The sequence below is a fragment of the Rattus norvegicus genome, chromosome 15 (genome assembly GCF_021556685.1).
Source record: "Rattus norvegicus strain SHRSP/BbbUtx chromosome 15, alternate assembly SHRSP_T2T, whole genome shotgun sequence".
NCBI lineage: Eukaryota > Metazoa > Chordata > Mammalia > Rodentia > Muridae > Rattus > Rattus norvegicus.
The window spans coordinates 78,136,266-78,280,444 of NC_141548.1; the positions used below are offsets into that span (position 1 = coordinate 78,136,266).

A 144,179-nucleotide genomic window follows, 5' to 3' on the forward strand; every position below is an offset into this window, starting at 1 on the left:
GAAGGGTAGAGTGGTCTTAGATTACTGGTTCTTAGTAAGCAAGAGGAGGAGTAACATAGTGTGAGAGCTCTGTGAACACTTTGACAGGAATTCAGAGAGAAGGAAATAAAAGAGTTATCTACGTAAAGACAAAACACCTTAGGGAGCAAGTTACCCAGCTAGTAAGCCAGTCAGAGAAAACAAGGAGACTATTTTCTATTTAACTTCAATGTGAAGCAAAGTGATTGGTTTTATTAATGTACCGAAATTGGGAAAAAAAATACACTATGTACATGGGATAGGAGAATTCTCCATGTTCCACACAAAGTAGATAAATTACTCATAACATTCTTTTTAAGTTAAATTTTATTTTTTTACTTATACACTTTATATCTTACTGTCTCTCTTCTGGTTACGCCCTGGGAGGGAGAGTGGGGAAGTTTCAGGATGGCCATGAAGGTGAATGGAAATCTGCAATAGATGTGAGTGAGGAGGTGAGCGCCATCTCCAGGATGAGAAAGAGACCTGAAAGAGTGACCTTAGATGTGACTCACAACATTGGGGATGTGGAACTTGAAGAGTCAACCTCTGGTGGCCAGGCAGGAACCACAGTCGAGTGATGGAGATACCAGCCTACTCACAGAACTTTCCACCCCAAATTCATCCTGTCTACAAGAAATGCAGACTGGGGGCTGCGGATTTAGCTCAGTGGTAGAGCGCTTGCCTAGGAAGCGCAAGACCCTGCGTTCGGTCCCCAGCTCCGAAAAAAAGAACCAAAAAAAAAAAAAAAAGAAAAGAAAAAGAAAAAAAAGAAATGCTGACTGATGGCAAGAACCGCTTGCTGACAGGAGCCTGGTATGACTGTCCCCTGAGAGGCTCTGCCAGATGTTTGCAACCAACCATCAGCTTGAGCACAGGAATCCTAATGGGGGAGTTAGGGGAAAGACTGAAGGAGCTGAAGGGGTGTACAACCCCATAGGAAGAACAACAATATCAACCAACTAGACCCCCAAGAGCTCCCAGTGACCAAACCAGCAACCAAAGAATAAACAGGGAGGGATCTAAGATGCCTCTTGCATATGTAGCAGAGATGGCCTTGTTGGGCATCAATAGGAGGAAAAGTCCTTGGTCCTGTTAAGGCTCGATGCCCCAGTATGGGGGAATGCCAGGGTATTGAGGTGGAAGTGAATGGGTGGGAGTGGGAACATTCTCATAGAAGCAGGGGGAGGTGGAATGGAAGAGGAGAGGAATAGAATAATAATTTGAAATGTAAATATTATATCAATAATATATATATAAAATATACAATATTTATTATTTTTTATTAATTAAGTGTCATCACAACCAGCTGTTTCCATGGGTCCCTTTATGTTTGCTCTTTGGTTGGTGACTAAAGTGGAGTTATGCCAAAAAAAAGGATTATGAATTAGCTTTTGTCTTATTTTAATTAACAAATAGTAATTCAATATATTCTGGGACTAGAGTATGATATTCAAATCCAGAGGTAAATGTATAAAGTTTGGGGTCATTAGCATAAATATCACAGATGTTAATTTTATTGGGCACACTAAGATTCATCTATATTGGCATTGTTGAAGCACTCAAATAATTGTTGACCACAGTCATCTTTGCAAGGTCACTATCTTAATGGCCTGAAGGTTCTCAACCTATTCGTAGAAGCCTCTCTCTGAGAAAAAAAAATATTATTTTATTGACTACAAAATGTTTTCCCGCAATGGGGGGAGGATGGGGAGGGGAACACCCATAACGGAGGGGAGGGGGAGGGATTAGGGGGATGTTTGCCCGGAAACCGGGAAAGGGAATAACACTCGAAATGTAAATAAGAAACACTCAACTTAATAAAAAAAATGTTTTCTTATTCTAACGTTAACATTTCCACAAAATTTTCAAGGATCACATTTTTATATATTTTTCTGACAAAGAGTTTTGACAATTACAATAAAATTGATATTATCCTATATAAAATCAATTATTTCTAAAAACAATGACAAATAACACATATTTATTTATTTAGGTTGCCCAAAGAATGTTTTCCCCACACACAGTGTTAATCATGACTTGATGAGATTTACACCACAGTGTTCCCAGGTGCCTCGTATGTGAAAATCAAAAATCACGCTGCAAATCCACCTCCCTAAGGACAAGGTTTAGAGGTGTTTATTAGGCAAGGACCCTTGTCTGAGCCAAGCAACAGGAAGCATGGGGAAAGGTGACTGCTAGTGAGAAAAATAGAAGAAAAATTGATGAAAACTACATCAGTCAGTTCACAAAGAAATTAATACCTGCTTCCACTTGTGAGAGCTCATGCTTATTTCTTTCTATACTGTTATAGATTCTCTATATATCTTCTCTGGTGTGGCCAGATTCTACTGAATTATACATTATCTCAGGTACCACCCATCCCATCATCCAGAGCTTATTTGATTAAAATGGTATCCATTGGCCATCCAAGTCAGTGACATAGAATCAGCTACTTCAAGCAACCTTAAAAACAAAAAAACAAAAACAAACAAAAAACAAATGGCAAATATACATTGTTTCATTTTTATCCAGTTGCCCACGGGAAAAGAATATAAACATTCAGTTTGGCTTTCCAGTTAGACGTGCATGTATTGACATAAGCAACGAATTGGTGTGTGACATATAATAAATTTTTCATATTTTACTACAGATAGTTTTGTGTTTTGGCATTGTAATTAAACCTTCATTTGACCACACATTCTTAATACAATCTTCTGTAGCAAAGCAACCTTACATGGCTTTTAGTCTTTGAGACATCTTAAAATTATTTTGTACTAAAGGGTTCCCAAGAACGTTCTAATGTATCTACTGAAGGCAAAATATAATATTTAAATAAAGCTTGAACTTCATTAATTCTAAGGTTTTCGTCTAGTTTATTAAAATAGATTTGTCACATAGTACACTACATTATAATATATAATTTATTTAGAATATGAGCTAACAAAATTAAAGTCATTAGTTGTAGTCAGTGAAAATACAGATGTTAAATTTTTGACTCACTTTTTCTCTTCAGAATGGAAAACGTATGTGTGCAAATCAGTGATGGCCTTTCATTTCACATGGAGTCTATATTTCCATGGAATTCCAATGCTCATATATTAGTTATTTGGTTGTTGCTTTTGGTGACTATGGAGTCATTAGAAGATGAGAACTAGGAGAAGTTAGTTAAGTCTTTATGGGGCATGTCAATCAAACGGAACTGAAGTTGCAATAAAAAGTTAGTTTTTTAGATTAAATTTACTTTTATGAAGTAGGAAAAGTCATACAAAAGTCAAAGAAAAGTCTACAAATTATAATAATCTGCATGATGCTTCATTTCTCCTAAGGGAATGTCATTATATCCCAAGAACCTGATAGCTTTTGGGGGAAAAACATACTATGAGATTACTTTTTAAGCGTTAATGGCCCATTAAGAGTCAAGACACCATCCTACCCAATAAACCTGATTAACATTAAGTCTATGTAGATCTTTGGCACATAAATATGTAGGAGCACACTCTGATCAATGGCTTTCCTTTTAAGAAACCTGGAAACATCTCCTTTTGGACAACCAATAACAAGGTTATTTGAGCTCTTTCTGGCTGCATATAAACAGTAGGTACATTGCAGAATCCTCTCACCCTTCTGACTAGCCTTTGTGAATTTTTTTTAAATTCTGGGAAACTCTTTTCTATGATCTAGCTTCTCAGACAACTTCACATCCGAATTAATAAACTGATTATTTGTTATAATTTCAGTAGAAATGTGTCTGCCATGCTGAACGGGTTTTGTTCGTAACTCATCATAACTATCTATTTGATAGACCAGACTGATTTTTCTACTTTTAACTTGTTGTAACTAACACAGAATGTGCTTAAGGAGTGCCCACATTTCCGATACTTTAGAGCAAGTTAATCAGTTATAGCAAGGTCACAAATAAGTAATTTGATATACTATTCTTTTCTTTTCTTTTCTTTTTTTCGGAGCTGGGGACTGAACCCAGGGCCTTTGAGCTAAATCCCCAACCCTGACATACTATTCTTTAGAAATACATATGCACTTGCTTTTATTTAATTATATCATTAATAGTGGTTTTCCATATAGTATGTGTGTGTGTGTGTGTGTGTGTGTGTGTGTACCATTATTTCTTTGGTACATGATTGGAATAAATACAAACAATATGAAGCATATATGAATACATATGTTTAGAGCTGTGACATGAGCTGAAATTTTGAAATTATCATTTTATTTGTTGAAATATTTGAGAATTATTTACTTTTAAAGAAATAGGTTCCTGTTCATAGAAAAGCACTTTATAACCTACAGGTAAGTAATACATAAGATACTAATTTCATGATGAAACTGTCATCTTCTTTCAGCATTCATAATGTGAAGAGAAAAGCATTGATTAACTTCTTTTGTAAGACACAAGCTATGAAGATGGATAACTAGGGCTTAAATCGATGACAAATGTTAGTGCAGAGGCCAGAAGTATATTTAAATATTATGTCACTTGGCGCTGAAAGAATAATGAAGATTCTCTACATATTAAGGTTCACTTGAAACATATCTCAATGTACCATTATTCCTTTGCTGCGTGATTGGAATAAATGCAAACAATATGAAGCTGACCTAAAGTAAGGGATTGTTTTGCATTTTGGAGAATCTCAAACACATCAAAACAATGAAGTTGATTGAAGACTAAAGTTTGAATACAGAAACCAAAGAATTTGCAATCACAAAGTAGTCCACAATTTTTTTTTATGATTTACAGCTGTGTTTAAATAAATCTATCTAATTATACTGCAGCCTGCCATGTAATCACAGGCTAATCCCATTCGCATGCTTAGAAAACGATAACAGAGAGTTCCGCTGGGCTCTGAAGACTTAGATAAACAAATTGTGAAGTTTCTAGAGTAATCCTAGGTATTTTTTTCTTCTGATTCGTTTTTGGCTCCCTGCTTCTAACAGATCATGTTTTTGACCTTAAACCAAAAGTAAGAAAGACAGATAAGTCAGTGCTTGACACTTTCCCGCAAAGACTACACCATCTGGACACTTTATATTTGTAACAGGTGCTTCTGGGATTTAGAGCCTAATTCTGGCCCAGATTCTGTTCTGTATGGGTGACTCTGTTGCTATGTGCAATTGTGCATTGCATTAATTGGAAAGAACAGAAAAGGCCAAGTACTGCAATTAGTCAGTTGGTCATGCAGAAAAGAGCCCAGTGGCTTCGAGCCATGAAGTGCTGGGCGCACAGACGTACAGCACCATCAGTTTTGGTCTGTGGTGTGCTCCTAGCCTGTGACAGGTAAAATGCCGCTGTGGCTTGATGCAGGCTTTCTGTCCTCTGGAAAAAAAAAAAAGAAAAGACAGAAAAAAATGAAAGCGCTTGTGTTGAATAGCCTGAAAATCAGCCACCTAGGCATAATATTTCTTGAATGATATAAAATAAATATAGTTGGTGGAAATGCATATGTGTATATGCAGTGCTATGATTCATTATTTAATCATGACTACGATTTCAATGTGGTATTTATTAAAGTTGCTAACAAACTTTACTTTCGTACTTAATAAATTAGAATTGCCAAAACAAATACGATGATTAAAAATGCTGAAATTTAATCAAGTACTCCATCTGATAGCAAGAGCACCAAGAACCACCCAACAGGATATTCTCAACTCTGCGTGCCTTTTAAACTCTTCTCATATTTAGAAATTATATGGGATATTTTCCACATTTTTAATGATGTTATTGTACATGAAGTTAATGTTTTCAATATTCGATGCAATGCCATGCACAAAAGTGACTACTGTTAATTTAAAAATTCAGCAGATACACTAAGAACCAGTCTAAGTTATGTACAAGGACTTGAACAAAATGGAAATGGCCCTGGGCTGCATGGAACTTGGACGTATGCAGAGTCCACGTGTATATTTAGTGGTTAGTTTTGTGTGTTTTCAAATCATAGAAATAAAATTGGATCATGGTGAAAGAGTGAGGTCATAGCATGGTGGGAAAACCAGAGGTGCAGTTAGACTGTGAGGACAGGGAAGAGCTCTGTCGGGGTTACAGGTATATAAAAACGTACAGTAACTTGAAAACATGTGGCATTGTTTTATATAAACTATCACCTACAAACTCATGGCTATGCACACTTTGGTATTTAGCCAGTGCCTTTGTGGAAGGACAAATGTGGACATTTGCTAAGGCAAGCTTCTCTACTTGAGTGGTTCTCTGGTAGGGGGGCCTTGAGGTATATAATCAGACTCGGCTTCACTTCCTGTCCTCCCAACTATCTTTCACATATGGAAGTTCAGGTTACATTATCTCATGCCATGAAAAACACATGCATACCGTACACCATGATGAAGTAGATGCTCACACCCTGAGCTCAAATAATTCATCTCTGAAGTCACTTCTTGTCTAAGTTTTCTTCCAGCTACATGACAAGTAATTCCACCACTTAAAATTGGTGCTTAAAAGGACACAGTAGGCCAAGGGCTTAGCAGAGGGAACAGCAGTGTGTGTTTATCAATGTGTGTGTGTATGTGTGTGTGTGACTGTGAAAGTGCCTGTGTGTGTGGGGGGGGGGTCAATGTAAGAACAGACTTTAGTATACCAACCATACCTGAAAATATTTTACCCATGGTGTAGTATGTATTTCCTCTGAGTTTCATAATAACCTTGTTTTGGGCATGTTTTGCTTAAGAGTTTAAGGTTTAAAATGAAACAGAACTGTGGTGCATGTGAAACCATGATCAACCTAGGATTCTCAACTGCTTTGCTCTATCTTCATTTGATCTTATACTAGGTAGCTGATTATTAAACAATAAATTCTTGGAGCTAGGGAAAAGGATATTTGATTGTAGATTAAGCAGCCCAGTTGATTCACTATTTTAGATGACAGGGTGTAATCAAAGGGAGGGTGTGGGACTATTAAACAATCAAATGGTATAACTTCATCCAAGTAATCCTGAAATACTAGGGATATACTATTTATTTTATAAGCATCAACAGACATCACTATCAGTCCTAACTTCTAGGAATCATTACTCTCACAATACTGAGTAAATTGCAAGTTAGATTTGTTTAATTCTGACTGATTTTGCTAACTCCAAGACACTTTCAAACAGCTCTTGGTACAAATAATTTATACCAATTCTATAATTTTCATTGAGGAGACTATTCTGGCATCACTTATTCCTCTATTTATAAAGAAAATGTCTTTCAAAGACAATTATACATTAGTACTTAAGATTATAATTTATTATACTTTTAAACATAATTTTATCTGATCTTTTAAATTATATTGCTTTCAAGCATTAAAACATAAAATAATCTTTATTGTTCAGTATATAACATTTGGTAAAATTATAGTTTTTTGGATTGTATGGATAACATGAATCTTAAACTTCAGTGTCTTTTAGATTTTTAGAGGTGTGATTTTTTTCTTCTGAATTATTTGCAAAAGTATTGAAAGACCCCTTCCAGAAAAGGGATTATACAAGCCTAGCCCTAGGCCCTCTAACGTAGAAATGACAGATGAGTTTTAATACACAGGCCTGGAACTAAAATAAGCCTTATGAGAAAGTTCAAGAAGTTCATATGAGTCCCAAGCTTTGTGGGACAAGCTGACCCAACATTTAGACAAAATAGCCCAGAAAAGAAAACAAAATGCAGAAACTAGACTAAAATATGGGCATTGCTCCATGGGCCACCTGGCAGGGAAAAAGAAACAGTCCCTGACCCCCCGGGAGACCCGACCACCATGTGCTTTTTGCTAACTCATTGTTATGATTATAGCCAAAATAGGTAATGTACACGTATGTTTCATTTACTCCACCAATCACATCCCTGTAACCATGCATCTGCTTCTGTAAGCCTGCTTCTGCTCCCCAAAATACTATAAAAAGCCTACCCTGGCTCTGTTAGGCGCGCCAGTCTTCCGAATTGACTGGGACGCCCACAGATACCTGTGCTTCCTGATCAATAAAAATCCTCTTGCAAATTGCAGCCTGTGGACTCGGACTGGTCATTGGGGCTTGAGGATCTCCCTCCTGAGGGAAGATTCTCGCTGAGAGTCTTACAGTATCACAGTAATAACGATGATAATGATGACTATAAATAAGTTTATGTAGCAGAGAAGATGGCAGGAAATGTGTACACTTTTAGGAGTAATTTATGACTTATTTGCAAAATTCTAGAGATGTCTGAAAAATAGCATCTCCTTCTTTTAAAAATGCATGGCTTTGAGGAGAAGATCATAAGCACGTGCCTCTGAATATTGCAGTTGTGACTAATGTTGATCCATGAAGTCAGTCCCTAAGCTCTTACTCCCTCTAGAGCAGCAGGCATGGCTCCTCTCAGACTGCTCACATTAGCCCTCAGAACCTCTAGATAAGAAGCCTTTCCTAATTCTACTCCCATTGGTTGCATCAGCAGCAAAGGATCATGGGTATTGTTGACTATATCTTTTAGGCTTTTCTGTAGGCTGTTATAACCTGACATTGTAAAAAATACTGTAATGAAAGGCCTGAAGGAATCCACTGGAATGAGAGATTGTTGTTTTACATTCTAAGAAATCTCCTTAAGGCGTTCCTCCAAATGAGTTAGGATGCACTGCTTCAAATAGGACCATTTATTTCCCCTTTTCCCCCAAGTGTCCAGTAATTTATTTCTATTCTCTTTATTTTGTTTCCTTTCCTACGGTTGCAAAATTTTTGTCTTCTATGGTCTCACTGGATGAATTCAGGAATAGAATACCTTTCAACTTTCAATTAGTACAAGAAATGTCTTACGAAAGACAAGATTCATAAATTAAATACTCTTCTCCTAGCTGTTCAACAAAAATATTAAAGAGACAAACTAAAAAAAAAGTAGACCTTTATTACATGTTTCAATCAGTTGATATTTATTTTTAGTATATTCTATATAGTAAGATCATGTATTTCTTGTGCTAGCATATAATGGGAAATAGACTTAACAGACTTAAACAATCCTTGCAAGAAATCCCTTTTCAATGTCAAAAAACTCTCTTGACTTTATTTGCAGAAAACAATTTGGTGGCTACAAAGTATCACAATTGATTTAACTGAGGAATAGAAACTAAAACTCTTTGTTCATATTTCCTTTATCAAACCACAAGGTCACATGCACTTTGGGATTTGAGCCCCTTCTTAAATAATATTGATGATATAGATCAGTTTGCAAGAATTTATATTCCACTGAGAGAGACTAACAACACAAACACTGTAAATAAAGTTATATTCTGCTGACAAATTTACAAAGTGCTCTAGCAACAGGGTTAAGAAACAGAACAGTATTTGGCAGAAATAGCAAGTTCTGCTCTGAGGTTAAAGTCTTTACATTTCTTTTCTATTTTTTTCTATAACTTTTCAATGTAAGGCAGTCTGTCTTTGGTAAGAAGGTTCTGATTTCCTTTGGTTATATTAACGCACACTCATGAAGGGGACTGCCCTAAATGCAAACATGGGAACTTGTGGACCATTGTCTGAAGATACAAGGAATGGACATGAGGACAATGCATAAGATAATGACAAGAAATATGAGAGCCTGAAAATACGATGACTGTTGTTATCATACAGGGTTACATCATTAAAACAGCACAATAGTCTACAAAAACTATTTATTTAAAAAAAGCAGCCTGTAGATCTGCCTAATCTACTGTTCCTTCCAGATAAGGGTACCCTGCTTTACATAAGTTGTTCTGGTCCAGGGGCCAGAAGAGGTCTCTTTAGAATTTCACTTAGTCTTGATTACTGAAGTGCTTACTATTTTTTTCTGCCTCCTTTAATTTTCCTCACACTGCTTCCTGCAATTATTCATTATGTCAAATTGTATTTAAATTGTACCTATTTACTCAAGTCCTAACCACCTCTCTTTCTTGCGTTAGCCCACAAGCAGTATTACTGTGCCATCACACCCCAGGTTAATGCCTGCATCTTTCTGCTCAGCTCTCATTATCTTCCACTTCACTTCCTCTTTCTTTTCAGAGTCGCCTTACCTGATAGTACACTCTGGGTTCTTCCTGTTGATGTCTCTATATCAACTAGTTTTTCTTATTGAGGTAAGAAAACTTTCACTTAAACAGGGAATAAAATTTTATTTTGAAGCCAAATGGAGTGGCCTGGGCAGGAAGATTGAGTTATTCCAAATTCTTATTCTATTTTCATAGAACTTTACAGCAAGGGGACAAGAAAACTGTAGTTTTAACATGAGAATTTTAACAGAAATACTAAAGAATCACTGCTGCATGCTTCAGATGTATCTAAAGCAATGTTAATCTTTCAGATGGTAGACATTACCATGAAGACTGTGCCTGATAGTCACAAGAATATTAGGTCAGACACAGAGGTGCACAATGAATGCTATACAAAGGGCAAAGATAGACAAATAGGAGTTGCAATTAGTCTGGGCAGACAACATTCTGAAACCTCTGAAATTACTGAAGTTTCATTGTAAGGAGTGTGTGTGTGTGTGTGTGTGTGTGTGTGTGTGTGCATGTATGTGTGTGTGAGTGTGTGTGCATTTGTGTGTGTGTGCGTGTATGTGTGTGTGAGTGTGCGTGCATTTGTGTGTGTGTGCATTTGTGAGTGTGTGTATGTGTGTGTGCGTGTGTGTGTGAGTGTGCATGTATGTGTGAGTGTGTGTGCGTGTATGTGTGTGTATGCGTGTGAGTATGTGTGCATTTGTGTGTGTGTGCGTGTATGTGTGTGTGAGTGTGCATGCATTTGTGTGTGTATGTGTGTGTGAGTGTGAGTCTGTGTGCATTTGTGTGTGTGCGTGTGTGTATTTGTGTGTGTGTGCATGTGCGTGCATTTGTATGTGTGTGTGTGGGTGTGTGTGTGGGTGTGTGTGTGTGTGTGTGTGTGTGTGTGTGAGTGTGTGTGCATTTGTGTGTATGTGTGCGTGTGTGTGTATGTGTGCGTGTGTGTTTGTGTGAGTGTGCGTGTGCGTGCATTTGTGTGTGTGCATGTGTCTGTGTGTATGTGCATTTGTGTGTGTGTGTGAGTGTGTGTGTGAGTGTGTGTGTGTGTGTGTGTGTGTGTGTGTGAGAAAATGCATACCTGAGTCCGGAGCTTCTGTTCGCATTATTTCTACCTTAAAGGAGGCCTCAGATTGGATTCACATAAAAAGATTTTATGTGCTTCTGTGCTGTTCAAATGGCACCATTAACCCAGCCATCTCTGGTAGCTGGCTCTCCCAAGTATTGGTACATCTGCTCAACATTGCTGCCTCTCTCGTCTCCATTTTTCTTATAGAAATGTTTCATCTGTAAGGCACAGGGCTATCTTGAGAATGTCAGACCTATAAATAAACACTTTATATCACAAATATGTAACTTGAGTCACTGGATTGTATGGCTATAGGCAAGGCTCCGCAGGTTGTCTATTGAAAGATCTTTCTTTTGTGACTTAGGTAGAAACAAAGAAAATGACAATCCAATTTGAAAGGTCTGAGCCGAGCTTTCACCATGGAAAAGAACGTAAAATATCAGCTAAAATAAAGTTTGCTATGACATTCAAAGAAGTAATCCATTCTCTAAGTGGGAGTCCTGAGATGCTTGGCTATTTTGTAGCTGACTGGCTATATGACCTTAGGCAGGCTGCTCAGGGCTTTCATACCAGAGCCCATTCACTGAAGGGAGAATGTTGAAATCACTTACCTCTATAATCTCTTTGCTATACAGATGCTGTGTTAAAGGCAATTTTATTTTTAATCTACATTTTAGGCAATTTTTCATTCTCTTACACTGCTTTTCCATTGGTCTCTTGTGTTACTTACTCTATCTCATATATTCCAACATATACAGACATCATAAATCAGCCAGTTTTGAGTCTGATGTGGTATTGTATGTCAGTAGGCTAAGCATTTGGTGGTCAGAGATAAGAAAGTCCCAAATAGCCAAAAAGCAGCTTGGTTTTCTTTTTGAGTTGCAGGCTATCCTAAAAGCCTTTTCTACATACATACATACATACATACATACATACATACATACATACACATATACAGACATGTTAATAAAGGAAATTTGTTAGATTCATTAAGCAGTTTCCTTCTAGTGAATTCTACTCATATTGTTTTAGTGAAAATCACTACAATGCATTCTGATCATAGTTACCCATTCTTTATCTCTTCCAAGATCCTTCCCACCTCCACATGCATCCATCCAACACTTCCTCTCTGTCTTTCAATGCCTCTTTAGGAAAAAAAAACAGGCTAAAACATACAAGCAAACAAGCAAACAAACAAACAACCATTGTGAAAGTCCAAGAAACATAGACACAGAGAAGAGAGACAAACATATAGATACAGTGAAGAGTTGCACACACATAGATACAGAGAAGAGAAACACACACAGACACAGAGACACAGAGAGGAAAGACACAGACAAAGATACAGAGAAGAGAGACAGACAGAGAAGAGAGAGACGCACACAGACACAGAAAGGAGAGATACACACTTAGACACAGAGAAGAGAGACCCATGTGTAGAAACAGTGATGAGAGGCACACACATAGAAACAAAGAGGAGAGAGACACACACATAGGTTTTAGAAGAAAGAAACAATGCCCATTGTTCTGAGTTTTCCTTCAAAGCTCACCAAGGGTGAATGGCTGAGAAGACATAGATATAATTAATTTACTTTATTACTTAAATTTCCCTAACCAATTAACTTAGAATAACAATAACCTTTAGACGAGCCTCACTGAAACTTGTGCATGAAAACCCGAGTCTTTTAATGTATGTACAGTGCTGAACAATTGATGGAACTGGCTGTTAATAAATATTAATGGAACAAGGGACCTGATTAGTACTATGAAGAATCCTCTCTGGCTTTTCACCCTGGGACTGTATGGGATGGAAAAAAATAGAAATGCTATTTACTATAGTTCAAAATACTTCCTACAAAAAGTGTTCGATTGAAACTTTTAAAAGAATACATTCTGCCATCTCAGAATTTCTAATCCTCTGCACCAGAAAACTTAATTGGTTACTGATATTCAATCTCAATCTCTCTCTCTCTCTCTCTCTCTCTCTCTCTCTCTCTCTCTCTCTTTCTCTCTCTCTCTCTCTCTCTCTCTTGTTTTAGTAGGAAGAAGTAGTTTAGGATCTTAGTTACATAAAGAATGATGGATAAATGGTGTGATATTTAACATTTTGAACAAAAATGAATATGATATTCAGTATATAAAGAAAAAGGGAAACATTTCTATTCACAGATATTCTTTGAAAATGACTAATGACTTGGGGGAGGCCCTCAGTGAAATAGCTAGCAAAAACAGTTCACACAAAAATCATGGTATCAATTCGTTCCTCTAACTCAAAACTAAAATAAATTCATACTTACACTTTTTAAATTTTAGTGTTATTGGTGATATTGTCCCCTTTTCTGCTTTTTATTAGTATATTTTTCTCTTTAATATATTGAAAGTGTATGATTATTATTAAACACACAAGGAGGAAGTATTTCTTAGGAAGTGCTAACTAGTAGTACATAGTAGCCAAGTGAAAAATGTCCTATTCTCTGCACACTGTGTAGCCCGAGCTCTTGTCTCCAGTAATTTACAACGTCCAATGTAACCAACTGGACAGCTCAGAGCCTACAGCAGAATCACACCATAGTCAAAATCCTAGGCAACTAATCATCCCCGAGTAGCCAAGAGATTAGAGTGGTTACCAAAATATTCTATTTGCAAATAGAATCGATTTAAAATTTAAAATTTAATTAGTTTTATGATAGAAACTTTGACTCGCGTGGATTATGAAAACCTTAAATAAAAAATATAAAAGGTTTAAAATATATGTCTTGTCATGGATACTTCTATCTTCAAAATGATAATTGAAATGAGGCTGTCTTTGCTTGCTTCCTACATGGTATAATGAAATGCTGATCTCAACCAACTGAAGGAAGGAAAGGGCTTACAAGATACACACCTATGCAGTGTAGCCCGGGGAGGCATGCAAGGCAGACATTTTGGAGGCCTGCTGCTCACTGGACTGCTCCATGGCTTGCTCCGTGTTCACCTCCATAGTGGCCTGCGTGCTCTGCCACTTAAGAGCAATTACGATTGCCTCACAGGAATGGCTCAGGTGATTTCTCAGTCGATACGCCTCTTCACAAGCTACTATGTGTGTTGTCAAATTGGCTGCCAAAGCTAACTGTAACAGGGTCTTGCATAACACTTGAAACTATTTTCATATACGCGATGTCAAATATATCGACTCATTTACACTTCCAGGTAAACATTTGAGAGGAGAATCTTTCCTATAGTTTGCATTCTTAAATTGTAGAATTTTTTTTTTGAAAGCACGAGTTCATCTAAAATCATTTTCAAGGCAGGGAAAGAAAATAGCTCAAACACATGGAGAAAGGGAAGGTCATGGATCCTCATTTTTGTTGTCCTGGTAATAGAGATTCTTGAGGATGATTTTAGATCCAAGGAACTCATATAGACATTACCTGTGCCCATCTTATTGTGTGACAATTGAAGAGAACCTTGTGCCATGGGGGAGCTCCAGTCTGGATCCCAGATTAGGCACAGACCACAACCTCAATACCAATATCCAATACAAAGAGATCCTTTCTTAAACAAGATAGACACAGGATGACTGAATTTGAATAGGGCAGAAACAGGAGCAGGTGTATCTAAGAGTTATTTTTAAGGAAAAAAGAGAGGAAGTCCATGTTTGGGTGAGTTGGACATGCTGGTCAATGTAGCCAAATATGGAATTCTGATAGCTGAACATTGGTAGTGAGTTAGACATGAGAAAGTGGCTAAATAAAAACTCTACAGTAGTGGAAGGGGAAGCCCTTGGTCCTGCCAAGGTTGGACCCCCAGTGCAGGGGAATATGGGGGGGGCAGTAAGGGTGATGGATGGGGGGAATACTTGTATGGGGGAGGGAAAGGGAATGGGAGGCTTATGGACAGGAAACCTGGAAAGGGAATAACCTCTGAAATGTAAGTAAAGAAATGTATTTAATAAAATTAAAAAAAGAAAAGAAAATAGGATACAAAACAAACAAACAAACAAACAAAAACCCTCTACTCAGGTTGTCCTCAAAGAGGTTCCACCCAGCAGCTGATTCAGACAGATACAGACACCCACAGCCAGTGCAAGGAGCTTGGGGATTCTTACAGAAGAATAAGAGAAAGGATTGAGGCCCAAAGGGGATAAGAACTCCACAGGAAGACCAATAAAGTCAAGTAACCTGGACTCTTGGGGCTCTCAGAGTCTGAACCACCAACCAAAAAACAAACAAGGGCTGACCTAGGCCTCCCCACATACATGTAGCAGATGTGCAGCTTGGTCTTCATATGGTTCCCAAACAACTGGAGCTGGGGCTGTCCCAAAAGCTGTTGTCTGTACCTGGGATATATTCTTCTAGCTGGGCTGCCATGATAAGATGGGCCTTAGTGATAAGACCTAGCTTCGCAGAGACTTGAAGGGCCAGTGTGGGTTGATATGGGTTGGGGCACCTGCTCAAAAGGGAAGAGAGATGGGGAAGGACTGTGGGAGGGGGTGACCGGGAAGGAGACAGTGAGCAGAATGTAAAGTGAAAGTTAAGTTAAAAACAAAACAAAACAAACAAACGAAAAGAAACTAACAAAAAGAAAAAAGAAAACCCTCCAGTAAGGGAGTGTTCAGAAAAAATATATTGGGGGAAGGGCAGGAACAACTGGCACCATATTTGCAATGTGTGTGCCTGTTACAGCCTATCAAAAACAGGACAGGAAAAAAAAAGAGTTAAAATTTTACTATCAACCAAAACAGACAGGGAGAAGAACACTTGAAAAGGTTAGGTCACTGTCAAATGTCCAAATCGCATCAGAAGCTCACACTGTCACTTCTAAATTATCTTTTCTCAGCAGGGTGGAAATACCGAGGCAAGCTACAGAAGCTTGAATCCAGCAGCACCATTCCTATGCTACAGAGAATGCTTAAGTAACTTAATTCTTCTCACAAAACCTGATGTTGTTGGCAGCTTCAAAACTGGCTGGGTGCCCTGACATGAATTGCAGATTCTCTGCGCTCCTTTGGAGAGGAGTTTGAGGAGGATGAAAGCAGATGCAGGCAGACACAGATGGAGCCCAGAAGCCAAATAGCATGAGGCTCTCCTCACTCCACCAGTGGGTTTGGCAGTTTCACACTGTTTTAAGGAAGAAAGGTAATTTTCTATAAAGTAATTAGATCATCACTTAAACCATCGCTGGGATTGTGTTTTGCTTTCATTAACTTTAGGACATGTCCTTTGAATATTGGTAAAAAATGAGTGGCTGTTTTGGGGAGTTAACGGTTTTGATTTTTGTTGTTTGAAAGGTAGTTATAGAACCTGGGGGTTTGAAAGCGATTACTTCTTTAGAACATGTCTTGCCTTCTCTCCACAACCTAAGTCAGGGTCAACTTTTCCAAACAGGCAGCACAATGAGAGGCTACGTTTGCCTGGTCAGTGGAAAACCTCAACACAACGCCAAATATTTCTCTATCTACCGCTAAGCCTCTTCAGGCTGCCATGGTAATCTTAACAGGGACTCTTGTAGAACAGCCCTCTCTCATTCCACCTGTAATTTCCTCCAAGGACAGGGCTCTAAAGAAAGAGTTCTTAACATGTCTTATATGATAGTCCTCAGTCTACCGTCTGTCCTTGAGAGACGCTTAACTATTGTACTTTGGGAAGGTGGAGAGATCTATCTCAAAGGTGTCCAGTCTACTGCTTTCGTAGACTGTAGTAGCAAGTTCCATTAATTTACTGACTACTTGTTCTCCAAGTTCCTGTCATTTGGGCCTTTCCAATTTTATCCCCTTATATTCAGAGATTGATTACGCTGATCCACTGGCTGGACAATCTAATTCACATGGCAAAAAATAATTTGTAACTGAAGCTATCTATACCTGTACAGAGAAGGTTTAAAACTGTGTCTCAGGTTTTAGTTTGCAGCTGTGGTCTCTGGAGATATTTTTACAGTTGAAAGTACCATGAGGCCTAGAAGAGATATCATAGTGAAAACGATGGCACTGCAGAAAGTTAAACAAAGATGCTTATAGTGCCAAGTACAGATCGTCCACTTGGAATTCATAAGGACCTCAGAAAATGCTTACAAGAAGCCATTTGAGGCACTGCAGTGCTTTGCAAGACAGACTTTGTGGGTCTTAGCTAAGGTCAGAACCCAGCTGTGATCTGACAGGCAAGAAGAACTGACTGTTAGGGGCTTAGCAAGCAAAGGTGTGGAGACAGCAGGCTGCCTTCTGCAAAGGGTAGATTACTTCCGACCAGGCAAGCTCACAAGTGTACCTGAGGCTGGCACAGGTGGCTTCAGCCGTCAGGCTTTAACTGCTTCCTTCACTGCCTCAGCACTTTCAAAGGAAATACAGATTAAAGATTTAGATTTAGGGAAGAAAGGAAGGAAGAAAGAAAGGAAGGAAGGAAGGAAGAAGGAAGGAAGGAAGGAAAAATGGAAGGATGGGAGAAAGAAAAAAAGAAAAAGGAAAGGAAGAAAGAAAAACATAAGTCCTGTATAATCTCTTTAAACCTTCTTTGTCATAACTTTCTGACCAAATTTGCCACTGGGGAAGCTGAATTTTATGGATACATTAAACATCATGTGAGCCTTCATTTTAAATTCTATTTGTTGTGAGATTATTATTTTTTTTTTTAGAAATGCCAGAAGCTACACCCATGAAGTTTCACCTAAATATATGCCCTAAAGAAGGAAGTCACTAATAGACATTCGGATGAGGGCAGAGGAAAGTTCGAGAGGCTCAGAATCAGCAGAGAAGGGACTAACAAGCCAGGGATTGCTCAGGTAACGACTGTCTGGTGGACCTGTCTGTGGCAGACTGTCTTGATTGTTAACTGATACAGGAAGGTGCAGTCCACTCTGAGCAGCACCATCTCTTGTAATAACTGGAAACCTGAACATCAGAGCCAGAAAGCGAGCAGCTTCCTTCATGGTTTCTGCTCCAAGTTCCTGCTTGACTGATTTCCAGCTCTGCCTTCCCTCAGCGATGGGCAGTCACAGGAATCCTTCCCTTACTAAGTTAATTTTTGTAACAGTGATGTATTACGCAACACGAATGGATTCAGAACAACTAGATTGTCAAAGGCTTGAAATTCAGAAGTTCATAATTTTCTACCGATATCCCAAATACTGTATTTGTAAAACTGGAATTAATATTTTTTAAAGATCAAAAAACAAAACAGTTGGTAAACTCAGGTAATAGGAAAACCATTTCCGTGATATTGAATTAAATATCTTCTCCATTCATAACAAGCAGTGAAATGAATAAATTTTTCATTCTTACCACTGTATCTTTCTCCCTCCTTGCCTTGCTTTCTCTGTTTAAATGTGTGTGTGTGTGTCCAGTTCTTTATTTTTATACTAATATCATGATTCATTTACTATAGCTTTCTAAATATATATGTATATTTATTCCTATGGATTAGGATGGACTTAGCCGTTGAAAAGCTGATTTACTATTTTACCTGATGTCGAGTAGCCTGCCTAAAGAATCTTGGAAACTTAATAATAACGAGAATTAAAATGTCAACATGCCTATTTATTTGACATATAAATTTACCTCATTTGTGTCACTCGACAGCAGTCTTAAATGTTTAACAAATTCTTAGCCATTCAAGATTTTTACTCTTTTCCAATTATATAACACAAAGACTTGCCAATAATGAGGTACTTGACTGATGTGACAAGTATCGCTTTAAAATCATATTTAATAATTTATAAATTGGAAATATATACATATACTTTAACAATATTAAGGACATCAAATGTATGTTTTCTTACTTTCTTAAAACACATGCCTTAAAAAAGCCAGGCTGCATATGTAGCCTAGGAGTCAGTAATGTTAACCCTAAGTGACATCACTATAGATGACCTAAAAGTTTTGCTTACTGGTTTTCCTTTAGTAACAGAAACCAGGCTACAAGTGACTTAGAGAACACAGCAATGTAAGTCTGGCTGGTTGCCTCAATCTTTAACTCTCCTAGAACGCTAAGTAAATGCTGTAATCAATAGTTTATTTTGCCTTAAAATATCTTCAATGTCTTTTCTCTTTTTTCTTTTCTTTTTCCTTTCTTTTCTAGAAGCTATTCATAGTTAGAAACATCTTAAAAGAGTAGTAAGCTTCACTATTAGCAGGTACCACATTCAAAGACAATGAATTAATATTAACAAATAATAATATATAACAGTAATATTGATTAAAAATAGCTTAGCTTATGAACACCTAACATTTGATTAGTGTAATATCTGAGAATAAAGCAATTAAAGTCTAAATTACATTTGTTTCGGTTTCACTCTAATTTGGGTAGTATCAATCTTATATTAAATCTACTAACTTTTATCTCTATTTTCACTTACCTCCAGCGGGCCTGTCTGAGCATTGTGGTCCATTAAGAAGTCAACAGACAGCCAAGACTACATGAACAAATTTAGTACATTTTCTGTTGAGATTATCAGTAGTGCACCGAAAAACAATGAATATCTCTGGATCAAAACAAATACACAAAAGGAAAATACTGCGGTTGTTTTCTTGTTTCTCTTGTACCCAAAATCAAAAGAAACTCAAACATAAATCCCAGGACGTGGAAAAAAAACTCTGTAGAGAAAATAAGGTGTTGAGAGATGAAAATAGGGCTCTGAGAAAAGACAACAAATTTCTCTGGGGCGAAAACAAAGCCTTAGGAAGAGAAAATAAAACCTTCCGGATGGACAACCAGTTCATCAGGGAAAGAAATCATATCCTAAGGCAGCAGAACCAGCTACTCCGGAAGGTGAAAAGGTTGATTTCAGAGAACCCAAAACTGTCTGGGGAAGAATGCAATGCCTTGAACACAGAAGGAAGGTCTTTTTGGCAACAGAATCGAGCCATGGAAGCTCAGATCACAGCTCTCCGGCAGCAAGAGAAAGCCTTCCAGAATGAGGCCAAAGCCTTGCATGAGGAGATCAAGTCCCTGTGTGAGGAGACCAAGGCTCTACAACACCAAGAGAGGGCTCTCAGGATGGAAGAGAAAGCCCTGCTGAGGGACGGAGTGGCTGCAGAGCTGGCAGAGGCCCTGACCAAGGAGGGAGCTGCTCTAGAGATGGAAGAACAGGCTTTGTGGAAGGAAGAGCAGGCTCTCAGGGAGGAGAACAAGGCGCTGAGAGAAGAGCACGGGGCTCTACAAGACGAGGAAGTTGCCCTGCAGGAAGAGGCGAGAATCCTCCAGGAGTGGAATAATCTTCTTCAGGGGAAGATCACAAACAACCTCCCAGAGAATATGAATAACCAAGACCCAGAGAAGTGCGAACTAAGAATGTAACCATGAAGTCATGACAATAATTGTAATTCCAGAACATAAAAGTAGAATTCGATCGCGTAATGTTATTGTCAGAAGCCTCAGAAATTGACGTGCTCAATATTTGGTCCTTGAAACAAAATAAAGGCCTGAGAAATAAATTAAAATTTATGGTTGCAGAGTTTTCTCTAAGTTTTAGATAATTGTCGGTAGCATCAGTTAAAGGTTTAATGTATAAGCTGTTTTTACTCCTTGAGAGACTTGTGAATATCATAGACAGCTGTAAGAAATTAATAGCAAATATTTACCTTAAAACTTGTTTTTGCTAATTTTTTTTGGTTTGGTTTAATTATTTTACAATGTCTATGACATTTCTCTAATTTCAGCACATGGTAAAATGATAGAGAGGAATCAGTGGCATAAGGTTTTCCTTAATTAATCAATACTGATATCAAGCCTGGCCTGGGCTGCACTAGACCTTGTGTCCAGAAACAAGGCAACACTAGTGTTCTTTTCTATATTAAAGGATGGAGTAAGGAATAAAATGTGTGTCATATGTGTATTGAAAATTGTTTCCTCTGCCCCTTCATGATACATTATCTCCTGATCTTTAAGAATTGAAGATGTCTTAGTAGAAAAAGAATTGATGTTCAGTTTTCTTACATTTTATTTTATTTGTTGTATTTTACTTATTTAAATGAATACTTCTTTTCAAAAAATCTTATTAAATGTATGGGAAAGTAAAGCTTTCTAAAAATACAAAATATTGTTATGGATTTAAATGTGAATATGTGGAAGAATTTCTGTACAAGAGAAATGAATGGGTCAGGCGTGCTGGAGAACAAGCCTATAATTCTGCCACTCTAAATGGAGAGGCAGGAGCAGCTTTGTGAGTCTGAGGTCAAGCTAGTCAGTGTAGGTAGAACTGGCCCATGTGGTGCTTCATTGTGAAATCCTATTAGGGAGGGAGGGAGGGAGGGAGAGAAGGAGGGAGGGAGGGAGGGGGAGAATGGGAGGAGGAGAGGGGTAGAGGGAGGGAGGGGAAAGGGATTAGAGAAATACTTGGTCTTTCATATTAGTAATGACCATTGATTTAATTGTTTTTTTAAAAATATCATAGCTCTGTAGAGTTACATAGATCCATTAAATATCTAGTTTCAGAACATTAAAAAAGAAGCTACAGAGACTGTATACTATGCTCATTGCCTTAAATTTTGAAAACAACTTACTGTAAATAGTAGTTTCTGTTGAATATATCTGAGATAGCGTCTCTGTGATTGTGTATTATTAAGAAATGGGAGTGTAAGAAAATATAAAAAAGGGAACATGTTTATGCTTCCATGTCAGCAAAATAATATAATGTATGTGCATAATATGCCATTCCTCTCTTTGCTTCTCTACTTTCTCTTAAATACATTTAATAAAAATAAAATTATTCTTCAAATTTAAGATACCATGATATGCTTTGACTCAAACTTACCCTTTCATTCATTCTGCAATTTATCCATTTAAATTTTCATTGGTCAATTTTTACGCCATGTTTAATTTCTACATTTATGATCTGACCCTGGAGAAAGCCACGGGATTTAGGCATGTGTTTGCCGAAGTTGTAATCTGTTTAGAACCAAGAAAAAAATTAACAAATGTACCATTAGTTCTACCTCAGACAAGATTGAAATGTTTGAAAGCCAACTGTGGAAACTGAGTGGAAAGTCTCCTTTTAGGTAGTTGATATATTCTTATCTGGGATTCTTCACAGACAAGAGCCACAGTACTTTAAATTACCTTAGAGTTGGCTGATGAGCTCCAGAGGCATACTCCCTCTGTGTGGAAACGGTTACCAAGGGTTTTCCCTCAGTCCTAAACAACTCATTCTTGCAGCACAGGTAAAGAGCATAGGTCACTTGAGAAAAAAGATTTTTACAGGCCAGCCCAACCTTTTACCAAAGACCAGAGACCATACACAGAGAAGTATGTGCACAAGTAAAATGTATAAAAATTGGGGTTGGGGATTTAGCTCAGTGGTAGAGTGCTTGCCTAGGAAGCGCAAGGCCCTGGGTTCGGTCCCCAGCTCTGAACAAAAGAACCAAAAAAAAAAAAAAGTATAAATTTTGTGATAGGGTTTTTCTTTCTTTTTTTCTTTTTTTCTTTTTTTTTTTTTTTTTGCTTTGGCTTGTAATTTTTATAACTCAGTTGTATTTGTAGAATGTGAACTTTGTAGATGACAACATCTTATCCCCATGTCAAAATGTTGAAGATGTCTTGTAAAACACACTTCAGGTTTTGCATCTCTTTTTGTGCACTAACCCTCTGTAGCTCAAGAAGAACAACAACAACAGTGAAGTGGAGGGGAGGATTGGGTAACTGGACTCTGATGGAGAAACATCAATACCCTTGAAATTTAGCATATAGATTATACACGGTTTATTACACATATAATGGTATGGAAGACTGATGTGTACAACTGAACAAAAAGATGGTGTTATTACATAAACATAAGGACACATGATTTATGGTATACAGCTTGATCAAGGAAATAATTGGGCAAATTCTCCATCATCAGCCTATTTTGGGAGCAGTCTTCAGGCAGTAAACATGGAAAGCAGAAAGCCTGATAAGGTTTTTTTTTTCTCCACATACAGTCAATATTCACATTCAGATCCCCAAGGAACACCTTGCTCCTCTTTAGGGCTGAGACCTTGGAGCTCTTCAGATGGCTGTGCCCATGGAGAACAACACATACTCAGAATTTCACTCCAGGGTCTGCTGCCAACACTCTTAGAAATTAAACATTAACTTTAAAATCGGTATTCCTAAGAAGTCTTGATTTTCTACTACATTTTACAAGTTACAAATGAATAGTTTTGAATACTTCTGTAAATTTAATTATTTTCATACTTTATTTTACCATCAGACACTGATTAACATTTTCTTCTAAAATTCCCAGGTACCTTCACATTCATGAAGTATTATATAAAGAGCTATATTTGATAACCCAAATAAGCTGGATAGCTTTTAGGAAAACTATGATTTTTCTTATTTTTATTAAATGTAGGCTAACCTTGAAATTTTAAGATAAATTCAAGGGTTTCAAGATAAACAGAATTCTAATATAAAATTGGCATTTAGTAAACAAACAGGATAGGTTATGCGTATGATCCAAGATGGACCAACATTCAAGACCATTATTGGTTACCTGTAGAGCATTTTTAAAACCATCTTGGTACAGCAGACACTGCCTCTAAAACTATGGCAATAAAAACAAGATGTATGATGGGAATACGCTTACCAAGTTTTCCTGTAACTTGTAAGTGGATTTTAAATGTGTTCTATAGTAAAGTTAATATCTTAATATTGCAACAATCTCAAACAATATATTCTCTGAATTGTCCATATTATTTACTTTTGAGATCAACTTATTTATTCAAATGTATCATCCAGCAGTTCATTTCATATGTTAGACATGATGTTGTAAACTAGTTCTTTATGTTCAGTGGGGATACTGAACAGGATGGATAAAGCTCATTTTCTTTATGGCTTCTGGAAGGACTAGTAAGGGATAACCAACTGTTTCCGCTGGAAATTGCCCTACCATAAGACCAGCAATAGTCATGAGTTTGAAAAAATACTAGTTTTATAGATGTTGTCAATGTCTTAGAGATGATAGTTGACTTCTGCAAGAAACCATGAGTACCTTTTTTTGGTTATTTTATTTATTTACATTCCAAATATTGTCCCTCTTCCTCGTTTCCCCTCTGCAAACTCTCTATCCCCTCCCCCTCCCTCTGCTTCTATGAGTGTGCTCCCCGACCCACCCTCCCACCCACTCCTGCCTCAATGCCTTGGCATTGACACTGTGTCATTGAGCCTCCACAGGACCAAGACCCTCTACTCCCATTGATGTCTGATAGGGCTATCCTGTGCTACATATGCGGCTGGAGCCATGGGTCTGTCCCTGAGTTCTCTTTGGTTAGTTAATTTCTTTTAAGCTATTGATAGTAAAGGGGAAGTATCCCATCATTCTCTACTTTTCCACTTTTTTGGGGGAATGGGTGCTCCATTATGCCCCATACATATACTCAGTTTTTGTTGTTGCTGTTCATTTGTTGTTTTGTTTTTTTGGTGTTTGTTTGTTTTTTTTGTTTTTCATTGTTTTTATTTTTTTCGTCCTGATTCCTGTATTGTATCATTTAGAACTTCAATATCTTCGAGCTCTCTTCTGCAAGGTTCCTTTACTTTTCTCATCCTGTGTTATGCAACTTTAAATATCCTCCATGGGTCATGTTTTGGATGTTTGTTCTCCAACTGGAGGTATTTTTGGCATCAAGGAAACTTTAGGGGTTGGAAGAAGGAGTTCGCTTGGACTTGTCATGAAAATGTAAACCCTGCTGCAGTTTCTACCCTTGTATTTTCTATGTCCCGTCTGATACAGCGAACTGAGCTCTTGCTCCACACTTTCCAAGTCCCATCTGACTCAACCCCCAGATTCATTAGATAAAATAGATCTTACCTCTCGCAAGCCGTCGGTATTTCATCACAGTGAACACAAGTTCCACCCACAGGTCTGTTGTGCATCTCAATGGTGTCATCAAATGGTTTTCTTTTCAGGGGAAGAATTAGCCAAGAATAGCTGATATTTGTTTCTTCTCCTCTCAGTGTAATCTGACACTCCGTTCTGTTTGCTGTGAGGATATTTCAATGAAAGCAGCTGATATTAGATGCCACTACTTTAAATCTTACATAAGTCATCTTCAGTCTATGCTTCAGTCTTTTTGGGTAATCTGATCTCTGTAAAAGCAATGGAAATGTCGTTCTGGAACTCTATTCTAATCATTCTTAGATTTTCGAGTTGCATGTGAACGATTGCTTCATCAGTAAGCTAGGCGGGTCTGTTCTTTGATTATACATTATAAAGTCACAGGTATTCCATGCCTACTTTAAAATACTTGTGATCATAAAGCTTAGCTTGAAATTAGAAATGTGAAATTGCTCTGCCCAGCCTTCTAACTTATTTCCCTCCCTTAACCAACGCCTGTAGAAGCAAGCTCGCTTAGCCAGCAGCCTCATTCTGTGACTGTTGCTTCTGCTTTCTGTCATTTCTCATGCCCAATTCTGGATTAATATGATGCCAAACTTGTTTTTTTTATTATTATTATTTCCTTGATTCACTCTGGTTTGCGAAAGCTTGACAAACATAGACTGCTGATTTCCTTGTGGCCATGTCCCTTGATTTGAATTGTCAGAGCAGAGGAAGCTGGCAAAAAGTGATGGAAACGTGACTAAAACCCTGGCACATTGTTAATACAAAATATGGTGGTGTGAACCAGAACCATTAACATTAATACTCAAAAGAACTATGTACTAAGATTTACTTTACCCTAACCAATATCTTTAGGACCATTTCAATCCTCATTTTACATCTAAAAGCACAAAACCTACAAAAAACACAAAGTTAGTTTATTTCAGAGAACAGATTTGAAACCATAGGATTTGGTAGCACACTGGTTTTTCAGTCTACACAATATGCCCCTTCTACCCAAAAATACTGGATTATAATATTAGACAGTTACTGAAAGGCTTTAAATATTCATAATTTTAAATTTAACGTCTTTCCACTTTTGCCTACCTTGTTATTGTGAAATAGTTATCGTTTTAAGTAATTTTATTCTTTACAGAAAACAGATGTAAAGAACATAGCAATTAACAAGTTTTTGCTAGCAAATGTGTAACTGTTATCAAAACAAGTAATTTTTCTTTCTTTACCTTCAATTTTATCTGCATTTACTTAGATACTTGAATTAACCTCTAACGAGGTAGACTTATGCTAAGAAACTATAGACAATATTTTATTTCTCCCCAAATTATATTCTGTTATTAAATAAAATTAGTATTCCTATTTCTTGAGACATGTAAATGAAATTTTATAATTTTCTTTTAATAATGAGCAAACTTACAGTAAAAAGAATAAAATCTAGCTTCAAATAGAGATTGGCGTTCACAAGAACACAACAATTCTTTGGTTAACTCATAACAATTTCCTTTAGAATAAGTATGAGTATACAAAGATGTTTATTCTGCTTTTTTATTTTATGTGCATGTCTATTTTCTCTATGTGAATGTCTATGTACATCACATGCACCCTGGTGCTCACGGGAGGTGGATTTCATCTCAGATTTCCTGAGATAGAAAGTAAGACCATGTATGGATTGCTGAAAATAGAAACAAAATCCTCAGAAAGAACACCCAGCTTTTTAATCATTGGGGCCATTTCCCCAGCTACAGTGAACGGGTTTTGAACATTGTAGGCTCTTGTGCTTTGGAAATTGGATGACATGTATGCTTCAGTATTCAACATGTTTAAATGATATTTTAATGACATTTCAGGGTTCTTCCTCAGATACGTGAATTTTTCTTATTAAAATAAAATTATAATTAGTATAATAGATAAAATCTAATACATTACAACTGGACAAAACAAAAAAAAATGAAGAAGTGTCTGAAGAGAAGGCGCAAGATACAGAGACACTCCCCCTCATCGACCCACTTAAGAATGCCAAAAAAACACTAAAATAAAAGTAATAACATGTATTTTAAAGAACCACGGCATAGCCCTGTGAAACGCGGAACCTTCAAGTATGCCACTGAGCTCATTTCTGTTTGTCCTTTACTGCTGAGCCTGAAGCTTTCCTTGAAGAGTAGTTCTTTTCTCCAGGGAGACTTTGGAGAGAACTAACTTTGCATTTGCAAGTGGTTATCAATTGGGGATTTTCGCAAAATTAGGAATGGGGGCATGTGGCCATGTCTTTCAGCTCTAGAGCGCTATCTAGTGCAGGTCCACCATTGACCTCTTCATACTGCCTCAGAGTTTGTGCGTTCATATACGCATCTGTCAGGTTGATAGAGGGCTTTGTTTTCTTGGTGTGCTCCACGTCCTCTGGATCTCACACTCTTTCTGCTTTCTCTTCTGAAAGAGGTCCTGAACCCTCTGGGGAGGGATTTAATGCAGACCTCATTTTATGACTGAGTGTGCCAAGGTATCTCACTCTGATTGAGTATTTTTCAATTGATTTAATGTATCTGTTTCTTAATAGTAAATCAATTGTACCATATACAACAGACTTAAGTATTTTAAAGCCATGGTTCTAAAAACAGGTTGTTGACTACTCAATCAGTGAAATTGTTGAAACTCCTTGCCTTTTTAAATGTTACAACAATGTAAAACATATATTATTATTATTAATAGTTCTTTTTTTAAATTTATTTATTTTCCGGAGCTGAGGAACGAACCCAGGGCCTTGTGCTTGCTAGGCAAGCACTCTACCACTGAGCTAAATCCCCAACCCCTTATTAATAGTTCTTAATAACTAACATCTTTACCTCTTTGGCACTCAGATATTAATCGTCATTTCTATTGCAATTAGAATTACTATATGATTTCATTTATAGGAAGTAAAAGAAGGAAAGTAACCGAAAAAGAGAAAGGCTGACGAGGAAATTTAGAATAAATTAGGAGTTATTTTATGCTCAGTATACTACCCTTACGTTTAGCAACCATAATAGGACAGACTGCAATCCTGAGAAAATGGTTCCCTATGGTCCTCCAAGGGGAACTCAACTGCACTGTTAGGGAAATAAAAAATATTATAGCTGTCAGAAATAACTGCCTTTACATTGAAGGACTCTTGACAGAATATAGGAAATTCTCATTGAAAAATCAAAACTTTGATTAATTAGATAACCAAATAAAAGATTAGATCTTGCCATTTGTTTTCCTAACTAAACTAACAATCTGGATTCACTAAATTTTTTTATAATCATATTATTTCTGGAAAAATTCAAGACAGAACTATTCCAATACTGTTAAAATATTCCTCACTTTAATATTTAAACTATAAGATGCATATTTGAGATATCTATGAATTTGTATCTATATGTAAATATACTGTATCTATACATATTTTCACTTCCTAAAAGTATATTGCATATTTAAAGGTATATTGCATATTTGGATTTCTAGAAAATATGATTGCCGTAATGACAGCAAGGATAGCAATTGGGAATGCCAGTGAAAACATTTACAATTCAATGAAAATAATTTCCAGCTGATTAAAACTATTAAAGCGTCTAATAAATTTGAATTAACTGTATCACAAAGAGCCAAAATGAGCATTAGCTCAAGGTCTTCTCTAATCTGCTTCCATTACCAGTACTGAATGAACTTTGAAATTTTAGTGTTTTCAATAATAGCCATAGTTTTCACTAATCGGTATCTGCCCTCTAGGTGCACCTGCACAGAATCTGCAGTAACCCACCGGCTTTGCATGGACTATGATAATGTTTGCAGTTGATTCCAGGCGACTCCAGCAATTGTCCAATGTGCCCATTATGAACCTGTTCTGTTACCCTCCCACTCTGGTTGGCATAACGTCCTGTAGAAGAGAAAAAAACAGAATACTTACATTCCAAGAGCCAGCTCAAATACATCTAATAACCAGTTGGGAGCATGAAAACACAACCAGAAGCCTAGATTATCAAACCGTAGGCTTATAGGCTAAAATACATGATTGTAGAGCTAAGGTGACACTGGCACACAATGGGACTGAGATAATGAATTAATAAGCCTCTTACAGCCTAAATTCGTTATTTATTTCTATGATCGTCATATAAATTATATCTAAATTTATTCACTTAAGACATTGTATCAGTTAAAACATTAAATGTGTTCTATCGGGTTCATTTCTGGCAATGAAAAATAAACTTCAATATAAATAAATACATTTTATTAAATCATTAGCAAAATGTCAATTAACTAAAGTCTTTAGAGATAATACAAAGCTAGGGAGAGGAAGACAGTCAGTGAATAAACATACTTGCTCTCAAGCTTGACAACCAGTGTTTGATCCCCAGAATGCACATCGTGGAAGAGGAGAACATTCTAACTCAAATTTCCTACTTACTTTCACATATTCATCATAATAATGCATGCCTTTACCCGGTTAATAAATCTAATGAAAGAAAATTATACAAGAGGAAGGGAAAATTAATCAAAATGATACTGTTTTAGCATTTATCTTTTTTTAGATATATTTCTTTCTTACATTTCAAATGTTATTCCCTTTCCGTTTCCTGTCCATTAGCTCCCCATCCCCTCCCCCTCCACCATACAGGTATTACCCCATTCATCCCCCTTACTGCCTCCACCCACATTTCCCTGCACTAGGCAGGACCAAGGGCTTCCCCTTCCACTGGTGCCCCAACAAGGTTATTCTCTGCTACATATGCAGTTAGAGCCCTAGGTCAGTCCATGTATAATCTTTCGCTAGTGGTTTAGTCCCTGGAAGCTCTGGTTGGTTGACATTGTTGTTCTTATGGGGTTGCAAGCTCCTTCAACTCTTTCAATCCTTCCTCTAATTTCCCCAAGTGGGTCTTGCTTTCAGTTCAGTGTTTTGCTGCTAGCATTGACTTCTGTATTGGACATGCTCTGTATGTGCCTCTCAGGAGAGATCTATATCCGGGAAAATTCTGACAACCATGATCTAAAAGATGAATTTTAGTATATTTCGCAGAAGCCAGAATACAGCCTAAATTAGAAAATTTATTTTTTCTGGTTTATCTAAATGTCATTTTCCAGTGGAGATGAAAGTTATTTTCTGGAAGTCTTGACACACTAACACTTTACTGAACAGAAGCATCTAGTCTCATTATGTATTCTATTTTTCCTAAATTACAGCCATAAGATGCTGATGATATATTTAAAAATTAAGTTAAATCTACACTTTTTAGAATAAAATTAATGTCAATATTTTTATCTATCTTTGTTTATCTATCTGCACTTCTGCTTTAATATCCCTGCATGTTGATGTGTTACAGCACTGGAATGGACTCAGAGCTGGCACATGCCCAGAAAGCTCTGTGTCATTGAACTACATTTCCAGAACTTCAGTGGTTTCAACTTCTGCTCACTCTTAAAATTCTTAATTTGTTTGCCAGGGACAAATTAAAATGCAGTCTCTTGTATGGTATAATATAACATTCAGAATCAGTTCTACATGAGAATAGGACTATTCCTACTAATATTTACTAATTGGCTTATTTTAATTTATTGGACATAGTGTGTAAACTGTCTCTTCATGATGCAGTAGCTTATTATGTGATATGCAGTGAGGTTAGCCCTACTTGCCAATACTGTCATTTGTGAACACACAGACATACATACACATGTACACACACACACACACACACACATGCGCACGCACACACATACACAAACACATGAACACACATACACACAGACACACATACATACATAAAACCATTTATAAGGTTCTTGTAACAAACAAAAAGGAAATAATAATTTTGAAATACTTAGATTGGAATAGTTTGGTTTTCCAGACAGGGTGTCACATAGCCCTGGTTAGGTTCAAAACTTTTATATAATTGGGCATATCCTTGAACTCTTGATTTTTTTTCTTCCTGCACCTGTGGGATTACAGGTGTGACACACCTTGCCTGAATTCTGTAATGTGAAGGATTGAGCCAGGACCTTGTCTATGGAGGCAAGAATGCTACTAACTTACATATATCCCCAATTAACTTTAATTAGTTTTCCACATGTTCATTCTTCAAGAACAGTCTGACAATCAGGTTTTCAACAGTCTGACATAAGAGTTTTGTGGAGATGCAATTTAGCCCATAACACTGTAGTAATATATGTAAAACACTATGTCATATAAAACGTGTCAATGGAAAAGTGTAGAATTTATAATTTGCATTTGGAATAAAGACTTTTATATTTATAATTTAGAGGGGGAAATCTAAAATTAAATTTTTAGTATTAGCAAACTCTTTAAACATATGATGAATTAATATCCCCCCGCCCCAGTATGGCATCTATGGACAATGGTTGTCATGGAAAATGTGATGAACAAGAAATATAAAAGGGAACCGGGCATAGAAATGATTTCTTGACCAGCAATGGGTGTCTGATTTTAGTGTCTCCTCAAAGATGATATTTATCTAGTGCTTTTAAGAATCTCTTGGGCGTCATTGCCTCCCCTGGTCAAGTTAGATTTTCTTAGATATCTCACTCTGTAGAGAGGGATGGTATGTTGGTTTTCTTTTCCATCTGGTCCGGTGAGCTTAACATCTGGAACCTTCTTTTGGTATCTACGTACGGCTGATAAGACTGCAGAGACAGAAGTCCCAAAGCACGAGCTGGCTGTACTGTACTGGGAAATGAACGTTCACTCACTGCCGGTCCCATTACTCCTAGCTTCTCAGACATCTGTAGTACTTGCAACAGGGAATCCGCCAATGTGGCAGCAGGAGATTCAGCTTGCAGCCTGTTCAAGAACGTCTGTACATTTCTGGGAAGTAGAAAGTCCTGGGAGGAATGTTCCTGAACCAACTGGCAGCTACCACTGTTGTAATTATTCAGGGCAATTAATTAGTAATTTTGATGTACAGACTCAGATAATCTGCTAAGTCACAGAGTCAAATGATGAAACGGTGTTAATGATGGACATCTTACTAATACAAAATGCTAGGAAAAACGATTGGCACACGTGTGGTCACGTGACACTATGGGAACTTGGTTGCTGTTTTATAGCTTGGACTTTAGTCCCATAAGGAAACAAAACTGCTTTTTTCCAGACAGTTCCATGTCCTAACTTCAATGCTAGTGCATATTAATCAAAGGAGTGACGCTAAGCCTTTACAAAGGTTTCTGAGGGATTTTTACTGTTCCTAGGTATTAAATTTGGTTACAAATATCTACAATCATCTTGTTTTTTTCTCAAATTTTGTATTTTTAAAGTTTACCCATAACTCTGTATACTTTTCCTCCTAAATAATACAATATCTAATTTTGTTTAGGCCTTTAAAAAATTAAATGCCTAAAAATTTCCTTCTGAACACAGTAAAAATACATTAATATGTCAAGAGAACACACATCTCTAATTAAATAACATTTTTGAGAAATGTAAAATAAAATGTGGAGAAATAAATTTATTTTAGTGCTTTCAAGTATTAAAAATATATGTGATAAAAAATATTTTTTATTGTCATTCCTGAGTTGCAAATGAAACCCTGAGAGGACAAGGCTCCCGAAAGAATTTCACTAAGAAAGCTTTAATTCTGTATCAGTCACAGCTCTGTCTCAGGCAGAAAAAAAATATTCTTTTCAAACCACTTTGTGCAAGTTGTTAGTGAACATATTAGTTAATGACCTGAAGGCAAATCTCTGACAATGTGATTTTGTGCTAATTGTGTGGAAAAATATTTCTAGCTTTTAAAGCGCAGCAGTCTGAGTGGCTATAGGGAATTCATCTTCCCTGTTTCGTCTCCTCTATTCAACCTTCCTCAAGGGCACTCAATCATATCAAATGAGTCATCCAGCATTCACATCATGTGTGAAATCAAGGAAAACCCTCAAGAGTCAATGCCATGGATTAGAAGTTGTCAGTCTGTTTGCATTCGGTAGGCATTACAACGACAAATAAGATAAAATTATTTGGAATAAGCACATGCATAATTTAGCATCTCATTTTCATATGTTTTATGTTGGAAAGACTGTTTCAGATATAGCACTATTTTGTCACTCTGAACATACTCTTTTTAAGTTTATCATATTTAGATTTATTTGATTATTCATGAAATAAATAAGTATTCATTGAACACATTTATTAAAGGAAGACTGCTGCTTCATAGGCTTTAATAGAATTATATTTACTATAGTTATGCTACAATAAGAAACTAAAAATACATATATACACACTCCCCCACATATATATGTGTGTATATACATATGTACATATGTATACATATATGCACATACACACAGACATATATATATATATGGTATAAAGATATAAAGATATTTGCTACTGAATTTATTATGACTTAAAAAGCTTATTTAAATAACTTTAAGTTTTTCAATCCACAAACAAGAAACAAAAGCAGAGGGAGTTATACAGTAGCATATGCATCCTAGTTACATCCAAGTTGCTACAGGGAAATCTGTGGAAAAAAACAATATCTGGGTAATGCCCTATCACTGTCTATACTGCTCCTTATACAGTCGAAGCCAAGATATGTACATAAATTTGAACATAAAATTTTGCTTGCTAGTACATGTTCACATGTGATTATTTAAATTATATTTTAACAATATTAAACATTCATTTTATTAAATATATTTTAATTTTATCTTAGCATTTATATGTTAATATACATTTAAAATATATGGTATCTGTATTAATTTATTCTGATTGGGTTTAATCTGCCACCATGTTTTCCTTTATGTCTGCTGGAATTTAAGGGAATATATACAAGCCTTAGTAGAGCGAGCCAATTGAAAATTGTCCTTCCAGGAACATATGAGTTTATATCATTCATTGTGTTTTCTTTATAGGATTTAAGATAATGCAAAGTCCACCTTTTTGAATCATTCCCTGTAACTATGGGTTTTCTGCAATCATCTTTTATAATAATGTAAATGTTCTAGACAAATCCTAAGGGGAAAGAAAATCTGGAAAAATCTGAGCTTTAACGAGTATGATCTTCCCTTTGTCGCTGCAGAGCAGGATGTTTTACATTCCGCATGTAAAATTTGCACGGATTCATGCAGCACAACACATAGAAAATGAATCCCTTCAATCATGAGATAATCTTTATTTCATAATCCCCTAAATTTACAATTTAAAAAAACGGTAAAATGCTGATATAAGAAATCCTATAAATATCTGATAAATCAACAAAGTATATAATAAAAACAAACCTTTACTGTTTATGAATATGAAGACTCAAACTGTCATTTTATCCTGGCTTGGCTTAGACATGTTATGCAATTCAAATCAAAGTTCAATGAGCTATTTTATTGACAAGAACAAACTGTCTATAAAGTATACAGACAGAAGAAAAAGACACAATAGCATATAAATTATTGAAGCATAAGCAAGTGTTACAGATTGACATGACCTAAGCCTAAGTCTTACCCTATTGGTATTATACAGAGACACATCTCTAAATTAACTAAGTAGTGCAAAATTAGATAGATGTTTAAACAGAGGCATAAAAACAAGATAAATACAGGGGAAAGAAGATAGCACAGAAACAGCCAGGCATGTACATGCAAACGCATTTATTTATATACAGATAATACTAACATTTTTCAAATGATTAATTCAAAATAATCTGCAAATCTAAATTGTGTATTTAGAATCTTAACATTCCCCCAAACAGAAAAAAATGGTACAGTGATAACATTTAATACATTAAAAATACGATACATAAAATAAATTATAAGATTAGCTTCATTAAAAAGGAAAAATATTCAAAAAAGATGAAACCAAGATAATAAAAATTAAACTCTAAAATTAAAGAAAATGTTTGCAAGAAACTCTGAAAAGAGCAGTGCACAAAATGTACAAATAACAGATAAATTTCAACATTAGACCATGTTTAATCTAAGTAAAAAAACAGTGACAAAGAAGACAAAAAGAAAATTGCCTTTCATGTTTTTGATTTGCTGATTTTGTTTTTTTGTTTTGTTTTGTCTTTGTGTGTTATTTTTCCTTGAACAAGCCTGGTTTTGTTTTGTTTTGTTTTTTTTGAAGAGTGGGTGCAAAATAATCATACAGACACAGATTGTCATCTTTCTTCAAAACTGAACACTTTCCTCCTTTCATTCAACAGCCTTGGTATTTATCAAAGTAAATTACATATTATCTGAACACAGAAGCAACATGGACCAATAGCATCTATGAACAATGCAGATTTGTTCATAATTGACAAAACATGGATGCAACTAACATGTTCTTCAGAGTGTGAGTGAGCAAAAATTCCAACAATGAAACAGTCATTATTCAGGGATAAAAATAAATGCATTCTGAAGCCATGAGTGTTATAAAAGAAATTCAAATGTATTCACATTGTAGGAAAATCTGACTTGCAGCTCGGCTGCTACAAGCTTCCAAATTACTCTGTTGCACAAAAGAGAGCATCAGGGTGAAAATCAAATGTTCAGTGTGGGAGAGTTAGGAGGAATAAACTGAAAGGAATTATAGATCAGTTAAAATTTACTATGTTATGATGTGCTAGTGAATATTATCTGGTATTACATGAATTAAACAGATGCATGTTGTTAAAGGAAACAAACCAAGTAGAAAAAGACCAGGACTACATGGTTTACCTGAGAAATGGAAAATAAAGACCTGGTCTCCAAGGCACAGAGCTGGAGGCCAGCAAAGTTGTAAGGAAGCTGAGAGGGAGAGTTTATAAACATGTTAAGGAAGAAATCAATTCAATTTCAATTACATATAATTATGTATTCCATTGTGTATTTTTTTGAACATGGTGACTATAGCTAATAACAATGTACTGTATTCTTAAATCCTGAGGGTCAATTTTAAGATTTCTCATTACAAAATGACAATTTCATGATATAATGTTAATTAAATTTAGTCATTACAGGCCATGTATGTATATACATATATATGAAACAAGATATTGCATATGATAAAAACACACATTTTATAAACTCACTTTTTTTTAAAAAGGGAGGACATACAGGGAAGTGCCCGACATCAGCTTATAGAAGTCTTTTCTCCGATACCTAGAGTATAATTTTTCTTTTTCTTTCAAGTCGTTTATTTCTGTTAACAATATAGACATGTTTGCTTGAATGTGTCACCAAACACAATGTGAAATATTTTACAGTACTCCTTCTATAAATGTATGTTTACTTTAGAAACATAAAACCACTTATACATTTAAAAATCAACTAAAATAATACTTTCACTCTCTACATATGTATATGTATGTGTGTGCGTGTGTGTATGTGCTTGCATGTGTGAGTGCATGTGAATGAGCATGTGCAGATGCATTGTGTATGTGTGTGTGTATGTGTGTGTTTGTGTGTGTGTGAACTTGCATGTATGAGTGTATGTGAGTGAGCATGTGCAGGTGCATTGTGTGTGTGTATGTGTGTGTGTGTATGTGTGTGTGTATGTGTGTGTATGTGTGTGTGTATGTGTGTGTATGTGTGTATGTGTGTGTGTATCTGTGTGTATGTGGGTATGTGTGTATGTGTGTGTATGTGTGTTTGTGTATGTGTATGTGTGTGTGTATGTGTGTGTATGTGTGTGTGTATGTGTGTGTGTATGTGTGTGTATGTGTGTATGTGTGTGTGTATCTGTGTGTATGTGGGTATGTGTGTATGTGTGTGTATGTGTGTTTGTGTGTGTGTATTTGTGTGTGTTTGTGTGTGTGTTTGTGTGTGTGTATGTGTGTTTATGTGTGTGTGTGTGTGTGTCTGTGTGTGTGTGTGTGTGTAGAGAAAAGAAAATGAGTGCAATACTCTGAGAGCAGTAGGTTCTTTGGCATGACTTCTTTAAAGCAATGTGTGCACATACCCATCACATGTTACAAAACAACTTTTGCTCATCTCTTATTGGGTCAGGTATGCTAGTTAGGTTGCTTAAGTATGCTATTCTTAAGTAAAATAGACGATGCAATCAATCTGAAATATGGTAAGATATTTACCAATTAGATGGTAGATCTAGCAACACATCTATGATGACATATTACCTCTTATTTATAAAACCCAGAGGCTACAAAAATTCTGTCTGCATTCTTAATCTTTAAGAAGGAAACATACACAGGTTGGACTTAGGCCTCCCTGCACATATGTAGCAGATGTGCAGCTTGGTTTTCAGGTGGGTCCTGAACAACTAGAACAGAGGCTATCCTAAAAACTGTTGCCTGTCGGGTGGGATATGTTCTTCTAGCTGGGCTGCCTTGTCTGACCTCAGTGGGAGAGAAACTGCTTAGCCTTACAGATACTTGATGCGCCAGGGTGGAGAATATCCAGGGGCGCCTCCACCCGCTCTGAGGAGAAGGTGGTATACTTAATAAGGTAATAGGTTTACTTTGTGAAAGGAAGTGTAAAGTTACAGTATAAACCAAGTACAGAATAAATCACATATTCTCATGTAAATGAACATATAAACTAATGCGAAAGATTTCAGCTTGTGAAGAGAAAAAAGTGATAGCATCGTAGTGACAAGAACGTAGTGGGAAGGTAGGAGAATGATGGAACACTCTGAGTGATCTATATTACAAAGTATAGTAGTTCACTTCCTATGTGATGTACGCTACTCAATCAGCCCTCAAGATAACTTAATTAGGAATGGGATCTTTATTTTCTCTTTAAACGTATTTTCCAAAGTGACAAACAATAAGTGCATATATTTAAAAAGATAGGATGTAGTTCTTTGATATATGTATTAGCTACAGACCATTAAATTAGCAGCTCTTTTTACCTCCGCTGGCCCCTCACTTGCCTTTTGGAATCCTATTTTATAACACTTTCACTTTTAGACATAAATGTTAGGAGAGACTTTTCATGACTACATCACAGATTACTTGTGTTATTGATGTTGTATGTCCTATTAACTCTCTTGGATAGAAAATGGTAGAGAAAAAGAAAGTGGCTCTCCAGGGAGAACAGCAGACAGCGAGGAAGATAAAAATAGCCTACCTCCAGTGCAATTGTACTCCTTCAGCAGGCATCATTGCCAAACACACTTACCTTCTGTTTCTTTGAGTTTTAGCTGCCTGAGGCTAAAAAAGTCACTTGTCTGAGGCTCTGTAACCCTCCCCCGCCTCCCCATCCTCTCAGGAAGAAAAGTGGAATTCTATTCTCTCTGGAAGCTGTTTGGCCTCAAAGTGTCATATGCTAAGTCACTTGTCATTGCTGCCAAATCATTCTGAGTACAGTGCTGTAACTCCACAAAAATAAGCCCTGGCCTTCCTTTTCATTGGGTTAATTTAAACTGTGTGAATCACCTTCAAATGTTTGAAGTTGATACCAACATTTAAAATTAGAAAATATAATTAACAGTATAATAAAAAGATTATTGGAAAAACACACTATTTTAGTTATTTTTTCTCATTTCTGTGTCTAAACACTTAATACAAAGCAGCACAAAGAAGTACAGGTTTATTTTGGCACATTATCACAGACGTGCGGTCCACCATGTCAGGGCAAACATCTCAGTAGGATTGGCTGAGGCTCTATACCAGCCCCAGCATGAGGCAGTTGGCAGATCTCATGACTTTGGTAGTCTAGAATCAGAAGAACAGAGTGGCTATAACTATAAACCCAAAGACTATAGACTCAAAGACCTGTGCTTCTTAACACACCTCTTGAATATTTCAAAACCATCCAAACAGTACCATTATATAGGGACAAGAATAATATCATAATTTGTCAGGTTTAATTATAAATTTCATTGAGTTTTAATCACATACATTCCTCTCCCCACTCTTTTCAAAACCATACTCCCTTCTTTACCCACTAAACTATATGTCTTTTTTATAGAGTAAAGGTGATTCAGAAAATACATATCAAGCACTTACTGTGTGTTTGATTACTCATTTGTTCATTTATTTGGGTTATTTCAGACAGTCCGAGATAGTTGAGGTTGGCTCAAACGTGTTATGAAGTTGAGACCAGCATTAAACTTAAAGCTTGTTCAACCATGCCACATTTATGGGCCAGCATCATTTTTTGATTACCAACTTTTCTCTAAGACCATGTTTAGTGGGTAAGAAAAGGTGATGAAATTTCCTAAAATACATACGCATACAAAGGCAATATAAATGACATTGCCAAATAGTCAGAGAAACTTGGTCCCAATTGGCCATCTTTGTCAACAAACAAAGCTTCCCATGTGGGGAATGAGTTACATCTAATTGAGTTCTTTGCCAAAGCAGCCCTTCTGGAATCTCCAAACCACCCAGGCTCCTACCAAGATGATAGAGCTCTCTCTCTTGACTGTCAGAAAGACCTCATTCCTGAAAACAACACCAAAATAACTCCTTGAACATGGACATGTCAAGTTGGTGCCTTGATGAGCCTTCATCCCTGTGAGGCAGAATATTTCCTGCAGAAAAAGTATTCTGCAAGCTATCAAAAGAGATATGTGAACATCCAGCCAGCCATAAACCTTTATCTAGAGTGATCAACCTTCAAGATATGCTAGCGCAATTGTGGTGCAAAGCTTGAAGAGATAATCAATCAGTAACTGTTCTGACTTAAGGGCCATTCCATGAGATAAATCCCATGCCCAATCCTGATTGAGTGATTAAAACTTGATCCTAGATAACCCAGAAATATAGGGTATTTGAGCTTCATGTGTACAGTGATTGCAGAGGCCAGAAGAAGGCATATCCTCCCTCGGAACTACATCTATGAGCAGTTTTGAGCAACTTGAAATATGTACTGTAAACCGAACCTGAGTCCTCCGGGAAAGAACATGAGGTACTCTTCAGTGCTGAGGCATTTCTATAGCACCTACATTAAATTCATAAACACATCTCAGAAAAATATATTAGTTCTCAAAGAGAATGGATATAAATGTTATAGAGGACTCCTTTAAAATTACTCTGAAGTAGTTGAAGATAAGGGAAATCTTCAGCTATCAGTGTTCAAAGGTGTTTTCATCATTTCGTTTGAATTGGCATTATATTCTGCCTTAATGGTTTTATCAGACTAAGTTTATGCCATGAAGTAGGTGGAGAGTGAATATAGTCATACAACGACAGTCCATTTATCATATATCTCTTTAGGTTATTCTGATTTTGATGCTGACTCTCTACACTTGTACAATATGATTATACATACATAGTACTCTTTGTATTACTGAAGCAAAAGCAGCATGCTTGAAGAAATAGAATATGGATAGACATATGTGTCTGGAAGTAATACATGCATATAGGATGACTTTATTATATTTGTGTTTGTTCTCAGCACTTAAGGGGGATATTTAAAGAACTGAAGATATAAATTAACCTCCAATATATTTTCTTGTCTGTAGTGACTAGATAAAATAAAATTATGGCCTAAAATCCAATAGTCTTACTCTAGTTATATCAAAATAGTAAAGAATCTCATGTCTAAATTCTTAAAAAGTTGTATGGGTACTTATACAGGCCTTCAATTTGTTTAACTAGTTTATAATCATCTTTATGTTCAAGTACATGCCACTTACACAACACATACAGTCATATATATATATATGACTGTACAATTATATATATATAATTATATGTGTGTGTATTACACATATTACTTCATTTCCCTGTGACTGCTTGAAGCAATAGATAAGTCCCATTTTTTTTGCTCATTCCTGAAATGCAACATAAATATACATATATACACCCACTTCTAGCAAAGCAGCCAAATGATCCAGGCAACAGATGGGAAACTCGGAGCCCATGTGTTCACATTCCAACGATGCCAATAACTTGCTGGGTGATCTTGAGCAAGCTACATATCTTCAGCTAATTGCCTTCCCTCCTAAAAGAACAGAGCCACAGGGCTGAATATTAGCTTTCAGAAGCCAAGTAATGAATTTGTCCCACCATCCTTCTTAATATGGAAAACATATTCAAATAATAAAGAGCTGGAATTGATCTTATTATTATTGCATAATCTCATTAGGGCCCTCCTGCTGCTCTGAAGGCTATAACCAAATGCTTTATAAAACCCACCTTGTAAATAGAGGGCCTTCAATAACAGTGAGACAAGGAACAAAAGGAAAACTAATACATCTAAGCTTCTCCCCTGAAAATATATGAGCAGACAATAAACGCTTGTTACAGTCCTCAATACTATTAGTCATTAAAAATGCAGACTCAAAATCCAACAAGATTCTATTTCACACCCAGTACAGTGGATAAAATTTAAAAAAAGGGGGGGGGAAACAACAAGAATTAATTATATTATATGAAAATTAAACTTGTACTCAAATGCTGTTAAAAATTTTAAATGTAGCAAATTCTTTTGGCAAACATTGGGAATATTCTTCAAAATGTTAAAATTATATTAAGCAGATATTCACTATGAGGTTTTTTTTAATTGTATCTTATCTTTGTCTTTACACTCCAGATTTTATCCCCCTCCTGCTCCACCCTCTGACTGGTCCACATCCCATATCTCCTCCCCAACCCAGTCTCCAGAAGGATGTCCCCACCCCCTCATCTCCACCCCACCAGACCTCCTTACTTCCTGGAGCCACCTGTCTCTGTCTCTTGAGGGCTAAGTGCATCGTCTCTATCTGAACCCAGACCAGGAAGTCGTCAGTGAAGAATATTGAAAATAGAGCCTTCTAATATTTGAACATTTTGGTAAAGAATAAGTACAAAGTGAAAATATCCTAACTTCCTTTATGAACAGGCAGAGTATAGTAATTTATGCAAAATATTATTCAGGCAGAAAGAATGATATACTGTAAAAATGTTTCAGTAGGAAGGAGTGAAGCTTGGACTTTGAATGTCTCCCAAAGCCCTCTTTATTGAAGTCTGCTTTGTGGAGGTTCTAGGAAGATGCTATTAGATAATATTATTGAGAAGTTGCAGACACTTTACAAGTGGTTCCTGATGAGTTAATGGGTTCTAACATTAATGTGTGGTACTTGGGAGGATGTCTTTAGGTCACCACGCGCATGTGTTTGAGAAGATTTGGGACTCCAACCACTTCTCTTGCTTCTGTAAATGATGGGAGCATTGTTGGTTCATACTAGGCTAAAACTTTTTTGTGTTCCTTCTGCATTGTTTCAGAGAATGTTATACAATAAAATATCAACAATAATCTCCATGGCTGTAAATACGTTTTTTTTCTATTCAAAAGTTAATGATGTGTTATTTGCTATAGTAACAGAAAATATGACAATGAACATTGAGGATATCAAAGTAAGTTCAAAGAAGCCAGGCACAATATATCATATTTCATGTAATCTCATTTTTACAACAGGAAATATGAATAATAATATTTGTAAGGAGAAAATGTAAATAATTTTTTGTAGATCTGACTTAGTGTTCCTCAATTTCACCATAGTTTCTGGATTTTAATTTAAAAATCAAATGGAAAATTTTCAGAAAACCTTAGGGTGCTTTTTCAAAAGGGTAAAACCTTAGAAAGGGGTTTTGTTCAGGTTGCTAATTTTGTTAACAATTGAAGATTTCTCAATACCAGATAACATTATTGATGAGATAAACCTCATCACCATATATGATATATATAGTTTCTTTCCCCAGATATATATACATTGAATATGAAATATTCCCTAAAACCTTATACAATGAACACTTAATGGTCAGTTAGAGAACTATGGAGAATGGCCACGTTTACTGGTAAGTATCTATCTGAATGTGCTATGTAGGAAGTACAACCTATTGGGAAAAAATGGTCCACTTGCAGCAAGACTCTGAATGTGTATGTTTGTGTTGAGAATCATTTTCTCACTAACTCTTTTGTTTTCTGGCTTCCATGTAGTAACAAATATCTCCTTGCATTCCCTAAAAGAAGTTGACTATTCTCTTGCATACCAGAGACCACCGTAAAACATAGCATGATCATTGATGAATGTAGCATTTAAACAAAGTAGTTGTTTTTGTCTTTTGAATGACAATTTCGTAAGACTTTTGGTACTTTTGATATCTGATGGAGTCTCCTAAAAATTCAGTGATGTTAGTTACAGTGAGATATATGAGTTATATTTTAGTGTCAATGATTAGGGAAGAAAGATGGTTACTTTGGATCTTTCTTTCCCCTCCAGGCACAGGAAATATTACTAGTGAATATTTTAGTTGCCGTGGCCATTTCATATTCTTGATACTTGTTAAATGTTTTTGTAATCAGGCAAAATATTTAGAGAATTATGATAAAGGATTAATATTAGAATTTATATTTTAATACTCTTCAGGTTTTTTCTTTCTGAATTCATATATTCTAATAAGTAAATACCAATAATAAATACAATTTTGTCTGCCCTTGTCTAGGCATTTTCTCACTTCTCTCATTTCTATAAATTAATAGCACTTAGATTTTGCAAAGCGTAAAGCTAGGGACACTAAACTCTTAGCTGCAAGACTCATGTTAAGAAAATAATTACTCCAGTGTAAAAATGATTAGATCCTTCCTACCAAATGTATCATAGAGAAGGTATATGAAATCAACACTGATCATTCACACTGTTTTTCACTTAGTGGTTGTGTTAAAGGGTCAACGGATCTGGTCAGGTATGGTAGTATTTCTAAGTAATCACAATATCTGGAAAACTAAGTCAACAGGATCATAAGTTTTAGGACAACATGGACTACATTGTAAGATTATTTCCAATATGAAGGCAATACCAAGGAGGACTGGGAAAGACAATTTTGATTGGAAAGAAATTTGCCCCACTCACTGAAGCCCAAATAATTTAATCCAAAGAAATCATGTAATTGAAATTTTGAATCTAAAAGAGAAGAAAAGAGCAAGAAATGTATATAAAACCCATAAAATAATGTTTTGCTTTACCATTCACAGAATATAAAGGTAATTTTACCAGTAAAGACATAATTTGCTTCTTTTATACTACTGAGGTCAAATTGAGACTCAATGTATGTTCAGCAAAGGAAATGTATTTCAGAGTAGAGCTTTTGAGAAGAACCTGAGGATCTGATATGGCAAAAGTATAATCACAAAGAAATCTTTCGCTGTTTGTTTGAGATTCTGAGAAGAGATCAGTTTAGACTGAACCTTGATATCAATTACTGGACTTTTTACTGTTTACTTTTTTTACAAAATTATGCCAAAGGAGACTTCAAAATAAAGAAAACACATACTACTTGCAAATGAACTAGGAGACAGTGAACATTGAAAGCACTGATTAAATCACAGAAGCTGGCCTGCTCTACCTCTTGTTGTAGCAACATTCAAAGCTGTTGAGGAACAGTGAAAGAAGCAACCTATTGACATTCAGAAACTCCATAGTCATTGTTCCTCTCCAGGATTTCTGTATGGCTTTTACATTAATCTGGATTACAATTGTGCCTTTCAGGACCCTAAGAATCGTGGTCCAATCCACATCTAAGTTGGATAGGTTTCTTGAATGAAGTCATGATGTGGAGCACAAGTTTCACAGCACAAGTTTTTTATCAGACCACTAAGCTGAAAGAGAAAGAAAACATGTAACTATTATACACCTAAGTGTGATATGATAATTTAAAATATTCTTCTCATAATACCAGTTGGATTTCAGAATGCTCATAGGCATAGTGTAGAGTGGATGATTAAAAAAGCCAATTTCTCTTTCTTTTCAGAAAATAAAGGGGAATTTTGCTAAGAATAGAAGAAAAGCAAACAAAAAAAGTATAGATTTATTTAGAAAAGAATGATTTTTTTTCTTAGAAAATGGTGACTGTATTAAGTAAATCTATAAAATAAGAATGAGGACTATAAAATACAACAATTTTACAAGTCAAAGGTGCTGAAATGAAGATAGCTCCCTAACAGATCATCTTTTCAAGATGAAAACTTACCAGTGTGTTTTTTTGTGTTTTTTGTTCATTTCTTTAGTAAGTTTTGCAAACTTGGAGAAAAAGTAGTAGAATAAAATCTAAATTTATGTAGAACTCCTTGTTTTAAAACAGTGTAAGTGTGGGTGCAGGTAATTCTTATGCTATTCAAAAATATGAACTCTATGTGAGACCTTAGAAAATTGAATGCTAAAAATAAAAAAAAACCATGAAACGACATATCATATATAACTACTAGAATTTTCAGTGGATATTTAATTTTTACAAAAGATATCCTATTTGTAGGAGAAAGGAATATTTGAAAGCACAGGGTAATTTTTTTTCAATTCTTAATTTAAACACTGTGTTTCACACTCCAAGCTATTACTAAAACAAAATGCACAATTACCCCCATATACGATACACATCCATCCAGGCCAAAGCAAGTAAAAGTGGACAAGAAGATGATCTTCCAACTACAACTACTATTTTTTTTCCTTACAGCAAGTTTAAAAAATGAAGTTAGATATAAAAGCAAATAACTTTAAGACATTGCATGTCTTACTTAAATGGTGTACAGGCTAATAAAACAAAATACCATTCCAAAGCATTTGCTCACCGCTGTATTGGCATTTCCTGGTTGCCATAACAAAGTCATAAAACCCAGCAGCTTTTAGCAGCAGAAATGTACTGCCTCACAAATCTGAAGGTACAAGTCTGAAACTAAGGTGTCAGCACGGTTACCTCCCGTCAGCCGTGAAGAGAATACATTTCTCTCTTCTAACTTCTTGTCGGCTTTAGATTTCTTTTTGGGCGTTCAGATATCGTTTCTATTGTATATCCACAAGCACATGCCTCAACCAAAGCCGACAACAGTATTCATCACACAAGGGGGTTCACAGTTTTGGAGTTGGCCCAGTTTTAATTAGGAATAGTGTTGAGAGTGATTTTCAAATAAACAGACATGGTCAAGACAAATAAACCTTACAAAGAAAGGATAACAAACCTGTGGGCTGGGAAGCTGCCTTTGTACATGAGGCACTTGCTGGACAGAAGAGAGGACCTGAGTTCGAATCTCAGAATGCAAGTAAAGCCAAGCATGGTAACATGCATCTTTAATATCTGTACTCCTATCAGCAGAGCAGAGCCAGAGAGAATATTCCTTTAAACATAAATAGGTTAAATGGCATACACAGTATGAGTAACAGAGACTCTCTTAAACAAGTTGGAAGATGAGAAATGGTATTTGAGGTTTCCCTCAGACCTTCATATGTGCATTGTTGCTTGAGTAACTGCACCAAGCATACACACACACACACACACACACACACACACACACACACACACACCATGCGCGTGCACGCGCAGAAAAAACATAACGTAAGTCATCCTTTAGGATGTTATCCTTTCATATCCAGTAACTCACTGATATAAAAATCCAACAATATTAATTTCACTTTCTAGAAAAAAACTAAGGCACACACAAAAAAAATCTTTAATAATCCTAAATAATCATGAAAGTCAAGATACAGTATCTTTAAAGTCTCCTACTTTCTCCTTACAAAAATCCTCAATGTAAATATAACAACAACAATAATGATGATAATAATAATAGTAATAGAATCCTAATTTTAAAGAGTTATAAATCTAAGTGGTATTCTAGGTGATTATGTACCTGTAGAGTTTCGAGTTTCAGAGTGAGGCATCATGGGATTCTAATGCAATGTATGTCCTTGCATAATCCTTGTGACCTTTTTCAACCTGTATATTGCCATGAGTTGATTTTATGAATGAATATTTCACATGGCAAATTTGTACAGATATGATACACGATGACAAAACAAACAAACAAACAAACAAACAAGAAACAAACAAAAAAATTGGCACCACAGGAGAGAAGACAGGAATAGGATCTGTCACCCATAATAAAATCAATATTTCCGCAAAAGGTAGAAACATTTCAATGCCAGAGAAAGGAGAGAAGCCTGACTTCTTAACCGAGATGGTACAGCTAATTCACCTATCAGGTAATTTCTCATGTGGAGTGAGCAAAACTTGTGTTGAATAATACTGTGAAAACTCTGAACCTGTAGTACTGTACCCTTCGTATTATATTTTGCCTCCAACCTGTATCTCTTCTCAATAGGTTCTCATTACGTTTTCTTAGAAATGCTTTAAGGAGGCCAGATTCAGGTTACATTCCGAACTAATCAAACATTTATTTTTGAACAGGGAATGTTTGGAAGAAGTAAAAAATTAAATAAAATAGAAAATCTGAAAATTGGTTTACTTCAACTTTTTAGGCAGTTCTGAAAAAGAATAATTTCTAAAAAGAACACCTGGAATTTTCAAAGAAACTCAAGAAATGCCTTCGTGTTTTGCCAAGAAGTTTCAAATAGGGCTCCTGCTTTGATTGGTTTTACTCACAGAATCATAAAAAGCTGATGTATTAGTCAATTTGCACTGTGACAGTGTTTCATACCTTAGCACTCCAGAGTTGTGTAGCTGACAATGATAAGCCCTGTATTCTACCATCTCTAAAACTTTGTATATTGTCAAATTTCCCATTGTTTTACTTCTGTGTAACTCTTTATATTTTTTGATTTTCATTTTGCATTGGCTTATACTACATTGTTTGATTTTATATCATGAAATCACTCTGTAATTTCCTCAAATATCCCTTGTACTCTGCTGTGATTTTCTACTCAGATTTCACTTTCTATTTGATTACTGGACCCAGTATTCTAGGTTCTCTGCTTATAGTGATACTATCGACCCAACCAACTTTTCTGGATAAAATGGTTGCTTCCTTTTCTCAGCTTTTACCATTGTCCATTGCCTCTCTTCCACTGCTCTCTGTATTCTTGAGACATTGAAAATGAAGTTCATTTTTGCCCCCAGGCTGGCTGTCAAATGTACTCCAGTAGTCTGCATACACCTGTCCTTGCTGGCCTAGGGGTGCACCGAAACAGCAGTTGTTTACACTGATTCTGGGGGAGCTGGTATAGGTATCCATTTTTCCATTTTACCACTAAGCCATTCTATAGCCCTGATTATTAAAATTTGAATACCTGCAGGAGAGGAAGGGGAGCCTTACCCTGGATCTGAAAGGCTTATGTTTGCTTAATGTGCTTATGCTGAGTTGGGTGCCCCATAGAGTTAGGAACAAAGCTCTTACAAAGAGAAGGGGCTAGTTCCTGATGTCTCCGAAGGGTGTTAATAAAAAGAAGTAGCTCTTTGAGAGGTGGGAAATCACAAGCCATACATAGTAACACTTGCAATTTACTGGCATTGGGTGGAAAGCATAGGGCTAGTGTAGTAATAGGAGGGAAACATAGACAAGATACCAAACAGAGTGAGCTATACCATACCTACTGTTCCGGCTTCAGTCTTCTCTACTCCCCTCCTATTGAAAATAACTTTTTTTTTCATATACTATATCATGATTTTGGTTTCCCTTCATTCTATTTCTCTCAGTTCCTCTAGAACTTCCCTACCATTGAGCTCTACTCTTTTTCTACCTCCTATTAGAAAACAAACAGTTATTTGGGATACTAAAACAGCACTTCCAAGGGAAAAGACCACCAGGAATAATTGGAATAAAGGAGAAGAGAAATATTCAATGTGACAAACCATGTCACAAATGTAGGTATGGAAGAGAGACTTTGGAAATTAAACATCATTTTTCAAGTATTCAAATATGATAATTGTGACTAGATTTCACTGATTAAGAAACATTTCATAACGCGTTTAATATTTATGACCACATGCCTGTGAAAATTATCAACACTGATTATGATTACAATTATAAGAAATATTAATTATTAACATGTTATTAAATAGTATAATAATCATCCTAGATTGAGGAGTCAAGCATTCCTATATCAAGAACTCATTGAAATGGTTCAGGTGTGATTATTCCAAGTTACTCTAGGATTTCTAAGAAGATATTATGCTAAATATGCCATGCATCTGAAATACATACCTTGAATTGTCTATAAACATAATGAAGAAAACTTAGACAATTTTGAACTATTACATCTGGCCTTCGGATTCTAATCTAATCAATTACTATGAAACTGTCAAATGTTGACAACTCTCCTTAAACAGAGCAACTTTTACTCAAGCATCTGGAGATAGCATCAGCTAAATAAATAAAAAATGTTGGTCCACATTGATGCTTGAAAGCAAATCTTATGAGTAAAATACAAACTTTTCCTGACTGGAAACTCTGCAAGACTATCTTGGATGAAGATTTCAATTTAGAAGTCTATAAATATTGGAGAACTGGTAAGATGCCTTGGAAGACAAGATGGCTTCTATAGAAAGGAAGAACAAAAGAGTTCAGATGTCCAGCACTACCACATAGCAGCTGTAGGAATTCTGAGAAGATTCCTAAGGTCAGTTCTTTAAGGCCGAGGCAAGTTGAATGCCATTGCTCATTGGTCAGCCAGTATACTTCTATCTGTGAATTTTGGATGAGAAAACCTATATCAATAAAAAAATAGTTGAAAAAGATTTAATGAGACATGTAACACAGAACTCTGATTGCAACATGCATGCACACATATACATACTCTCACATACCCTTATACACACAAAAGAACATATAAATACATACACAATGTGATTTTAAAAACGCTTGAAAATATGACATTAGTAAAACTAACGGTACATATACAAGTATATTATTAGACCAATCAAAGTAACTGTATTATATAATAACTGAGAATTTCTAATGTTCTTTATATAAAAATATTACAAGGCAGTGTAAATGCAGTGAAACTAATCTTTAAAATTGAAACAAATATGCATGAACTTAGAAATTCATGAATAGTGTAATATGTAGAAAAAGGTCAGATAAATATATCTTTTTAGCTTCAGTGCCTCTTAATAAGTTTGCATTGAATTTCTTTTAAATTATTTTAATTTGCAATCTTTCTTAGAATGTCTATAATAAGCTATATAAATTCTGTAAATTATCATATTTTATATTACTATAATTTAAATTTTATTTTATATAGTTACTATAATTCTATAATTTTTATTTTAAAATTTTATATGATTACTATATTATACATTAATATATTTTACATGATGCTGTGATAACATTCATGGCCCCTGTAATTTCAATTTTTTTTTTGGAGCTGAGGACCAAACCTAGGTTCTTGTGCTTGCTAGGGAAGTGCTCTACCACTGATCTAAATCCCAAACCCCTAAATCCCCAATGTCTTCATTTTTTTTATTTAGCTAATAGAGATGATAGTTTATTTATGATTGAAGAAATGAATACAGACACACGAATAAAATATTTATTTTGACTTTAAAAGCTAGTTATAAACATAACTAGTTAATACTGTGTAGCTTTAAACTATATAATAAGCCCAAAGCATTATCTTAATGCAAAGAATTATTAATGGTACAAATTATGCTCTTACTTTCCTTATCTCAGTTACTCAGAGACGAATTAAAAGGTTGTTTCAAAACTCTAGTACTTAACAAATCTAAAAATCTTAAATATACTGTAACTTACAAAAATATAAATTCAAAACCCTATAAAATCTATTTCCAACAATCTGTAGAATAGGCAAGGTACCAGGGAACACGTTTACTCCATTTTTAGCTGGAATCCAGCAATGACTACGTTTCGGATATTTGTTTGATATTAATAAATAATGTCAAAGCATTTGAGCACATATTTCTGCTTCAGTCATTTCTATAACCATTTATTTTATATGATAGTCTAATGGTATGGTTTTGTTAAATGTAATTGTGGAAGATCAATTTACGTCCCGTTATAATGAATTTTATAAATATCTTAACTTTATAGTTTTAGAGTCATATTTTCTGCACAAAGTTTTTCAAGGACATAAAAAGATACATGATGAATTTAGGAAGAAAGTGTTAACAAACTTAAAAAACTTGAGACAAGAGGAAAAAGGGTTATTGCACACAATAGGTTCAGTGTTTTTTGTTTCATCTCTCATTGTTTTCCTTTACAAAAACTGGACTTTATAATCAGAAATCAGGAACATCCTTTAAAAGCCAGTCCTTCGGGGTGTTTCAGAGCATTGGCTCCTATTCCAAGGGACCAAGTTTGCTTTCCAGGGCCATGTTTGTTTTCCAGCACCATATGGTGGATCAGAACTGCTTCTATCTCCTATCCCAGGAGGTCTGGTGACCACTTCTGGTCTCAGTGGACATGTGGCATGATGCAGACAGAGCATTCATACACACAAAATGTAAAAGTAAAAGCAAACAAGCAAACAGACAAGCAGTGCTAAATTTTGCATTGTGAAATCTGGCCATTTACTTACCTGACATAATCCCTGTCATAGCTATGGTCATCAGATGCCAGTTATTTCCAGTAGCACCTGAGCTTTGAGAAGACTTGTTCACGTGGGATAAGTTTAAAAGGCAGAACCCTTTTTATTCTCTGTTTTGCTCTGCTATCTAGGCTCCTGATGCTGAAGCATTCATAACTAGAAGCCATTCCCTGTACCTGACTTATGGTAATGAACCTTCCCACTGACTCTCAAGAAGTCAACCATTGGACTGAGAACAGGGTCCCTATTGGAGGAGTTAGAGAAAGGATTGGAGGAGCTGAAGGGGTTTGCAACCCCATAAGAACAACAATACAAACCAATCAGAGCTCCCAGGGACTAAATTACCATCCAAAGTACACATGGACAAACCCAAGACTCCAGCTGGATATGTAGCAGAGGACGGCATTATCGGGCACCAATGAGAGGAGAAGCCCTTGGTACTGCCAAGGCTGGACGCCCCAATGTAGGGGAATGGCAGGGCGGGGAGGCAGAAAGGGGTGGTTGAATGGGTGGGGGAGAAAAAGGGGAGAGGGTCGATGTGATAGGGGATTTATGGATAGGAAACCTCGAAAGGGGATAGCATTTGAAATGGAAATAAAAAGTATCCGATTAATAAAATTAAAAAAAAGTGAAGATCCTGAGTTCTAAGCTTGCATGAAACTTAACATTTGTTTAATTGGTTAATAGTTGATAGCTAAGCTTTTACAATTTAGATTATTTAAATCTCTCTAAGGATTGTGTTATTTTCAGGGATATTCAACCTAAAGTGATAGTGTGCATATCCTACACTAAGTTCAGGTAACACAGAAAACAAAAGAAATGCAAATTGTATACAGGACCACAGCCTAATGAATATCAGGACTTTTAGAGATATTTGTATTTCGAATGATTAAGATACTGTACACAGAAGAATTTTAAAAATTGGAGCAATTAAAAATAAATCAAAGCTTAGGGTCATCATTTTTACTGAGAACTTTTTCCAGAAATTCTCTGAAACCTTCAGAACTGTTCAGACCAGTAAAGAGCAATGGCAAGTACATAAAGCTCACCGGAGATGAATGAATTGATATTACTGGCGGAACTTTAGCCTGTCATTTTACTCTATTGCTTTCTCCTTGAAACTTTGTTCTACATGTGGTGCTTAATTTAATGTTTCTATATAAAAGTTTTGCTTCAAAACAAAGAAACAAACATAAGTTCTGCAGATGTATCTACTCAACCTTTCATTTTGTATCACATAGATTTAAACACATCATCATTGAATAATATTTATAATGGTAGGTATTTGCTTAATTATGTATGTTTTTCTTTAGGACAGAATGAAGGACATTTAATTTGTGTAGGATCAGTATGTTAATTTCATATATATCTGAAATCCTGAAATGGGAAGCCTGAGACAGGAAGACAAGGAGTTTGAAGCCCACCAGGAGCCCGTTCTCACCTCCATCTTGTTCTGAGACAGGATTTCCCTGGCTTTTGCTGTTTTTCTGAATGACACTATTGCATCCAACCATATATATACATGTTCTGGGGATCCTACTCATGTCTGTAAGCTAACACAGTAGCCATGACTCTAGTTCTAGCTATCTTTATGACTCTAGTTCTGCTTTTGATACAGAGTCTTGCTACACAATTTTGGCCAGTTCATTTTGGCCTGTAGCTCTCATTCTATAGCCCAGGGTAATGTCAAATTTATGGCTGCCCCTATATCTTAGCCTCTGTAATGCTGGGATTATTCATGTGTGGCTTTAAAAGAAGAAGCAAGGGGATTCAAGTAAAGTCTATGGAATATTCCTGCTAATAAACATGTCTGTAATAAAGATACCATATATAATATGTGCTTAAGGACAAGAAAGCAGATAGTGTCTTCTGACAATGCTAAGCAAGATGGTAAAAGTCAAGGATGACATGAGTTAGATGAGCTGTTAATCAATGGCACCAGACCCAGACACTATGGCAGATGCTAAGAAATGCTTGCTGACAGGAGTCTGATATGGCTGTCTCCTGAGAGGCTCTGTCAGAGCATGACAAATACAGAGGTGAATGCTCACAGCCAACCATTGGACTGAGCTCAGGAACTCCAGTGAAGGAGTTAGGGAAAGGACTGAAGGAGCTGAAGTGGTTTATAATCCATAGAAAGAACAACAATGTAAACCAACCAGATGCCCCAGAGTTCCCAGGGACTAAATTACCAACCAAAGAGTACACATGGAGGGACCCATGGTTCCAGCTGCATATGTAGCAGAGGATGACCTTATCTGGAATCAATGGCAGGAGAGGCTCTTGGTCCTCTGATGGCTAGATTCCCCAGTGTAGGGGAATGCTAGGGCGGTGAGGTGGGAGTGGGTGTGTGGGTAGGGGAGCACCCTCATAGAAGCAGGGGGTGGGAGGATGGGACAGGAGGTTTGTGGAGAGTTAAAAAAAGGGAATAACATTTGAAATGTAAATAAATAAAATATTCAATAAAAAACAAAATACTTAAGGATGAAGTAAAGGTTTTTCTTTTTGAAAATGGAAATGTATACATCATTCAACAATGGAACAGTAAAAACTCCGGTGTTCTTCCACCTTTTTGTCATTGATTCTTCTTTTTGAAAACAATGTATATAAAGATATGTAAAGACAAAATTTCTTTTTTACAAGTTGTATTCCTTTACCTTTTATTATAGACATATTTGATAAGGTTTTTAAAGTGTAAGTGGGAGCTGAAGAGATGGGTCACTTAAGAGCACACTGGTGGCTCTTCTAGAGGACCTAAGTTCAATTCCCAGGACTCACATGTAACTAACAACTGTATCTTCAGTCCCATGGGATCTGAAACTTTCTTCTCTCTGCTGTACTCCATTGGCATTGCACATATATGATATACATTCTTCAGACAAAACATGCTTACACACAAAAAAGATATAAAACAAGTAAATATAGTATAAATTAAAAAATTAATTTTAAATTGTAATTTGGGGTAAACAGCAAGTAATAAAGAGTATGTTTTAAAATAATGCACTCCTAGTAAACTTGAATTGCATTTAAGACACAAACTAGGTATATAAAGCAATCCAAATACCTCAATGATCAATTTATGTCGTAAATATAGGACTAGAATTCTGTATATTTTCAAGAGATAACTAAAATTAGTATTATGTGGTATATCGACATCACATATACTTTGGTCCTTTTACTATACTGGTATCTAATTCATCTACATACTGATGGTTTTCCACATAGTATCATTCTATCAATGGAGTCACTTGGCATGTGTTTCCTAACAAACTCTCCTCTCAACAAACTGGTTTGAATTGTAATGAAGTAACCCTCATATAATCTTAAAAATGTTTATTTTACTATATTACTTTTATCTTCTGTATTATGGTGAAATTTTTCCACTGAAATAGTTGTTTTCATTTACTTCAAAATAAGTTGGTGACATTGATAATAAAGACTCATTCACATTCAATAACACTGTTATGGAAAATATACAAGTCCCACTTATAATAACTTTAAAATGTGTTAGCCATGCAAAGCTGTTTATTTTCAGATAATTCAATGAGTGTGATATTAAATTGAAATAAAGGAAACCCATGGCCAATGCCAGGAAGCTCTGTAAGTATCTAGAACTATAACTCTTTCTATAGTAGACAAATAGTTCCTATGTAGGAGCAAAATCATGTGGATTCCAGAAAAAAAATAGATTTTAATCAGTTTTGAATTTAGAAGTTTTCGAAACAGGTTCTTAAGGGATAGACTCCTGTAGTATCTGCACTTGGGCTTCATTCATTTTTGATAACTATCGGGAAGTTTGATCATGACAGAGCTGTTTCTTTCTGTGCTTCTTCATATGAATTTGAGTGCACATGCACCACCACATGCGTGTGTAGGATCAGAAACCAAACTTTGGTATTGTTCCTCATCTTTGCCTTGTTTGAGACAGGACGATTTAGTTACTTTTCTGTGCCATGAAAAACTACATTAACAAAACACCTTTATGGAGAGAAAGAGAAAGAGAGAGAGAGAGAGAGAGAGAGAGAGAGAGAGAGAGAGAAGGAGGGAGGGAAGGAGGGAAGGGAGAGAGAGACAGAGACAGACAGAGACTGACAGAAAGAGAGACAAAGAGAAAGAGAGAAACTGTCCACTTTTGCCTATAAAGCTCCATGGAGATACACCATTACAAGTAGAAGAAGTGAAGCAGGCAGCATAGATGGCAGGAAAAGAACTGTCCACATTCCCTCAGCACTCAGGAAACAGAGAGTGAAAAGAAAATGTGACTGACTTACAAAGCCTCCAATCCCACTTCCTGTGACACTTTCCTCTTGAGAGATTTGATAGCCCGAAGGTTCCACAATATTCCACATGGTGTCACTTCCTGGGAAGTATCAAGACACCTGGGTATAAGAGAAATGTTTCACTTTTGATTCCAAACAATATTTTTGTTGCTTGTTGTCACGTACTGCAGAGTAGCTGGCCCATGATTGTCCGAGTAGTGTCTGCCTTTCCCCCACTACCACCACAGGTGATTATGGATCAGACACACAAACTACCTCTTTATTTTACAGGAGGATTCGAATTAAGGGCCTCTTTTGTACATGGCAAAGTACTTGACCCACTCAGCCATCTTTTAGTCTCCACCCCTACAAGATTCGCTTGACCTCAAAGGAACAATTGAGATTAGAAAGTGTGTAACCTGAAACAGAAAGCCAAAAACTGATACATTTGATAATTGAATGAAGCAAACATTATATAGTCCTCAATCCACGACTCATGGATATAGGGTTGTAAGTGATCAAAGAATTGATAGCATCATTATCGATAATCATCAGAATCTTTCTACAAGTTGAAGGATCAGTTGGAGGAACCTAGAGAAGTATGTAAAAGCTATTGTTGGCATTCAAAAGGGAGCACATGCCTATTACTTGGTTTTATGAATTGATTAGGAGGAACATTAATAATAGTCTGTGACAAACTTCTCTTCATATCATGTCACAAATTCATCAAGTGAAAGTCGCCAGGTGGTATAATTAGTGTCCCATCTGTGACGCTTTCAGGAATTTTATAACTGGCAAGATAGGCGAAGATAAATGAATTTATTTTACAATATAAATCTATACACATTTCCACACAAACACGTGTACCTTTCTGTTTTTATATGAGAGATTATATAATTTGGCTTTGCGTAAAATCAATTAAAGTTAATGGCAATAATGGCAGAGCTGTTCTTTTTGTATGTCATGGTGACATATCTAGACATGGTTTTCAAAGCATTTATAATACAAAGGATTTAAATTTAGTTAAATTAATTTAAATGAATTAATATTGTGTGTGTGTTTACACACACATTGCATGTGTGTGCATATAAATATAAAGCTATATTTCATATCCTCAGAAGAACTTTGCAATATTGTCATCTAATTGTGGAAAAAAGTAATTTCTGGAACTTTAATATATTCTTTTAATTTAGCTTAGTACTAACATAAGAATTCTTGTAAATTCTTGCCTCAAATAATTTTACAAGGTCGCCCTCTTCTGGTCACAGTAATGATTTCATTTCTTTTTATCTATACTATTTTATTACAAAGTTACAGTAAAGCTCATTTATAATAATCTGACATCAAATACAAAAGCACACAGACACTATCAAATATCAAAAACCAGGAAGGTCTTTTCAATATTTCTAATGAACATGACCTTCTATTTAAGTCCACTTACCTAGTTTTTTTTTTTCTGCTTCACCAATAGTCTGAAAATTCATATGCCGAGCTTGGTAATAAGTTAATAGACGAACTGAATGCTTGAGGTGTTCCAGATGGACTTAAAGTGCCAACTTGGCCATTCGCCAAATAAAAGGGGGAAGGGAGTGAATCATACAGCTGGAGTTGAAATTCCAAATGAAGGCCTTACCTGTGTACTTGAAAACAGCAGTGAAAGGCAGCTTTCACTCAATGCTTACTTTCAGGACTGAACTTTCTATATCAGATTTGCACAATTAGTTGATAACTATTAAAAGAATGAGATGATAGTATAAAAAACTAAAAGTGAGTGTTTACATACAATACTCACGCCAATGGTCTATTTAAACATTATTCATGTGTTCGTGCATCTGTGTGAATGTATGCAATATGTATTCTGCATAGGCCAGAAATAGGCAGGCAACTGATAACCTAGAACTGGGCTTGCAAATTGTCATATGCTGCCAGAAGACATGGGTGTTGCGAACTGAACCTTGCTTCTGTGGGAAATCAGAAAATTGACTAATGATCTTTGTATCCCCTTCAAAAAGGAAAGTATGTGCATGTCTGTTTACCATATTTCATATTATTCTTCGATTCTTATATTTTGTTTCATAGAATTTCATATAAATATAGATTAAAAGTTAGGTTCGATCTATGTTTTATTTTGTTTTATGATTATTATTTATGAATTATTGTTTTAATTATGCCATTTATTGGTTACATATGCATGTACAGAGTAATAATGAGGGCAGTTAACAGTTTCACTGTTTCTATAATTTTCTTCCATTTAAGTAATTAGTTTATAAATATAATTAATTAAGGTTAATTTGTGTACTGAAAATACATATGCACAATACATTCTGATTATTCTCGTGTCCCATCTTCTCCTTTTGCCCTCTGACCTCGGTCAGCATCCTCCAATTCCTATAATTCCCATTCCCTCATTTGCCTGCTTTTGAGACCCCTTTGCTCCCATTGGTGTACCTTGTCCAGCCTAGATATGAGGACTGTGGTTTGTTTTATTGGATCTTACTTTGTTCTGTCTGAGTGTAGGCTCTTGGAGGCCTGCTCTCTTCTGAAGGGGAAAATGCTTCTGGGGAAAGGAGAGGTGAAGGGGAGCTGGGAGGAGTAAGGAGAAGGGAAACTGTGGATGGGATTAATTTATGACAGAAGAGTATTTTAAATAATAATAAAAAGGAGTTGGTAATAAATACAGGAGAATTTTTACCATAATTCAAGTTAAATGTGAGACTTTATAACTTTTAACTTTTATCTTCTTCCTCCTGGGATCTGGATAAATAAATGAATATGACTAAACTTGTGAGATGACAAGTAAATACTGTTATTATAACCAATGAATTTAGAGATGTTGGAATTTATTTACAAATTCTGGGCTTTTAATATTGGATCAAGAAGTAAATCTAACTTAATTGGGTAGATGTTAAAATATGTATCTGACTGTAAATATTTTTGTTTTTTGTTTGTTTTTTTTTTTTTACTTAAACAAGTTCATTAGCCAAAATTTATTTTTTGTTGGATTTTTTTTATTTACATTTCAAATGGTATTCCCTTTCCTCCCTATTTCCTGGAGATAAGCCCCCTATTCCATCCCCAGCCCCTTCTTCTCTAAGGGTGGTCCCCTCCTCACCCTTCCCACAAGAGTCCAGCCTTGGCAGGACAAAGGGCTTCTCCTTCCATTGGTGCCCAACAAGGCCATCCTCAGCTACATATGCAGCTGGAACTATGGGTGAGTCCATGTATAGTCTTAGGGTAGTGGTTTAGTCTCTGGGAGCTCCGGTTGGTTGCCATTGTTGTTATTATGGGGTTGCAGCCCCTTCAGCTCTTGGTAATTTTATTTATTTGCATTTCAGTTTTCCCTCCACAAACAACCTCCCTCTCTAAGGGTGAACCCTCACCCACCCTGTCCCATTTCAGTGCCCTAGCATTCCCCTATGCTGGGTCATTGAGTCTCCACAGGACCAACGGGTCAAAAAGGCCATCCTCTGCTACATATCCATGGGACTCCCCCACACCACTACCACTATGTGTACTCTGTTGGTGGTGGTTTAGTTACTGGGAGCTGTGGGGGTTGATATTGTTGTTCTTTCTATAGATTTGCAAACCCCTTCAGCTCCTTCCGTCCTTTCTCTAACCCCACCCCCCCATTGGGGTCCCTGTGCTCAGTCTGATGTTTGCCTGTGTAAGTCTGCATCTGTATTTGTTAGTCTCTGGCAGAGCCTCTCAGGGGATAGCTTGGGTTCCTGTCAGTAAGCTCTTCTTGGCATCAGTAATGGTGTCTGGATGAATCGTTTTCTTCAAAGACGGATGTTATTATAAAGGAAGAAAACATGCATGCTTCCACAGGAGGGAACCAATCAACGGTTTTACCCCGCTATGAAGGTTATGTACCACAATGATGACCAGCATGCTACTATAACCCTGTGTTAGGGAAAGGACTCAAAGTATCCATAAAACAGCCTTGCAAGCAATGTCTGTTGACTGAACTTGACATAGTTATGGAAGACAGTATTATGAGGTTATGCTAATGGTTACCTGTGGTGGATTTAATTTTCTTCCAATCATTACTTCATTTGTTACAATTAAAATATATATAGAAGATAGCATGGTGTCTATAGACATTGATTAAATGAGCAGTGTGACTAGATTTAGGTGACAGAAGAATAAAATGTCCTTGACAGCCTAACTGATGAGTCTGGTCCCCATTTACTTCTTCCCTTAATAACTAAGCATCGACACATGCCTTTCTGCTGGTCTCTAGTGTTTTACTACCTGTGCATTGTATCTTTATTTTTTTAAAGTGTTACCAGAAAGCATCCTAATAAATTATCCACTATTTCCAGTTCACTCTAAGGGCATTAAATTTCTAAAGGGTTGCATCTGAATAATATGTCATTGGTTTCTTACTTAATAGACTGAAAAAAGAATAAGTGAGTGAAGCCATCTCCCAGACAGGTCAGAAATTGTCATTCCTGTACTAGGAATAATCTCTTTCTCATGGGGACACACTAGCTGGCTAAATTATTGTGGGGACTTGCAACCTTCTTTCCTTTGAGTCTCTCTCCTGAAATCAGCATTTCCCTTCTGACTCCCCATAACCTTGATATTCACTCAGTGATTGCCTAAATACCAGTAGTCATAAAGATACATAATGTTGTTTAAATCTCCCTTAAGATCAGATTCCCAGAATGGCAGAATTCAGTCAATATGACCACATGTGAGATGAGGACACTTATCTGTAAATGCCAGGGTTGCAAGCCACTGACAAAATTATAATCTTATAGGAAGCAGGTTGAATTGTTCATGTAAACGCAGGATAGCAACCTTACTCCTTGAAAATGTGCAGACCTGGAACTTGAGAAAATGATCAACAGGGTCATGCACAGTCTAGGACTGCTTAGCTATCCCTGTGTGCTGCATATTACTACAGCCTGGTTAGTGGGCTCAATCCTCAGCTCGCACTCAGCTGACTTGAGGTCACAACAGGTGTCAACACAACCAATGTTACTTCTCAGATGTCTTTTCAGGAAAAGGAAGAACACACACGAATTTATTAGAATGCCTCTTGGTAACACTTCTTCAAAAATACACCAATAAGAAAGCCAGGCACAGACAGCCAGACATGGAGCACTAGCAGCAAAGCATGTGCCACTGCTTGTCTGTTAAAGGAAAGAAGGAAATAGAGGCCAGACTTATCAGTTAGGCTGTCAAGGGCATTTCATTTTTCTGTCATCTAAACCTAGTACATCCTGACACTGCTTAAAACAAACAAACAAGCAAGGTGGTTCCCACTCAGGTGAGAGCAGGGGACTTTACACCAGCTGTCAAGGTCTGGTCAGATTCCCACTCAGGTGAGAGCAGGGGACTTTACACCAGCTGTCAAGGTCTGGTCAGAGTGTCAGGCTGTCAAGTGCTGCTAGATGGCCTTCTCCAAGCAGTGGTGATGTGGAGGTGGTGCAGGAAGCTGCAGGATGGTCTGGAGCAGCATGAGGGCAGGTGTCCTGCTCAGCCATATTATCCAGAGTCTTCTTGCAGGAGCTGGCTCTACAAGGAAGACTTTCATTTCCTCCAAGGCTGTGTTCAAAACCTCCCAAATGATTTTTACATTTTATTTATTATCTATTATTTATTACATCTCAAATATAGCTCCCACTCCAGGTCCCTACCTCCCAGAGTTTCTCATTTCATCTCCCCAAGCTTTAACTTCTGAGATGGGTGCATGTCCTTTTCTGGGGCATCAAGTCTCTACAGGATTAGGAACATCCTTTCCCACTGGGGACAGACAAGGAAGTTCTCTACTACATATGTTCCAGGAGCTTCAGACCAGCCTATGTATGCTCTCTGTATGTGGCTTGGTCTGGGAGCTACCAGGGGTTCAGGTTAGTTGACCCAGTTGATCTTCCTGTGGAGTTTCCATTCCCTTCAGGTCATTCTGTCCTTCCCCTAACTCTTATAAAGGTCCCTGACCTTAGAAGGATGGTTGCCTATATGCATCTGCACCTGTGTCAGTCTGTATTTGGTAGAGCATCTCAGAGAATAGCTATGCTGGGCTCTTGTATGCAAATTTGTTTTGATTTAAGAATAATGAGAATGGAAGAAATACAGACCCAGGATATTCAACAGCACCAAAAATAAAATAAAATGAAATGAAATAAAAATAAACTCTTTTTTATTTTTTTACATATTTTACTTTTCAGAACAAACTGTGGACTTACAGAGTACACTAACGTATCTAGGAGGGCTGAAAAACAAGACTCAAAGGAAGGGCTATCATTCCGCTTGCCATTTAGCAGAAGCACCACAGTTTTTCTCAGACCCCACACTGTTGGGCTCAACATCATTCTAATTAGTGTAGTGCACTCTGTTTCCTGTTATATCCCCAAAAGTGTTTTCAGACCTCTGGTCTGTTATGCTCAAATAGGCAACACCTTTGGTCACATTCTTGATGGCCCTGATTTCCTCAGCATTCCTGGGAGTGGCCACTGAGCCCTGGAGTTCAGATCCAAGAGCCCTCACTCTGTCAAGGCACATCTTTTTAAACCCTGCTCACAAAGTATTTCCTTTCAACTTTTTCACTCAGAGAGAAGAGCAACAACTTTCTCAAAGCTCTCAGCTCTGATCACAGGGCTGCAATTTCTGAATCAATTTTGCTAGTATCAAATTCTACATTCTGTGCTGGACCCAGAGGAGATGGAGGCAAGAGGGGTGGTAACCTAAATCACTGTGTGGTGAAAATGGATGCAGAAGGGAGTTTCCTTGGGACTACAAGGATTTGGGTAGTCTGGCTACCTTGTAGGAAACTGTGGCGCTTGCATTTGTATGTTTGTATTTTAAAGATCAATAAAAAGAGTATTTATAGAGTATTATCTGGCCAGAAGACTGATGGACAGTCTGGAATATATGAATAAGCAATTTGAGTTATTTCTGTTCCTGAGACAAGATCCTAGAAGTAACATTGGTGGTGTTCCTACCTTTTGAGTGTTTGTAACTTCCAGTTGACTCAGTGTGAGCTGGGGATTGAACCCACCAACTATGCTACACTAACCCATGCTACTGAGAATGATGGATGGCTCTTTTCCCCAAAGCTTGGTACCTACCCTGGTTCTGGTTGTCATCCTCCTCTTTGCTATGAAAAGAGTCCAATGGGGACAGGCCATGGTGGGCAAGGAGGAGGTCTCTTTGGTTTGGAGAGCCAACAGCCAAGATCTTAAAGAGTAACACTGATGTCAATTCACAGATGTGGCTAGTTGTAAAGAAAGCCAATTGGAAATTAAGAGATTATGAGTTTCCTCAAAGCAATATCAAGACTTAGGCAAGGTCATAGTTGCCTGGGAGGACATAGTGATCAGCAGGTGCTTGTGGTAATGGGGATGGATGGGTTCACTTCTACCACTAATGTGATAGTGCTAGCTGGATTCAATTGCTCTGATATTGTGGACACATCCCTGGCATGCCCTAGATAGGTTGACGTCCAGATCTATATTGATCCCCTTGATAACAAAATCAGTGCCTCCATTTTCAAGGTCTACTTACCTACACTCTAGGTAGATGAAAGCCTCACTGAAGGTTTGTTTTGTTTTTGTTTTTTTTGTTTGTTTTGTTTTGTTTTTATTTTTGTTGTTGTTGCTTTTGGAAGCTAGTAAGTAGCTCTTACTTGGTGCTTCGCTGGTGCTAATATTTCTAAGGTATTCAATGAAGCAGCAATGATAGCTGCTTGCTGTCTTGCTCCTTCTGCCCAGGAGCCACACTTGAAGAAAGCCATCAAGTGGGTCATTAAAAGGCTTGAGAAGAAAACCCAGGTCTTATAATCCAATAAAAATACAATTTAGCCAACCACTAGGCTGAGAAAGCAGTGGTAGTGTTGGTCTTGGAACCCTCTGTTGAAGGTATCTGTCATACCTTGGGACAAAGATCTTGGCTATGCCCAGTACCTTCCCTGTGAGAAGTACCTCTACACAGGGGTGCAGGTATATGACAGAATGTATATTCTGCTGGGAGGGAGGTTAGCTACTACAGGGGATCAGGATGACCTGAGAAATGTCACAAAGAGAGTACCTATGCCCAGACTGTACATTTTTTAATGTATCGTTTGACTTTCTCAGACAAGGCAAAACCATGGTGGAGAAGCCATACAGAGAGACACCTGCCCAGCACACATTGATGAAGAAGTCTGCTGCCTTGTCAGGACTGCCTATGATTGGAACCTGGAGCTATTCATGAGTGCCTAGAGCAGGCCGAGAAGGTGAGCTCTGGAGAAAGAAGAAAGAAATGCTGGAGAAGTCTAACATGATAGAACTATTAGGCCTTCGATCCTTTGCAGAGAAGTCCACCTATGAAGGATTTGTAGAGGGAACTGGAAGCCTATAGGAGACAAATACCTTTGTGTGGGGATGAAAGACTGGAATCAAGGAAGGAAGGGAGGAAGGAGACACTGAGTGAAGCTCGAAGGAGAAATCTGCATAGCCTGTGGCCTCTGCTTGGGCGCTATGACCACTGTTCACTGGGAACTGCTCAGCCTTTGCAGAGCAGCTTGACAGAGTGACTGGAAAACAAATTAAAAACAGGTGACAACTGCAAAAAAAATGGTTTATTGTGATGGGCAGCTGAGCCAAGCATATTGGTGCTGTCAAAGCTGGGACTTTGGTCCTCAAACTTTCATTTTATTGTCACCTCCATCCTCCAGAGGAAATCCACTTTCATCTGTCTTCTTAATACTCTGTGAAAATGTAGCTTTGCACACTTTTCTCTGTTCTCCAGGGGAAGTCAAATTTCTTACCTTAATAAGCTACACCTGGGAAAAGGAAATGAAATTTGTGAACCATAAGCATTTGTAATTTGTAACTCTTCATTCACAGAATGGGAAATGCAAGGTGACAAATCAAAGCCCACATAGGCGCACTCTCGAGCACAAGCACACACACACACACACACACACACACACACACACACACCTATCCTATGCTCACCTGTGTGATATAGGGCCAAGCAATACCTATGATCCATGTGCGTAAACACTGAACAAAATGGTCTTGTAGGTGATGGCCTCTATCTCCTTTATTTTATTGGCTTTGAAATTCATCTGTTTTCTTGCCCTGACAATGTTGGCGTTCTCACGCCACAACCAATGAGCCTGGGTAAAACATCACTAAAAGGGCATCACCCAATTTGGGCTCTAAGCTGCTCAAACATAAATCACTCGAGACAAGGAAGGCATTAGAGCATAGGAAAGTACTGACAAAGCATCAGCAAAAAACTCAGTTACTTGGGCTACAATTTTAAAAAGCAAATGAACTTTCAAATTAAAAAAAAAAAAGAAGCCCAGATAGGTAAAGAGTAGGGAAGAGACTCCTTGAAATAAATTTCAGTCTTTATATGTTAAAGACAAATTAAAAATGAAAGATGGAGGATTTGGGATAGCAAGAAAAATGCAGCTTAACTTGGGTAACATTGGAATGTAAAAGCAGGCAACAGAACAGAGACAGTCCCTACTTTCACGGTATAGTACTTGAAGTCCTAGCCAGAACAGTCAGGCAGCAAAAGAAGGTCAAAGGGATACAAATTGGAAGGGAAGAAATCAAAATATCAGTATTTGCAGATGATATGATAGTGTATTTAAGCGACACCAACAGTTTCACCAGAGAACTACTTAACCTGATAAACAACTTCAGCAAAGTGTCGGGGTATAAAATGAACTCAAACAAATCAGTAGGCTTCCTCTACGCAAAGGATAAACAAGCTGAGAAAGAAATTAAGGAAATGACACCCTTCAAAATAGTCCCAAATAATACAAAATATCTTGGTGTGTCTTTAACCAACCAAGTGAAAGATCTGTATGACGAGAATTTCAAATATCTGAAGAAATAAATTGAGGAAGAACTCAGAAGATGGAAAGATCTTCCATGCTCATGAATTGGCAGGATTAATGTAGTAAAGATGTCCATTTTGCCAAAAGCAATCTACAGATTCAATGCAATCCCCATCAAAATTCCTACTCGGTTTTTTATAGAGATAGAAAGAGCGATTTGCAAATTCATTTGGAATAACAAAAAACCCAGGATAGCGAAAACTATACCCAACAATAAAAGAACTTCTCGGGGAATCACCATCCCTAACTTCAAGCAGTATTACAGAGCAATAGTGATAAAAACTATATGGTATTGATACAGAGACAGGCAGGTAGATCAGTGGAATAGAATTGAAGACCCAAAAATGAACCCACACACATAGCCACTTGACCTTCGACAAAGGAGCTAAAACCATCCAATGGAAGAAAGATAGCATTTTCAACAAATGATGCTGGTTCAACTGGAGGTCAGCATATAGAAGAATGCAAATCGATCCATTCTTATTACCATATACAAAGCTTAAGTTCAAGTGGATCAAGGACCTCCACATCAAACCAGATACACTCAAACTAATAGAAGAAAAAGTGGGGAAGAGTCTCGAACACATGGACACTGGAGAAAATTTCCTTAAAAAAAACACCAATGGCTTATGCTCTAAGATCAAGAATTGACAAATGGGACCTCATAAAACTGCAAAGCTTTTGTAAAGCAAAAGACAGTGTCATTAAGACAAAACGGCAACCAACATATTGGAAAAAGATCTTTACCAATCCTACATCTGATAGAGGGCTAATACCCAGAATATACAAAGAATTCAAGAAGTTAGACTCCAGAGAGCCAAATCACCCTATTAAAAATGGGCTAAACAAAACATTTTCAGCTGAGGATTATCGAATGGCTAAAAAACACCTAAAGAAATGTTCAACATCCTTAGTCATCAGGGAAATGCAAATCAAAAGAACCCTGAGATTCCACCTCACAACAGTCAGAATGGCTAAGATAAAAAGTGAGGTCACAGCAGATGCTGGCGAGGATGTGGAGAAAGAGGAACACTCCTCCATTGTTGGTGGGGTTGCAAACTGGTACAACCACTCTGGATATCAGTCTGGAGGTTCCTCAGAAAATTTGGACATTCCACTACCTGAGGACCAAGCTATACCTCTCTTGGGCATATACCCAAAAGATGCCCCAACATATAACAAAGACACATGCTCCACTATGTTCATAGCAGCCTGATTTATAATAGCCAGAAGCTGGAAAGAACCCAGATGCCCTTCCACAGAGGAATGGATACAGAAAATATGGTACATCTACACAATGGAGTACTACTCAGCTATCAAAAACAATGACTTCATGAAATTCATAGGCAAATGTAATGAACTAGAAAATATCATCCTGAGTGAGGTTACTCAATCACAGAAAAACACACTTGGTATGCACTCATTGATAAGTGGATATTAGCCAGAAAGCGCAAATTACCCAAGATGCAATCTACAGACCACAGGAAGCTCAAGAAGGATGACCAAAATGCAGATGCTCCCACTCTTTCTTAAAAGGGGGAAATATTCATAAGAGGGGATATAGAAGCAAAGTTTAGAGCAACGGCTCAAGGAATGGCCATTCAGAGCCTGACACACATGTGGCCCATATCTATATAGCCACCAAAACTAGATAAGATTGATGAAGCTAAAGAATGCATGAAGAAAGGGACCGGATGTAGATCTCTCCTGAGACACACATCCAGAGCATGTCCAATACAGAGGTCAATGCTAGCAGCAAACCACCGAACTGAGAATAGGACCCCCTTGGGGGGAATTAGAGGAAGTATTGACAGAGTTGAAGGAGCTTGCAACCCCATAAAAACAACAATGCCAAACAACCAGAGCTTCCAGTGACTAAACTACTACCTAAAGATTATACATGGACTTACCCAGGGCTCCAACTGCATATGTAGCAAAGAGTAGCCTTGTTGGGGCACCAGTGGAAGGGAAAGCGCTTGGTCTTGCCAAAGTTGGACTCCCCGTGCAGGGAAATATGGGGGAGAGCAATAAGGGGCATGTATAGGGGAAACACCCATATGGGGGAAGGCGAGGAGAGGATATGGGGGCTATGGACAGGAAACTGGGAAGGGGAATAACCTTTGAAATGTAAGTAAAAAAATATATAATAAAAAAATTTAGAAAAAAGGAGTCCCACAGCTATACAACTATAACATGTGCAGAGGGCCTAGATGAGTCTCATGCAGGCTCCCTGGTTGTTAGTTCACTCTCTGAGAGCCCCTATGAACCCAGAATAGTATTCTGTCTGTTTCCCTGGGATGTTTTTGATCCGTATGGCTCCTATAATTCTTCCTCACCCTCTTCCATAGGATTGCCCATGCTCTGCTAAATGTCTTCGGCAGTACTCTTATGTATCTGTTTCTATCAGTTGCTGGATGAAGCCTTTCTGATCACAATTGGGCAGGAATCAAATTATGATGAAAAATACCATCAGGAATAATTTTGTGGATTTTTTTTACATGCTACAGCTTCCATGAAGGAAGAGGGGATAGTTTGAAAGGTCAGAGGGCAGATATAAAGGGACAGGGAAATGAGTAGTTTTGGGGTAAATGGTGTGAAATTCACAAAGAATTGATAAAAATTTTTAAAATGTAATAGTTTTAAAAAATTCTTATATTTTTGGTTGTCAGCCTAGCCTTTAATGGCGGAGTCATCTCTCCAGCTCAACTATATAGGAGGACCAGCAGTCTCAATTAACCTGGGCTACTGAGATCTCGAATGGATCTACACTGGATCCCCAACCAAGCAGCATACACCAGCTGAGATGAGGCTTCCAACACATAAACAGCAGAGGACCCCTGGGCTTGGATTCAGTCAGAGAAGATGCATCTAACCCTCAAGAGATTCGAGGCCCTGGGAATTTAGAGGTCTGCTGTGGTGGGTGGTGTGAGAACATCCTTGTGGGGACTGGGGCGAGGGAGGTATGTAATGTGATTCAATTAGGGTGATGGACCAGGAGGGGAATAAAATCTGGAGTGTAAAAATAAATAAATAAATAAATAAATAAATAAATAAATGAATTCTTAGTACATGGAATATGTTTACAGATGTGCTGCATACAGTTAGAAGGTTCAACATTCTTATGCAACACAATGTTCAGAGGTATGTAGATACGTACAGACAAAAAATGTCATATACCACATTTTATTATGTGTTGTATTTAATTTCACCTCATAGTACGTACACATGTAAGTAGAAAGGTGATCAGATAGACCCGACTTCATTCTGTCTTGTTGCTATTAATACTTTTCAAAAGACCTCTTGTTTTGGATTATGCCAGAAATGAAAATCTGAATGTATCGTAACTTCTCCCATCCGTTACAGTTACTGCTATTTCTATTTGGGATTCGTTACATTAAGCAGGTATATGTTTCACACAAGGAATGCATCACTTTAATGATTTTTTTGAGTCAGATTCTTTACCTATATCACAGCTTCCAAAACTTGGAACTGTCAAGATGGCTTCATACAACTGAATGTGAAAAATCAGGTGTTACTGAAAAGTTTTTTTGAACTCATGACAACCATAAGTTAAGTCACTCAAAATCAAAAGCAAAATGAATCCAAGGTATTTATTAGCAGAAGTAACCCATGTTGTATTACATAAATACACTGTAAACTTGGTTTTGAACTTGTAACTCACACACACTTGAACATTGTACATGTGCCTCTACATGTAACACCGAGGACACTGATAGAATACACGGGCTCAGATTGGAGGCTCTTTTGCTTTGCGCTAAGAACTGTACAGTGCTTTTACTGCACATACAAAGATTTGTTAAGTAGTGGCCATGGTGGTTTACAGAACACACATGTTATTTAATATTCTCCCACCACTGACTGGCAGCATACGGGGCTCAAACTGATATATCTTTTGATTGTATTGTACTTTGGTATAGGATTGTAAAATCTGTCTGATACCATTTCATAAACATTTCATACATTTTTACTTGAGATTAGAATTTCTAACAGTATCTGAAAGGGTCAGAAACAAACATCTGCCATTTTGTCTTATGTAGTTATAAAAAGCATTATTCTCGGCATGGATGATAATAAAATGAAAATATTGGTGAACTCAGAGAAAAAAAGTTAAGAATCTATGTGTCCTGCAGCTTTAAATATTCAGCCAAGATTTACTTCTTTTTGTAAAAATTCATACGATCATCCATCCATTTAGTATACATGTTTACTTTCATTCCAGCCATGGGCATATTTACTTTCTTTTTAATAAATGACATATATATATATATATGCGCCAAAGAATTGTGTTAGATGAATATACACTGTCAGTAAATGTTTGATTTGTAGTTCTATTTTAAAATACCTGTATATACAAAGATAGATAATTCCTTGAGAAAAATAATGGCCATATGCAGAAAAAGTTTAAAAGGACATAATGCAAGATTTGCCACACAGTATGGTTAATAAAATGATGTAAGGAGATTACACACGGAATCTCAGTGTGCAGAGTGGTGCATAGAATTTTAGGCATCTCCAAGAAAATTCACTATAACTCAATATGGGTATTAGTACATTTAAATAGAACACTCATAGCCATATTTATAAATCTATTCTTTAAAAAAATAGAAATTATTTTTTCTATCAGCCATGTGAATTAGTATCCTATCAATAATTAATTTGTCAATTATACCTAAATCATCTTAAAATATAAGTAATAGATGATATTGAAAATATTTGCATTCGTTGTGAATAATATTTTAAAATGTTCTTTATTGAAAGTAATATTGATCCCTCATGCTAACATAATCAAATCAGCAGGCACTTGTGTAAGTAGGATTTAAAGTTGTGTTTGCTAATTTCTTTCAGAAATCATTTAAATTAGCTGCATTATATGTCAAGTAGCCAAAAACCAACTGGAATGGTTTCATTTCATTATCCAGACGCCACTCAAAATCGATCATTTGCTGAAGCAGCTGGCCATAATGGGGGGCGACTGAGCAGTGTAGAAGAGGGGAAATCCCTGCAGTAACCATGCAGGAGTTCTGTGCAAGGGTTAAAGTTTGACAAAGAAAAAAATATGGTTCTTAGTGATGTGAAATTTGGTGTTTTACATCACGTAGAAACATACCAAATATGGTGAACTAATGATTGGATTAACTGCTGTTTCCCAGTTTCTCAAACAATTGAAATTAAATTCATTGTCACTACTGTTAAGTTTTTGTTGACAATACCAGGCGATTAAACATGCTAGCTATGCACTTTATCTCTGAGCTTCATTCCAACGACTCCAGGCAAGTCTTGTGAGTTATTTTTAATTGTGTGTATCTTCTGTGCAGAGTGGCGTGTATGTATGTGAAAAAGCCAGAGGTTATTGGGCCTTGGGGCTTCACTCACAGTTGACTGTGAACTGGACCAACATCTGTCCATCTGCTGGACCAGTAAAGTCACTTGTTCACTCAGCAATCTCTCTAGCCCCTTCCAATGCCATTTCTAACCTACACTTTATATATATATATGAATGTATATATATATACGAATGTATATATTTGAATGTATATATATATATGAGTGTATATATTTGAATGTATATATTTGAATGTATATATATGAATGTATATATATATGTATATATTAATGTGTATACTTGAATGTATATATTTGAATGTATATATAGTTGAATATATATATATATATATATATATATATATATATATATATTCATTCTATACAGAGCATAGACCCCTACTTCAAAGCAAGTCTGCTTATACAGGCAAGAAAATTTGAGCTACTGATCTCATCATTTTTATTTCACTAGGACACATTCAATAAAAGTTGTTATAAAGAATGATAGTACTTTCAACCTATATGTTCTAAACATCCATAGGTAGATACTCTCAAGTATCCTATATGTCAAATCCTCTTAGTGTAATAGATTCAGTGTTGGAAATTTATAATTTAACCCAAATTTTTATGGAATTTATAGTCTAGCAAAGTGAAAACAAGGTACAATTAGTTTAAATCAACTACCTAATATGGGTAAATGCTCAACTCTTTTATGTGCAAAACAAGGCACTGCACTTCTAAGTCATTGCTAAGTATGATATATGTGTTTTATTAATTCTAATAAACTGTTATACCTTGAAGTTTTACTCATGAAAGATCTGACTACATACAAGGCTTGGGCCATCATACTTATGCAATAAAACCAGATTCCTTGAATATATTTAGCTTATTACAATCAGAAAGGCAATGCTTATGGGTAAAGGTAACTGATACATTGATCCATAAGGGACTGTGGTAGATAATACAGCCAGTAAATCAGCAAAGAGCAGCCCAAGCTGAAGACAAAGCGTCATTTAAGCTTCATAGTGAAGGCATTAATGTGTGAACAGAAGTTATATGTGTGTAATAAAGATATTGCCTTGGTTTTAGATATGTTCCAAACATCCACATGTGAATAAGTTCAAATAACCTGTATGTTAAATGCCCTGAGTGTAAAAGATTAAGTGGTGGAAATGTATAATTTAATTCCAATTTTTAATGGAATTTATAGTCTAGCATAGTCGAAATAAGGTGTATACTAAAACTTGTAGTATGAAGTTATAGAAAACCTTCTTATCCCTATAAAGTGCAAAGTTAGCCAGTGTCTTATAAAAGGATTGAACTTAGTGTCTGTGGAATAGAAGAATACTGGTGCATCACTGAAATACAGGTGGGGTGATCATTGACAGTATTGGATTTCTCTTTCCTTGGATCATTTATCCTAACATGTATTAGAAAGTATAAATGAAAAGAAAAATAAAAGAAGGAAAACAATTCTAACATGGTTACATGAAATTACATGTTACATTTTAAGTTATTAGCAGGTTAGGTTCAGAAATGCAAAGTAAATAAAGTGACAAGACTGGCTTATTGAAAACACACATGGTAAAATGTGGGAAGCCGATGACTGATGATTGGAGAGAGCACAGGGAAGAATTAAAAACCATCACAGACTTCAAGTCCTGAACTAGGTTAATAGGTTAAGCAAATTACTATTAGAAGCAGAAAACTGAAACAAATAAATACGCCTTTTGAGACAAATATTTGTTCAGTTATGACATTCTGATGCTCCCGTGTGTTACCTGTGTTTGAACAGCATGCAAATGATTTGGTTAATTTATCCTGGAGTGCAAAGCGATTTCTAGGAGGACAAATAAGTTTGGATTAAAGGACATTATCAGAAGGAGAAGTAAAGAATCCGTCCAGTGCAGTGCAGAAGAATACAACTAGGTTGTACATCAATAAACATGAGGAGAAGGGAAAGCACAGGCAGAGGGAGAAAAAGGTAGAGAGAGAAGGAGATGCGGAGGAAATATTCCAGAATTTCAAGATATGTCTGTGACATAAGCTGACTGGAAATTCAGAGGCAAAATTGCTGTGAAAATATAGTCCATATTTGTTTTATAAGGGGCAGAGCTGCTACCTTTGAACATCACAGTTATATCACAAAGAACAGCAAATTATAAATGCTGAGTACAGAATTGTTGAAATAAGGAGAAAAGAAGGATAATTGCTTGAGGTAAAGGAAAAATTAAGTCACACTGGCTTTCATGGCTGGAGGAAATATAGAGCCTATAATTTTAGAACTGCACTGTCTTCATCACTGGAAGATAATGACAGCCTATCTTGTTTGCTTCATTTTTGATTTAAATAATTTTCTTTTGTAATTTATTTTTTATTGAATTTTTTAATTTACATTTTAAATATTATCCCCTTTCCAGGTTTCCCATTCATAAGCTCCCTATCCCATCCCCATCCCCCTTCTTCTATGAGGGTGTTTCCCCCACCCAACCACCCACCCCTTTCCACCTCCCTGCTTTGACATTCCCCTACACTGGGAGTCCAACCTTGGCAGGACCAAGGGCTTCTATTCCCATTGGTGCCCAACATGGCCATTTTCTGCTACACATGCAGCTGGAGTCATGGGTCAGTCCATATACACTCTTTGGGTAGTAGTTTAGTGCCTGGGAGCTCTGGTTGTTGGTATTGTTGTTCTCGTGGGGTTGCAAACCCCTTCAGTTCCTTCAATCCTTTATATCTCTTAAGGAAAGTATATTTTCTGAAAAGGACATAGCCTTGTTGTGGGAGAACTACAGAATATTTGACCTATCTCCTGTGCTGAGGATGTGTACTCCTAGTCTTAAGGTTGTAGAGCCTGTAAGCAATGAACACTGGTGGACACAGGTGACTAGGAGGATGTCACACCCACCATGCTTCTAGACCTGCTTTCTCTCTTTTTTGTCACCTCATGTTTGTTCTTGTGACCAGAGATACTAAAACTTACCTGCCTTTATTTTTGTAATAGCCTGAAATACCAATTAAAGTTTGGCTTTAAATAACTATTTTCTCCAATATAAGAATGTCCTGTAAGGTATCTGATGACAGTAATACAAAAGCAGTAAATTGGGAAAATGCACAAACAAGAGTGAGCACTAAATTTTATAAGCAGTGTTATTTGGTTCAGGTCTACAGAAGTGTTTTCAACAGGAAACTGAAAAATCCTACAGATCCATGTTAGGGGGTCCAGGAAGGATGACAATAGTCATAGGTGGGAAATTATGTGAAAGTTTAGAAGATCAGAATGTTCCATGATAGAAATTGGATATTAAATATTGTTCATGAGGGTTTAGATGTGAGCTAAAGTTTCTAGGCAGTGGTATAGAAAGCATTCATATTCCATTCTGGCAAAGAATCTGACTATGCTGTATTCATGTTCTGAAATTTTGAACAATAGAGAATTCAAAATAAATAGATGAATTAACCTGGTGATACACATATCAACACAAAATAAAATCTATCTTAGGATTAGCTTGTTTCTTTGTTTCGATAGATTCTCTTCTACTAGTCTTGTAATCTAGGAGAGGATGAGCTTCGATGTCTCACCATGTTGTTCTACCTCTTAAAACTACAAGCATTATAGGTCATACCTTCTTTAGAAAGTACCATGAGTCAAATTCAGGGCTCTGTGTATGTGATATAATATATATTTATATATACATATACATACACACATAATTGCTCTGGAAGATTTTCATTGATGATTATGTTTAAGCAGATTCACAGTGAGACTAACAAGCAAAAAATGTGTAAAAAAATTGGCAAGGAAATATGTTACATTAAGTAAGGAATGAAACAATAGCAGACAAACAGCTTTAATTGTTAAATAGTTTTCCTATTTTGTGCCTGTTAGAGAGAAATAATACAGAGTAGATCTCTGACACTTCCATGTCTCCAAATGTGTGGAAATCTGAAGGATATTCTTTAACGATAAAGAAACAAATGTTTCCTGCTTGAAAAACTGCATAAGCTCTTAATGAAACTTATAAACTAATTTCCTATGTCCAGACATACAACACAGATGCCTGGTGGTTGCTACTTCCAAGTATCAAGGGGAGCCATCTACTTTGGAATCTAGCAATAGAACTCAGCATTGTCCTTGTTGTCTTGCTTTTATAGACATATGAATTCTAAAAGCAAAATATTATGTGATCTTGAACAAATGCTCCATAGAAAAGCCTGGGAGACACAACTAGACAGTATGTAGCCAAGTTCAGATAGACAGGAAGAGGTTCTGATGTGGGATATGCATAAACCGTTGGTGTAGATTAAGTTACAACTGACACACTTTAGGAAGTTTTGAGATTACAGCACCATGGGACATCTATTGTGGTAAGCTGCAAATAACAACAAGAGCCTCCACAGGAAATATTCCTGCTCACTTCCAATCAAGTTCTTCTGCTTCCTGGTCCATTAGAATTTGAGGAGCTGTCTGACTCAAACTTCTTTTCAGAAAGACAAGGCCATACATTTCTACGTTTATCATCGAAAGAGACTGAAATCTTTCCAAACCTATGTGATAAAAGAAATTCCTCCTATATGTTGTTTCTGCCGGGTATTTTGTCATGGCGACACAAAGATAAAAATAACATGTTCATCCAGCTATTTATCTAAACAGAAGGCTGTGCCAGTGGTCCAGGGCATATCTAGTATGTTCAAAGTCATAGGTTAGCTCTCTAGCTTCTGAAAATAAGAAAGAGCCAAGTGACATAAAAGAATAATTGGCCTGTAAGAACATGCTTACCCACACAATGGTGGCACAGACATCAAGAGTGTATCCAACCACTTTCTGATTGGATTAAAAGCCTACATCATAAGAAGAAACTCATTCCTGACACCAATCAAGGCAAGGAAAAATGCTAAGCAGTTTATAGTCTGTAGGGTAAACACCTACTAATATAACTATGTTAAATGAATTACATGCTAATGATTTATAATTATACCTGCAGTTGATACACCTCTCAACCCTCATGATAGAAGTTTCTATTTGAGGTAGATGGTTACAAATGAAGACTCAAACTTGTCAAGGTGTAGATAATGAGACAACTCAAAAGGTTAAGCCCTAGGTGCAGTATCTAGACTACACCTCTTTCTCTCAAGTTTCATGGATCATTCTGGGAACACAGGTAGAAAGAATTAAGAGCCACAGATGGTAGATAATTACAAGGAAACAGTGTCTTCTAGACACAGAAGGTCACCTCACCTATTAATTGTCACAGTAGTGTAAAATCATGATAATGACTCAACAACACCACCCCAGATCAAACACCAGTGTGGAAGGTGAGTTATACATGAAGTCTGACCTTCTGCACAGGGGCCATTAACAACTGATAGCAGCTGGGAACACAGGATACGTTTTCTTTATTGTAACTTCGCCATGCTTCCGTGGCTTTACCCAGTAATATCTGGGCAGTGCAAATTTGATTTGATGAAACTTGTTAGGGAAGAGGAGGTGCATATCAGAGGAGTTGGAAAGAATGAAACTAATCAAAATAGGATTTGTAAAATTATCCAAAAACTACTAATTTCTGATGCCTACAAAAAAAGTTAATATAAATATGGAAATGAACCATATACTATATCAGTATACAAATAAGGAAAGATTATTGGATGTATGAATAAGTTCTAAGCCTACTAGCTGAACACTGCATGTTGCCAGTTAATTGGATGATTTATTTAACTCATTTGCATATAGTTCTTAACCGACATGTAAATTAAAAAAAAACACAGTATGTGATGTATTTTTGTTTTTAAATTTGATGATTTAAATTGTACTAGTGACCAATACATCGAATGGAGTATTCTCTCCGCTTGACTTTGAGGATATTAAAATAACATTTTACACTAAAAAAGTAAATGTTTAAAATCAAAACAAATTCTTAAGGAATGTGTGAAAAGAGAGGTAGAATAAGATAAAGAGCATATGGCAAAAGCAAGATAGAAATTACTTTAAATATTCAAAAACAAATCTCGGGAGTACAGAAATATGCCTTCTATGTACCTGAAGACAAAGAACACTGTTTACAACTTTTTTACACTTAGGTTTCCTAAAAATTAACAGCAAAACCTGTGGCATTATTTCTCTATATTTAAATAGACATTTGTTCATATTTTGGTTCACTTTTCTGAAGAAGTAATATACAAAATGTACACCAGGTGGCAGGATAGGAGAGCAAATGATTTACCCTGAAACATGCCAACCATGTCTTTATGAAAGCATATTAAAATAACAAAAAATAAAATAGGATTTGTGTGTTTTGAAACATTAAGAAGTCTATCTGATAATGATAACTTTTTGAAATATTTTCTTTAAGGTTTTCACTCAGGACAAAATGAATATTTTTATGACAAACACTCTGGAAACTAAATATATTTTTAAATAACTTAAATCAGGCTAATTCATAAAAGTTAGTCTTTGAAATTAAAGCTTATATGAAAACAAAACCACTTCATTTCTATCTTAATTTATTTCAGGCCTTTTTCAATTAATACGAATTCACTTAAAACACATAATGAGTTACTCATTACACCAATAAATTCATGTGAACTATATGTTCATGATAAGTGGGATGTTTTATTGTTTTATCTATTACAATGCAAAATATAAACATGACCACATAGTAATTGCTTAACTCACTAGAGGTTAATAACTATCACAGTAAAACATACAATGCATTTCAAACAATGTAAGGACATAAACTGAAAAAAAATTGGAAAGATCCTACCTTAGACTTACTGGGAACAGAGTTATGAGATAATAACTTGTTACCCTGCAAAGCAAGGAAACTGATGACAGTTTGTTACAGAAGCACTGGAAACAAGTTTCTTACCACAACCCTCTGGCTACAAAGGATCCTTTTGGGGCTGTTTTCTTCTGTGACCTGCTGTTAGTTATAAAGCAAATGATAGATCCTATGAAAGACACTCTTTCCCATTATCTGTAACACTTTAGATGTGGATAAGCAACACATTTTTTCATGGAGTGCTTAGTTCATTTTTTTTTCCTTAGGAAGTTATGCTGACTGGACATTTAATGAATTTATTTATTAAATTCAGCAACACTTTTATTAAAGAAACTACAAATGACATTCTTCTGTCTTGTTAAGTGAAAGGTACATCTTTATGTAATTTTTTCTCCAAGTGTTGCTAACAATACATTGGAATTATCATACTTACTGAATTTGAAAAAATTATAAAAGTTATGAGCCATATAACTGTCTGTCCACTCTGTAATAATTTATTAAGATAATAATTTAACTAGTTGTCCATTGAGAGGTTAATGAAAAAGACTAAATATTTTGTAAATCCTGCCCTTGGTGGCAATTTGGGGATAAGTGGCTACTACTGTATTACATGAAACAATTCTCAGATATAAGAAAAATGAAATTAAACATTAGTAGAACGATGGACGGTCTTAATGCATAACAGTAAGTGAAGTATCACTTTCTGAGAAGGAAAAACACCCCCTTTCATGCATAATCTAACTAATAATATATGAATAATATGTGTGTATATATAAATGTATGTATGTAAAATCATATACACACAGAGACATTCAGTCACAAATGTACAAGTGGGTCCAGCATAAAATAAAAAAGAGAGAACAAGAATCTCCACATATATAGGAAAAAGCCTGAATGCAGTTAATGGGCACAAAACAAACCCCAAAAAACAACAACAACAACAACAACTACAACAAAACCCCACACATGGTATGCACTCACTGATAAGTGGATATTAGCCCAAAAGCTCGAATTACTCAAGATACAATCCAAAGACAACATAAAGCTCAAGAAGAACGACAACCAAAGTGCAGATGCTTCAGTCCTTCTTAGAACAGGGAACAAAAATATTCATAGGAGGAAATATGGAGACAAAGTTTGGAACAGCAGAAACTGAAGGAATGGCCATGCAGAGCCGCCCCAGTTGGGGAATATATATATACACACACACACAACACATATATATACACACACACAAAGAGCCACCAAACATAGACAATATTGCTGAAGACAAGAAGTACATGCTGACAGGAGCCTGATATAGCTGTCTCCTGAGAGGCACAGCCAGTGCATGTCAAATACAGAAGTGAATGTTAGCAGCCAACCATTGAACTGAGAACAGAGTCCCCATTGGAGGAGTTAGAGAAAGGATTGAAGGAGCTGAAGGAGTTTGAAACCCCATAAGAACAACAATGCCAACCAACCAGAGCTCCCAGGGACTAAACTACTACCCAAAGATAACACATGGACAGACCCATGGCTCCAGCTGCATATACTGTAGCAGACAATGGTCTTGTTGGGCACCAGTGGGAGGAGAAGCTGTTGGTAATGTCAAGGCTTGATGCCCCAGTGTAGCGAAATATTAGGATAGAGAATTGGGAAGGAGGGTGGTTGAGAACACCCTTATAGAAGAAGGGGGAGGGGAAGAGGATAGGGGGCTTGTGGAAGGGAAACTGGGAAAGGAAATAACATTTGAAATGTAAATAAAAATATATCCGTAAGGAAAAAAAACAGTAGATGTAGAGCTCATTGTTCTCTTACTTCAAAGTTTGTCATGAATCTTGTTTTATTATTCAGTTGTACACATGCACATTAAATATACTCAATATCGAAGTACAAAGTTTAATGGGAAGCTACTTTTGTTGATTCTTTGTATCATTCTCTCTATTTTCTACTTGGTTGATTTCAGCCTTGAGCTTGATTACTTCCTGCCATCTACTCCTCTTGGGTGTGTTTGCTTCTTTTTGTTCCAGAGCTTTTAAATGTGCTCTTAAGCTGCTTGTGTATGAACTCTCCAATTTCTTTATGGAGATACTCAGAGCTAAGTGTTTCCTCTTAGCATTGCTTTTATTGTGTCCCATCAGTTTGGGTATGCTGCGCGTTCATTTTCTTTAAATTCTTAAAAGTCTTTAATTTCTTTTTTTTCCCTGACCAATTTATCATTGAATAGAGTCATTCAGTTTTCATGCCTATGTGAGGTTTCTGTTGTCGTGGTTGTTATTTTCTTGCGAGTATTTTTTCAGGACAGTTACTAAAGCAGAAGGGAGTAAAAGAGGTCTGTTATGGTTGGCCAAAAATTAGTAGAGCAGAGAAGTTAATTCTGCTACTTCACAACATTATAAGATTGTTATAATCCACAAAAATTTACTACGTAGTTTGAACTATGGGAAGTGGTGTTAGAGTCATCAACACTTTGAAATGCTACACGGTTTTGAAATGATGCTTGTTGCTGTATATATGTTCATTGCGTATATAGCATTGCTTCACACTGCAATTGTCAAATATGTAGAGATGTTTTGTATCATTTAAAAATAAACTGTTGGGGCTGGAGAGATGGCTGAGTGGTTAAGAGTGCTGCATGCTCTTCCAGAACACCTGGGTTCAATTCCCAGCAATGCCAGCTCACAACCATCTGTAATGGGATCTGATGCCCTCTTCTGGTGTGTGTGAAGACAGCAATAGTGTACTCACATACATGAAATAAATAATAATTCTAAAAAAAAGAAAAAGAAAAAGAAATCATGTACATAAACCTTGTGGCTAGCAAGTTAGTTGTTTATAAAAAATAAAATAAATAAAATGTTTTTTTCTGAAAAAGAATGGCACTGAATAAATTCCTTTAATTGATTACTATTTCCAAAGAAGAATTGAGAGAGAGTGAGAGAAAAAAATCAGAGAGACAGAGAGATGGAGTCAGAGACAGATACAGATGGGGACAGACAGATAGACAGACAGACACACACACACACACAGAAAGAGAGACAGGGAGAAGGAGAGGGGGAGGGAGGGAAGGAGGGAGAAAGAGAGAGTGAGAGAGAGAGAAAAGAGAGAGAGAGAAAGAGAGAGAAAGAGAGAGAGAGAGAGAGAGAGAGAGAGAGATAGAGAGATTGATTCTTAGTTCTTATGGTGAGGAAACTTCAGACCTTCGAGAGAAGACCGAAGATGTCCTTGAGAAAGTGATAAACTATGGTCCACCAGAGGAATCAGAAAAGCAAAAGGTCTCATTAATCATGTCAAACGTATCCAGATCAAAGTGATTGACTGCTAAGATTAATGGGAAGGTACTGAAGACAGTTAACCAGTGAGGTAGTGCTAGAAATCTGCATTTAGAAAAGATTACAATAATTGCAGCTTGAAAAATTTATTAATGAATCAGTGTGATTGCTCAATATATTACTGTAAGCAAAGAACAACTAATAAAAATCTACTCTCTCATTATAGGGTAATTATTTATGAAGCTTGTCTCTCTCTCTGTGTGTGTGTGTGTGTGTGTGTGTGTGTGTGTGTGTGTGTGTGTTTATACTTTGGCTGACTTTGAGTGGAAGGATGTGGGGAATTGTTTTTGAGACTGCATCTCATGAACCACAGACTGTTCCGTGACTTGCTGAATAGCTGAGGATGTCTTCAACTCCTGACCTTTCTGCTTTTACCTTCCATGTGGCTAAAACAGCAAGGCACAGGCAAACAGCATTGTGTAGACCTTTTAAAATTTATGTTTTAAAGTTAACGTCTCCTATTTTCACCATTGACCGATGATACTTTTCATATTCAAATCCTCATGTCACATGATAATCTCACCCAGAGATATGCTTGTGTGGAGAAAGGGGGAATCAGAAAGTCTAGCTTCCTCATTCAGCATAGATATTACAGAATTTGCTGAAGAAAAGGAACCACAAAACAGCCAACTGCACAGGCTCTGTGAGAGTGATGCTCTTTTTTCTGATGGATTTTATTATTTGTCTTTTATTATGTTTGCATTATTTCAAAGCTTTCTACTTGGACTATTATGTACATATTTATTTCCCTTCACCTATGCATGAGGTATACATTTCTTGCTGTTTTAAGTCAGAAGTGCCAATAAATAGTTGATGCATAAAATAATGAAGCTTGATTATTTATTTTGTCCTCTGAACAATCTCTGTTAACTCATATGTCTGCTAAATATCATAATTTCATTTCCGCCTGTCAACTTCTACCTTACTGGTGAGAGTAAAGACATGATAATTCAGAAAAGCATTCCCTACAAATGCATGACAGATGCGGCTCTAATGCAAACACTTCAGTTGCTTTGAAAATTAAAATGCAGGGTTTGCCATTTAAACTACTATTAAATTGTGAGATTCATCTCTTATCATAAATTTTTCAGTGCATATTAATATGGATATGTCTCCTCACTCCAAAAGGAAAGTGGGAGCAGGTGAAGTTTCCTTTCTTTGCTGTCAATATCCTATATTTTTGAATGTGAGAAAAATATAAAGTTATTTATTTATGACATGCTGTATTGTTTTCTTCTTATATTAAAGAAATGTGAGTGATCTAGCTGCACTTTCCACTTTTCCTTCATGAAAACACTCCTGTCTTTCCAGAAATATACTATTCAGGGTACTTGAAATTGTTTCATTTTCTTGATCTCTTCACTAGAAAATATATTCTCCTGATATTGCATTTTTAAAATCATCTCCGACTCAGCATTTTCAAGTAGAAATTGTTCTTACTTTTTTCATGTATTTTCCTTTTATAGCCTTAATTTGAAATTAGCACATGCAAGTTTCAATTGGCTTGTCACATGTATTCGTAGTGTTTCTTCTTGAGATCTCTATTTCATCTCCTACTCTTTGCAGTCCTAAAATATGGGCAAAGTAATGTCATCAGACAGGATTTCAAACCTGTGCTGCCTATTATGCTGAAAGGATTCATGCTGATGCCAATGTAGGTCGGCCAATACATGTATAAATACAGTAATGTAAAGACATTCTTGGCAACTAGGAGAAAAGTAAATACTATCTTTGCCTAGTTCAAAATAAAAACTGCATCACCGAATACAATTTGAATAGTCACTGAATCTCTAATTTGGGGCATAAATGGGTTCTCATTAATACTGAAGGCAGGCACATAAGGATGGGCACATGTGCATCTGTGTATATGCATGCTCATGTGTGAATTTTGCTATGATTGTCCCCTACTGATGAAGACAATATGAGGAGCTGCTTCCCCATAAAGGTGTGTTTTTGCTAGCAACGTTTTCAACAATTTCTGCTATCTCCAACACAATATGAATATCTTTTATTCATCTTCAATAATCCAGTGCTAAGCAGAATGCAATGTTCTGTAAAACCGGCTGAGAAATTTCTCATGTTCGATGGTTCCAAGGTCGAGGTAGGTGCTGATGTACATGCTGCAACCGTATTTGGTCCCAGGAATGAGTTTTATTCTGCAACATCAACTTAACAGAAATATATGACAATGTTTTATATATTTACTGGACTCTGATTTATAGTAAGTTCCTTATTGTTTGGACACTATAATTTTATTTATGTAAGCAAAGTTATTTCCTGCAGACTCTCACACATGGGGTTTTGGCAAAGAAATTGAGAAGTTGGCAAAATAAGTGGCATATGGTCACCAAATTGCCCAAGGCAAAATCTTGCTTCCTAATGCAGCTTCCAGAGCAGGTGTGCACAGGCAGGTAAATGTGGAGGGCAGGTGCACCTGGGAGGGAGACCGGCTGCAACGCTTTAGTAAATAGATTCGCAGGCTTCTGTGGCCAACACACATCAGTGCATTGCCACAACTAGTCCTGCAGGTTTGACAAACGCACACAACAGGGCCTTTATCCCAAAATGGAATTTGTCCTGTGAGACTAGATTCTCCTAGAGTGAGAGTATCAAATAATAGGAATCCCAGGCCATGCTGATGGAGCAGGTTTTATATATTTAATTTGTTTGATGAGTCAGGACTACAGTTTTAGTGAGTATTAGAAGGTGCTCATAGATTAGGCTACATTTTAGCTTTAAATGTTTAGTGCCAAACGTCATTCTGTAACAAGGAAGTGCATATTTTAAAGGCTATATTTAGATATTACTTACAGTAAATTCATAGAGAATAATTTGGACTACAAAAATAACTATTTCTGTGCATTTATGATATTATAATGAAAATTCTCATGCATGAACATTTAATTAGAAAATATTGCAAATATATATGCATGAGAATTGTCAGACACTTCCCAGGATATAATTCTATTTTCTGTTATTTCCTTTGATTTTTCTGCTTTCCATTTATGGTCACTCTTATACTTTAAGATTAATTATATTTAATGTTGAATACATAGCCAGACAGTATTTTTTCTCTAAGGGTAATCAAACAACCTAATCACTTTTATTAAACCATTTATTCACTTAGAAATTTGGAATATATCCTACAAAGCTTCTATAATTAGATGTTAACTCAACTCTGTTCACCTTATTTTATAAGATACTCACAAATCACAGTTCTTTTTTTATACCTTTAATCTGTGTATAAAATACTGATAGTCAATAAAGCAAATTCCTAATGTGCTCCTCTCAATTATGAAATTCTGAAATTCTTTCGAAGCATTACATTTCCAGTGTGGCATTCACTTATCAAGTATCTTCAGAAGTGATTTAAAATTTTGGGGGGAAAATAATAAATATATATGTTGATAAATTTGTAATTATACACACACTATATATATACATATATATGTATATGTATATATATATATATATATATATATATATAGAGAGAGAGAGAGAGAGAGAGAGAATTTTGTTGGGAAGTTAATAACTAAATATGCTTGTATAGTTTTAAGTATAAATTATACCTAATGAACACTATCCGGATATTTTAATTATAAAATTTTGGGATGACACTAGGTGAAATACTTATGAAAGAAATAATTGCATTCTTAAAATTCATATGTGGAAACTCCATTAGTCTTCACTCTGCTGAAATAAAGAAGGAGACAACAAATTTGTTTTAAATTAAATAGTCATACCTGGAGTGGGCCTGATTGAGAGAATGAGTGGCTACACAAGGAAAGAAAGAGTCAATGCTATACTTCTGGGATCATGTGTTTCTCTGGGGAAGGTCATGTGAGACCATAGCAAGTAAGTAACCATCTTGAAGCCAGGAAGTTAACTTTGTCTGCATCCTCCAGTCTAAGCGTTTCCCTTTCTTTTGGAAACTAAAAGAAATATGAGAAAATACTTTATCTGTTGTGTAACACTCAAGCTACTTTATTTTGTTATGGCAACCCTAAAGGAGAAAGGTAGATAAGGTTTCTTCCTTCCAAATATTTATTGAAGCATTGATTGTATTATCTAAGGTCTGAATCAAAACTATAATAAGTTAAATGTCACTACTGGTCATAGTTTGTTCTATGAAAGTCTGGGAGATAAACTTTTGTATTCCCTATATTAGGTAGCAGAAGCTGGACAGAAAATTTGCTTTTCACTAGAGCTGAAACAAATTTCCCAGGGACCTCAAAAAGATGGAAAAAAACAACAGTTCACCAGCATCGTTACTGAAAAGAAAGTCAATGAGAAATGATTAATCCCAGGCACAAGGGTCATTTTGAACATCTTAGTCTTTTTTTTTTTTTTTTACTTTTTTTTTATTATTTTTTTTTATTAACTTGAGTATTTCTTATATACATTTCAAGTGTTATTCCCTTTCCCGGTTTCCGGGCAAACATCCCCCCCTCCCCTTCCTTATGGGTGTTCCCCTCCCAACCCTCCCCCCATTGCCGCCCTCCCCCCATAGTCTAGTTCACTGGGGGTTCAGTCTTAGCAGGACCCAGGGCTTCCCCTTCCACTGGTGCTCTTACTAGGATATTCATTGCTACCTATGGGGTCAGAGTCCAGGGTCAGTCCATGTATAGTCTTTAGGTAGTGGCTTAGTCCCTGGAAGCTCTGGTTGCTTGACATTGTTGTACTTTTGGGGTCTCGAGCCCCTTCAAGCTCTTCCAGTTCTTTCTCTGATTCCTTCAACGGGGGACCTATTCTCAGTTCAGTGGTTTGCGGCTGGCATTCGCCTCTGTATTTGCTGTATTCTGGCTGTGTCTCTCAGGAGCGATCTACATCTGGCTCCTGTCGGTCTGCACTTCTTTGCTTCATCCATCTTGTCCAATTGGGTGGCTGTATATGTATGGGCCACCTGTGGGGCAGGCTCTGAATGGGTGTTCCTTCAGTCTCTGTTTTAATCTTTGCCTCTCCCTTCCCAGCCAAGGGTATTCTTTTTCCTCATTTAAAGAAGGAGTGAAGCATTCACATTTTGATCATCCGTCTTGAGTTTCGTTTGTTCTAGGGATCTAAGGTAATTCAAGCATTTGGGCTTGAGTAGTGGGGCTAAAACCCATTGAGTGCAGGACATAAACAATACCAAAGGAAAATCATAACGTACTGCCTGGTCCTAATCCCGGTGCCACAGAGAATTCTCTTGCTTTCAAAATTTCCACACAGGGAAGAAATAAGTTGGAAACAATTTAGCCTCCATTATGAATCTCTCAGTTTCCATTAATATAGCTTTATGTTGGGTTAAGCATTTTATTTTTTCTTATATTAACTGATTTTGTTTGTATTACCATTATTAAAGAGATTGATATGTAAGTCTGATAGATTCTTTTACATTATTTGATATTATGGTTTTTTCATATATATTGCTACTTTCAATTTATTCACTCTAGAAACTGTTGACAAATCTTTTTTTCTTTCTTTTTTATTCCATATGTCACTTTTATTGATTCTTTAGCAATTTCATATCATGAACCCTGGTCACAAGCCATTCCCAGTCCTTCCTTGTTCACTTCCCTTGTGATTCTCTACATCCTGAAAAAAATTAGTAAAAATAAAAATAAGAAAAGAAAGAAAGAAAGAGGAAGGCAGGAAGGAAAGAAGGAAAGAAAGAAGGAAAGAAGGAAAGAAGGAAGGAAGGAAGGAAAGAAAGAAAGAAAGAAAGAAAGAAAGAAAGAAAGAAAGGAAGAAAGAAAGGTCCACTTTGTGTTAGCTATACATTCATTGAAGCATGGTCAATCTCTCATGCATGCCTCTAATACAGAATGGAATCTTTGCCCTCTCATAAGAGTGCTGGAAGCAATCAATTCAATTTTAAGACACTGTTCAGCATCCCTGGTACACATTTTGAGAGTTCCTTTCTGTGTTTTCCCATCCAGGTTGATACTTTTTTTGGGAAGGGGACTTCAGGTATGGGGTCATCACAGAAGCCTTCCATGTCTATCTCTCCCAACTGTCCATCTATAGTCATTGAAATCACACCAGTTCTTCCTACAGCAGCGGGAATACAGATCATGAACTTTCAGATGCTTTCTGGCCACAGCGCAGACCAGGAACACGGCCCCCTGAACAGTAGGTTGCCTGGACCAGAGACTTCGGCAGACTCAGGTTGCAGCCCAGTCCACACACATCAGTATGGCAGGCTGCAGGACAAATCGTGGAAGTCTGCATGGCCCTCCATGATACAATGAGCCAAAGACACCACCTAGACCCACTACAAGGAGCAGCTGAGTGGGGTGCTGGTGGGCGAGGGTATGGCAGGCTTGTGCAGCTGCTGGCTCCTCTACCCTGCTCCTGCCTTCAGGGTTGGAGAACAGGGTGACTGCTTGCAACTGGGTTCTTAATTTTATCTATAAATTTTTATTTCTTCTGGTAAAGTTAAGAGTTTGTACTTTGATTTTTGTTTAATTTAGCCACAGCTCATTTTTTATTGGTTTTATTTATTAGACTTTCTTGGCTTATTTTATTTTATATTTGTCAGTCATTGTGGATAAAGGACTCTCTCTCTCTCTCTCTCTCTCTCTCTCTCTGTTTCATTTTATTTTGTTAGTTTTTTTTGTTTTTTTTGTTTTTTTTTTTTTTTATTAACTTGAGTATTTCTTATATACATTTCGAGGGTTATTCCCTTTCCCGGTTTCCGGGCAAACATCCCCCTCCCCCCTCCCCTTCCTTATGGGTGTTCCCCTCCCAACCCTCCCCCCATTGCCGCCCTCCCCCCGTAGAGTAGTTCACTGGGGGTTCAGTCTTAGCAGGACCCAGGGCTTCCCCTTCCACTGGTGCTCTTACTAGGATATTCATTGCTACCTATGGGGTCAGAGTCCAGGGTCAGTCCATATATAGTCTTTAGGTAGTGGCTTAGTCTCTGGAAGCTCTGGTTGGTTGGCATTGTTGTACTTGTGGGGTCTCGAGCCCCTTCAAGCTCTTCCAGTTCTTTCTCTGATTCCTTCAATAGGGGACCTATTCTCAGTTCAGTGGTTTGCTGCTGGCATTCGCCTCTGTATTTGCTGTATTCTGGCTGTGTCTCTCAGGAGCGATCTACATCCGGCTCCTGTCGGTCTGCACTTCTTTGCTTCATCCATCTTGTCTAATTGGGTGGCTGTATATGTATGGGCCACATGTGGGGCAGGCTCTGAATGGGTGTTCCTTCAGTCTCTGTTTTAATCTTTGCCTCTCCCTTCCCTGCCAAGGGTATTCTTTTTCCTCATTTAAAGAAGGAGTGAAGCATTCACATTTTGATCATCCGTCTTGAGTTTCGTTTGTTCTAGGGATCTAGGGTATTTCAAGCATTTGGGCTAATAGCCACTTATCAATGAGTGCATACCATGTATGTCTTTCTGTGATTGGGTTAGCTCACTCAGGATGATATTTTCCAGTTCCAACCATTTGCCTACGAATTTCATAAACTCGTTGTTTTTGATAGCTGAGTAATATTCCATTGTGTAGATGTACCACATTTTCTGTATCCATTCCTCTGTTGAAGGGCATCTGGGTTCTTTCCATTTTCTGGCTATTATAAATAAGGCTGCGATGAACATAGTGGAGCACGTGTCTCTTTTATATGTTGAGGCATCTTTTGGGTATATGCCCAAGAGAGGTATAGCTGGATCCTCAGGCAGTTCAATGTCCAATTTTCTGAGGAACCTCCAGACTGATTTCCAGAATGGTTTTACCAGTCTGCAACCCCACCAACAATGGAGGAGTGTTCCTCTTTCTCCACATCCTCGCCAGCATGTGCTGTCACCTGAGTTTTTGATCTTAGCCAATCGCACTGGTGTGAGGTGAAATCTCAGGGTTGTTTTGATTTGCATTTCCCTTATGACTAAAGATGTTGAACATTTCTTTAGGTGTTTCTCAGCCATTCGGCATTCCTCAGCTGTGAATTCTTTGTTTAGCTCTGAACCCCATTTTTAATAGGGTTATTTGTTTCCCTGCGGTCTAACTTCTTGAGTTCTTTGTATATTTTGGATATAAGGCCTCTATCTGTTGTAGGATTGGTAAAGATCTTTTCCCAATCTGTTGGTTGCCGTTTTGTCCTAACCACAGTGTCCTTTGCCTTACAGAAGCTTTGCAGTTTTATGAGATCCCATTTGTCGATTCTTGATCTTAGAGCATAAGCCATTGGTGTTTTGTTCAGGAAATTTTTTCCAGTGCCCATGTGTTCCAGATGCTTCCCTAGTTTTTCTTCTATTAGTTTGAGTGTGTCTGGTTTGATGTGGAGGTCCTTGATCCACTTGGACTTAAGCTTTGTACAGGGTGATAAGCATGGATCGATCTGCATTCTTCTACATGTTGCCCTCCAGTTGAACCAGCACCATTTGCTGAAAATGCTATCTTTTTTCCATTGGATGGTTTTGGCTCCTTTGTCAAAAATCAAGTGATCATAGGTGTGTGGGTTCATTTCTGGGTCTTCAATTCTATTCCATTGGTCTATCTGTCTGTCTCTGTACCAATACCATGCAGTTTTTATCACTATTGCTCTGTAATACTGCTTGAGTTCAGGGATAGTGATTCCCCCTGAAGTCCTTTTATTGTTGAGGATAGCTTTAGCTATCCTGGGTTTTTTGTTATTCCAGATGAATTTGCAAATTGTTCTGTCTAACTCTTTGAAGAATTGGATTGGTATTTTGATGGGGATTGCATTGAATCTGTAGATTGCTTTTGGTAAAATGGCCATTTTTACTATATTAATCCTGCCAATCCATGAGCATGGAAGATCTTTCCATCTTCTGAGGTCTTCTTCAATTTCTTTCCTCAGTGTCTTGAAGTTCTTATTGTACAGATCTTTTACTTGCTTGGTTAAAGTCACACCGAGGTACTTTATATTATTTGGGTCTATTATGAAGGGTGTCGTTTCCCTAATTTCTTTCTCGGCTTGTTTCTCTTTTGTATAGAGGAAGGCAACTGATGTATTTGAGTTAATTTTATACCCAGCCACTTTGCTGAAGTTGTTTATCAGCTTTAGTAGTTCTCTGGTGGAACTTTTGGGATCACTTAAATATACTATCATGTCATCTGCAAATAGTGATATTTTGACCTCTTCTTTTCCGATCTGTATCCCCTTGATCTCCTTTTGTTGTCTGATTGCTCTGGCTAGAACTTCAAGAACTATATTGAATAAGTAGGGAGAGAGTGGGCAGCCTTTTCTAGTCCCGGATTTTAGTGGGATTGCTTCAAGTTTCTCTCCATTTAGTTTAATGTTAGCAACTGGTTTGCTGTATATGGCTTTTACTATGTTTAGGTATGGGCCTTGAATTCCTATTCTTTCCAGGACTTTTATCATGAAGGGGTGTTGAATTTTGTCAAATGCTTTCTCAGCATCTAATGAAATGATCATGTGGTTCTGTTCTTTCAGTTTGTTTATATAATGGATCACGTTGATGGTTTTCCGTATATTAAACCATCCCTGCATGCCTGGGATGAAGCCTACTTGATCATGGTGGATGATTGTTTTGATGTGCTCTTGAATTCGGTTTGCCAGAATTTTATTGAGTATTTTTGCGTCGATATTCATAAGGGAAATTGGTCTGAAGTTCTCTTTCTTTGTTGTGTCTTTGTGTGGTTTAGGTATAAGAGTAATTGTGGCTTCGTAGAAGGAATTCGGTAGGGCTCCATCTGTTTCAATTTTGTGGAATAGTTTGGATAATATTGGTATGAGGTCTTCTATGAAGTTTTGATAGAATTCTGCACTAAACCTGTCTGGACCTGGGCTCTTTTTGGTTGGGAGACCTTTAATGACTGCTTCTATTTCCTTAGGAGTTATGGGGTTGTTTAACTGGTTTATCTGTTCCTGATTTAACTTCGATACCTGGTATCTGTCTAGGAAATTGTCCATTTCCTGAAGATTTTCAAATTTTGTTGAATATAGGTTTTTATAGTAAGATCTGATGATTTTTTGAATTTCCTCTGAATCTGTAGTTATGTCTCCCTTTTCATTTCTGATTTTGTTAATTTGGACGCACTCTCTGTGTCCTCTCCTTAGTCTGGCTAAGGGTTTATCTATCTTGTTGATTTTCTCAAAGAACCAACTTTTGGTTCTGTTGATTCTTTCTATGGTCCTTTTTGTTTCTACTTGGTTGATTTCAGCTCTGAGTTTGATTATTTCCTGCCTTCTACTCCTCCTGGGTGTATTTGCTTCTTTTTGTTCTAGAGCTTTTAGGTGTGCTGTCAAGCTGCTGACATATGCTCTTTCCTGTTTCTTTCTGCAGGCACTCAGCGCTATGAGTTTTTCTCTTAGCACAGCTTTCATTGTGTCCCATAAGTTTGAGTATGTTGTACCTTCATTTTCATTAAATTCTAAAAAATTTTTAATTTCTTTCTTTATTTCTTCCTTGACCAGGTTATCATTGAGTAGAGCATTGTTCAATTTCCACGTATATGTGGGCATTCTTCCCTTATTGTTATTGAAGACCACTTTTAGGCCGTGGTGGTCCGATAGCACGCATGGGATTATTTCTATCTTTCTGTACCTGTTGAGGCCCGTTTTTTGACCAATTATATGGTCAATTTTGGAGAAAGTACCATGAGGAGCTGAGAAGAAGGTATATCCTTTTGCTTTAGGATAGACTGTTCTATAAATATCTGTTAAGTCCATTTGGCTCATGACTTCTCTTAGTCTGTCGACATTACTGTTTAATTTCTGTTTCCATGATCTGTCCATTGATGAGAGTGGGGTGTTGAAATCTCCCACTATTATTGTGTGAGGTGCAATGTGTGTTTTGAGCTTTAGTAAGGTTTCTTTTACATATGTAGGTGCCCTTGTATTTGTGGCATAGATATTTAGGATTGAGAGTTCATCTTGGTTGATTTTTCCTTTGATGAATATGAAGTGTCCTTCCTTATCTTTTTTGATGACTTTTAATTGAAAATTGATTTTATTTGATATTAGAATGGCTACTCCAGCTTACTTCTTCTGACCATTTGCTTGGAAAGTTGTTTTCCAGCCTTTCACTCTGAGGTAGTGTCTGTCTTTGTCTCTGAGGTGTGTTTCCTGTAGGCAGCAGAATGCAGGGTCCTCGTTGCGTATCCAGTTTGTTAATCTATGTCTTTTTATTGGGGAGTTGAGGCCATTGATATTGAGAGATATTAAGGAATAGTGATTATTGCTTCCCGTTATATTCATATTTGGATGTGAGGTTATGTTTGTGTGCTTTCATTCTCTTTGTTTTGTTGCCAAGACGATTAGTTTCTTGCTTCTTCTAGGGTATAGCTTGCCTCCTTATGTTGGGCTTTACCATTTATTATCCTTTGTAGTGCTGGATTTGTAGAAAGATATTGTGTAAATTTGGTTTTGTCATGGAATATCTTGGTTTCTCCATCAATGTTAATTGAGAGTTTTGCTGGATACAGTAACCTGGGCTGGCATTTGTGTTCTCTTAGGGTCTGTATAACATCAGTCCAGGATCTTCTGGCCTTCATAGTTTCTGGCGAGAAGTCTGGTGTGATTCTGATAGGTCTCCCTTTATATGTTACTTGACCTTTTTCCCTTACTGCTTTTTTTCTTTTTTTTTTTTTTTTTTTTTTTTTTTTTTTTTTTTCCGGAGCTGGGGACCGAACCCAGGGCCTTGCGCTTCCTAGGCAAGCGCTCTACCACTGAGCTAAATCCCCAACCCCTCCCTTACTGCTTTTAATATTCTTTCTTTATTTTGTGCGTTTGGTGTTTTGACAATTATGTGACGGGAGGTGTTTCTTTTCTGGTCCAATCTATTTGGAGTTCTGTAGGCTTCTTGTATGTCTATGGGTATCTCTTTTTTTAGGTTAGGGAAGTTTTCTTCTATGATTTTGTTGAAGATATTTACTGGTCCTTTGAGCTGGGAGTCTTCACTCTCTTCTATACCTATTATCCTTAGGTTTGATCTTCTCATTGAGTCCTGGATTTCCTGTATGTTTTGGACCAGTAGCTTTTTCCGCTTTACATTACCTTTGACAGTTGAGTCAATGATTTCTATGGAATCTTCTGCTCCTGAGATTCTCTCTTCCATCTCTTGTATTCTGTTGGTAAAGCTTGTATCTACAGCTCCTTGTCTCTTCTTTTGGTTTTCTATATCCAGGGTTGTTTCCATGTGTTCTTTCTTGATTGCTTCTATTTCCATTTTTAATTCCTTCAACTGTTTGATTGTGTTTTCCTGGAATTCTTTCAGGGATTTTTGCGATTCCTCTCTGTAGGCTTCTACTTGTTTATTAAAGTTTTCCTGTGTTTCCCTAAGTGTGTTCATGTCTTTCTTGAAGTCCTCCAGCATCATGATCAAATATGATTTTGAAACTAGATCTTGCTTTTCTGGTGTGTTTGGATATTCCATGTTTGTTTTGGTGGGAGAATTGGGCTCCGATAATGGCATGTAGTCTTGGTTTCTGTTGCTTGCGTTCCTGCGCTTGCCTCTCGCCATCAGATTATCTCTAGTGTTACTTTGTTCTGCTATTTCTGACAGTGGCTAGACTGTCCTATAAGCCTGTGTGTCAGGGGTGCTGTAGACCTGTTTTCCTCTCTTTCAGTCAGTTATGGGGACAGAGTGTTCTGCTTTCGGGCGTGTAGTTTTTCCTCTCTACAGGTCTTCAGCTGTTCCTGTGGGCCTGTGTCTTGAGTTCACCAGGCAGCTTTCTTGCAGCAGAAAATTTGGTCTTACCTGTGGTCCAGAGGCTCAGGTTCGCTCGTGGGGTGCTGCCCAGGGGCTCTCTGCAGTGGCAGCAACCAGGAAGACCTGTGCCGCCCCTTCTGGGAGCTTCAGTGCACCAGGGTTCCAGATGGTCTTTGGATTTTTCCTCTGGCGTCCGAGATGTGTGTGCAGGGAGCAGTCTCTTCTGGTTTCCCAGGCTTGTCTGCCTCTCTGAAGGTTTAGCTCTCCCTCCCACGGGATTTGGGTGCAGAGAACTTTTTATCTGGTCTGTTTCCTTCAGGGTCTGGCGGTGTCTCTGTCAGGGGTCCTGCCGCTCCTGGGCCCTCCCCCACGGGAGCCCAGAGGCCTTATACAGTTTCCTCTTGGGCCAGGGATGTGGGCAGGGGTGAGCAGTGTTGGTGGTCTCTTCCGCTCTGCAGCCTCAGGAGTGACCACCTGACCAGGCGATTGGGTCTCTCTCTCACCGGGTCTGGAAGCAGAGAGCCTATTTTGTTAGTTTTAATTGAAAATATTTTATGTATTTTCTCATAAGTTACAATCAGATATCAATTTCTGCTCCCCCTCTCCTCCCAGTCCCTCCCTTCTACCCAATCCCCATCCACTTTTCTTTTTCCCTTCAATAAAAGGACAGGGCTCCAGGAAATATCAATGAAACATGACATATGAAGTTGCAATAAGACGAGGCACCTCCCCTCCCATGAAGGCTGCAAGAGACAACTTAGTCGAAGGAAAATGATTTCAAAAGGCTCATAAACAGACCCCACTCTCTCTATTAGTATTAACACAAGACAGCCATAACATATACGCAAAGGGCTTAGGTCAGATCCTTGAAAGCTTTCTGATTGCCAGTTAAGTGTCTGTGAGTTCCCATGATACCAGGTTTGTTGAATCTGTGGTTGTCTTCTTATGTCTTTTTTAACTCGTTCTCCTTCCTTCCACTCTTCAACAGAATTCCTGAGCTCTGGGTAATGTCTGGCTATGATTCTCTGTGTCTGTTTCCAGTTGGGAGATGAAGACTCCTGATGATGATTATGCTAGACTCCTGTCTAGGAGTATAGCAACACATCACATACCAGCAGGAGTCATTTTACTGATTTTTAAAAATTATTATTATTATTTGATAGCATTTTGTCCTCTCCAGGCACTGTCCGGAATGTCAAAGCACGTGGCGACAGCAGGTGGTGACGGAACTTTTTTTTAAATGCCAGCATTTTCATTTGAAAACTAATTAATAAAGCTTTAAACTGACACTATTTGGGATGAAATTTTGTGTATAGGAAACTTGCCATGTATGTGCATGATTTAATGCAAGGGCAAAAGGCAAGTTCTGTAAGACACACTGCAAAGTTAATTCTGAACTTGGTTACAAAGTTGGTAGTCTAGAGGATAAAGCAATTTATATGAATTTTAATCTGGTGGACTATAAGGCACATTATTTCAAGATTTGATGATTCAACCTACTACTATATATTTCTAAAAAAAATGGCAATAACACTTACTAACTTCATCATTGTCTTTATATGATGAAACTAACACTCATCTCTTCTTTACATTAAAATCTTTACCTGACATAAAATGACACAATATAGTTTGGGGTAGGGAAGAATTATATCCCATGTAATAGTTAATTTGTATCATCTTGGCTGGTATACTATGTCCTGGCAGGGGAATATATAGAATTCTGAGACAACCTAAGGGAGTTTTTGGAAGATATTAACATTTGATTTAGTGTGATGGCTTTTTTTGAAAGGTCAGGTGCAATTCCAAATAGGCAGCAATTCCTTGAACCCCTGGGGCCTGTTTCTGAATCAGTATTGAGTGTATCAGTTATTGTGGGGTTCCTGCATCCAATATGTGTAGGTCGGGAGATTCTGTGAAGCGGCAGTGAGCGCCTCTAGCTTTAGAGAAACCATAGAAAAAAATTTGCCGCCAGCTCCACATTTTTATATTTCTTGTCTAGAGAGTTTAGATCTAAAAGGAAGAATGCTGCCATCAGCCAACACAGTGATTCCACAGAACTGGAAGATAATAGTATCTGTCAAAAATTGAAACTGTTCAATTGAATCTGCAGTCAAAACAGGTGTTACTGTACCTGGTGGAGTGATTGTTAAAGATATCCCAGGACTTATGTATTACTCCACCAGATAGGTAAGAAATATTGCCTGTAATCCAAGCATCTGCTAGGACATTCCTTGTGAGACTGCATTATGATGTCCCATATCACAGTCAATAGATAAGTACAAAGATGTGACCCAGGAAGACCTACTTCTGGTCTAAAATGTGAGAACAAAGGATAAATTCATCTCATCCCGAAATTAACTTTAATGAGATGAGGTTTTTGGTACAGAAAAGAAGAATCTGTAGTAAATGGTGGAAGAACTTATCAAGACCAGGTATATTGGAGAGCACTTTAGTTTGGGGGACACATGTAACTTGCCAAGTATGTTTGTATGCACAATATCATGTTTTACAGCATTGCTTAATCCTTTGTTATATATCATCAGATATATCAACTATCAATAATTAAATGCCACTAACTTTACATAATTAATATTTAAGTAATAATACATCAGAGAGTATAACATACTCAGGTATTCATCACTGACATCTGGAGGAATGGCCACATGGTTCCTGCTGTAAGCAGATTGACATAAAACATTCATTATCTTTATTTCCATGTGCGTTAGTGAGAAATGGAGGGGAAGTAGACTTGAAGAGCCTGGTTTATCTTTTAGCTTGACTGAGCCATAGAAGCTGGACTTATTATTCTTGATATTGATGTTCAGAAATTTTTGAAAAAGTTTATCCTCAAAGCTGATGAACTTTCAGTAATATAGATTGCCCTCCATAGCAGGAGTGTACTTCATCCATCCAGTTCTAAGTGTGTGATAACTTGAAACTTGAAAGACCTATCCCTGAGGATAAGACCATTCTGTTAGTATACAACATATATATATAATATATATATGATATGTATGATATGTATGATATATATATATAACACCATATCATATATATCATGCCACCAATTTTCCTAATGTTACCCATCCTAGAATGATTCACAGTTTATGAGCAGCATCAATACTTCCTGAGTTCAGCCCATGTTCCCATTCTGTAGGCTCTAGTCTGATTAGGATTCATTAAGAACATGGACTTGGTAAGCTTGTTCTGAGTAAACAAATATCCTTTGTCTGTTTCTCCTGAATGAACCTTGTACAGTAGCACCCAAGCAGGCAAGATCCCTTGGCTAAGATAAACAAATTAGAGAGATTTTTGGAATGAACCCTGAAGCTTTAGCAGATCAAAAGACGAGTACATATTTGTAAATCGTAATAGTTCCCTGTAATTTTATAATGTTAACATAATACTTATATCTATATTTTGTATTATATTATTAGAGACTTTATAATGGCATTTATATAAGTTATCCAGCCTTAGATAAATAATGTACATCATTCCATAACGTGTTTAGAGATAATGAAGGGACATAATGGTAAGTACGTTCAGGCCACTGAAGTGTAGAACCTAAAATTTAACAGCTGCACACACTCGGGGAAGCTAAAGAGTATTATGAAGTTCTTGCTAAGGAGAAAACTTCTTTAGAATTATTAGGTGTCCTCTGAAGGTCAAAGTAGGGCTTCACCCACCAGCTGACTCAGGCAGAGGGAGGCACCCACAGCCAAATAGTGGATGGAGCTTGGGCACTCGTTTTTTGATGATAATTAATTTATTTCATCTTTATTTAATTTTAAATTTAGTTTTATACTTTTTTTTTTTTTGGTTCTTTTTTTCGGAGCTGGGGACCGAACCCAGGGCCTTGTGCTTCCTAGGTAAGCGCTCTACCACTGAGCTAAATCCCCAGCCCCTAGTTTTATACTTTTATTTAGTCAGTTTACACCCTGCTCATTGCCGCCGACCCTGCGTCTCCTTCCCTCAATCCTTCCAGCCATCTCTACAAAGATCAACACTGAACAACGAACTAAAGAACATACACGGGCTGGACCTAGGCCTCACCTCACATATGTAGCTGACGTGCAGCTTGGTCTTCATTTGGGTCCTGAACAATTGAGCCAGGGGCTTTTCTAAAAGTCTGTCCGTGGGCTAAGTTCCTCTCTCTGGGCTGCCTTTTCTGGCCTCAGTGGGAGAGGATGCTCCTAGGCTCACAGAAACGTGAAGTGCCAGGGTGGAGGGATACTCAGGGGGCTCCGCCCACTCAGAGGAGTGGCGTCAGTAAACATAAATAGCTTGAGACAGCGGGCATCTTTTTCAGGAGACCACAGCCGCTCTGAACCCAAAAACCTTGCCCATTGTTCTACATAGAGTAAAAAGCTGAGATACTTGGGGATGGTGGTATTATTACATGCAAAATTCCTAACATGAAGTTAATCTAAAACTTCATAGAAATCCAAGTAAACATATATATTTTTATAAATGTTAACTGATCACAGTAGCAATTCAATAACTGTAGGCATTATTATCCTATTATCAACCAGAGTTGTGTTTGAATACAGAAAATAGCCACACCAAAAGGAGAAAATTAGACTCCCTATGGCTATGTTGATTAAAAAATGTCTAAGCATATGAGAACTGAATTGAAGTTGCATCTTGCTTTCCTGTTTATAATTCATGATAATGAAGTGGAAAAAACTGTTCCTTTAGATTCTGATTTGATTATCCTTCCACTGATTAGTATCCTATATATAGATCAAAATTGAAATTCTCTCTACTCGGCAACACAAAATGTGCTATAGATAAACAGGGAATTTTGTAAATGAAATTCTAATGTTTATAATTTGATTTCACATTTATTTTGTTAGGTGTGCTCAAACTCATGCGTGACACTAGGAATAATTAAGGTACATGCTATACTGTATTTTCTTATTACGATTGTTAGTCAGGAATGGTGGTATGTGCCTGTAATTTTAACGCTGAAAATAGAAAGCAGAAGAACTGGGGTTCAAGGCTAACTTTACCCTTAATACAAAGCTAGATTGAGGTCATCCTTCCTGAGGGAGATGCAGTCTATAATGGCAAAATGAACAAACAAATCAAATATCTAGTTTATGGTCTGGGCTATGATTTAAATGATTTTTTTTTCTCCAAATAAGTATGTTGGAAAACAACTCTCAAATTTGTGTTATTAAAAAATATTAATAACAAAAATGAACCAAGACCTGCATAATCTCAAGAGAGACTCATTCCAGAGCAGAAGTTTTTCAAATCTATAGTTGATAATAGTGGGAAAATTAGTAACTGCAACTCCCTTTTTTCCCCATCTTTATTAAATTGGGTATTTCTTATTTACATTTCTAATGTTATTCCCTTTCCCGGTTTCCAGGACAACATCTCCCTAACCCCTCCCCTTCCCCTTCTATATGAGTGTTCCCCTCCCCATCCTCCCCCCATTACCGCCCTCCCCACAACAATCACGTTCATTGGCCCGGGCTTCCCCTCCCACTGGTGCCCCTACTAGGTTATTCATTGCTACCTATGAATTTGGAGCCCAGGGTCAGTCCATGTATAGTCTTTGGGTAGTGGCTTAGTCCCTGGAAGCTCTGGTAGGTTGGCATTGTTGTTCATATGGGATCTCAAGCCCCTTCAGCTCTTTCAAGTCCTTTCTCTGATTCCTTCAACGGAATTGTTTTGTTTTGTTTTTAAGAGACAAAACTCATGAAGTTCAGTGAGTAGGAAGGCAGGGGTAATTCAGAATGATATGGAGAAGGAAAGAGAAGATATTTTAAATATTTTGTGTGAAACTCTCAATAAATATTAAAATATTACAAAAACTAAAGTGATCACTAGGTCTCAAGAATTCTGTACTCATAGTAGAAATCAGTGTTCTTAAAGATGGCCTTTAGAATAAAATTTAGTTCTGTTTACTCTTTCATTTCATCCACATAGTAATCAAGGAGCATGTTTTACCACATAGCGAGAACGTTTTTATCTTGATCCTAGATATTAAAGTCATGAGAAATAGCTTCTATTTTTTTGTTAATGGCATTTATGTGACATTTTATTATAACAACAGAAATAGGCTAGTACAGAAATCTGCACTTGGAATTGCCCTGATCCTGTAACAGTTAACTCAAGTATGGCACTGTATTTGATACTAGGTAATGATGAATGCTGGGCTCCTGACAACTATTTTGTTGTGTTTTCAGAGAAAGAGTAGAGCTATAAAGCTCAATCTTCTTAGAGATTATTTCAATGATGATGAACATAAAGTCAATGGAAATATACCTGGAAAGGCAATGTAGCTCATGTATTAGAGACAAGAAGTAAATTATTGGAAGATATAGGCAAGTCTACTATGGTAAGTACTTTAGCTTCATTATGTTCATTCTCTAGTTCTTTATGAATAAAAAAAAATTAAAGCCATAAACTGGGCTATTTTGTTAGAAAACTTATAAGCAGTGCTTAGGAGTGATATTGACTTTTCTAGACTAGTTATGGTAAAAAAAAATGAGAAGTAAGGTAGGAAAAAAACATTAAAGGAGAAAGAAAACAAGATTTTGAAGATAAAGACTCATCACGGACAGATCCAATATACTTTGGTTTAGAACGAAAAATACTTGTGAGTGAATGTGCATTTGTTCAAAAAGTTTGTTAGGAATAGACAGAACCAAATGTTATTTATCAGATGAGTGGAAGAATGGTCCTCAGAGCACTTCACAGATCTTCGTGACTGTATGCTCTCATTGCTATCTGTGGACTCAGAGAGAGTAAAGCTTTCAGTGACAGAGCCCAAGGAACCCATGGTATCTTATCATTCACTCTTGTGCCAGTCTTAAGTTCCTTCTTTCTCAATTTCAACCAAGAACAACTTGTTAGATTTAAGGATTTGCTCAAGCACATTATACCATAGGTTAGGTATGTCTTTGGAAGCCATAGCCAGTAAATAATATCAAGGTCCACGTGGTGATAAGCAATGTGAGCTCTAAAGTGTCTTGGTATCACTAGATAGAAATACTATATGTCATCTCTTTAGTACCTTACTCTACACTTGTTTAGACTTGTTTTTCTTATCATGTATATAACAATTTTGCTATTGAGGAAGCATATGTAGTGATTTACCTAAAACATAAAAGTATTAGTCATCAATGAATACAAAACTAGATCATTGATAAACATTCCTTGTCAGTAAAAAATGTCAAATTGCAGCATATATTTAATCTTTAGGAAAGAACAAAGTATTATTAAATGATATAATTTATTGAAGACAAAAAGAGAGAGAGAGACAGAGACAGAGACAGAGAGACAGAGAGAGAGAAAGAGAAAGAGAGAGTGAAACTGACAGAAAAGTGAGAATTCCTGTCATACATAAGTTTTTAATGGTTTGGGCTGGTAGCTCGATGCAGAAGGAAAAATATCTCAGAACCATGACAATCATGTCAAGAGAAAAACTTGTTTGGAAGCAAAGGCTGGAGACAAGTTCGGTGATGAAACTCTTGGTCTCCGTGAAATATAAATAACCCTGAAATCGGGTCTGTAGATACAGCTCAGTGGCAGGATGTTTGTCTAGCATACACAAAGCACAAAGTTCTTGGCACAATGCCTAAAACTATAAATTGACAAGTAAATGATAATTAGTAGATCTAGAATCATTGCATACTTCATACTCTGAAGGTAAGTGTGGATTCTGAGATTAGAATATAGCTGTAGTATGTTATTATTTTTTTGGAAACAATAGGTAATATGCTTGTGAAAGAATATTGTTTGCGGGAAGAAAAGCAAGCTGGTAGAGAAAATGAAAGATATTTGAGGAACAAATTTGCTAGCTTATTAGGGAACATTAAACAATATATTTAAGGACTCAGTCATATCTAGGATTACATTAAGTGATTCCTCTGGCAGTCATTGGAAAGAGAAATGTCCTAGTGATTTTTTTTTAAAGAACGAATTTCTGTATTTTAAATACCAATATACCAGACACAGGATAGAAATATAGGATATATTATTTTTATCCAGTGACATGTCTTCAGGAGCCTTTTTATTCATCCTAAATACAGAAGACACAGCAAGCCAGCACACAATTCACAACTCTCACTTGGTGAAGCAGTGAGTTTGCGAAATCACTAGCAGCCGTATAGGGGGGCGACTGGATGGATATGCATTAATGCGAAACTCACCAGAATTAATGATGTGTTTGTAAGTGCTTCTTCCCCAGATTCCACTGTTAAGTGAACTTGTCATTTCCCACGCATTGTAGCACTCGCTGAGGCCTTAGCAACTTGTCACCTGAACCAGGGCGAGGAGTACGTCGATAACTAACTCTTCCTGAATTCCTGCATGGAAATGTTAGTAGGCCTAATCTGTGAGGACAATAAAAATATTTTTGTTTCAAGATAGTAAGGCAAAGAGTTCAAAGTTCTGGAAAAAGATACTAATTAAATTAAACAAATTAAATCATTCATCCCAAGAATGAAAATTAGTAAAATACCACAAAATTGTCATTGTTATATACTAAGTTAAATTTATGAAAACAACAAATTTACTGATTAACTCAAAATATGCAGAGGTTATCAAAAAGTGACAGCTAGTTGAATTAGTGAAAATATTTACAAACTATCCACTTGACAAAAATTTAATGCCTAATACACATAAATAGCATGGACTCACCAGCAACAAATAATAATTTAACAATAATAAATTATATTCTTAAATGGGCAAAGAGTAGAAAGGTGGATCAGTGAGCCCTCTCTGGAGACAGTTTCCATTGAAACAGTTCTCTTTGTGGGGCAGGGGTAAAAGGGCCATAAAATCCTTGAGGAGTGGATAGTGGTTTTCAGGCTGGCCCACAGTATTGGGGTCATGCTACATTTGCATGAAAAGAAATTCCAGGTGCTGGCTGAACATGTTCTTATAGAAAGAGAAGGTACATTTTACCTGAAACTTGGCTACCATTCGATGTAACTAGGTCAAGCATGGCAGAGGTGGGGGTCACTGGACTATGTGAGCCAGGGTATACAAGCCCAGAGCAGGGAGGAAGCAGTCTGAGTCCGAGTCCTGCCAATGTCAGAACAAGATTTTCAGGGACTGGACACGTCTCAATCATACTCTTGCTCAGCCCACCTCCCCTGATTGCCTGGCGTTCCTGACCTATGGTATGTTAAAAACATGTTTTAACTCATGTATATAGATCTGTGCTATTCACAATTGCCACAATATATAAAGTCACATTACATACATTGATGGGTGAAAAGATAAAGGAAGCATGGCACATATACATCACAGAACATCCTTTCACCCCAAATGAAAATGCTATTATATGGACCATCAGAATAAAGGTAAAGAATATTATGCTAAACTGAAGAATGTAATAACTAAAGTAAAATATTGCATCATCAAAATCATGTATGAAAGTATACAGCATTGAGCTTAGAGTACTAGACAATAGCATGATTTCACAAATGATGAGTAGGTAAGGAATGTGAAGTACAAGTACAAAATTATGGTTAGCCTAGGTCAAGTATTCTATACCCAGCCTGCGAATCACGCTTCATAATATTGTATTACACATTTCAAAATCAGTAATAGGTAGAATTTGGACTATTCTTCTCATAAAACATGATAAACTATTGAAGTCGTGCAGATGTTAATTATCCAAGTTCAGTTATTACACCCTATTCATATGTATTAAGTGAGTCACTGTACCTAATAACTACATTCAATTCAATGAATTCAACTATATTAAATCATGTGCCAACGAGAAATGAAGGCATTTTAATGTGTGTGTGTGTGTGTGTGTGTGTGTGTGTGTGTGTGTGTGTGTGTGTTTTATGTTCAGGGGTTATGTCAATTTGGGTGATAATGCTCCCAACAAGAGTTTGTAGTAATTGAACGAAACAAAATAACAAAATCCCCAGTACCATGCATGAAAAGCTCTTTCTAGACCAAATGAATCTAACAGAATCACAAAACTGTATAGATCATTACTACTTGCCTTGATTGCCAAGAGGTTTAAGATAAGTCTCTACTGTTGAGTACTTGATGTATTTTGGATAAAGAATGTGACAGTAATTGAGCTAGAACTCATCCACAAGTCTCCTTCCAGAGGAGTGGCCTTTATAGTACCCAAAGCTGCTACACTAGCTTCCAAAAGAGAGAGGAGCAGTCATTCTTTCTTCCTGTAAAGCCTATCTATGGCCGAGAACAGAGATCGCACTGGTAATATAACCACAATGTTGAAATATTGGCACTTTTATCCTGGGGATTACTAACAGCTGTCTAATTGGAAACAAAGGCTGCTCAGTCAGACAGAAATCATGCCTGATACTATAAAACTAGTCAGCTACGCATGAATGGAGAATCACAGACCTGACAAGCGAATCTACTGCTGACATGTTCCTAAACCAGTGTACTTTCCTAATTGCATTCTCAAGTAAAAGGCAATTAAATATAAATTTCATTAAACATCTTATTTTCAACACTTCTTCCAAAGACTCTGTTTGCATTAGGATGTCTGTGTAAAGTTTTTGTTGGTTTTTTATCCTTTGTACAATGGAATTACAACTATATCTATGCTTTTCTTTTCTGAAACACTTTTTGTTGTAGTTTTTGATTGTGTGAGTTTCTTTTTTCCACATTAGTTATTTTTTATTTATTTTACATCTTGTTTTTATTTTTCAAATTATATCCTTGCATTTGGGCTTTTGCATTTTTTTATTCTTTTATTGGATTTTTTAAATTTACTTTTCAAATGTTATTCTTGATCACAGCTTTCTTTCTCATTTCACCTGCCTTCCAGTCTTTTCATCTGCTCTCCCCCACCATCTCCCCTGTATCTTTCTCCTCACAGAAGGGGAGTCTTTCGTAGATATCAACCCTCCTTGGCAAATCAATTTGCAGGACTAGGCACATCTTCTATTGAGGCTAGACAAGAGAGCTCAGGTAGGGAAAAAAGATCCAAAGGCAGCCAAAAGCTCAGAGACAACTATGCTGTGATCGCAGCTCCCACATGAAGAGAAGCTACACATAAGTTACGTGTGTGTAGAGATGCCAAAGTCTGTCCTGTGGATGCTCTGTGACTGGGGGTTCAATCTCTGTGAGCCCCTACGTGACCAGATTAGCATGGAGCACATATAAGAAAGCACTTACTTCCTCTGGCCTCAAAAATAGAGAAAGAATTTGTAGTACAATGTATGTAAATGGATTTTCTAAATTTATTTATTTTCTAGCAAATTTAAAGCTTGATAATTTTATATTTTATATAGAGGCCATTATTTGCAAACTAATGAACAAAGGGACATTTGGGAACACAGCATGTGTATGTTTCCTGGAAAATTACAACTGGCTGGCCCTGATGAATAGAAATGGTATAAAAGACCACTGTTGGAAAATGGAAAGAGAACTTTTAGAATTCGTGTATTTAATATATAATATGACACCTAAAATTTATAAAAATTAAGTTTCAATGCTAAATTGGTATTAAGATATAATGTGAATGTTCCCAAATGATAGTAATATTTCTTCTAAAATCTTAAATAAGGTTTAATTCAGATAAAAATTGGTCACTCTTCTCTAGTCTAGAAAAAATACTATTCTCCTTGAAATAAATTTCTTTTCTATGAAGCTAGGGGATTTGATTGATATGTATTTATACCATGATTTTAGTATTATATTTAATGATGTTCTTTCTGAAAAAAATCTATTTTATTGAAGTTTTACACAAGCAAAAATAGAATTAGAAACAGATCAGCATATAGACAAGTAAAGTTATGAAGAACAATTATTAAAACTTTACACTAGATATTCTTTTTAAAGTATTTTAATGAATATGTTCTGATAGATTGTGTGAGAATAACCCTGCTAATACATCTGTTTGAATGCTTGGTTCTCAGTTGGTGAAAGTGTTTGGAAAGAATTAGGTGTGGCCCTCTTGGAGGTGGTGTCTCACTAGGAGCAAGGTTTGAGATTTCAGAAATCTATTTAACTTAAAATTAATTCTTTCTGTCTGTCCTTCTGTCTTTTTTCGTCTTTATCTTGTCTTTCCTGATGTACGTGAATTCATTCCCACTGGATGGCAACATTTCCCAATTAGGAGCTCATTTGAAGTAACCTTTTATGTATTATAAAGCCAAGTGTTTTTCCTTTATGCCCTCTTCCTTGTATTCTCCAAGATCCAGTTTGGTGACTGGAGTCTCTCTCTCTCTCTCTCTCTCTCTCTCTCTCTCTCTCTCTCTCTCTCTCTCTCTCTCTCTGTTTCTCTCTCTCTCTCTCTCTCTCTGTTTCTCTCTCTCTCTCTCTCTCTCTCTCTCTGTATGTATGTGTGTGTGTGTGTGCCTCATGGTCATTGTCTTTATATGTAAATTCTCAGATACAGTTCCAGCATTATGCCTGCCTCTTTGCTGCCATGCGGTTTACTGCAATTGCTATTAATTGTAACCTTCTGTCACTGTGAGTCTCAAATTAAATGATTTATTTTATAAGTTGCCATGGTCATGGTATTTTGTCATGGGAATAGAAACATAACAAAAAACACTAATCAACACATTCTTGCTACTCTAAAGAAGTGGCACCACAGCGTGTAGGAAGACATTTGCTTAATTGAATATTAGAATCCTTTACGTAAAGAGATAATTAGTGATGTACTGGAGCCGTTTAAGTAAATAAACATAAAATAGGCAAGATATAGATTGAAAGGGTTGGATGAATCTGAAAACACCAAATTTGTAAGATCAACACTAAAGAACCAGTTTGAAAAAAACTCCAGAAATAAATTATCTCTATCAAAGAAAAGTCCAGCAACTCTTGACATTTTCACTTAACCCTATCAAATATTTAAAGAAATAATGCAAAACTTTCCTGTTCTTTACAAAAATTTTACAACAAAGGAACCCTTAACAATAAATTTTAAATAGTCAAAATATTCTTGATTTCCAAACTAGGCAAAATAGTATAAGAAAATTGAAGTCCAAGATCACTTTAGAACATAAAAATCAATATTTTTTACTATTGGTGAATCAAAGTCCATACACATTTAAAGAAATCTTTCACCTGTGACTGAGTGAGATTTACTCTTAAGATACAAGGTTCTGGCAACCTAAATTCTAAATTTGTCCTTATGAGGTAGAAAAAGAGAGTAGATGGGGGAAAGGGAGTGACAAACTTTGTATGACATTTTAGAGTAAGGAAGGAAACTAGAAAGAAGAAGGAAGGGTGACAGAGATAAAATGAAACCAATTATTCATTGAAAAATGCCATAACACCATGTACTTCTTTGTATGGTAAAATTCATACACACTCTTAAGGTCTCTCAAATAAACACAGATGTACCTGTTGGCAGAACAAATTTTGGGTGAGGTTCTGTGGTTGGGTTGATGTCTTCTCCCTGCACTGGAAGTCCTGCCTTTCTTCTGGAGGTAGCTACCTCAGTCTTCATATCCCCACTGCTGGGAGTCTCAGCTAGGGCCATCCCTATAGACTCCTGGAAACCTCCTCTGTCCCAGTTCTTGGCTTGTTGAAGAGATGGTTCCACAAATTCCTCTTCTCTCTTCTAGCCTTCTCCTATACCCATCTCCTCACACCTGTTCCAGTCCTCACTCCCTCTCCCATCCAATTCCCTCTCCCATCCACATTCCATGTCTATTGTACTTCCCCTTTTGAGTGATATTGATGCTTCCTCCATTATCACTTAGTTACTTTGGGTGTGTGTATTGTAGCATGGCTATCCTGTACTTTGTGGCATATGTCCACTTAAAGTACCTACCTTGCATGTATAGGATAGATATCCAAGGATAGAGATGCAGCAGAGATTAAGGGAATGGCCAAGCAATGTCTGGCCCAATTCAAGCCACATCCTATGGGAGACAGCAAACCCCTGATCTGTTAATGATATTCTGCTATACTTGCAGACAGGAACCTATCATAACTGTCTCCTAAGAGGCTTCATCCAGGAAGAGATGAAAACAGATGCAGAGACCCCCCCCCCCAGTCAATCATCAGATAGAGCTGGAAGAATCATGTGGAAGACTGGAGTCAAGAACAACACAAGAAGGACATCTGGGTTCTTTCCAGTTTCTGACTATTATAAATAAGACTTCTATGAATATAGTGGAGAATGTTGCCTTGTTATATGTTAGAGCATCTTTGGGATATATGCCCAGGAATGATATAGTTGGGTTCTCAAGTAGTAGTACTATATCAAATTTTTTGAGGAACCTCCAGACTGATTTCCAGAGTGGTTGTACCAGTTTGCAATCTTACCAACAATGGAAGAGTGTTCCTCTTTCTCCAGACGCTCACCAGCATCTGGTATCACCTGACTTTTTGATCTTAGCCATTCTGACTGGTGTGAGGTGGAATCTCAGGGCTGTTTTGATTTGCATTTCCCTGATGACTAAGGATGTTAAACATTTCTTTAGGTGCTTTGTGTCCACTCTATACTCCTCAGTTGAGAGTTCTTTGTTTAGGTCTCCATTAAAATCCATTTTTTAAGAAGATTATTTGATTCTCTAGAGTCGAACTTCTTGAGTTCTTTCTATATATTAGATATTAGTCCTCTTTAGGTTGTAGGATTTGTAAAGATCTTTTTGCAATCTGTTTGTTGCAATTTTGTTCTATTAACAGTGTGCTTTTCCTTATAGAAGCTTTGCAATTTTATGAAGTCACATTTATCAATTCTTGGTCATAGACCACCAGTGGTATTCTCTTCGGGAAAATTTCCCCTGGGTCTATGTATTTGAGGCTCATCCCCACTTTCTCTTCTATTAGTTTCAGTGTATTTAGTTTTATGTGAAGCTATTTGATCCACTTATACTTGATTTTTGTATAGGGTGATAAGAATGGTTCGATTTTCTGAGATCTACTCAGAAGAAGGAAAGATCTCCCATGCTGATGGATTGGCAGGATTAATATAGTAAAAATAGCCATTTTACTAAAAGCAATCTACAGATTCAATGCAATCCCCATTAGAATTACAATCCAATTCTTCAGAGAGTTAGACAGAAAAATTTGCAAATTCACCTGGAATAACAAAAAACCCAGGATACCTAAAACTATTATTAACAATAAAAGGACTTCCGGGGGAATCACTATCCCTGAACTCAAGCAGTATTACAGAGCAATAGTGATAAAAACTGTATGGTATTGGTAGAGAGATAGGCAGATAGACCAGTGGAATAGAATTGAAGACCCAGAAATGAACCCACACACCTATGGTCACTTGATTTTTGACAAAGGAGCCAAAGCCATCCAATGGAAAAAAAGGAGCATTTTCAGCAAATGGTGCTGGTTCAACTGGAGGTCAACATGTAGAAGAATGTGGATTGATCCATTCTTATCACCCTGTACAACGCTTAAGTCCAAGTGGATCAAGGACCTCCACATCAAACCAGATACACTCAAAATAATAGAAGAAAAAATGGGAAAGAATCTCGAACACCTGGGCACTGGAGAACATTTCCTGAACAAAGCACCAATGGTTTAAGCTTTAAGATCAAGAATCGACAAATGGGATCTCATAAAACTACAAAACTTCTGTATGGCAAAGGACACTTTTGTTTGGACAAAACCGCAACCAACAGATTGGGAAAAAATCTTCACCAATCCTACAACTGATAGAGGGCTTATATCCAAAATATACAGAGAACTCATGAAGTTAGACTGCAGGGAGACAAATAACCCTATTCAAAATGGGGTTCAAAGCTAAACAAAGAATTCACAGCTGAGGAATGTCGAATGGCTGAGAAGCACCTAAAGAAATGTTCAACATCTTTAGTCATAAGGGAAATGCAAATCCAAACAACCCTGAGATTTCACCTCACACCAGTGAGAATGGCTAAGATCAAAAACTCAGGTGACAGCAGATGTTGGCGAGGATGTGGAGAAAGAGGAACACTCCTCCACTGTTGGTGGGATTGTAGACTGGTACAACCATTCTAGAAATCAGTCTGGAGGTTCCTCAGAAAAGTGGACATTGCACTACTTAAGGACCCAGGTATACTTCTCTCAGGCATATACCCAAAAGATGCTCCAACATATAGCAAAGACACATACTCCACTATGTTCATAACAGCCTTATTTATAATAGCCAGAAGTTGGAAAGAACCCAGATGCCCTTCAACAGAGGAATGGATACAGAAAATGTGGTACATCTACACAATGGAATACTACTCAGCTATCAAAAACAATGACTTTGCGAAATTCTTCGGCAAATGGATGGAATTGGTAAATATCATTCTGAGTTAGGTAACCGAATCACAGAAAAATACACATGGAATGCACTCATTAATAAGTTGATATTAGCCCAAATGCTCGAATTACCCCAGATGTACAGAACACATGAAACTCAAGAAGGATGAACAAAATGCAGATTCTTCACTCCTTCTTTAAAAGGGGAACAAGAATACCCTTAGGAGGGGATAGGGTGGCAAAGTTTAGAACAAAGGCTGAAGGAATGCCCATTCACAGCCTGCCCCACATGTGGCCCATACAAATACAGCCACCAAACTAGATAAGATGGATGAAGCAAAGAAGTGCAGGCTGACAGGAAACAGATGTAGATCTCTCCTGAGAGACACAGCCAGAGTATGGCAAATTCATAGGCGAATGCCAGCAGCAAACCACTGAACTGAGAACAGGACCTTGGTGAAGGAATCAGAGAAATGACTGAAAGAGCTGAAGGGACTTGAAACCTCATATGAACAACAATGCCAACCAACCACAACTTCCAGGGACTGAGCCACTATCCAAAGACTATACATGGACTGACTCTGGGCTCCAACTGCATAGGTAGCAATGAATAATATCCTTGTATGGGCACCGATGGAAGGGGAAGCCCTTAGTCCTGCCATGGCTGGTCCCCCAGTGAACGGGATTTTTGGGGAGAGGGAGGTAATGGAGTGAATGTGGAGGGGTGCACTCATGTAGAAGGGGAGGGGAAGGTGTTAGGGGGATGTTGGCCTGGAAACGGGGAAATGGAATAACATTTGAAATGTAAATAAGAAATAACCAAATAATAAAGGTGAAAAAAAGAATGATTCAATTTGCATTCTTGTACAGGCTAACTGCCAGTTGAACCAACACCATTTGTTGAAAATGCTGTCATTTTTCCATTGCATGGTTTTAGCTCCTTTGTCAAAAATCAGGTGTCCATAGGTGTCTGGGTTCATTATAGCCAGAAGCTCAAAAGAACCTAGATGTCTTTCAAGAATAAGGGATACAGAAAATGTGGCACATTTACACAATAGAGAACTACTAAGCTATTAAAAACAATGGCTACATGAAATTCTTAGGCAAATGGATGGAACTAGAAAGTATCATACATGGACTGACCCTGGACTCTGACCTCATAGGTAGCAATAAATAGCCTAGAAAGAGGGCCAGTGGAAGGGGAAGCCCTGGGTCCTGCCAAGACTGAATCCCCAGCGAAAGTGATTGTTGGGGGCAGAGCGGCAATGGTGGGAGGATGGGGAGGGGAACACTGATAGCGAAGGGGAGGGGGAAGTGTTAGGGGGATATTTGTCCAGAAACTGTGAAGGGGAATGACAATTGAAATGTAAATAAGAAATAGTCAAGTTAATAAAGATGAAAAAAAAAAAAGAAAAACAGCCTAAAAAGAAAGTATCATCTTGAGTGAGGTAATCCAGACACAAAAGAACACATATGGTATGCACTCACTGATATTAGCCTAAAAGCTTGAAATACTAAAGATATAATTCACAGACCATATGAAGCTCAAGAAAAAGGAAGACCAAAATGTACATGTTTCAGTCCTTCTTAGATGGAGCAACAAAATACTCATGGAAGGAAATACATGGGCCAAGAGTGGAGCAGGGACTGAAGGAAATGTCACCAAGAGACTGCTGCCCCACCTAGGGATCTTCCCCATATGCAGCTACCAGACCCAGTCACTACTGCTGATGCCAAGAAGTGCTTGTTGACATGAGTCTGATATGAATGTCTCCTGAGAGATTCTGCCAGAGCCTTACTGATACAGATGAGGATACTTGCAGCTAATCAATGGCCTGAACACAGGGACCACAATGGAGAATGAGAGAAAGGACTGAAGGAGCTGAGGGGCTTTGCAACTCCGTAGGAAGAACAACAATATCAACCAACCAGAACCCTAGAGCTCATAGGGACTAAACCACCAACCAATAAGTACACATAGAGGGACCCATGGCTCCAGCTGCATATGTAGCAGAGGATGGCATTGTCTGCCAACAATAGGAGAAGACTTGGTCCTGGGAAGGACCATTTCCCAGTATAGAAGAATGCCATGGTGTTGAGGTGGGAGTGGGATCCTCCTCACAGAAGCAGGGATAGGTGGTAGGGGGAATAGCAGAGTAGGAGAAGGGGATAGCATTTGAAATGTAGATAAAGAAAATATCCAATAAAAGAGAGAACTATCTCTGAATCTGTTGCATGTCATTTGATTACCTTTCTCTAGAAGGATTGACTGGTTGGGGGTCTGTGGGAGTTGATACACTTAGTCTGGCTTGGACTGTATGGTTGAGGGCAGGGTGGTACCCAAGGGGTAATGAAGGTAGTGATTTGTGAAGGTGAGACATCGAGGATATCAAAGAGAAAAGGGGGCTTGTTAAAGACTTCACCAAGCTACCTAGAACCAATATAGAAATTAAGTATTGATGAATAATGTAAAACCAACCTTAGGGGTTGGGGATTTAGCTCAGTGGTAGAGCGCTTGCCTAGCAAGCGCAAGGCCCTGGGTTCGGTCCTCAGCTCCGAAAAAAAAAAAAAAAAAGAAAAAAAAAAGAAAAAAAACCCAACCTTTATATGGTATTAGAGATTTAACTATGGGGCTAGCACATGCTTTTCAAGTACTTTACCACCTGCCCTACATATCAAGCCTGCAATTTCACCTCAATTGTACTATGTATCTTTGTACTTTTGAAGAAATTCCTTAAAACAAAACTGAGAGAGGCATTTGATATAAACCATCCACTATCTAGATTGTACTTCTGTACCAATATTGTTAGGCTTATACAGATGTGCTGTTTTCAGAAGACAAGTTACAGTAGATAGATATGTACAGTCGAATAAATCAAATGGTCTTTGTTGAAGTATTGTGCTTTATGTGTCTTTTATTAATAACATTGTGAGGAGCAGTCCACTAAAATTTTGTCAAATTGTATCTCCAAGCTGTTTAAGCACACAGTACGTAATGGGAAATCAACATTGTTCAGATATAAGCTCCTGACTCTTTAATAAAGTACACTAGCAGCACCATGGTGACAGGGCTGCCTGTGAATTCATTTCCACTGGATGGCAACATTTGCCAATTAGGAGCTCATCTGAAGTAACCTTTTATTTATTATCAGTGTTTCTTCTTCTCCTGCTCCTTTTTATCTTCTCCAATATCTGTTTTCACTTCGGGTTGGACAAAACCTGTTTTTCAGAATGTGGGTGACGGGAATTTGTCTGCAATGATATGCCTGCTACAGACTTTATTCTTTCGTATGAGGTTTCCTTGTCTTCAGTATAATCAATTGTGAAGGCGGTGGAAAGGAATAAGTCAGGATATTTGAAAGGTACCCCATACAATGATGATACTGTATGAACTTAATGAAATGAGATGAGAGTCACTCAGACAATTCCTCACCAATGCAATGCACATATAATAAGATGGATGAGATAATTTTTTTTTATTAACTTGAGTATTTCTTATATACATTTTGAGTGTTATTCCCTTTCCCGGTTTCCGGGCAAGATAATTTTATATATGGCTCTATGGTCATTTTTGAAATGTTTTAAACATTTTTATTTCTACATTGAAGCTAATTTTCCCTTTTACTACATTTAACTTTTTTAAACATTATAAAATTGTTTTTACCATTTCTAATTTGTGGAAGACATCAGTAAAATTTTTCAGGAGAAACTTCATATTTATTAATAATGCAGTAGAAGGGCTTCCTTGTGGAGAGTCACTGTGATTGTAATCTTAAGTGGATTAAGAAATATCTGAAAGGATAGTAAAACATCCCACTAAATCTCTGGGAAGACTATTCCAGAGATAATTATATCATGAAGGTTTCCATTTAATGAATGGCTTGATCCATTAATGAATTTAAGAAGTTAAAAGATTACTGGGAATTGGTAGAGATCTAGGCACCAGAACATAGCTGAAACAAATAAGCTATAAGAGCATACCTGGAAAGAAAACATCTTGTCTTAACTATCTCTTTTACTTGTATTTAATTGCTATCAGAAGAAGCACAACAAAACAACTTGTGGGAGAAAAAGACTTACTTGGTTTTCATTTCCAGTTTTGTGTCTGTCATTGAGGGAAGCCAGATCAGGTACTCAAGCAGGAAGCTGAAGCAAAAATTATTGAGGAATGCTGACCCCCTTGTAGGCTCGTACTTATCTAATTCTCATACAGGCTATGGCTACCTAACTCAAGGGTGGTACTGGGATTTCATTCTTCAAAAATGGATCAAGACAATTCCTCGCAAACATGGCACCAAGTCAGTTTTATATGTGAAATCTATCAATTGTGACTGTCTTCAAAGATAACTCTAGGCTCTGTCAAATTGATACTTAACACTAAAGGAGAATACCTTTTCCTTATTCTTCTTGGCTTCCTTCCCAGCATGATATGAACAATTTAATCATAGGTTCTCTGCTATGAAGCATGGAAATCCTTGCAGCCTTAAGTTAGAAGTAAACCTTACTTATGTTACTCATATAGATGGAAAATATGAGGAATAATTAATTATAAATGTCAATCTTCAACCTGCAGGTCTATACAAAAGAGGGGGGCAAGTTTACAGCTTGCTTGTATAACATACTTTAAAATACTGCTAGATAGGCTAGTGATACAAAATAATAGTTGAGGTTCAATAATCACCACATAAAACCTATGAACAGTTATCTCAGTCAAGCAAGAATATTTTATTGAATGCATACCCCAAGACTGATAAATCAGGACCACAGAAAAGGACTCAGGAGACTAATTGTGGTACTAGTCTGCTCTCAGCAGATTTTTAAAATAAAGTTTTATTGAATATATTTAATTACTTCACATCCCGTTCACTGCCTCCATCAGTGTTACCACATCCCACAATCATTTCCCCTTTCCCACTCCCCTTCTCCTCTGAGCAGGTGGAGTTCCCCTGGGTATCCTCCACCCTGGCACTTCAAGTCTTTGTGAGGCAAGGTTCATCTTCTACTAAGGCCAGACATGGCAGCCCAGCTAGAAGAACATATCCCACTTACAGGCAACAGATTTTAGAATAGCCTCCACTCCAATTGTTTGTGACCCATATAAAGACCAAGCCTCACATCTACGCCATCTATGTGAGGACGCCTAGGTCCCGCCCATGTATGTCCTTTGGTGGGAGTTTCAGACTCTGGGAACCCCAATGGTCCAGGTTAGATGACTCTGTTTCTCTTCTTGTAGAGTTCCTATCCCTTTCTACTAAAGAGTCTCCAAGCATCGCCCACCTTTTGGCTGTGAGTGTTTGCATTTGTCAGAGTCAGCTGCTGGGTGGAGCCTCTCAGAGGACCACATGGTCCTGTCTATATAACAGAGTATCATAAATAGTGTCAGGGATTGCTCTTCGCTTGTAGGATGGGTCTCAAGTTGGGCTGGTTATTGGTTAACCATTCCCTCAGACTCTGCCCCATCCCTTGTGTCTGCATTTCTTGTAGACAGGTAAATTTTGGGTTTTAAGCTTTACAGGTGGGTTGGTGTCTCTCTTGCTCCACTATGGTTCCTGGCTGGCTACAGAAGGTGGCCACTTTCAGGCTCCATATTCTCAATATTGTTATTCACAGCTAAGGTCATCCCCTTTGATTCTTGGGTACTTCCCTTATCTCAGGTCTCTGTCTCTTTCTGGAGATGCCCCCCTCCTCCTCACCCCTATAAGCTTAAGATTTACACTCATTTTCATGGCCATCTAGCTATCTTTTCTGTCCTTCAGCACACATGATCCTGAACTCCGCCCCCATACTCCTCCACAACCTGTTTCCCTACCAGTTCCCTCCCTCCATCTGCCTCTTATGACTGTTTTATCCCCACTAAGTGAGATTCAAAAATCCTTGTTTGTGACTTCCTTCTTGTTTAGTTTCTTTGGGTCTGTGCAGTGTAATTTCTACCTGCATTTTATGGTGAATATTCACTTATAAGGCAGTACATACTGTACATTTTTCATACTTAGTCAACTCACTCTGGATGATATTCCCAAGTTTCATTCATTTGCCTGCAAACTTAATGATGTCTTTGCTTTTAATAGCTGAATAGTATTCTACTGTGTAGATGTAACATATTTTCTTTATCCATTCTTCAGTTGAGACGCACTGAGGTTTTTTCCAGTTTCTGGTTATTATGAATAAAGCCTCTATGAACATAATTGAGCAAGTGTCTTTGAGAGATTTTGGAACATTTTTTGTGTATATGACCAGGAGTGGTGTAGCTGGGTCATGAGATCAGACTATTCCCTTTTTTCCTGAGTCACTATTAGGGCAGGCTTTTTATAGAGGGAAAAAACATGTTCAGAAGTTCACAAGGTAAGGTTAGGGGCAGCACTACAATTGGCTAGCAAGACAAAGTATAATCAGCCAACCTTTAAGGTGATTGGTCCTAAGTGAAGGAAAAAGGGTGGTGGAAAGTTTGTGGACTGGAGTGCTTCCAAGTGTTGAGGTAACAAAGCGGGAATATTACAACTACAGTGTTATGATCTTTTACAGAATTTTTTCAGTGTCAGCTATGGATAGTTAGTTCTGGGAAGCAGTATTGGAGAACCTGAACTCGATTTCAACTTTTGAGGAAAATGGATACTAAACTCTACAGTTATTTTAAAAGGAACAGATCTTATCAATAATCTAAGCAACCAAGAATACCAATGGTTTTCTGAAACATAGCTCCTCCCTAGGAGAATTCTGAGTTGTAGAAAACCATTAGTGTTTAAAAATATCCACCATGAAAGGATTAAAAGATGTTACAAAAACCATATCCCATGATAACTATGCATTCTTGACAAGAGTAAGATCATGCCTAAGGGAAAAGACTTGGCCTCCATCACACCCAACACTGTGTTGTGTGCTGTAGCCGAATGACAGTGCTACAGCTGAACGTTAAAAAGAGAGCAAGGCATGGACAGACTTCAAGTACAGTTTACTTACTCCAGAAGCCTCTGTCATCACATGAGCTCCTGGCTTAGGACTCCTGCTAAGACTAGTTAGCGACTACCTTGATTTACCTGTGTATAACAAATACAGTGAGTATCTAAGTACTGCCCTATCTTAAACCAAGTGCTCTGATGACACTATCCTATCTTCAGTTCCACTTCCTATCTCTGTTTTGCTTTTAATTCTTTTGTTAATTAATAAGTTTTAATGAAATTAGAATTACAACATGTTGCTCTTTTCATTTTTTCCCTCCAGCTCCTTTTACATACTCTTTTTGCAACCTCACCCATGTTTCCCAATATTCTCAAATTGATAGTCCCTCTTTCTTTGATTTTTATCATTGCATGATGCAAACATGAATGTATTTAATTTATATTTATTTATAAATACACACACACACTATACTGCATTGTAAAACCAACAGAGCACTCATCTCAGGAAGATTTTCTTCTCTCAGCATTCGTTAGTTGCCAATAGTTCTTCCTCAAAGGAAGATCTCAGAAACTATTTCTACTTCCAATGACACTGTCACTGGTCTAGTCTTGTTTATGCAGCTATTTCTAGGCAGAACTGTTTCACAGCAGACCTTCTTTCTGCCTTTTACTCATATTTCTATATTCTAGATGTTCTCTTTGTCATAATGGCAGGAGCTGTGATGTTGGGGATGGATTCTTCAAGATCTGTTAATCTCTGCATTATTTTCAGCTGTGGTTTTGTGTGATGATTGATCATACTCCTTTTCTGTAAAAAGAAGCATTTTTGATGAGGAGTGATAGCTATATGGTGTTCTTCAACATACGTCAATTAATAAACATGTGATATATATAATATGCGTTACATATATGCAATGGCACATATTTAACATAAAGAAAAGAACAAAATTTGAAGGGAGATGAATGGCTCCTAAAAAGACTATGTTAAAAGGAGGTACTTAAGACTTGGAAAGAGAAATACCCAATGGTCTTTTTTTTTTCTTATCTTTTTGTCCTGGGTCTACGTTCTCAATTGTGAGTAAACTAAATGGAGTAACCACAGAAACCAGGGAAATAAAAGGGGCTATAATTTGGGGGAGAATGAGTAAAAGGGAACTATTGTGATACAAGTGATGTGAAGAGGGAAATGGAAAAAATGGGGAAGGGCTCCAGCTGGAGAGAAAGGATAGAAGTCAATATGGAGGGAGAAGGAGGAATGAAGGACAAATAAAAACATGGCTGTTTGATAAAGCCACTAGGATTCATATTATTTTATAGGTACTTAAATTATGCATAATGCATATAAGTCTATACGTATATATTTTTACAAAGTAAATCTTTCTCATTCAGTAGTCAAATAATGTATGCAATTGCCCTGCCTTATTTTGCTCTCAGTAGGATTACCACGTAATGGGTAGGGAAGACACTCAAACAGTATATCTCTCTTTTGGAAGCAGTGGTAATTTGTCAAGCTTCATTTTTCTAGGCTACTTTCGAAGGGTTAGATTCACTTAACAGTTGTACATTATATTCTTAGTTTGGTAATTTACTCGACATGTATATATAAAAATGAATTTACACAGACATATTCCATGAGCAAAACAACTCTGGGCACTTAAAGAACACAATGTTTTGGGCTAGAAAAAAAATCTTGTGTATAGAAAGTCTGTCAAAATCTTTCATGCTTCCTTAGTAAGTTGTTAGGTACAGTGAGATTCTTAAGTGACAGTGTATTCTTAAAGAAGAGAAGTAAAAGCTTTATATGTTGTATGATAAAATCTCACTCTTCATGCAACTCTACCCTGCAAGACTCATGGACACCTCATTGCATGCTGTCCATTCTGATACTCATGGGCCTGGCATTAACCTACTGAGAAGGCTCTTAAGAAAAATAAACCTCTTTCTCGGCTTGTTTCTCTTTTGTGTAGAGGAAGGCTACTGATTTATTTGAGTTAATTCACCTTCATAATAGACCCAAATAATATAAAGTACCTCGGTATGACTTTAACCAAGCAAGTAAAAGATCTGTACAATAAGAACTTCAAGACTCTGAAGAAAGAATTTGAAGAAGACCTCAGAAGATGGAAAGATCTCCCATGTTCATGGATTGGCAGGATTAATATAGTAAAAATGGCCATTTTACCAAAAGCAATCTACAGATTCAATGCAATCCCCATCAAAATTACAATCCATTTCTTCAAAGAGTTAGACAGAACAATTTGCAAATTCATCTGGAATAACAAAAGAACCCAGGATAGCTAAAACTATCCTCAACAATAAAAGGACTTCAGGGGGAATCACTATCCCTGAACTTAAGCAGTATTACAGAGCAATAGTGATAAAAACTGCATGGTATTGGTACAGAGACAGACAGATAGACCAATGGAACAGAATTGAAGACCCAGAAATGAACCCACACACTTATGGGCACTTCATTTTTGACAAAGGAGCCAAAACCATCCAATGGAAAAAAAGGAGCATTTTGAGCAAATGGTGCTGGTTCAACTGGAGGTCAACATGTAGAAGAATGCAGATCGATCCATGCTTATCACCCTGTACAAAGATTAAGTCCAAGTGGATCAAGGACCTCCACATCAAACCAAATACACTCAAACTAATAGAAGAAAAACTAGGGCAGCACCTGGAACTCATGGGCACTGGAAAAAATTTCCTGAACAAAACACCAATGGCTTATGCTCTAAGATCAAGAATCGACAAATGGGATCTCATAAAACTGCAAAGCTTCTGTAAGGCAAAGGACACTGTGGTTAGGACAAAACGGCAACCAACAGATTGGGAAAAGATCTTTACCAATCCTACAACAGATAGAGGCCTTATATCCAAAATATACAAAGAACTCAAGAAGTTAGACCGCAGGGAGACAAATAACCCTATTAAAAATGGGGTTCAGAGCTAAACAAAGAATTCACAGCTGAGGAATGCCGAATGGCTGAGAAACACCTAAAGAAATGTTCAATATCTTTAGTCATAAGGGAAATGCAAATCAAAACAACCCTGAGATTTCACCTCACACCAGTGATAATGGCTAAGATCAAAAACTCAGGTGACAGATGATGCTGGCAAGGATGTGGAGAAAGAGGAACACTCCTCCATTGTTGGTGGGGTTGCAGACTGGTACAACCATTCTGGAAATCAGTCTGGAGGTTCCTCAGAAAATTGGACATTGAACTGCCTGAGGTTCCAGCTATACCTCTCTTGGGCATATACCCAAAAGATGGCCCAACATATAAAAAAGACACGTGCTCCACTATGTTCATAGCAGCCTTATTTATAATAGCCAGAAGCTGGAAAGAACCCAGATGCCCTTCAACAGAGGAATGGATACAGAAAGTGTGGTACATCTACACAATGGAATATTACTCAGCTATCAAAAACAGTGACTTTATGAAATTCATAGGGAAATGGTTGGAACTGGAAAATATCATCCTGAGTGAGGTAACCCAATCACAGAAAAACACACATGGTATGCACTCATTGATAAGTGGCTATTAGCCCAAATGCTTGAATTACCCTAGATGCCTAGAACAAATGAAACTCAAGACGGATGATCAAAATGTGAACGCTTCACTCCTTCTTTAAAAGGGCAACAAGAATACCCTTGGGAGGGAATAGAGAGGCAAAGATTAAAACAGAGACAGAAGGAACACCCATTCAGAGCCTGCCCCACATGTGGCCCATACATATACAGCCACCCAATTAGACAAGATGGATGAAGCAAAGAAGGTCAGGCTGACAGGAACCGGATGTAGATCGCTCCTGAGAGACACAGCCAGAATACAGCAAATACAGAGGCAAATGCCAGCAGCAAACCACTGAACTGAGAATAGGACCCCCGTTGAAGGAATCAGAGAAAGAACTGGAAGAGCTTGAAGGGGCTTGAGACCCCATATGAACAACAATGCCAAGCAACCAGAGCTTCCAGGGACTAAGCCACTACCTAAAGACTATACATGGACTGACCCTGGACTCTGACCTCATAGGTAGCAATGAATATCCTAGTAAGAGCACCAGTGGAAGGGGAAGCCCTGGGTCCTGCTAAGACTGAACCCCCAGTGAACTAGATTGTTGGGGGGAGGGCGGCAATGGGGGGGGAGGATGGGGAGGGGAACACCCATAAAGAAGGGGAGGGGGAGGGATTAGGGTGATGTTTGCCCGGAAACCGGGGAAACCGGGAAAGGGAATAATACTCGAAATATAAATAAGAAATACTCAAGTTAGTTAAAAAAAAAAAAAGAAAGAAAGAAAGAAAAATAAACCTCATGAATGTTTTTCCTGAGAATTCTTTTTCTTTAGCAAGTTTCCATCTTTGTCTGGAGTTCATGAACAGGAATTTTCCAAAGAGATCCAAATTTATAAAACTAGAAATGAATCAAGGTGTAACTAGTACAGAGAAAATTTAAACATGTCCTCAGTTTCTGTCATCTCCTCTTTCAGTATTTCAGTATGTATAATTCTTGTTCTGGATCCATCTCAGGATGTGTGGTACAAAAGTTCTTTACTACTGAGGGTTGTCCTCAAAACAAGCATGTACTTATTTTTGGTGATTGGATTTGTAAAGCATAGTTAAATTAATCTTATCCTAAATTCCAAATCTAAATTAGAGTAATATGTTTGTGTGGTAGAGGTAGACACTACAGTTTGTTTGTTTGTTTGTCTTCTTTCTTTCTTTTTTTTCTTTCTTTCTTTCTTTCTTTCTTTCTTTCTTACTTTCTTTCTTTCTTTCTCTCTTTCTTTCTTTCTTTTTTCTATTCATTTATTTTTATGTTCTAGTTCTTAAGTTCCCATTTCCTTCAAAATATTTTATATTTATATATTTCAGTTAGAGGGCTGGAGCCCAGGGCCTCACACATACTAGGGAAGAACTTTATTGATATTCTACACTGTCAAACCTTTGTTTGCTTTATTTTCTTAGTCACTATCTCACCAGATTTCCCTGGATGGCTTGAAATTGTTCTTAAGCTGAGGCAGGATTTGAATTTGGAGTTCTCTATTTTACACTCCAGCATAGCTAGTTTTACAGCACTGTGCCACAATATCTTTAGATTTCTATAGTTTTCAATATACACTGTAATTCTGCCATCAAGGGTCATATAAAGAATTGACCCTAACATTGAGAATATCTACCTACCAAATCAGTAATAATCACTAATGCATAGTGGCTAAACTATTATGGGATAACTAGCAGCTTTCTGGTTATTTTTGAGGCTTGCTTTCCAAGAGGAAATACCATTACTGACACTGGTTAAAAATTGTGGTCAGAAGACAAGATTTTTAGTTTATAGATCTTTGGGTTAAGTGCTGCTATTTTTTATTTCACTAAACTGTCACATTACTAGATTGTTTTCTAAATGTTTATGTGTAGATATTGATCTGTGATATACTTTTTTATTGGATATTTTCTCTATTTACACTTCAAATGTTATCCCCTTTCCTGGTTTCCCTTCCAGCAATACTTTGTCCCATGTCCCTACCCATGCTCCCCCATCCATCCACCCAACCCTTCCCTCCTTCCTGACTTGCATTCCCCTACATAGGAAGATATATGTGAAGATTATACAAGTCTTCACAGAATCAAGGGCCTGTCTCCCCACTGATGCTCAACAAGGCCATCCTCTGCTACATATGTGGTTGGAGCCAGTGGTAGCTCCATGTCTTTTGTTAGTGTATTAGTGGGAGCTACAGAGTGTCTAGTTAGTTGATATTGTTGTTCTTCCTATGGGTTTGCAAAGCCCTTCAGCTCCTTCAGTTGATTCTTTAACTCCTCCATTGGGAACCCTGTTCTCAGTACAATGGTTATCTGCGAGCATTCATCTCTGTATGTTTCAGATTCTGGAAGAGCCTCTTATGAGACATCCATATCAGGCTCCTGTCAGCAAGCACGTCTTGGCCTGAGCGATAGGGACTGGGTTTGGTCGCAGCATATAGCATGGATCATAGGTGGGTCAAATTCTGGATGACCTTTCCTTCAGTCTCTGTTCTACTCATTGTCTTTGTATTTTCTCCCAGGAGTATTTTGTTCCCCATTCTAGGAAGAACTGAAGCATTCATAGTTTGGTCTTTCTTCTTCTTGAAATTGATATGGTCTGTGAATTGTGTCTTGAGTATCCTGAGCTTTTGGGCTAATATTCACTTATCAGTGAGTGTGTATGATGTGTGATATTTGTGACTGGGTTACCTCACTCAGGGAGATATTTCCTAGTTGAATCCATTTACCTACGGATTTTATGAAGTCACTGCCTCTAACAGTAGAGTAGTACTTCCTGTATAAATGTACCACATTTTCTATATTCATACCTCTGTTGATGGCCATCTGCGTTCTTCCCTTCTTCTGGCTACTATAAATAAGGCATCTATGAACAGAGTGGAGCATGTGTCCTTGTTATATGTTGTGACATCTTTTGGATATATGCCCATGGGTGGTATAACTGTGTCATCAGGTAGTACTATATCTAATTTTCTGAAGAACCTACAGACTGATTTCCAGAGTGGATGTACCAGCTTGCACTCACAGCAACAACAGAGGAGTGTTCCTCTTTCTCTACATGCTCACCAGCATCTGCTGTCAACTAAGTTTTTGATCTTAGGCATTCTGACTGATGTGAGGTGGAATCTCAATGGTATTTTGATTTGCATTTCCCTGATAACTAAGGATATTGAACATTTTTTAGGTGCTTCAAAGAACAAATTGGGTAGTCTTCATCCTGTTTCTATTTTGTGGAATAGTGTGAGGAATAGTATTAGGTCTTTGAATATCTGATAGAATTCTGCACTAAACACATCTGGTCCTAGGCTTTTTTTTTTTTTTTTTGCGTGGGAGACTTTTAATGACTTCTTCTGTTTCTTTAGAATTTATGGGACAATTAGATGGATTATCTCATCCTGATTTAACTTTTTTACCTGGTATCTGTCTAGAAAACGTCCATTTTCTCCAGATTTTCCAGTTTTGTTGTATATAGGCTTTTGTAGTACAACCTGAACATTTTTTAATTTTCTTCGGTTTCTGTTGTTATGTCTCACGTTTCATTTCTGATTATGTTAATTTTGATGCTGTCTCTGTTCTCTCTGGTTAGTCTGGCTAAGGGTTTATCTATCTTTTTGGTTTTCTCAACGAACCAGCTCTGAGTTTCATTAATTCTTTGTATAGTTCTTTTTGTTTCTACTTTGTTGTCAGCCCTAAGTTACTTCCTATATCCTGCTGTCTAATCCTCTTGCATGTATTTACTTCTTTTTGTCCTAGAACTTTCAGGTGTGCTATCAAGCTGCTAGTGTATGCTCTCTCCTGCTTCTTTTTGGAGGCATTCAGAGCTATGAGTTTTCCTCTTAGAACTGCTTTTATTGTGTCCCATAAATTTTTACGTGTTATGCCTTCATTTTCATTAAATTCTAGAAAGTCTTTAATTTCTTTAACCCTTGCTTGACCAAGTTATCACTGAATAGAACACTGTTAAACTTCCGTGTGCACGTGGACTTTCTGTTTTTGTTGCTATTGAAGACTAGCCTCAGTCTGTGGTGATCTGATAGGATGCATGGGATTATTTCAATCTTTTTGTGTCTTTTAAGGCCTGTTTTGTGACCAACTATATGGTCAGTTTTGGAGAAGTTACCATGACATGCTGAGAAGAAGATGCTGCAGTAATTATTATAAAATAATCTTCCATTCATCTCCAGTGCTAGAACCCTTGGGTCACATGGCATCTGCTGGGTATTTTCATTTCAGTCAGCAAAGTGTCTCCCTTGCTAAGCTCCATCCCATCTCATGCTGCCAGTGGCTACTTTCTGAGTCTGGCAGCAATCTCTCTAGGAGCTTTTAGCGTTTTGCCTTTTCTTTTACTGCTGTATCAGTGTTTTCTATTGTATCTTCTGCAATTGAGATTCTCTCTTCTATCTCTTGTCTTCTGTTGGTGATGCTTGCATCTATGACTCCTGATCTCTTTCCTAGGATTTTTATCTCCAGGGTTGTCGCCCTTTGTGATTTTTTTTATTGTTTCTATTTCCATTTTTGTTCCTGGATGGTTTTGTTCAGTTCCTTCACCTGTTTCTTCGTGTTTTTCTGTAATTCTTTAAGGGATTTTTGTGTTTCCTCTTTAAGGGCTTCTACCTGTTTACCTGTGTTCTCCTGTATTTCTTTAAGGGGGTTATTTATATACCTCTTAAAGTCCTCTATCATCACCATGTGATGTAATTTCAAATCCAAATCTTGCTTTTCTGGTGTGTTGGGGTATCCAGAACTTGTTGTGGTGGGATAGGTGGGTTTGGTGATGCCAAGTAGTCTTGGTTTCTGTTGTTTAGATTCTTGTGCTTGCCTCTAGCCATCTGGTTATGTCTAGTGCTACCTGCCCTTGCTGTCTCTGGCTGGAACCTGTCCCTTCTGCGATCCTGGTTTTGTCAGAACTTCTCAGAGCCTAGCTGTCTCTGTGATCCTATGCATCTCAGACCCTGTGATCCTGTGATCCTGAGATTCGTGGTTGTCAGAGCTCCTCGGAGTCAAGATTTCTCAGAGTGTTGTAGTAGTTCAGGGGAGCCTGAGCCCTGGATTTGCTGGTACAAGCTGGAAGCCTTTGCCTCTGGCTCTGCACGGGCTAAGGGTGGGGTGTTTGCGGTACCCTAGTTCCTGTGGTGGTTCCAGTTACACTAGGTTTTGGGAAAGATATTGTGGCTTCAACTCTGATCTTGAGTGTGTCATAGCTCCAGTGTTCCGATGTCTGATCTCCTGGGAGTCAATCTTCCTTTGCGATCCTGTGATTCTATGATCCTGGGCATTTCAGAGCACCTTGGAGTCGGGCTCCCTCTGGGTGTTGTAAGAGTGGATACAGAGCCAGCACTCCAGGTCTGCTCAGATTCAGACTGGAAGAAACTCATGCCACCGGCTGGGTGGGGGTTCCTGTGTCCCTGGATCCTAGGGGACCCAGTTACTCTGTATATTGGGGCAATTGTTGTGACCTTCTCTGTGATCCTGGATGTGTTAGAGCACTTGGGAGTTAAGCTTCCTCTGGGTGTTGTGGGAATGTGTACAAAGCCAGCTCCCAAGGTCTGCTGAGGGCACTGGTTCAGCCCGGAAGGGGATCTGATCTATTCTTAAACTGTAACAGAGAAGACATCTTAAAAAAAAAAAAACCTTGGATATCAACCAATATCAACAGATATGCATAAATGGTCAAGCATTGGATATAGGGGACTGAGTATCAGCCTTAAATGAGACATCTTGATCACTCCATTCCTACTGTGCTTCAAGATGCAGAAACCATTACTAGAAAGGGCCCAGAAAGGATACAGAATCCTGAAGATATGGAGAAGTGACAGGAAATGTCATCTTCTGAAAATTATAAAGCTACTGCACGGGGTTGGGGATTTAGCTCAGTGGTAGAGCGCTTGCCTAGCATGCGCAAGGTCCTGGGTTCGGTCCCCAGCTCCAATAAATAAATAAATAAATAAATAAATAAATAAATAAATAAATAAATAAATAAATAAATAAATAAATAAAGCTACTACACTCATGTATTTACCATAATTATGGCTAATGAAAAAAGATGTAGAGAAGACGAAGTCACTAAAAATTGAGTATGCGACACAATCTATTTGACCCACCTTTATCTGAGGAGGTGTGGCCCTCTGAAATCTAGGATAGGAGAGAAATTCAAACGTTTGTGATAGTTCATCCATATGTAGGTTTTATAAATTCCAATAGAGGACACACAACAAACCACTCACAAATGAGTACAGTTATTGGACTTAATGAATTCTAGAAAAATAAACAAAAGAAATAAAAATTAGGATGGGATAGAAATCTGATGGGGAGGGTGGTGGGGATGGTTGTGGGAGGAAATAGGGAGTAAATATAATCATATTTTCTCAAAATTCTGAAGAATAAAGAAAAACGTAATACAAGTACATCATGGATTGGGAAAGTCAGTGATACACTGCTCTTACAGACTGTGATGATTTCTATATGCTGGGCCCAAGGAGTAGCACTATTCAAAGGTGTAGCCTTGTTGGAGTAGGTGTGTCATTGTGGGTGTGGGGTATGAGACTTCATCCTAGCGGCCTGGAATTGAGTCTTCCACTAGCAGCCTTCAGATAAAGATGTAGCATGCTCAGCTGTGCCTGATTAGTCCTACTTTGATGATAATGGACTGAACTTCTGAACCTATAAGCTGTTCCCAAATATATGCTGTCTTTTATAAGATTTGCCTTGGCCATGGTGTCTGTTCATAGCAATGAAATACTAAGACACAGATAATGATTGGTGGTTGATGTTTGTCACAGTAATGGAGTCATTGTCTCAAATGGTATACCATGCTTCAATACATAGCTCTACATATATGCTCATGTGTGGCTCTCCTTGTGGTTAATAAGTCACAAAATAAACAAAGCCCAAACAAAAAGTGGTGGCCATGTGGGATTTAGTTGGGATAATGGAGCGAGGAGGACTAATGTGAGCAGATTGTATTATATACATATGTGTACATTTCAAAGAGCAATAAAATATTTGGGAAATGATCAAGCTAAGTGTTCAAATTACTCCAAATATGAAAAATTAATTATGAAAGTCATACCAAAATTCAAAGTACAGAATCAAGCCAATAGCTCATTGCTGAGTTATTTGCTCCAGTTACCAGTGCCATTCATCCAGCATTATGATATCTCTTACCAGGACTATAGAGTTAACTGTTACTTTCTTCCTGCTTCCTTTTGTTATTAGCACTAGATTAAGCAAATTAGCTGATTGCCTGTTGTTATAGTTTCCTTTTCCATTGTTACGATAGACACCATGAATAAGCAAAAGGAAGAAAGGGTTCATTTCAGCTAATTGCTGTAGCCCATTATGAAGGCAAGGCAAGGCAGAGCAGGAATCTAGAAGCAGACACTGATGCAGAGGCCATGAATGGATATTGCTTATTGGATTGTTAATCATGGTTTTTTTCAGCCTGTCCTCTTATAGTACCAACAGCCGAATTATTGCATGATCTACAATGTGCTGGACCACCCAATGCCAAACATAAAGAAAAAAATGCATTATCATTCTCATCATAGATTATACTGGTGGTGGTATTTATTCTTCCAAATTGACTATCTGTGTCAAGTTTACCTAAAACTCACTAGAACAGTTCTGAATCTTGAAACTGGAGCCCTCCTCCCACACCTCTTCCAAAGTCATAGATTAGCCTTAAAAATTATCAGCTTTGGGAACCTGTGATATATGGCATCACTAGCTCTGATTCTATTACAAGGCATGATTTTTCCTTCTGTTGAATGACCTTAATGCAATTAGCTTAGTTACTAGCACAGGAATAGAATTATAGCACCCTTAGGGATACCTTGCATTGTGATTAAAAGTCATAACAGCTGGGTAGGACCACTAAATGCCTACTCATCTTCCTTTCAGCTTCATGGTACCTTCTGGTACTCTCAAAGCTAATCTATAGGAAGAAATCCTTTACGCTAGATTCAATTCAAATATGAGTCTTATGTCCCGAGTGACTGATAGAAAGTGAGGGTGGGTAATGGTAGGGGATTGAGGAATCAAATGTTGAAAATCTTGGATGGAGGTAAAAGGGGAAGTAATGTAATTACATTTCTGCAGGTTGATGTCATTAGGCAGCTGAAGGCAGGTACAGGATAGAACAAGGGCTGTCATTGGATGAGAAGGAAGGATGGGTGGGAGAAAAGTTTTAGAAAGGAGAGGAGACTGGAGCAAGAAGAGAGCAGTGGGAGAAGCAATGCGGAAGCAGATGTAAACAATCCTCACTGTGCATCCTTATATAGATTCAGGTTGTTATGAATATTCTTTTTTATTTACAATCTCTCCCTTTATTACCATAATTAACATGTACTTGGAAAGCCAGCAGTAAAAGCTGTTCAAACAGCACCATTACATTACTGTTTTTGGGCAAACAAGCATGGAGGACTTCTATATTTCCAGGTTAAAATGAGCTTGAAAGAGATAGACTCCAGTTCAGAAAGGCTGCCCCATGACAGCCATCATTAAAACAAGAATTAATGCACCATTATTAAGACAATTATAGGGTGGTTTCATTCTGCTTCCTAAAGAGTGAAATGACAGCAATGATGGTCAACATTATATGGGGAACACCAAGTCCACACTTTGCCCAGAGTCAACTGCAACCTCATGAGTCTTCTTGATTAAGGCACGTGAGCCCACAGTGACAGAATAGGTCCCTGGATATATGTCTATGTAGAAGTCCTTAGAGATGTTCTCAACAGACCAAAATGACTCTTGAGAATGCTCTGATGTTTGATAGATGCTTCCTGGACCAACAGATGTCTCTCCTCTGCAGTTTCTTTGCTCTTCACTATGCCCTGTGTCTGAGTACACGTGCACTTCTGGAGGCTTCCTTCTGTGATAAAGGTAGACATGGGTTGCCCCCCGCCCCTCCCTCTGGTATAGACGAGTAGTATTTCCCACACTGACTTGAAGTATAGTCCATGAATTCAGCCATTGTTCTGAAGGAAGCACTAAGGGTTGGGTGCCTGTCTTCTTTCTCTCCTAGGGGACACTGGGGACCTGGGACTGACCATCATTCCTGGTAGGGGCCCTGGCAGTAAAGGACCCCCACACTGCCTCTGGATCACTCTGGAGAGTGCCAGTCCACTACCCTCTTCTTTGTGTGATCTAGTACTTCCCTCCCTACACTAGTAGGCCACTGTAGCAACCACCGGTCCACCTCTTCCACGCTGCGGCCACTAGACAGTATTCCATGTCTCCACTTTTGCTTCTCAGGCCATTATGAATATTCTTAAGGAATGGATGTGTACAGGATTTCGTGTGTCTAGATGAGCAAACTATATCTTAACCAGGTGGGCAGTTTATATCCTTATCAATTGGTTGTAAGTTAATTGTGGGGATGTATTGTCCATTGAGCATTTAACACATAAATCTGGTTGCTGGGATGCAGTCTGTTGAGTTATGTCTTCACTAGATTGTTGGGAGTGTGAACAGAGTCCCTGACAGGAAGCTTTACTAGGCTGGCATGGTGCGGGGACATGCTAGCATTGCCTGCAGAACGCAATGTGAGTCTCAGGTGTGGTAACAACCACCAAGGGGACAGTGTGTGGAAGCAGTAACAGAGAAACTGCTCGAACATGTGGATCTCACACAGAGTGAGAACCTGCAGGAACCAGGTCGAGTACTTTTTTAATTATACTGCAACATATTTCAATTAAAATATTTTGAAAAATCTACAATAATGAAAAAAAACTAGTTGACTTTGTTTCCTGCTTATTGCTTCAAAATAGAAATATATCTTTTCTAAGAAGTTTTATTTGGTAAATAATTGAAAAATTAGCAAAATTCACACTCCCAAAATTGCCTAGTCTTGTCATAGAAAAACTGTTTCAAAGCACAGTTCATTCTATAAGAACTCTGTTAAACTATGGAAACGAATTTCTATGATCACAGGACTTAGAGCAGTTCTCAATATTCTATGAATGCATCCAATTCTAAAATTTTTGTTGTTGTTGATGATGATGAAGAAATTTAGATTTTCTGAAACTGGTCTTTATACTTTTGCTTTGATCTCTAGGGTAGATACTCAAGATCTTTCTTGTTCAACTTATTTTTCTGTTGTTATAAATTCTTGTTGACAATAATCATATACGTGGAATATCAAAACACTCTGCTTATGCTCATGAAATCTGGAATCAGAAAGGACTTTGGCTTCCAGTACTCATTTGTTCACTGATGCTAATTAGATGACTTTCTTAATATTGCAATATGTTAGCATGAAAATTCAGATATCTATTGTGTGTTCACTGCAAAATTATTATAAGAATGCATTACTCCTCCACACATTTACTAAACTTGAACTAAGATGTTATTTGGTAAATTTATTGTCCTGGAGTTATCAGCAACATGTGAATCAAAAATTGATATTATTCTCTAAAAATTTGAAGATAGGAACTCTTCTTTAATGATTAGCACCTATCCACATCTGATTATCTGGCAGTTAATTTGATTACTATTAAATATAATTCAGTCTCTTTTGCCTAACAAGATCCATTTGCTAGATTGCTTTCCTCATAGCAAAGAAACACAAACACTTTAACTTATTCACGTAAAACTACTCACATGGCAGGCAGAAGTAAGAATTCTGAAATAACAAGAATAATGAAAAATGAAGTGTACATTCTGGATGCAGCCTCTGTGTGATATAGTGTCCCTGAAATGACAGATGTCCACAAGGTGTTGCAGAGTGCAGAAGATCATTTAAATCACCAAGATATTCTTCAAGAATACCAAGAACAGTCATGAGCTAAGACTTGAAGAAAGAACTATAAAGGTTAAAGAAAAATGTGAAGCTGGCACTTTTGTCAAAGGAAACTTTATGAATAAAAGAATAGAACTGTGAAATAATATATTGTATGAGGCACTTTGTAAGAAATGTGTCCTGTAAAAGAGCAAGAAATGAATCTGTATCTATAAAAGAGGCTCAATTCATTGGAAGTGCTGATGAATCATGCTTATGAATTTAGACTTAATCATTCAGGTAATAGGAAGCAATTGAAGAATTGAAGGAGTAGAATAACGGACCAGGACAAATTGTGACTTAAAAGTAATTTTTCATAGCAAATAGCCTTGCTTTGTGGGCTTCGGAGTTATTAGCTTAAAAATATCAAGAAGCTTGCTAGCCACCAATGTTAGCTTTCTCTTTTTTTTTTTGACATAAAAATTGAGTATATCAATTTTACTTTCCTAGATAAGACATAATTTATTCATCACTTTTAAGAGCAGTACAGTTTTAGACTTCTATTCTGATAAAACATCTTGGTCAAAAGAACATGGAATCAATAGGGTACATAACACGATAAGAGAGGCAGAATGCAAACAAGTGAAAATGGCGAGTTCAAAATTATCAAATATGAGGATGTGCTGTTGACCTATCAGAACACCATGGTGGTTTTCTTATATTTAGATTTAAATTTAATTAGAGAGCCACACTGTAGGTAGACTGAAGAAGAATTCTTTTGAGCAGTACTGAACAAGTGGGCCAAGTCCATCATGCTTAAAGAAAAAAAAATGATAAAATGAATTTACTGTTACAAAGAATGATACAAAGAGATTCCAAAAGTCTCATAAGCAAATATTGTACTCTGTTTTACTTCTATGTGTATTGGTGCTTTGTTTCAATGTGTGAATGTAAACCACATGTAGTTTGGTGCCCATGGACGTCAGAAGTGTGTATCAGATCATCTAGAACTGGAGATTAGGATGCTTGGGAACCACCATGTTGACTCTGAGAACAAAGGCGAGGTCTCCTGTAAGAACAGTGAGTACTTTTAAGTTATGAGCCATATCTCCATTATCTTATCAAACAAAAATGTAAACATTCACTACTGGAGTGGGATAAATGAGAAAGAGGTAAAAGGACATAGGCAATTAGAGACAACAGCATCTGGCCTCCTAATAGGGTCAAGATTTCCTGGAAAATAGTGAAAATGTAAAGGTTGTTCAGGGGTAAACACGTTGGCAATTTTTTTTAATTAGTTAAGTGAATAAATACACACCTAAATAAATGAGAACTATGGGGGTTTTTATAAAAATCCATCCAAATCCTTACCACCAAATCCAGATGCCCTTTCTAGGAAAAGAAAGCAGTCAGCATCTTCAAATATTTTTGCCTTTTATCTTGCTCAGCATTTCCTATCTTTTGTGTTTATTAAATCATGCACCCCCCCAAAGGAGCCAACTCGGTAATCAACTGCATCCCACTATTTGAGGATTCTAGGATATTGATCATTAGCTCTGATAAGAAAACTGGTCCTAAAACTGTTGAAGCATCCACACTTGTGCCTTCATTCTTGCTAAGTTTTCTATGCCCTATGAGTTGAATCATGGGTATTTTGAACATTTGGGCTAATATCCAGTTATCATTGAATACATAACATTCCCACTTAGAAGAGGAATGAAATAATCATGGGAAGCAGAGGAAAGGAGGGGCCTGGATAGGAGAGGGGAAGCAGAAGGAAAAAAGGGGGTAGGATCAGGTATGGGAGAGATAGGAGAATGAATATAAATATGCAGCAGTGTGAGTTGGGGGACAGGGGCAACCTTTAGAAAGTCACAGACACCAGGGATGTGAAAGGCTCTTGGGACCCAATGAAGATGACATTAGCTGAAATGCCCAACAGTGCAGAGATGGAATCTAAAGAAACCTCCTCTAGTAGACAGACACGCCCCCAGTTGAGACTTAGGACCACCCACCCATCTCAAAAATGTTGACCCAGAATTGTTCCCATCCTGGAAATGTAGAGACAAAAATGGAACAGAGACTGAGGGAAAGGCCATATAGAGACCACCCCATCTTGGGATCCATCCTATACACAGACACCAAATCCAGTCACTATTGCTGATGCCAAGTTATGTTTGCGGACAGTAACCTGGTGTGACTGTCCTCTGAGAGGCTTTACCAGCAGCTGACTTAGACAGATGCAGATATTTACACCCAACCATTGAGCCCTGGGACCACTGTGGAAGAGTTAGGGGAAGAACTGAAGAAGTTGAAAGGGATTGCAACACTATAGGATAATTAACAGGATCTCTCAGAGCTCCCAGGGACTAAGCCACCAACCAAAGAGCAAACATGGGTTGCTCTGTGGCCCTGGCTATATAAGTGATAGATGACTGCCTTCTCAGTGAGAGGGAATGCACTTGATTCTGTGAAGGCCTGATGCCCCAGAGAAGGGGGATGCTAGAGGGGAGATGTGAGTGTGGGTGTGTTGCCACTCTTTGTGGCAAAATTGATTGGGGCCTCAGGGGTGGAGAACTGGGAAGGGAGACAAAATTTGAAATGTAAATAAAATAATTTAAAAAGGAGAAGAAGAGGGAAAATGAGGAAAAGGAGGAGAATTAGGACAAGGACGAGGATGAGGATGAAGAGAATGAGGAGGACGATAACTAGGAGGATTGGGAGAACGAGGAGGATAAGAACAAGGATGAGGATGAGGAGGATGAAGAGGAGGAGGAAGAGGAGGAGAAGGAGAACAGCAGGGGGGAGGAGGAGGAAGAAGAGGAAGAGGAGAAGAGGAAGTAATGAAATGATGAAGCTGGGACAATAGACTCCTGTAGAATTTTCTCTGCCTTGAAACATTAGTGAGACTGAGGAATGGGCCATGAGACTAAGGAGATAAATAAATTCGCATGTCTGAGAAAACCAAACCTTGGAAGACTCTGGAAAGTTCCTCCCAAGATTTATATGATTGAACCAAGGCTAAAAGAAGAGGCTGAGTGAGCCACACTGTCTTGTATAGATTTTTCAGAACTATCAGCTGTCTTTGAGCTCATCGGACAGCTACAGGATTTCCACTGACCTGAGTATTCACAGATGGCAGGGTAGGATTGAGGATATGCAGCTGGTTTTGTCATTCATGGTCCTGTAACGAACACCCCCTTCATCCATACTACTCATAGTAACCCCAGTAAAAACACATTGCTTTATACAAAGTTGGACTTTTGGTCCCATCATTATATTGGCCTGTCAAGAGTTCCCATACTTGGGTGTGAATACATGTGTCATAACTCCTCCTGTAAAGCCAGTAACACAAAAGATAGAACAAAAAACTATTTCCTTACCTTCATCATCCCAAGTGCATTTATAGCATCCCATACTGGTTTCATTGCAGTAAACAAGGCACAAATCTGTTTTTTTTTTTTTTTTGGTCTAATGTACAATAATATATTGAAGGGAAATATTTAAGTGACCACTTAAGTGAGGAGGGCCATTATGTTTGGTGTTTTATTTCCTACCCAGGTCCCTTGTAATGCAAATTTAAGGACTATTAACAACAAGGATGACTGGACTTCATTTGCATAGACTGTTGTCTACTTATTTGAGTTGCTTTGCAAATTACTGAACACATAGTTCACCAAGAGAAGGTATTTTGTTTTCAATTTATGCTGACCCCAGTCTTTATTTTCATAGTCACTGAAGTCACATAAGTGGATATAAATTAATTTCCATGAGGGCAGATTGCAGTACCATTACTTAATATGAGTAGAATAACATTATTTGACGAAATCATCAAAGAAAACGACTATGGTACTTAAAGATAAAAAGAGTTACCAAAATTTCAACATCATACATGGTGCTATAAAATATCTCAGAAGAAATTTTGTTCATTATTGATCATTTGTTCTCGATTTACTCTTGTAGCCTAAGTGTTAAATGTATGTTTATTATAAACATGGTTAATTCTCTCTGAAATAAAAACATATGATGTGCTTTACACCCTGTAGATCACTGACCAGCTCTATATCAAACTCAGAAAACACACAATACTATTCATTTTTATTTTATTAAGTAAAATGGCCTTGAATGGTCTTGTAGAGGATAATTATGGTGGCTAATCTGATATAATGGCTTCTATCAATTGCTGCCAATCCCCACACCTCAGTTTAATGTCTGAGCCAATACAGTATAAGGAGAAAACCAGCTCTGCTGTGTTGTGATATACACCCATTCCATAAAATTAATTAATTAATTAATTAATTAAATATAGATGCTTTTTGTATGCATCTCTATGTCACACTAGTAAATAATAATGTAAACAAATGTAAGAAAATGGAATTAGGAGCCACTTTTAAAGCAATAAGCCAACTTTAAATGACACATAGAATACAGTTTGAAACAACACAGATGCTCCCTGACAAAGGATTGAATACCGAAAATGTGGTTCATTTACACAATGGGATACTGCTAAGCTATTAAAAACAAGGACATCCTGAGTTTTGCAGGCAAATGGATGGAACCAGAAAATATCCTGATGGAGGTAACTCAGACCCAGAAGTACATGCATCGTATGTACTCACTGATAAGTGGATATTAAGAAAAAAAGGTAGAGAATACCTAAGATACAATCCACAGATCTCAAAAAGGTTAAAGAGTGGGAAAACCCAATTGAAGTTGCCTCAATCCCACTTGGGAGGGAGAAGAAAGTAATCTCAGTAGTGAGGAGGAAGGGAGGGACCCGAGGGAGAAAGGGGACAGGGAGGGGAAGAGGGAACATGATCGTATATTGCATGGGGAAGGGGGAAGACTGAAGCTCTGAGGGCCAGCAGAAAGAATGGAAACAAGCAAACATGGGAGGTATGAGGTAGGGGGGCCCTCCAGAATGTACCAGAGACCGGGGAGGTGGGAGACTCTCAGGACTCAAAGGGAGAAACCTTAGATATCCTACAGTGGGGAGAGGGAATTCGTAGAGCTTGCCTCCAGCAGAAAGAAAGGGCACCAAGTGAAGGAAAGGTGTTGCCATCCCACAGTCAAAAATACTGACCCATAATTGTTCCTGTCTGAAAGAACTGCAGGGTCAAAAATGGAGAGAAACCTGAGGAAAAGGAGGTCCAGGGACAGGCCCAAAGTGGGATCCAGCTCAAGGGGAGGCACCAAAGCCTGACACTATTACTGAGGCTATGGAGTGCTCACAAAAATGGGCCTATCATGACTCCTCTCTGAAAGACTCAACAAGCAGCTGAAAGAGTCAGATGTAGATATTTACACCCAATCAATGAACAGAAGCTGACTCCTGTGGTTGAATTAGGGTAAAGTTGGAAGAAGCTGAGGGGAAGGGTGACCCTGTGGGAGGACCAGCAGTCTCAACTAACCTGAACTCTGAGATGTCACAAAAACTAGGCCACCAACCAGGCAGCATACACCAGTTGATATGAGGTCCTCAACACATATATAGCAGAGGACTTCAGGGTCTGGACTCAGTCAGAGAAGATGCACCTAACCCTCAAGAGATTGGAAGCCCCAGGGAATGGAGAAGTTTGATGGAGAGGAGAATGGGAGACTGGAGACATCCTCATGGACACTTGGAGAGGATGTCTGTTTGTGGAACACTTAGAAAGTGGCCTGGGAGAGAGATAAAATCTAGATTGTAAAAATAAAAAGACTAAATAAAAATTTTTGTAAAAAGAAATATGCTAAATATTTTTTCAGAAAATTGTAACATTTTTGAAGTTGACTTTTAGAATGTAGGTGTACTTTTATCAGGTTTCCTATGGAATACTGCCAAAATACCCCTGACTGTGTAAGGAGGGTACCAATCCTCCCTGCCAGCTCTAGAGGTTGTCACTGCACTGGTTCTCCATGTAAACTGTAGTTGACCCTAGCAGAGAGAGAATATCTCCATGTGGTTTGCAGAACTTGAAACATTGATTGCTTTTAATTAGCATAGCATAGTCTGAAAAAATTATAAGTATTGTAATTATTTTGGGGGGAAATAATATTTGGAAACATTAAGCACCCATGGTTACTTGTCTCATTACATGTCTTACAAAAATATCATTTGCTTTGCCCTGGTTATAGAATGAAACCCTGATAAGCGGGATAGATAGGTATATAGATAGATAGACAGATAATAGATAGATAGATAGATAGATAGATAGATAGATAGATAGATAGACAGACAGATCTATAGTGTTAAGCATGGTGTGTTTTTATATTTTGTGTTTCTATTTATTTATATGTATGCATTTATATATAAATATATGTGGCATGTAGACACACATATAATAAAGATCTTTTGGTTCTTTGTTCTCACCCCAAGATTCATGACTCTTGTCTCGAGCTTCTAACAGGAATCTCTTATTTAGTTTTACTGCAAATTGCTACTGAGAAGGGAATTTGAAAAGAAGCACAATTAGGGTACTGAATCACAATCTACTATTTGGTGTGTGTCCTCATTTGTGTATGGGGAGAGCAGGTGTGCAGGGTGTTATAACTGCTAAGGGAGAGCACACTAACGTTCCCTTAACTACAGATTCTGGTGAAGCAATTCCCGTAAAGGCTGATGCTGTGCTGAGTCCTGTTTTGTACTTCCATACTTGGAATGTGGAGAATCTGTTTCCTAGCAACAGTACTCAGTTATATGTCACTTGACTAGTCCACAATTTAATGACCTCCATGGAGGCGCCTGCTTTAGATAATTTGAGACAAGGGTCTGGACTGGGAAGGTACGGTTAATCTTCTCTTGTCATTCGTGGCTGCCCCTACACAATAAAAAGCACAATCTTCTGGGTATGCCTGGCTGTATACAGCAGATTCAGAGAAAAGGCCTAGGGGAATCTGGCTCCTTTCACATCCCACTCTTATTGCCGAATTTGTTTCCGACTTTCTCAGCTTTACTTCTCCTAACAAGCATTTTGTTAATAATTCAGCTCTGTCATTCATAACTTGTTGTTTCCTAGTTATTACCCCCTCAGCCATCCTTGAATCTTGGTCACAGACATCCATTTGACTTACTGCTATAAGAGTCTACTCTTCCGAACTTTAGCTCCGTTTTATTATATAGATGTCTCTATCAAACGTGCTAACAACCCACATCCTAACCCAGGCCTTTCCAGATCATGTTTTGGGACATACACCTCAGTTACTGCTGCAAATGATGCTGTAGAGACAACACTTGGCTTATTTTCTCGGATAACAAGAATGGCACTTTTTTCACTGTATTGTTTTTTGAATTCTTATTGCCTCTCAAATTGCTTCTCTCTATGATGTTTCACCTCTAGGACCTGCCTTTTGGTGATGGCACTTTTCAGCATCAAGTTGACTATGCAGTGATGTCAAATAATAATCCTGAGCTGGCAAAACAATATTTCTCATACTCAGTAGGTTTTATATTTCAACAACTACAAGAATATAAATCACAAATACATATTTCTTACTTTCTGGTGGCCTGGAACACAAAGAATGATGTGCCAGCATGTCCCATGCCCTGTGAGAACTAAGTTCTGGACAGTTAATCTTCGACTTCTCATTCTGCCTTCTCTGGGTCTCTTTACAACATCAGTAATCTCACTCACAAAATGTCTTATACCCTAATATTTAACAAAGTGTTTGCCAAAACAATACTATTTGGTGATTTTAGCTCATGGACTTTGAAGGGATATAAACATTAAGACCATATCATTCAACAGTCTCCATGATTTCTCAGATAATGTGTGTGTGTGTGTGTGTGTGTGTGTGTATGTGTGTGTGTGTGTGTGTATGGGTGTGTGTGTGTGTACACACAATTAACAACTTATTTAAGGATGCTCATTTTTTTTATTTTTTTCAGGTACAAGTCAATGAAACATAAGAAAGGAATGTCAGAGAATATATCCAATTGATGTCATTAAAAAACCATGTTAACACAATTCAAAATTTATGTAACTCAGACCCAAAAGGAGAAATATGACATCTATTTGCTTATTTGTGGATGTCATCTGTTAAGTCCTTGATAAGCATATTAGAGTCCAGGAAGCCACAGAGGTTAGGCATTGAGGTATGGAAAGGGACGAATAGAGGCATCTCCCTGGGAAGGGGTAATAGAATAGATAGTTAACGGATAGGCATGTTCGGGTACTGGAACAGAATGAACAAATTGTTAAAGAGAAAGAAATGGAAATGAAGCAAGGTATACCAAGGAGGACAGCTTAAACTAACTCAGGTTTGAAGGCGCATATGGAAACCTAATACAGTAAATCTTCCTAACATATTGAAAGACCCCAGCTTAGCAGCAGTAACACCATTTTGCAAGGCTGTACTTAAGATGACTGGTTCAGGGAAAGGTTAGAACACTGAGTACACAGCGGCTGCCAAGCAGGATGTGTACGGTTGAAGGCCTGGCAACAGGACTGCGGTTGAGCACCTGACAATGAGAAAAGCCCTGGGAGAGGTCCCACACCCTGGTGGGGGGCCGAGTCAGCCGTTATGTTCCAGGAAGGTAGCTAGGAAACTTGCCCCCGGGCTGAACCCTTGGGGGGCCGAGTCAGTCATTATGTTCCAGGAAGGTGGCTAGGAAACTTGCCCCCGGGCTGAACCCTTGCCACATTAGAATCCACCAATTATATCCCTGTAACCATGCATCTGCTTCTGTATGCTTGCTTCTGCTCCCCAGAATCCTATAAAAAGCCCATCCTTGGTTCCGTGGCGCGCACCAGTCCCCCGAGTGACTGAAACGCCCACAGGTGCCTGTGTATCCCAACAATAAACCAAATCCTCTTGCTGATTGCATCCGGTGGTCTCGGTCTGGTCATTGAGTTGGAGGGTCTCCATCCCGAGGGAAAGTTCTCCCTGAGAACTTTTCAATTTGGTGCATTGGCCGGGAAAGGAGATCCTCCACCCAGGGACCACCGACCACCCACTGGGAGGTAAGCCGGCCGGCGTCTGTCTGATTTTGTCTCGTTCTGCCCTATTCTGTCTGTTCTGTGAGCGCTCAGCCAGGTTGTTTGGAATTTGGGCGGGACGAAGAAGGAGCTGACGAGCTCGGACTTCTCGCCCCGCAGCCCTGGAAGACGTTCCAAGGGTGTTAGGGGCCCGACTTTTCGGGGCTCAATCTGGGACTCTGGTTAGAGGAGGAGGATCCGGACTTATGGCACCTCTGTCTGTATTTTTGGCTTTCAGAGGGCCCCGGACCTTTGCCACCTCCATCTGACTTTTTGCTTTCAGTTTGGTACCAAAGCCGTGCAGCACGCCTGTCTGTTGTTTGTTTGACTGTTGGTGTTGTTTGTTTTCTCTGTGTCCTAATCTTAAATCAGAGCCTTCTAAGAAACCTGTCCTCAGGGCAGACCCAAACTCCCCTCTCATAGATCTTCTCTCTGAAGATCCTCCTCCCCCATATTGTTTACCTACAGGCCCGGCTGAAACGGAGGAGGCAGAGCCGCCGGCCAGATCAGTTGCCGGGCCACAGTCTGATAAGGGTTTCTCCCCTGTCGAAGGGAGATTGCGCAATAAGCTCGAGGTGATGCCAGATTCAACCTCCCAGGCTTTCCCACTTAGACAGGGAACCGGTGGCCAGACCCAATACTGGCCGTTTTCAGCAGCTGACATTTACAATTGGAAACAACACAACCCTTCTTTCTCCAAAGATCCGGTGGCACTCACCGACCTAATAGAATCTGTTTTACTTACCCACCAGCCTACTTGGGATGACTGCCAACAGCTCTTACAGGCCCTCTTAACCTCAGAAGAAAAACAAAGAGTGTTCGTAGAGGCCAGAAAGCATGTTCTGGAAGATGATGGGCGTCCCACTCAGCTGCCTGAGGAAATTGATGCTGCATTCCCACTTAAGAGACCAAACTGGGATTTTAATACAGCTGAAGGTAAGGGACACCTACGCCTTTATCGCCAGTTGCTCCTAGCGGGTCTCCGAGGGGCTATACGACGCCCTACTAATTTGGCTCAGGTAAAACAGGTATTACAGGAAGCAGGGGAAACTCCCTCCGCCTTTCCAGAGAGACTTAAGGAGGCCTACCGTATGTACACTCCCTATGACACAGATGACCCAGGACAAATAACGAGTGTCTCTATGTCCTTCATCTGGCAGGCTGCTCCAGATATCAGGACTAAGCTACAGAGGTTAGAAAATTTGCAGGGCTATACATTACAGGATTTACTTAAAGAAGCTGAAAGGATTTTTAATAAGAGAGAGACACAAGAAGAAAAAGAAGATAGAGTTCGCAGAGAGAGGGAAGAGAGAGATAAAAAAAAGAAACAAAGAATTGAGTCGAATCTTGGCCGCCGTAGTTCAGGGCCAAGAAAGGAAGGGAGATAGGGGGGGAGCTCGAAAGGGGCTGAAGCTGGATAAAGATCAATGTGCCTATTGCAAAGAGAAAGGGCACTGGGCCAGAGAGTGCCCCAAGAAGCCAGGAGCCCCCCCCTGAGCCCAGGGTAACGCTTAAAGTTGGGGGGCAGCCGGTTACTTTCCTGGTAGACACAGGAGCCCAGCATTCAGTCCTCACCCAAGCTTCAGGACAACTCAGCGACCGGACGGCCTGGGTACAAGGAGCTACTGGTGAGAAACTATACCAATGGACTAAGGACTGCCGGGTTCAGCTGGCTACCGGTAAGGTGACCCATTCCTTCGTACATGTTCCGGACTGCCCGTACCCTCTGCTGGGCCGTGACCTGCTCACCAAACTAAAAGCACAAATTCATTTTGAGGAAGGAGGGGCCCGAATAACTGGCCCCCACGGAACTCCCCTTCAAGTTATGAATATAGACTATATGAACCGGGACAGGACAAGCCACAATCCCTAGAAATAGACACTTGTGTCACGAATTTTCCACTGGCTTGGGCAGAGACTGGTGGGATGGGGTTGGCGCTCCAACAGCCCCCCTTAATTATACAGTTAAAGGCCACTGCCACTCCAGTCTCCATAAAACAATACCCCCTGTCACGTGAAGCTTATCAAGGTATAAGGCCTCACATTACGAGGCTTCTGGATCAAGGCATCCTAGTCCCCTGCCGGTCACCTTGGAATACGCCTCTTCTGCCTGTTAAGAAACCCGGCACTGGAGATTATAGGCCAGTACAAGACTTGAGAGAGGTCAACAAGAGGGTAGAAGATATTCATCCGACTGTTCCAAACCCTTACAATTTGCTCAGTACACTGCCCCCTACACATACTTGGTATATGGTTTTGGACCTGAAAGATGCCTTCTTTTGCCTCCGGCTGGCCACCGTGCCTAAGGAAAGACCCTGAAATAGGGCTTTCAGGACAATTAACTTGGCTAAGAAATTGGACCCTGTGGCCTCCGGCTGGCCACCGTGCCTAAGGATGGTGGCTGCTATTGCTGTCCTGATCAAGGACGCTGGAAAATTGACTTTGGGACAGCCACTCACCATCCTAGCACCCCACGCAGTGGAGGCCTTGGTAAAGCAGCCCCCAGACCGCTGGCTCTCTAATTCCCGCATGACCCACTACCAAGCCTTGTTACTGGATGCAGAACGGGTTCAGTTTGGGCCCGTAGTCACCCTCAATCCTGCCACCTTGCTTCCTCTACCAGAGGAGGCAGAACAGCATGACTGCCTACAAATCCTCACAGAAGTACATGGAACCAGGCCGGACCTATCTGACCAGCCTCTTCAGAATGCTGACCACACATGGTACACGGATGGCAGCAGCTTCTTGGCAGAGGGAGAGCGAAAGGCTGGATCTGCGGTCACTACGGAGGACAAAGTGATTTGGGCGAAAGCCCTGCCTGCTGGTACCTCCGCACAACGGGCTGAACTCATCGCCTTGACTCAGGTGCTCAGGATGGCAAAAGGTAAGAGGCTAAATGTATATACAGACAGCCGTTATGCCTTTGCCACGGCACACATTCATGGGGAGATCTACCGGAGGCGGGGGCTGCTCACATCTGAGGGTAAAGATATTAAAAATAAGGCTGAAATTCTGGCCCTCTTAGAAGCCCTATTCTTGCCCAAAAGACTGAGTATTATGTATTGTCCAGGACACCAGAAAGGGCACAACCCAGAGGCACGAGGAAACCGGCTGGCCGATGCCACGGCGCGAGAAGCGGCCATGAGCAAACAAATCTTGCCCTTAAATAGCCCAGACCAACCCACGCCCCCACCAGTGGGACAAACCAGTTGGGTTTATGCCCATGAGGACATAGAGCTCCTAGAAAAAATGGGGGCCATCTACCACCCTCAACTAAAACAGTGGGTCTACAAAGGAAAGACAGTTATGCCAATAAAAATGACTTTTGAATTGATCTCCTTTCTACATAAATTAACCCATTTGGGGTTTAAGAAGATGAAAACCTTACTAGATCGGGAAGAGATAAATCTGTGTTTTTTGAATCCGGACAAAGCGATACAAAAGGTGACTGAGAGTTGCAAAGCGTGTGCTCAGGTTAACCCAGGAAGGACCATGATTGGACAAGGAGTTCGTCCTAGGGGACACCGTCCCGGCATCCATTGGGAAATTGATTTTACTGAAATTAAACCAGGTATGTATGGATACAACTATCTCCTAGTGTTTGTAGACACCTTCTCAGGATGGGTCGAAGCCTTCCCCACAAAGCACGAGACTGCAAAAATGGTCACCAAGAAGCTCCTCGAGGAAATCTTTCCCAGGTATGGCATCCCTCAAGCGTTGGGGTTGGACAACGGGCCCGCTTTCGTCTCCCAAGTAAGTCAGTTGGTGGCCAAATTGCTGGGGATTGATTGGAAATTACATTGTGCCTATAGACCCCAGAGTTCAGGTCAGGTAGAACGCATAAATAGAACAATTAAGGAGACTTTATCCAAACTTATGCTTGCAACTGGCTCAAAGGATTGGGTGGCCCTCCTTCCCCTAGTTCTATATCGGGCCCGGAATACCCCGGGCCCCCATGGTCTAACTCCTTTTGAAATAATGTATGGAGCACCACCCCCATTTGTCCATTTCTTTGATTCAAACATTGCTGATTTTGCTGACAGCCCTTCTCTGAGGGCCCATTTACAGGCCCTACAGATTGTGCAGAGAGACGTCTGGAGACCTTTGGCCGCTGCTTACCAGGACAAGCTTGAGCATCCCGTGGTGCCACACCCATTCCAGATTGGAGACACCGTGTGGGTGCGCAGACACCAGACCAAGAATCTCGAGCCACGGTGGAAAGGACCCTACACCGTCCTCCTGACTACCCCGACCGCCCTAAAGGTAGACGGAGTCACGGCTTGGATCCACGCATCATATGTCAAGGCAGTCCGGTCTGAGGAATTGACTAATCACAACACTACACCCCAGACATGGAGAGTTCAGCGCACTCCAAACCCCTTAAAGTTAAAACACCTACGTGGCTCCTCCTAGTCCTTTTGTGGCCTAGAGTCAGTGGGGGAATAAGCCCCCACCACATTTATAACATTACCTGGACAGTCACTAATCTCATGACAGGAAGGCTGGCTAATGCTACCTCCGTAAGAGGGACGCTGGCCGATGCCTTCCCTCCCTTATACTTTGACCTTTGTGATGTGATAGACTACAAGTGGGAGCCTGGCACTACCCATAATTGGCATCCCTCAACCACCTACTATGGTTGCAGTCCGGCTTCCCACAGCAAAGAGATCTACGTTTGCCCTGGACACAGAGTGAGCCGGCAGTGCGGAGGGCCGGGGAGTGGGTACTATGCCCAGTGGGGATGTGA

The 144,179-nt window shown here is 37.9% G+C and overlaps 2 protein-coding genes and 4 pseudogenes across 6 annotated transcripts; 4 read left to right on the plus strand and 2 right to left on the minus strand.

The window, feature by feature from the left end:
• Positions 1 to 1,838: 1,838 nt before the first annotated feature.
• Positions 1,839 to 38,017, minus strand: LOC148001087 (uncharacterized). Its single transcript, XM_087586870.1, has 5 exons — positions 37,912 to 38,017; positions 28,634 to 28,750; positions 24,832 to 25,003; positions 21,802 to 21,935; positions 1,839 to 2,484 (listed from the first exon to the last, which is right to left on the minus strand). The coding sequence occupies exons 1-4, from the start codon at positions 37,991 to 37,993 to the stop codon at positions 21,908 to 21,910; spliced, it is 399 nt and encodes a 132-aa protein (XP_087442996.1). The 5' UTR covers positions 37,994 to 38,017; the 3' UTR covers positions 1,839 to 2,484; positions 21,802 to 21,907.
• Golga6l9 (golgin A6 family like 9) lies at positions 10,018 to 20,488 on the plus strand. 5 transcript variants are annotated; one of them, XM_087585399.1, is made up of 5 exons: positions 10,018 to 10,091; positions 13,937 to 14,119; positions 15,898 to 16,196; positions 17,686 to 17,832; positions 19,411 to 20,488. In XM_087585399.1, the coding sequence occupies exon 5, from the start codon at positions 19,521 to 19,523 to the stop codon at positions 20,343 to 20,345; it is 825 nt and encodes a 274-aa protein (XP_087441525.1). In that variant the 5' UTR covers positions 10,018 to 10,091; positions 13,937 to 14,119; positions 15,898 to 16,196; positions 17,686 to 17,832; positions 19,411 to 19,520; the 3' UTR covers positions 20,346 to 20,488.
• A 4,039-nt stretch (positions 38,018 to 42,056) lies between the features above and the next one.
• LOC148001088 (mitochondrial inner membrane m-AAA protease component AFG3L1-like) lies at positions 42,057 to 62,517 on the plus strand (annotated as a pseudogene).
• On the plus strand, positions 62,514 to 63,600 carry Afg3l1-ps1 (AFG3 (ATPase family gene 3)-like 1, pseudogene 1; annotated as a pseudogene).
• A 64,747-nt stretch (positions 63,601 to 128,347) lies between these two features.
• On the minus strand, positions 128,348 to 128,989 carry Akip1-ps1 (A-kinase interacting protein 1, pseudogene 1; annotated as a pseudogene).
• Positions 128,990 to 142,877: 13,888 nt separating this feature from the next.
• LOC148001089 (MLV-related proviral Env polyprotein pseudogene) overlaps positions 142,878 to 144,179 on the plus strand; it is a 2,777-nt pseudogene continuing 1,475 nt past the window's right edge.

Excerpts from the sequence above, each read along its gene's own strand:
- Golga6l9 (XM_087585399.1), top strand. The coding sequence starts at position 19,521 with ATGAATATCTCTGGATCAAAACAAATACACAAAAGGAAAATACTGCGG.
- LOC148001087 (XM_087586870.1), bottom strand. The coding sequence starts at position 37,993 with ATGGGGAGGCGGGGGAGGGTTACAGAGCCTCAGACAAGTGACTTTTTT. Across the intron at positions 28,751-37,911 it reads AAAACTCAAAGAAACAGAAG|GACGTTATGCCAACCAGAGT; the intron begins GTAAGTGTGTTT and ends TCTCTTCTACAG. Across the intron at positions 25,004-28,633 it reads TCATAGTCCATGCAAAGCCG|CAAACAGAACGGAGTGTCAG; the intron begins GTGGGTTACTGC and ends ATATCCTCACAG.